This window comes from Oreochromis niloticus, linkage group LG17, assembly GCF_001858045.2.
Source record: "Oreochromis niloticus isolate F11D_XX linkage group LG17, O_niloticus_UMD_NMBU, whole genome shotgun sequence".
NCBI classification, from domain to species: Eukaryota; Metazoa; Chordata; class Actinopteri; order Cichliformes; family Cichlidae; genus Oreochromis; species Oreochromis niloticus.
This window is the reverse complement of record NC_031981.2, coordinates 22,003,628-22,142,843: the sequence shown is the minus strand read 5'-3', so window position 1 is coordinate 22,142,843 and position 139,216 is coordinate 22,003,628. Positions and strand designations below refer to the sequence as shown.

General features: G+C 41.8%; 6 protein-coding genes, 2 long non-coding RNA genes and 1 other non-coding gene across 13 annotated transcripts; 5 read left to right on the top strand and 4 right to left on the bottom strand.

The window, feature by feature from the left end:
- Positions 1 to 17,540: 17,540 nt before the first annotated feature.
- On the top strand, positions 17,541 to 24,385 carry nup50 (nucleoporin 50). The gene is made up of 8 exons (XM_003448743.5): positions 17,541 to 17,721; positions 19,345 to 19,423; positions 19,504 to 19,587; positions 19,665 to 19,863; positions 20,226 to 20,876; positions 21,172 to 21,256; positions 22,006 to 22,124; positions 23,537 to 24,385. The coding sequence occupies exons 2-8, from the start codon at positions 19,355 to 19,357 to the stop codon at positions 23,734 to 23,736; spliced, it is 1,407 nt and encodes a 468-aa protein (XP_003448791.1). The 5' UTR covers positions 17,541 to 17,721; positions 19,345 to 19,354; the 3' UTR covers positions 23,737 to 24,385.
- Positions 24,386 to 26,275: 1,890 nt separating this feature from the next.
- kiaa0930 lies at positions 26,276 to 49,385 on the bottom strand. Of its 2 annotated transcripts, XR_269976.4 has the most exons (11): positions 48,837 to 49,385; positions 37,513 to 37,661; positions 34,760 to 34,864; positions 34,599 to 34,676; positions 34,399 to 34,500; positions 33,891 to 34,031; positions 33,484 to 33,672; positions 31,317 to 31,476; positions 30,249 to 30,404; positions 29,186 to 29,621; positions 26,276 to 27,577 (listed from the first exon to the last, which is right to left on the bottom strand). XR_269976.4 is itself a non-coding variant. In XM_005475744.4 (10 exons), the coding sequence occupies exons 1-10, from the start codon at positions 48,979 to 48,981 to the stop codon at positions 29,581 to 29,583; spliced, it is 1,266 nt and encodes a 421-aa protein (XP_005475801.1). In that variant the 5' UTR covers positions 48,982 to 49,385; the 3' UTR covers positions 26,276 to 29,580. The 2 variants fall into 2 exon arrangements, 1 of the variants encoding a protein (XP_005475801.1); XM_005475744.4 differs by having other exon boundaries at positions 26,276 to 29,621.
- Positions 34,773 to 47,439, top strand: LOC102079832 (uncharacterized). Of its 2 annotated transcripts, none has more exons than XR_003214431.1 (3): positions 34,773 to 34,898; positions 46,101 to 46,239; positions 46,484 to 47,439. It is a non-coding gene; the product is annotated as an uncharacterized LOC102079832 (long non-coding RNA). The 2 variants fall into 2 exon arrangements; XR_269973.4 differs by lacking the exon at positions 34,773 to 34,898 and adding an exon at positions 45,307 to 45,625.
- Positions 49,386 to 53,879: 4,494 nt separating the features above from the next.
- On the bottom strand, positions 53,880 to 60,415 carry fbxo7 (F-box protein 7). 2 transcript variants are annotated; one of them, XM_005475746.4, is made up of 10 exons: positions 60,295 to 60,415; positions 59,169 to 59,294; positions 58,842 to 59,085; positions 57,130 to 57,381; positions 56,902 to 57,046; positions 56,718 to 56,801; positions 56,543 to 56,638; positions 55,236 to 55,412; positions 54,514 to 54,554; positions 53,880 to 54,283 (listed from the first exon to the last, which is right to left on the bottom strand). In XM_005475746.4, exons 2-10 carry the CDS (start codon positions 59,288 to 59,290, stop codon positions 53,930 to 53,932), a joined length of 1,515 nt encoding a protein of 504 aa, XP_005475803.2. In that variant the 5' UTR covers positions 59,291 to 59,294; positions 60,295 to 60,415; the 3' UTR covers positions 53,880 to 53,929. The 2 variants fall into 2 exon arrangements, with proteins under 2 accessions (XP_005475803.2, XP_003448835.2); XM_003448787.5 differs by having other exon boundaries at positions 60,238 to 60,390.
- A 3,174-nt stretch (positions 60,416 to 63,589) lies between these two features.
- rtcb (RNA 2',3'-cyclic phosphate and 5'-OH ligase) lies at positions 63,590 to 67,791 on the top strand. Of its 2 annotated transcripts, none has more exons than XM_003448742.4 (12): positions 63,590 to 63,817; positions 64,244 to 64,322; positions 64,404 to 64,471; positions 64,548 to 64,647; positions 64,839 to 64,995; positions 65,064 to 65,220; positions 65,303 to 65,462; positions 65,555 to 65,730; positions 66,152 to 66,340; positions 66,416 to 66,526; positions 66,950 to 67,069; positions 67,149 to 67,791. In XM_003448742.4, the coding sequence occupies exons 1-12, from the start codon at positions 63,725 to 63,727 to the stop codon at positions 67,254 to 67,256; spliced, it is 1,518 nt and encodes a 505-aa protein (XP_003448790.1). In that variant the 5' UTR covers positions 63,590 to 63,724; the 3' UTR covers positions 67,257 to 67,791. The 2 variants fall into 2 exon arrangements, with proteins under 2 accessions (XP_003448790.1, XP_005475804.1); XM_005475747.4 differs by lacking the exon at positions 63,590 to 63,817 and adding an exon at positions 63,921 to 64,088.
- A 1,122-nt stretch (positions 67,792 to 68,913) lies between these two features.
- xpot (exportin, tRNA (nuclear export receptor for tRNAs)) lies at positions 68,914 to 83,121 on the bottom strand. Its single transcript, XM_005475748.4, has 24 exons — positions 82,970 to 83,121; positions 80,820 to 80,973; positions 79,981 to 80,063; positions 79,849 to 79,905; positions 79,690 to 79,759; positions 79,308 to 79,526; positions 78,871 to 79,055; positions 78,617 to 78,785; positions 77,888 to 78,124; positions 77,714 to 77,752; positions 77,568 to 77,630; positions 77,369 to 77,493; positions 77,147 to 77,291; positions 76,851 to 77,065; positions 75,741 to 75,810; positions 75,431 to 75,669; positions 75,057 to 75,342; positions 74,780 to 74,969; positions 74,349 to 74,465; positions 74,107 to 74,222; positions 73,981 to 74,028; positions 73,827 to 73,898; positions 73,440 to 73,496; positions 68,914 to 73,359 (listed from the first exon to the last, which is right to left on the bottom strand). The coding sequence occupies exons 2-24, from the start codon at positions 80,904 to 80,906 to the stop codon at positions 73,333 to 73,335; spliced, it is 2,916 nt and encodes a 971-aa protein (XP_005475805.1). The 5' UTR covers positions 80,907 to 80,973; positions 82,970 to 83,121; the 3' UTR covers positions 68,914 to 73,332.
- A 248-nt stretch (positions 83,122 to 83,369) lies between these two features.
- LOC112842598 (uncharacterized) lies at positions 83,370 to 84,999 on the bottom strand. The gene is made up of 3 exons (XR_003214435.1): positions 84,864 to 84,999; positions 84,161 to 84,262; positions 83,370 to 84,018 (listed from the first exon to the last, which is right to left on the bottom strand). It is a non-coding gene; the product is annotated as an uncharacterized LOC112842598 (long non-coding RNA).
- On the top strand, positions 84,862 to 88,354 carry rpl18a (ribosomal protein L18a). The gene is made up of 5 exons (XM_003448741.4): positions 84,862 to 85,007; positions 86,452 to 86,631; positions 86,715 to 86,844; positions 87,863 to 87,972; positions 88,205 to 88,354. Exons 1-5 carry the CDS (start codon positions 84,990 to 84,992, stop codon positions 88,295 to 88,297), a joined length of 531 nt encoding a protein of 176 aa, XP_003448789.1. The 5' UTR covers positions 84,862 to 84,989; the 3' UTR covers positions 88,298 to 88,354.
- LOC112842716 (small nucleolar RNA SNORA68) lies at positions 86,247 to 86,378 on the top strand. The gene has a single exon (XR_003214697.1). It is a non-coding gene; the product is annotated as a small nucleolar RNA SNORA68 (small nucleolar RNA).
- Positions 88,355 to 139,216: the final 50,862 nt, after the last annotated feature.

Genomic DNA, 139,216 nt, shown 5'->3' with positions numbered 1-139,216 from the left:
CACACACTGAGGAAGGGGACAAGAAGCAGCTGAACGTAATAAAGTCACAAACGAGGCATAAAACTGAAAACAAAACACCGGAGACACTTTCAAAATAAAACAGGAAACAACAAAATAACCACACTAAACACTGAACGAGAAATATAAATTCGAAACTCAAGACTGAGACAGAAACGGAAACTCTTTGCTAAAAGAATCGAAAACTAGGCAGGAACAAAATAAGAAGAGCAGAAGAAAACTCAAATGAATATGAAACTGGAACCTAAAACGGATGAAAGAATGACAATGATATCAACACAGGAATAAAAAACTGAGTCTGTCAGTGTCTGAGTTCATGTGGAGTGCTGGCAGGAATGAGCTGTCTGATGACAGGTATTCAGATCCAGGTTTTTTGGGTTGGCGCCAGTGAAGCTTCACGTGTTTATGACAACCACTCAGGGAAAAAAACATCATGCCTGACATCATGATTATCGAGCCCGGGCATGTTGCTCACATCATCAACAAAAGGTCAAAGTTAAGCAAACCTTCCTACATGTTGCAGACATGCACCGCATCATTGTGGTTTTAATTTCTAGAGTAAACTGAATCTCATAACATTTATAATATAAAAATACGACAATATTAGAAAATTAGGAGTCACAGCTGGAAGATGTATTAAAGTCATTGTGCATTGAAATGCTTGTGAGTGGTTAGGTGCAACTCTGATTTGTTTAATTTATCGGTTTAGTGTCTGTTAAAATTAGTTTCAGATTTAAAATCAGGAATCTTCATTGATGAGCAGCGCTCAGTGAGAGATAAAGATCTGATATCTTCTGCTCTTCGCTGCAGAATGCTGAAAGGAAAAGCCCATCAGCTGACAGACTCACAGCCATTAACCTTATCATCGTTTCCCTGTTTGCAGCTTTAAAGTGAGCGTGTGCGCTACAAACAGCAGCGGCACAGTTGGCACTCACACTCGGCCCAATGTGAGCAGAGATGCTGCTCTGACATTTTTACTTGCTCTTCCAAACGGATGGTTGGCAAACGGCGTGGCTCCATGCAGACGGCGTGGAAGCCAAGAACGTGTCCTTCACTGCTGACTCGGAGACACAGTGACATTTGTAAGGACCGACTCTTTGGGCTTAGAGAGGTCGCTGTAAATGTCAGCCAAGTGCAGCAGAGTTCAGAGCAGGAAAACACCGCGTTCAGCCCTGCAGGAGCTTTAAGTCACTTCATTACAGCCGCCGATCACATGTCAGCACAGGCAAGAGGAAGTCATGTGATCTGAAGGCTTTTGTGACAGGAAGAGAGGAACTGAATGCCCAATCTGAAAAAAGCCAAACAATAACATTTTTAAGTTATCCAAGTGACTTATAGATCATGTTTAATGAGAGCAGCGAAAAACTGTGGGGGGTTGTAAATATATAAAGGGGGTCCGGTGTTCTCGCCGGAGCTAGTGAGCCTTGAACCCCCGGCTAGCTATCGAGCTGGTGGGTAATAGACATCTCTGAAAACGTCAGAGCACTTTTGCAAATATGTGCTGTCTTGATAAACTGAGCAGATATTTGAAGTTTACATATCTACATTCTCACCTGAAAATATGTTAAAAGTTTGTTTTGTGACCCAGTAGGAGTAATAAGAGTAATATTAAAACTAAGTAGCTGCTGCCATTGTTGGAAACTGGAATTGGCTGGACCGCGCTATGAATTCTGGGATAGGTTGGGCCACGGGAAGGATACACCCGATCCATCCTTCAAATTCGGGGAAATGAAGGACGCATTTGTGGGCTGCATTTGGAGGAGCCTTCAAATTGAGACAGCCTTCGTTGCCTGGCTGTGATGCAATCCACCTTCAAATGCGGCCTCCGAAGGATGTGGCTCATGAATTGGGACATGCCAAATGTGTCATGGTCTGGGTGAGTCACAGTAATTTTTCCACAGTGCCTGCTCTCCTTCTCTGGGTGTAGCCTTCATCGCTCCTCCCAGGATTCACACCTGGAGCTAATCAGACTGGCTGTATTCAAGACCAGCCTTCGCCAGATTGTCTGTTAGCCTTTTGTTTTTTCATAGTGCTTGTACTTACCCTTTTCCTCTTGTCGTCTCAGTCGGATCACGAAAAATACATACCCAACCCTGCAATAACCTCTCACGCCTGGTTGCTGGTCTCCTCTGCTCACTCACAGCCAGTAAAATTTCTTTGCATGCTCTCCTGCCTCACCTGCCAGCCTCCCCGCTCCTCTGTTTTGAAAACCTGGGAAAATTCTCGATTGGACTCACCCAGGCCTCTACCTCACGTCCTCCCCATCCTGCATCACTTCACCTGCATACAAAGTAAGACGTTAAGACTTTTTACTGGATGTGTATTCATTCAATCATCAGAATCACCCTGATTCTCCTCTCCCTTGGTTTCAGTGCCCAAGACCACAAGCTCTTGAACCACAGTTTGTTTGACATGCTCGAGCACCTGTATCCAGTCGGCCTAGGCCGGAGCCTCCCTGTCCATGTATATTGGATTTAGTTAACCTCGGTCTAGAACAGAGGTTCCCAAAGTGTGGGGCCCGCCCCCTAGGGGGGGCGCAGAGCCATTGCAGGGGGGGGCGCGGTATGAAAAGAAAAAAAAAAAAAAAAAAAAAGAGCGCTTGGACACTGTGGACAGGTTTTTGACGGGGCTCCCACATAAACGCAAAGCAGGAGATGAAGCATCGCCAAATATGTTTCCAAACCAACTTCCTTCCAAGCCAAAGACTAGAAAATATGGTGAAGCATATCTTCCCTTTGGCTTCACCTGCACAAGTGCCAAGGTAGGTCTCCCCTGCAAAATTAGTTTCCCTGCGTCGGGAACATTTTTCTTGTAAAAAAGGGGGGCCTGGCAAAAAAAGTTTGGGAACCACTGGTCTAGAATATCATAGTTCTTGTTAACTACCCAAAGCCTGGTTCAAAGTCTAGTTCATAGCTCATGTTAAGTATTCATAGTCCTGCTCAGAAACCATAAGCGACATGAGAATAAGAAATGGAACAGAAAGAAAGACGAGAACAAAGACGATTAGCGGCTGAAAGCAGAGCAGGGAGAGGTCAACATCAGCCCGGTGACTGTCATGAAAATCAGATCTGTTTCAGTGTTTATTGGCTCCATAGTGCCCTCTCTCAGAGGACAGAGATAAATGCCACCAGCACTGTTGAAAAACTGGTTCATTATGGCAGGTGTACGAATATGAAAAATTATATATTAATAAGAATACTGAGAGGTGGGCTAAAATTTCAATTTAACAGGTTATCACACTGGCTGTTGGTTGTACACCTCGGACAGGTCTCTGAAACCCAACATCGCATATAACAAAGCTGTGGTGATGTCAACCACTGGTTTGAAAGTTCCTGTTGCAAAACCTCGAGCTCAGTTTCACAGCTTGGTGTTTAAAAAAACCCCATGTGAATAGTGAACAATGGCAGTAATAGTAAGTTGCTATTAAGCTTAGAAAGCATTTATAGAGACCATGTGGAGCAAAGCAAATAATATTGAGTGATGTGAGGCATCCACTTACCACCTCCTTTAAAGTGGCACCGTCAGCACTGTGCCAACACAGGCACCACATAGGTTACCCAGTTAGTGTGGCCAAAATCATCCCTAAGATACAAGGAGAGGGAACGTGGCTCCATATTCTGTGTTCATATGAGGCATGAGGATTGTGATCCCCCTGAACCAACACAGTTCAGGGCCACAGTTGCTGACCTCTGTGCATGTCAGCCATATGCTGTAATGATTGCTGTTTTATACGTGCTCATAAATAAATTGACTTGACTGCATCTGAAAAGCAGCAGCTCGCTCTGAAGTGCAGCATGAGTGTTCTCTGCATCAGCATGCTGTGGTAAGTTCAGAGTAAACAGGAGGTTTATTGTGAAAGGAAAGCAGTCTGAGCGCGTCCTGCCGCTCGGCTCTCGGTGTAGAGGTGAAGTCGCTCCAAACTTCTCTGAATTTCACTCCGCTGTGCTCAGGCTGTGACCCACTTCTTTCACTCAAAGCCTCTTCCTTTTACCTCAGCAGAGATAAACAAACACGAGCTCCCCGCGAGGTGTTTCGTTACCAGCCGAGACGCTCGAACACCATTCAACACATTTAAACAGGAATAACTCAGCTGCAGCGAGAAGACAGGGTTTTGTTGAACTGGAAGTTGTCACGCAGAGATAATGTGCTGACATGATGAGTCAGTGTGTTTCTGTGCAGTGTTTTCAGAAACTGGAGGATGTCTCCTGTTTCTGCTTTTATTGTTTTGGAGCTTTTTTTAAAAAAAAAAGATTCTCAGAGAAAAATTTAAATGAGCGTCAAAGAAAAGGCGAGAAAGAGCAGCTCGTTAGCGGCTCAGAGGGGCTCCACAGGCTCATGTTTAACATCAGGAACAACACCAGAAAGAGTGTTCATAGAATTATAAACTGAAAATGTGCTTCTAATGATACTGTTAGACTAATCATTGGTTTTATATACACCACATGTTAAAATGTTTGTGCCTAAATGTAGATTTGAACCAAAGTTCAAGAAATGGTGAAATAAGATGCAAATTAATGGTGGGTATTTTGGCCTCTGTGGATAATTTCTCCCTTCATAACAACTGCGTTAACTTTGGTTACAGACAAAAGATCGGATGAAGTTAAAGCGAGGAACCAGAAGAGAGTGCAGCTGTACTGGAGAAGGAGATGACGAACAGTTATCTACGGTTCATTTCAGGAGTCACAGACAAATATAACAACTGTATAGGGGAGAATGTTTTTATGAATTTGCAGTATTTGGGGCGTGGCCTCTTTGACTGACAGGTGGATGGTGACATAGGCACCACTATGGTGTTTTGCAACCAGACGTAAAGAGCGAGAAAAACTCAAGAGACCCTTTGTTGTCTAATGTAACCATAACCTCCAACTGAACATCATGTTCAACTCCATAAACTCATCAGGGAAAAGTTTACAGAGTACGAGGAGCAGCAGGTTCATTTCTTCATAGATTTCGTATCAATCAGACTTCAGAGGAATAGCCCCCTGCTGGTAATGAGAGGGAGTGCAGGTTTAAGTAATGAGTTCATTTCAAACTACTTTTCAAACAATAAGTAATCTGAGGTCTCGGAGGGTTTATTAAGCTGTGTGTAGCTGCTTTATACTTTGATTCTGCTCTGGCCAAGCAACAAAACTAACACATTACACTGGAACCTCCAAGCCACACTGTGCAGCTCTTTGGCAGCAGCTCGTTCTAAATTTGAGGGTTTAATAGGAATGAATTATTAATCAGCATAATTCAATCATCTTCGTCTGATTGTTCTAAAATCCCTCCAGTGTTTGCTGAGCCACTATTGCTGAGCCAATATTAAAGCCAAAAGACAGTTTCTAATCAGCCGTTCTGAAGAGGCCGACGGGCAGATTCATTCATCACACACATATTTCCCCAGGTGCAACATCAGCCCGCAGTCCGTTATGAGCTCCGATCCACAGCGGCAACAGCGAGGAGGAGTAACCAGAGACGAAGAACCGAAGATGAAACAGCAGACGGTTTAGATGACACGGTCCAGGAGCGATGTGCAATTAAACACAGCAAATTCTGCAACTGAGCACAACTGCAGCAAGACCTGAAACAAACAAACAAAAAACGTGTGAAACTCAGCAGCAACAACACAGCAACACTTAAAAATGAACACAGCAGCCAATCCAACTGCTGTGACTAAACACCTGCAGCTCAACACAACAACTTACCTGCAGCAACAATTGCAACTAAAACCAATAATATAACAACACCTGTAACTGTAGACAGCAAGTCCTGCAACAAAAACTACTTAAACTAAGGATGACGTAGTTTATTGGTCAGGGCTGCGGTGGCCGGACTGGTAATCTGGCATGGTCCCGGTGAACCAACCCACTTTTGGAGGGATGGGTCAGTTGAGGGGCTGCACTGGCACTACTGGCCAATTATTTGTCCCGGTCCAGCCCTGCTAGAAGTTGCTCTAGTTTTATTTGTTGCAGAAATGATTTCATGTTGTTAGTCACAGCTGTAGCAAAAAGTTTTTGTTGTTTCTCTCTGAAAGTTCTGCAACTTGTTGAAAAATGTAAATGTTGAGTTTCCTCTCATTGAAAACCAGCAAAAGTAAATATCATCATCTATATACGCATCTGAGAAAATTAAATCTATTTTCCTCTTTGATATGTCTGTAAAGGTTCTCAGTCATCCAGGTCATCGTAGTCTAAGGAGCTTGGAAAGAAAAGCGTCTGGACTTCTTTAAGTTGCTTGAAGACATTTCACCTCTCATCCGAGAAGCTTCTTCAGTTCTAAGGTCAAATGGTGGAGAGTCCCAAATTTAAGCCCTATGGGAGTGTCCCCCAAGAAGGTCATGAACCCCCTGTTGATCCTCTACCTAATCACACGAGCCAAGGTGTGAAAACGGGTGTGGGTCACAATCAGCCAAGGCTCTGGGTGAACCCACTGTGAAACCTGGCCCCACCCTATCATGTGATTTACTGAGGTCAAATGGCCCAGGATGTGAGTGGGCGTTAAGGTGTCTGGGAAAGGATCTCAAAACTGGATTATAGATGGCAGACAGTTGGTTTTGTAAGCAACCACCTCTGTCGTTGTTCAAAGATGGTCGTTCAAAGTGGACATAGATGGCTTCTTTCACTCCTCTTTCACAAACCATCTGTCTTCTCTGTACAAAGTGTGAACATTGGCATCCTCGAAAGAGTGACCTTTGTCCTTTAGATGCAGATGGGCAGCCGAGTCTTGTCCCATCGAGGTGGCTCTTCTATGTTGTGTCATGCGCTTGTGAAGTGGCTGTTTGGTCTCTCCAATGTAGAGGTCTGAACATTCCTCGCTGCACTGTACAGCATAAACCACATTGTGAAGTTTGTGTTTAGGAGTTTTGTCTTTGGGATGAACCAGTTTTTGTCTGAGTGTGTTGCTGGGTCCGAAGTACACTGGAATGTCATCCTTGGAGAAAACTCTCCTTTTTCTAAAAAACAGCTACATAGGGGATGACAATGTTGGTGCGTTTGTCTTTCTGATCCTTCCTAGTTGGTGTCTGATCTTGTTTTCTGTGCATCTTTGCTGACTTGATGGAATGGCAAACTGTTATCCCTGGTGAACTTTATGTTTTTATCCACAGAGTTGATGGTGAGCAGTGAAGGATTCCAATTCTTGGGTTTTGATTTTGACCCAGGTGTCATCCAGATATCTGTACCAGTGACAAGGTACCTTTAAAAGAACCAAGAGCCTTTCTTTCCACTTCCCCCATACAAAGGTTGGCTACAATCGGTGACACCAGGGAGCCCATGGCACATCCATGTTTTTGTCTGTAGAAACCCTCATTGTATTTGAAATATGTGGTGGTAAGGCAGAGGTCTAACAGTGTGCAGATCTGATCAGGGGTGAAGCTGGTTGTCTTCCAAGAAGCTGTCTCTTGCTGTCTTCTTGTAGTTGTTTTCTGACTGTCCACTGCCCCTGTTGTAGGTATGCAAGTGAAGAGAGAGACTACATCAAAGGACACCATAGTTTCATCTGGCTCAAGTGAAAGTTTCTGGACCTTATCGATGAAGTCGGTGGAGTTTTTGATGTGATGTGGGGTGTTCCCCACCAGGGCTGCTAGTATGGCAGCAAGGTGTTTAGAAATGTTGTAATTGGCTGAGTTTATGCTGCTAACAATGGGTTTGAGTGGGACCCCTTCTTTGTGGATCTTAGGAAGTCCGTATACAGGGTAGGGCATTCTCTGGGTATAGACGATGATATGCAGGATGGTCGATGATTTTGTTCTTTTCAAGGTCTGGAAGCCAAGCGATAACTTGGTTGGATGTTGAGCTCCATACACAAGTCCAGTTGAAAAACAGCCGTTTCTACTCTGAGAGGAAACAGTAGAAGCTCTGATAACTTAAATTATTTTATTTAATGTAGACAGCATCAGGATCATTAAGAAACATCGTCTCTGCTTCCCTTTAATTTGTCACTGTACTAATTGCTGTCCACATTGAGGGGCAATTAATTCAACCTAATTAGAGCTCCATTTGCAAAAGCCTAATTGACACGTAGATCTGTGTGCTGAACAGGCGATTAGAGCGGAGACGCATGAAAAACTGTGAGCGCTGAACAAAATGGCTGTGAGATCTTAACGATTTAATCAAATGAAATTAATTAGAGGCGGGAATGTGAGAGCAGGTCTGCTGCGATGAGATTATTAAAGAAATGGAGTCAAAGCATCAATCTGACAGCTGCACCAGAGTCCATTCAGAAAAAACTCGATTTTAGCTCCACACATTTAAGTTCTGATATTCTGCTCATAAAGAAGTAAACATAAGGTCACATGAGACATTAAATATACTGATTACTCAGAACAACTCATTGAACACATGAAAGTGTGAATGAATCGCTGAAATACATAAGTCAGTAAAAGAATGAATTCATCAGAGGGAGACAGGAACTCTTTATCAGCAGGAAAAACAACAAATGAAAAATAAATATGAATAACCTGTGAAATGAATGAATATAAAGAAAATGAATGGATGAAAGCATGTGTGCGAGAAACATTTGTGGAATAAATGAGTTAGTGAAGAAATTATAGGATATGTAGTGATATTAATTATATACAATAAATTTAAAAAATGACCTTACGGTGGTGTAACTGCATGGCAATAACTGAGTGTAATGAACGCATGAGCAGATGAGTGAATGATATTAAATCCACGTCGTTGCGTGGATTTCTTGTTGGTCATTCATTTCAGCCCTCCTGAGCTCTCCGGTGTTCCGCATCTCTGCCGACTCGCAGTGACTCACCGCGCACAGCAGGAGTCAGCAGCTCGTGTTACAGCAGCCGGGTGTGCAGACCCGCTCGGCAGTCACACATTTTACTGACATGAAACGGAGAGAAGCAGAATCCATTCATGTTTCTGTAATTTTAGACTTTTATGGTGTTTATAATAAATGTTTCAGATGTTCAGTTCTGCTCTTTTTCTTTTCTTTCCTTTCTTTTCTTTAATTTGCACAAAATACCTGAAACGTCACAGCCGTGGGAAATGATCTTGAAAATAAAATACTGGATGTGATATTTACATTTTGCTTTTAGCCTTGCAAATACCTGCTGCTCCCTGTCACAGGATTATGACGTCATATGTTTCTTGTTTTTAATTACAGTCGCAGCCCGAAGTAATTTTAGCAGAGTCGATGCTTCACATGCAGTGAATTTATATAAAAGATGGACGCAGTCTAAACAAATGAGTTTGTTTAACCTGCATTCTTTCTAATGTCCAGCAGAGGGCGACGTCTCAGGTTGTAAAATCTGTTCAATCTGATTGTATTGAACTCTGCGAGAAAATGAGCCTGATTACAAAGTACAATTATAGATAAATCATGTTTTATCTTGTTGTTTAGTAGAGACGCATTAAAACAGAACAGACTACAGCAGGAACATCAGACCCGTTTTACATAGTGGCATACGTCCACTGCACTTTGACCTTAAGTGGGCTGAACTGTGAGACTCCCAAGCTCATTATTATTTAAACATACAAGTGCTGAATGTCGTACTGACTGTTTCCAGCCTGCACTCAGTTATTATACAGACACATTATACAGACACATGAAAACTGAAACTGCTTGTGTTTTCATTCTCCTCCTTCTTCTTATTATTATGAACAGTCTTCCTGCTGCAGCTGATTTTCTCCGAATGTTTTTAGAAATGATTTTTGTGAGGATCCTGTCAGTCTGGATTGTTAGTTGTTTTTTCATTCGTAAAGAGTGAGCCGATGAGATGTTGGTAAATAGAAGCAGGATTTAAAATCTGCTCTCGGTCGGTGTGAAGTGTCAGCTCTGTGTGTTTTATTTAAAAGGCTTAAAGAACCTCTGTGGGCCTGCATGCTGGCGCCTTCCACATTAAACAGGTTTTCTCTTTTTTCTGCTGCCAGCTTTTTCCATTTTCTCCTCGCCAGCTGGTCAGGGGTCTCCCGCTGCCCGCCAGGCCCACAGCTCACTTCCTTCTTTCTCCAGCACCTGTTCCTATTTGGCAGGCCGGGCGGGATGCTGGAAGCTTGGAGATGAGCCATCTGCTGCCCAACTCTACCGTTTTACCCCCGATCCCTCGTGTCTCTGCACGCAGCCATGAGGTTTTCTCTCTGCCTTTTTCACAGCACTGCTGAGATGAAGCTGAAGCATACATCAGTGTTTAGCTGAAGCAAGAAGCTGCGAGTATGATGCTGAAATCACAACAACAGAGCTCATTTACCTCATGCAGATGGAGCCACGTTCGTCTTCCATCTCTGAGGCTGAAAGTTAGTGAGAAGTCAAATCACAGGATTGTTTTATAAACATGTTTAACGCTCAGTGGATATTTCCTGCTTCTCCTTATTTTCTTTCATACGTGGGTCGTTCCACAGAAAATCACTGACCTTCCACAACCAGCTGAACCCGAAAGAAGATGGTCCTGGAATTTAAGGGCAGCTTAAAGGAGACCTTTACTATTCTCTGTACTGTTCTGAGCAGCCATTAATTCAAAAATCTGAGCCTTCAAAATTTACCCAGAATGCACGTCTAAAACGAATCATTGAGCACACAGCTCGGTCTGATGTTGACTCATCACAGGTTTCCCCTGCTTCAGCACATCCGGCTCACAAACACTGGGTGCCCCTCAGCAGACTTCCAGAACCTGCCCAATCAAAGAGAATGGAGGTGATCCAAGGCCCAGTATCAGATAAAGAAGGATTATTATGAACTGGTGCAGTAGAAACAAACACAGAAACAAGTTACAGACTGCTGTAATGTGATGTTCTGTGCTGTGATCAGGGAAAAGTGAAGGTAACAAAGGAAGGAGGACTAATCGACCGCAGAAGATAATAAAGAGCAGAAAGAAAAAAAAACAGGAAGTAAAATTTAAAAAAGGAGCATTTTAAATTCCGGATTTAAGGGTGCCAATGAAGAGAAGCCAGTATAGGAGAAATATGCTCTCTCTTTCTAGTCCCTTTTAAAAACTCCCTGTTTTCAGTCGTGAGACAACATTTCCTCTCGAGCTTATGGGTTATCTGCTTTAAGCTGCACGTTTGAGAGTTATATCTGGTAATCAAGTACTTCTGACTTAAGGCTCTCTTTTTCACAGGAGCTGCAGTATTAAAAGTCATACGCAGTAAATGTGAACCATTATTAATGAGAAAATGCTCCATCCCACTATAATGAAGCCAAAATTCAGAAACAGATTTAGATCTGTTCAGGTTTGATGTCTAAAGCTCCAGTTCAGTTAACTGTTTTCTCAAAGCACTTTATACTTTCAGCTTTAAACACCACTATATAAATCCAACACAAAGGTTCACCCACTGATGAAGTAATACATCAGTATTACTGAAAACTGATGAAACAGTAAGACAGTTTTGGCCATAACTCACTCCATATGTTATAAGTGGACAAACATGGATTTCTGAGGTGCAGTTTAACCTGTTATGGAATGTAGTCATACAACCTCCTGTGAATGCCAGTTGTATGATTATGTTCTAATAATGCTTTCAGTTTTCTTCTCACTTAAGCTGCTTTGCTGAAAATACTCAGTGAGTTCAGACTTAGTGTTACAGTCACAGAGCAGCAGGAGGAAAACAAAATGAGTGTTTTTCTGTATTTTTGTTCCATCAGAAGAATCATAAAAATAAGTTTGTGACTGGAAAGAGTCGCAGGGATTATCTTTAAGGCCGAAACAACTCTAAAAGTCCCTTCGGTCGAGTTTTGTGACGTATTTCAGACAGAAAGATGGAGGATGGAAGTAAATGATGATTGACACAGTTACTGTGACTTTAACAGATGTGACAGTAAATACTGTTTGTGTCCTGCTGCACATCATTCAGGTCAGCTGTGATGCAGATTTCAGGGTCACGCTGGTGTAGTTTGTAATGAGGCAGATCTGAGTGGTTAGATATCTGTAACTGTGACTTTTACTCTGTGAAAATAATTCAAACTTCAGAGGATCGGTGAAGCAGAGAGACGCCATCAAAGTCAGAGAGCAGAAGCAGCAGCTGTTCAACAGGAAAGACTGAAACAGGGAGGAGAGAGCTGTGAGACTGATGGAGATGGTTTGTTCTTCCATTAACTCTGATATTTGATCACTTTGTTCAGTTAGAGCCGAATAACGTGTGCAGAGATGTCGCTGTGGGACCAATGTACTCCAGTGGCTGAACAAACAGCTCTCCACGCGTTACAGTTGTGCCTCAACATCTCAAACCAGTTCTTCAGTTTTCTGCAACCACAGAGCGTGACTGACCTCTGCCTGCATGAAATAATGAGCTGATCTGAGCTTCTTTTTCTTACCCTCTTTTTAACGGACCAACACCCATGTTTGGGGAGAGTTTTTACCCCAAATGTCCTTCCTGACACAACCGTCTAAGTGTTGTTTCCTTTGGGTGCTGTAAGATCTTCAAAATCACCCTTTGAACGGTGCTCTAATGTTTTCACTGCAGTTGTCCAGCAGGTGGAGTCACTGCACAGCAGGCTATCAGTCCTCTGCAACTTCCACACAGACATGAAAAACATGAAGAAAAAAAAACTGACATGGCACATTGTTTTGTTTGCTTTTTTATTCATTCAAATTTAAATAAATGTTACAGCTGCTGCTGCTGCTGAAGCCTGATCATAACAAACACTGAATCAAGCATCAGAAACACTGACAGGCGTTTCTGATGTTTAAGAAACTTACAGTAAACTGAGATGTAGCTCACAAAACTATCAGTAAATCAATTACAGCTCAACAAAATCTCATTTTCTGGGAATAAATCTGATTCTTTACTGAGTTCAGCTCCTCCAGGGGTAATGCTGTCCTCTGTTTTCTTTGTAATAAACTGAACATCTTTGAGTTTGACTCTATAATTTACTGACTGAATAATGAAATTAAATAAATGTTGAATGCAAACTGCAGCTGCGGAGAAACAGACTGATGGAAATTTATGTTTTGTTAAATTTCCATCAGTCTGTTAATCATCAGACTGCGTCTGTGCAGATGTCTGTGTGGCTGCGTATTTGGTGAAAAACAAAACTGTTCAGATGTTTCTCTTTAAATGCAAGAAGTAAATATAAAATGTCCTCTTTATAATAATGTGTTTTTAAATATACATGTCATCACAGACTTTCTGACTGTCAGCTCTCAAAGACTCGTTTTGAAATTGTAGTCTCAGCTCTGAGGTCAGTTTACTGAGCTCTTTGTTATTTATGAAGATTTTTCAGTTATGCTAGGTAATATCAAATCTAATTTTATTTATAGAACACTTTTTAAAAAATACTGTTGCTGTACAGTGCACCCGAACCCCATGCAACAAATCAATGAAACAACAACAATATTACAATTGTTATTATTTATTTTACTTTATGTTTTTTTAAGGCAACATGGAGGTCACCTTAACATGGGACGAGATATCATTCCACAAATTTGGGGGTGATAACTGAAAAAGCTTGATTGTCCCTGGTTTTTCAGCCAGGTTTTTGGGACTGCCAGGAGCAACTGGTCAATGGACCTCAGCGACACTGAAGGAACATATGGAGTCAGCAGCTCACATATACAGTATCTCTATTTTTGTAAATACTTTATTTTCATGGGACGACACTGAAGATATGACACTTTGATACAATGTAAAGTAGTCAGTGTACAGCTTGTATAACAGTGTAAATTTGCTGTCACCTCAAAATAACTCAACACACAGCCATTAATGACTAAACTGCTAGCAACAAATGTAAGTACACCCCTAAGTGAAAATGTCCAAACTGTGGCCAAAGTGTCAATATTTTGTGTGGCAACCACTGGAGTTCACTACATCTTCACAGGTTGCCGCAGCAATCCTCTTCCACTCCTCCATGATGACATCACAGAGCTGATGGATGTTAGAGACCTTGCGCTCCTCCACCTTCCATTTGAACATGCCCCACAGATGCTCAATAGGGTTTAAGTCTGGAGACATGCTTGGCCAGTCAAGTACCTTTACCCTCAGTTTATTTAGCAAGGCACTGGTCTTTTTGGAGCTGTGTTTGAGGTTATCATCATGTTGGAATACTGTCCCATGGCCCAGTTTCTGAAGGGAGAGGATCATGCTCTGCTTCAGCATGTCACAGTACATGCTGACATTCATAGTTCCCTCAATTAATTGTAGCTTCTCAGTGCTAGCAGCACTGATGCAGCCCCAAAAAATGACATCACACCACCATGCTTGACTCTAGGCAAGACACACTCTCTTTGAACTCCTCACCTGGTTTCCACCACACACCCTTGACACCATCTGAACCAAATAAGTTTATCTTGGCCTCATCAGACCAAAGGTAATCCATGTCATCAGTCTGCTTGTCTTCAGCAAACTGTTTGTGGGCTTTCTTGCTTTCTTGTGCATTGTCTTTAGAAGAGGCTTCCTTCTGGGATGACAGCCATGTGATGCAGTGTGTAGCATTTGGTCTGAGCACTGACAGGCTGACCCTCCACGCCTCCAACCTCTGCAATAATGCTGGCAGCACTCATACATCCATTTTCAAAAGACAACCTCTGGATATGACGCTGAGCATGTGCACTCAACTTCTTTGGTCGACCATCACCACCGTGCTGCAGCTCAGGTTCACGGTGTTGGCAACATTCTTATAGCATAGACCATCTTTATGTAGTGTAACAATTCTTTTTTCAAATCCTCAGAGAAGATCGATTCTTTGATATGATGTGCCATGTTAAACTTCCAGTGACCACTAAGGTTTGTCACTGTGCTTTAACATACAGCTGCAGAGGGCCCAGGTCCAAAAGAGAAGCAGCACACACACCACTGAGTCTGAGCACAATGACCCCAGTCTTACTTTAATTTAAATTAAAAGAGTTTTAAGCCATCCATCCTTCAGATTCTTCAGTAGAGATTTAGGGGAGCTGACATCATTTCATTTATGGGCATGTAAATGTGGGTGTCATCTGCATAGAAATAGTAGGCAAGGCCATGATTTTTCATTTGCACAATGACTTGAAACTAGCCCACTGATAGAACAACGGCTGTGAGGTCAATTGTTCCATCATTGTGCGAATGTACTGTTTATAAGGTTGGAGAAACCTGCAGTCAGATGAGACTGAAGAAGTCACTTGGACGAGTGACGAAACGTTTCTCCCACTGAAAACGCTACGTCCAGATGAACAGAATCAACTTTTTTGATTTACTGACCTGGATGATTGAGCATGCATCAAGACATTGCTGATGTGGTTATGAAGATCTCCTTTCAGCACACTCACTTCACCAGATTCACCTTGTTTCTTTTCCTCACCTTTGATTGGGTGCGGTGCTTCCCCTTAATTGCGCTCACCTGTCACCCGTTATATAAGGACTGCACTCACCTACACCTCACTTTCTTCACTCCCACATGGCGTGGCAGCTGAGGTGAGTTTCTGTTGAGTCTCCTGAGTTCATGTACTATTTTAAGTTACTGAGGGACTTAAATCACACTTTATTTCCTTTCAGAGTTAGCAGTTCATCTGTCTTTCCCTACTGATTATTCAAATAAAAGGAAAAACCTGTGATTGATGACTGTTCATTCTCATTCTGATCAAATGAACCCATGATGGTAACAATCTCAAACCTCCTCTGAGCCTTCCTTCAAAACAGATGTGTTTGTTGCAGTAACTAACTGTCAGCTGATGAGTCTCTGTAAACACTGACTTATTCCATCAATTTGTTCTTCTGTCTGCAGGTGGAGGTGATGGTAAACTGGGTGGTGTGTGTGTGCTGAGAGAGGATGAGCTGTGTCCTGCTGAGTCAGAGGTAAAGCAGCAGCAGCAGCTTGTGTGTAGAGACGTTCTGAATGGACCATGTTACTGGGCGGTGTAGAGGAGCGGTTCATCCGGCAGTGACTAACAGAGGAATGAGAAGTGCAGATGACTGTTAGTGCTGCAGAGTGAACTGATCTGGGAACAGCTCCACTGTCAGACACAATGCGGAGTCCAGCATCATCCCTGTGCGTCCCTCTGGATCTGATGGAGTACCTGGACTGCTCTGCTGCTGCTGAGTTTAGGCTGAAAGTCTGTTTCAAGTTAATCAATGCTCTAATCAATTGAAATTAACTATGGCGCTAACTCTGTCTGTCATTCTATCAGCCACTGTGATACTTTTTGCAGCTCATTTTTTGACTTATGTGAAATTGTATTGTAGGAACATGATAAATCTTTTTGTCTTTTTGTTTAAACTGAAGCTATTCATGCTTAAAGTCTGTGATTATTATAAAATAATCTTGGAGACATTTGTTTTCTAAGTAGATTGGGTTAATTCTGCAAGACAACTTTTTAGAAACGAGTATTAGCCCATTTATTTACACTACATACACTTAAAATGGCACCAAACACTAGGGATGACCCTGGTGTCTTCTACAGAATATTTAACACCAATTAACTTTTCCATCCTACAAATAGCAATGATCTGATCCTCTAGGCTCTTCATCTCACTCCTCATCCCTTCTACCGCTTTTAGTCAGTTTAGAGGAAAAAAAATTCAAATTTCGAGGTGTTAATTCTTATCATTATGTTGCCAGTTTTCACAAATCCTGCAGCTGCCTGGATGCTGGCAAGCTGCATCCTATGAGGTGCCTGAGCTCCTCGGGTACAGGATCAATCCTCCATCCCTGTACAGCAGTGGTGGCATAGCAGGGAAGTCATGGGTCCTTAAGCAACTACCGGTACATTAAAAAAGTAATTAATCAAATATTAGCTAAAAAAAAAAACTCCCATAATTGCTACATAGTTTAATGATTTTGTCTAGTAAATGAACTGGTTCTTGTAAAGCAATTATCTACTCTGAGTACTGAAAGTGCTTTATACAACATACCTCATTCACATCCATTTATACAAGCACTTTTTTTCTATTTATAAATGCTCTCTGACATTCACGTTGTCAAAGATGCATCGGAGAGCAATTTGTGGTCAGTATCTTACCCAAGGATAATTGGCATGCAAGCCGGAGCACCCAGAGATTGACCCACCAACCTTCCAATCAACAGGTGACCCCTTTCTAACTCTTGAGCTACAGACACCCCTATTTTCACTTGCTTTATGATTTTTCCTGGATTTGGACTTATTGAATTAGCTTGGAGTGTAGATAACATGGATTATTCAAAAAATTTTATTCTAATTTTTTCTAATTCTAATAATATCACAAGTGCTGCTGGCCAGAGTCTAGTTTATTTCTGAAAAATAAACATGTTTAATAATGAAGTTATTTCAGGATGATGGAGGATTTCTTGGTCAAACTTACGAATGACAGCTTTTATCCTGAAACAAGCTGCAGAGCTGTGGAGGTATACACCTGCATGTTTTACCTGTGCAGAGCTGCCCCTTCGGAGCAGTGGTGGTGCAGAGAGTGGCCACTGGGCCACAGATTGAAAGTCACCAGGCCTTGTGACCATTAAGCTGTTGCTCATTAAGCAAGACCCTTCACCCTGCATGTAAAGTTAAATAATCACCGGTGACATAATCAATATTTAATATGATTTATGTGCGTAGTATGCATTTATCTTTGTGTTTTTTAACCTCTTATTGTCGTTTTAAAAAATATATGGACTACAACTCCCAGACTAAAGGCCGCTTTGTGGTGCGCATGCGTGAAAAGTGGGCCGCGCAAACCCATGCGAATATACCGCTCTGTAAAATGGCGGTGTAAAAAGGTTTGTTCAAATACACAGAGCGGTGTTACCTGTTAAGGTGTTCAGCCAGACGTTACCTGGAGCTGTCAGAGGCGCGCGGAGGCAGAGACCGGACTTTGCGTTACAGACAAGGTGCGTCACATTTACCTGTTAACAAAAAGTCATTAAACGCCGGAAACGGGAGGAGCTCGTGCCATTAGCCTGCTGGCTAACATTAGCTGCTTGTGAGCGGCCCGGTTAGCTTGCTTGTTTAGTTCCGCGGCTAACAGCCAAAACATGATGTTAGACACCGGAGTGGAGAGGCCAACTGGCCTCGGTGTGTGCTCCGGTAATGGTAGGCCAGTTTATCAGGAGTCAGTTTTTCAGTAATCGGAAATCTGAGTAAAACGTTAGTTAGAAAATCTCTCGGCTCAGGTACACAGGTGATTGATTATACCCGGAAAGAAGCGCTAACCGAATCAGGCTAGTTGATGGTTAACCCGGATAAAGGCTGCCTGACAGGAGTGCTCAACCCTGTGCATTTGATTTAGTTAAACATCAGCTTTCCTTAGACCGCACTAGGAATTCACAGGCATGTTTCAACCTTTACACCATCCAGAATATTCGAACAGCAGCTCCACCACAGCTGTTTATAGTCGATTAATCGGTGATTACCGGCCTCCATTAATAACTAAACACCAAATGAAGCCGTGTTTTTGGCGAAAAGCTGTAAAGAATTTGGAACTTTTTATCATTTGACGCACTACTTTCTTTCAGTAAAATGTTCAAGTTATTTTTTCACATATTTTGAGGTGAAACCTTTTAAATGTTCAGCCTGACTAGCCGTCCAAAGCTCAGATTTACACCTGTTGTTTACCCGTTGCCTGTTCATCTGAATATCAGGTGTTTTATTGGAGAAAAAGCAGAGTGGTGTGTTCAGGTGAAGTAATACTGAAAGTAGGTGAGATAAAAGCTCAGGTTCAGTAAGTTAAGGTTCAGTCTGTGGGCAGCTTTGGACAGCCGACTACCTGCAGACAGTGACTGCTGTCAGGTGTGAGCGTTGTACGAAGGTCAGGTGCTTGTTTGTGCTGTTATGGTCCAACAGCTGTGGACAGCAGTGAAGTTCTAACACGCAAAGAGCTGAAGTGTTAGAAACAAGGAACTGTGTCCATTTTCCTTTATTCATGTCTCATCTTTGTTTGTTTGTTTGTTTGTTTTTTTTAAACCTTTTTCAGTTCCAGTTAAGTAAATCAATAAACATTTTCAATGAGCTGCATATATTATATGAATCTAGTCCACAGGTCTGCTAAAGTTAACATTAATTACTGAGTCATGACTTAAACATCATCCAGGAAGTTTGGTTTTATTTTAGTTAGTTATTTGCAGCATTCCAGATTCTTCCACAGATTTGTATTCTGGAGCATTGAGCCAGATCAAGAAGATGAGCAGAAAAATCGTAACAGTAGTGATATTAACAAGAAAAATCAACTAAAATAGTTTAGATTAAATAGTAATGGATTAGATTAAATAGTAATGGTAACAAACTGTCCCTAAAATTTTGAGTAATTGTGCTAATTACTCTTTGCAGAATACTTTACTTTGCATATGATAAACCGTTTTGTAAACATGTTTTTATTACAGTCCTAGTTTTTGCTTCTAGACTGAAACTTTTCTACTCCTTATTCAGTCCAATTCTGTAAAATGCTGATTAAGACACACTAAACCCTGAAAAAAAATAAAAGAGAACACAAACTGAATTCTTATGTTTTGTTACAGAGCCGGTGGGATGGCGAAGAGGATCGCTGATAAGGAGCTCACGGACAGGAACTGGGATCAGGAGGAGGAGGGCGAGGAGGTAAGAGGCCATGCTGAAGCTGTAAGTCTGGCTTCAGGAAGTTGGAATTATGTGAGTCTGACTTTCTTGTCCTCCTTCAGGCCGGGACGTTTTCAGTGGCGAGTGAAGATGTGCTTAAGAATCGAGCAATCAAGAAGGCCAAACGCAGAAACACTGGAACCGAGGTACGAGGAGAAAACCATTGTTTACCTGTTGCGTCTGATTATAATCATGAAGTAATCTGAGTGTTTCCCTGTTTCAGAGCGAGGGCAGTGGAGCATTTAAAGGCTTTAAAGGCTTCTCTTTGACCGCGGCGGCAAGCAGCAGCTCAGCTCCAACTCCCTTCTCCGGGTTTGGGAATGGCGGAAGCTTCAAAGGCCTCGGCGGTTTGACGAATGGGAACAGCGTCACGCCCTCCTTCGGAGGTTTCTCCTCACCTGCAGCGTCCTCGTCTGCACCTGGTGAGCAAAACATCGATCAGCTTGATCGGTTATTGATCGGAAACTATTTCCTCTTTATTTGCCATTCAAAACTTTCAGCTCAGAGATCCTCTTCGTCCTTCGAATGTGATCCATAAATGAGGTTTTTTTGTGTCTGTGTGTTAAAATGTCTTCATTAGTTTATAGGAGCTTTAAAAATGCTAAGAGATGGACATGATGATTTTATTGATCTCTTATGAGTGTAAAATGTGTTCAGGATGCTCACAGCAATTCATCTTTATGATCGATTAAAAAAAACATCAAATTTTCCAGCTCTTATTCTGCTTCTTTCTTTCTAAGCTGAGCTTTTTCTCCCATCACTAACATTTTCTCCTTCCTCGAAGGTCTGACCTTTAACGGGCCATCCTCGGCTAAACCCGCCGCTGATATTGCCACCAAGCAGACCAATGGCTCCGCCCCCAGTGCGAGTCAGAGCTCCAGCAGCAGCAATAAAGAGTACAGCCGGCAGCTCACGGCGCTCAACTGCTCAGTGCGGGACTGGATCACCAAACACGTGAACGACAACCCGCTGTGCGACCTCAACCCTATCTTCAGGGACTACGAGCGCCACCTGGCCAGCATTGAGCGCCAGTATGGCGGCGGATCAGCTGACGGAGGCTCTGAGGAGAAGAAGCATGGAGGGACACTGCCAGCCACAGCCGCAGTTCTTCCTCCTCCTTCATCTTCCTCCGGCAGCAGCTCGGCGGCCTCCACTCCTGCTGCCTTGTTCTCCTTCACCAAAAACACAACAGACGACTCAACCCGGGAGAAAAGCTCCGCCGCCGCTCCAATCCCTGCCGGAGTCACGTTCAACTTCGGCCAGAAGGTGGACAGCTCGGTTCTGGGCTCCTTAGGGAACAAATCGACTCCCCCCAGCTTCTCCTTCTCCTCCTCCTCCTCCTCCTCCTCCAGTCAGACCTCAGTGTTCGGAGCTCCAGGATCAGCCGCTCCGCTGTCCTTTAGTGGGGCGAAAGCCGAGGACGCTCAACCCACAGGTCAGCAAAACACTCAAATACATGAAGATACATGAAGTTATAAGTTTTACAGCTGAGATCCTGTCTCATATTTTTTACTGTGAAGACCAAATGGGATGAATTTGAAAATTATTTGAAAATTATTTTAAGTAGTTTAAATAAATCAGTTAAAACTTAATGAGTGCTCATTTCATCAGCAGTTTGAAAGACAAAGATTCAACACGAAAGGAAAAAACATGACGTGTGACATAAAATGTGATTTATACTTATTTATAATTTTTATATTTTATTTAATTTTATTGATATTTTTTTGTAGACGAAAACGGTGACGAGGAGTCGGAAGAGCCGCCCAAGCCTGAGGTCAAAGAGGTGAAAGAGGACGATGCTTTCTACTCCAAGAAGTAAGTTTCTGAAATGTTTCGCCCTGAAGCTGCAGGTCGAGCAGCAGCTTCAGCTTCACATAGAAATCAATCTGAAAAGGAGGAAACGGGAGCAGTGATGTGCACAGAACTCATGGCTCTGTTTAATCATTCAGACAAAACTAATGCAGAGCTGTGCTGCACCGCGTGAATACAAGTGAAGTTAGAATAAATGAATTTCAGTCAAATTAGTTAATAAAATTAACTTCACACTGCATCTTGAAGGTTATCAGGAGGAGAAGCTTAGTGATGCTTTTGAAGCCAGCTGGAGCTGATTGGATCAAATTTTAGACAAAGATGGAGGAATAGGAGAGGCCTTAGAAAAAAGTGAGAAACTGTAAGAAATATTTCTCTGTAGCTTCCAGCTGTTGGTTCAACTTCTCATCTCACTGGCTGTTTGTCATTTCCCTGCACTCACGGAGTTCACACCTCACAGAGAGGAGCAGACAGATCATTATGTTATCGTACTGTAGTCATGAAATACAAACTTCCAGCAAGTTTTAAAAGAACACAATGAGAAATGAACTTGACCTGCAGCTGATGGAGGAACCTCCAACCTGCTGTAAGCTTCCTCCATCTTAGTAAGATTTAGAGAGCAGACTTTAAATCTTCATCACTAAAAACCCTGAAAGTGTCCCCTCGACTCTGAACTTTGTTTTTTAAAAATAATCTTATTTATTTAATGATAAATGATTTGTAATTTATTAATTTCTTGTCTGCTCTGCTTCCAGGTGTAAAATGTTCTATAAGAAGGAATCGGAGTTCAAAGATAAAGGAGTGGGAACGCTGCACCTCAAAAATACACCCGAGGGGAAAACTCAGATGATCATCCGAGCCGACACCAACCTGGGTAAGAGCATCGCGCCGACAGATTCATTTTATATAAAACACCTCAAAACATCTGATGTCATCACATGAGGAATATTCAATCCAATTTAGGATTTAAATTTTCTTTAAATAAAACATAAACACATTAATGTCAGAGATGATCAGGTTTAAAGAATCAAACGCGCTGTGTTGCCAGAGACTACGTGGCGTTTGCCAGGATGGTCACTGTGTCAGATTAGTCTTAACAAAAACAAAGGGGACAAAAATAGACTTTAAAGTGTAATCTGAAATAACACAGACCATTTAAAGTGAGTGTAACCAATAACTGCTCACTTATAATTATAATAAGCCTCGCAGCATCAAACCTACAGCAGTGAAACATTTAATATGTCGAGCTTCAGGTTTGAACCCCAGAAACATCCAGAACACCTAAAAGCATAAAAATAATCCACATTCAGCAGCTTCCTCTTCTTCATGAGGTCTGAGCTGTGATCAGACGGCTCCACCTGCTGGTCAGATACAAGCACTGCTGCTTCAACAATGAAAACGGATCAAATCCTCGATGACATGAAAAGACTCGATCAGGATTACTGCAGCTAATCAACGATATCAAAGATGAATCTTTAAATTGAGAGCAAGTGAAACTTCTTCCACAAACAGCTGGAAGATCTGAAACTGGTACAGCGTTAAACCTCCATTTTTATCAAACATCAAATCCACAGATTCAGAAATAATCTGCAGATTAACCAACAGGAATCGCTGAAGGACACTAATAAAATAGTTCTTTGTACTGTATTTTCCGCACTATAAGGCGCACTTTTGTTTGTTGGACTAGCTGGTAAATAATGATGTGCTACATGATTGCTAGCGAAACAGCTATGTTAGCATAACATAAACACAGTGAAGCTGGAGGATGAACGCTAACTTTTTTCTACTTGATAAAAGAAGAGAACTGAGATAATCCATCCACAATACGAGGTTAGTCATTAATATACTGCAACGACACGGGAAAAGAGCAGCTGTGATAGAATACAGCATTAATGTATCAATGGTACAGAAGTGGAGAAAGCAAGAAGAATAAGTTGAGTAAAGTTTGACTTATCTGACTGTTTTGTTTCGCTTAATGCACCTTATAATACAGTGCGCCTTATGGTCCGAAAAATACGGGAAGTCACTGTGAATGGTCATGAATCAGCAAACAGGATGCAGACAAACAGAACACTGGACCAGTCGTGCTGATGTCAGACATCCCGTATAAAGCCCTGATTAGTAAACGCTTCCTTTTCTTACAGGAGATTTAACTTTAGATGTAATTTGAAATAAATAGTAATAATAAATATGAAATGATAAAATTAGAAATCTTCAAGTCATCAAATATAAATATTAATTTTAAAGCCGGGTCTTCTGCTTGTATAACGTTCTCTCCTCCTCCAGGAAACATCCTGCTGAACATCATCGTGCAGTCATCCATGCCATGCACTCGGGTGGGGAAGAATAACGTGATGGTGGTGTGCGTGCCAAATCCACCCGTTGACGAAAAGAACCCCACCACCCCCGTCCCCCTGCTGATTCGGGTCAAAACCTCCGAGGACGCAGACGAGCTCCACAAGATCCTTGAAGAGAAGAAAGCCTGAGCTGACCCCGCCCCACCTCCCCCAGGGTTTTAGCAGACTCCGCAGTGGTTTTAGCAGTGGTCATCCTCAGACTCCGCCCCCTCCCACGCGGACTCACTGACCTCTTCATCGCGCCGGTTTATCCACACACACATGCACACACCCCCATCGTTTCCTCGTCTGATCACAACGAATTGGTCGTCAAACTGTGAATCGTTTCTTTGAATCGTAACAATCGAAGCAGGTCGTCGCCTACATTCCCTCCGGTTCATCGCCGCCGCCGCTGCTGTTAGTGTAGTGCTTCAGTTTTACGGTTTGAATCTGTCGAGTGACTGAACGCGTGACTTCCTGAGCAGTTTTTGGGGAGCGCTCTAAGTAACGGGCCAGTCGATTTGGTTTTACAAATTAAATACCTGCAGTAACATTACCTTTTAGAGTGTGTCTGCTGAGTGTTTTTGTGTTTTTGCTCTGGAAACTATTTATTGTGTCGGCAGAGTTTCTACTCGGAGTGAATGTTTCCCCCGAAGAGCGCGGCGTTTATTCTCTGTAAACACGGACTGTCGTTTTCCAAGTGTCCTTTGTGTGGCCTTCAGCTCGGCCTTCCAGATGCCGTCATCATCTGAGAACATTTGTAAAGACATTTATTGGAGAATAAAAGGAAACGAAACAAGCGGCTCTTCTGTTGTCTTTATTTCTGCTTCACCTCCCCAAACGTCCAGTGCCGCCCTCCTGACGGGCTGAGTGCTTAGAATAATTCCAGTTTAATAGTCCCAGGAGAAATCAAGCTGAGCGCCGTGTCAGTCTTTAACCCAGAACTGCCGCCAACATCAGGAGGTAAAACTGCATGAAGCATCTTCTCACCCGACAAGCAGCCTAAACTCTGACTTTAACATGTGAACATGAGGTAACAATTTCATGCTCATTCTTAAAGTTTTAGAAGCCAAACCTGAGGTTGGACCCAGCTGCACCTCTGTACTGCTAACACTACTTAAAGAAGCTCTAAAATTTCAACCTGAAGTTTTTTCAAGTCATGTAGAGCATTGTGCAAAACTCTTGAGTCCCACCTCATTTTAGTGCAGTGATTTATTAAAGTGTAGAAACAAAAGTAAAATACAGAATATAAGGCAAAAACAGTTTTGAACTATTCTAACGAGTTTTGAGGTGAGTACCTTTATTCTTCAGTCTGAAGTTTGTCATCTCTGTGTCTGCAGGATATGTTCTCCAGGCTTCACAGCTCTTCTTTAGATAATTCTTTGTTTTACTCTGTTCTGTCAGGAGGATTCTGTTTTGCTTCAGTAATGCTGAGGTCCTAGTAGGACTATCAGGTGTTCTTTACTGCACTGGCAGTGTGTTTGCGATCATTGTGATGTTGCTGCTGATCAGATGTGTGTATATTGATAATTCATCAGTTTTAATAAAGATCACCTGATGACCTGTACATACTGAAAATGATTTCAATCCATCTCTCCATCAGAAGTTTTCCTCTGATTTTCAGTCCAGTTGTGTCATTTTCATACCTCAGCCTTTCCCTGATGCTTTTTTGTCTTTTTTGTGTGTTTGGAGAAATGGAGGACAAAAACAGTTTACTCAGCTTTTAAGGACAGACTCCACATCATGTATTGTTTTCAGTTTGCTGGTGCAGAAATATTTTGTCAAAGTGTTTGATATTTTAATCTAAACCAGTGTTTCCCAACCTTTTGGAACCAGGGCACATATTTCATATTAATAAAAAAACAATTGCACGGCACACCACCAAACAAAAATGTCACAAAAAGCATATTGATTTTTCCCTGCGCACCAGTTATAGTGGAATTGGTTCGATTTGTCCCCAGTATACTATTTTGCTTTCTTGTGACCACTACTCATGCTATGGGCTTATCTGGGTCAGAATTTTCTCCAGGACCCCCCCCTAAATATTTATCTATTGCTGTTACGCTCTGCGTTGTCTCAATCGCATCATGACTATTATGTAATTTCTTGGTCGCCTTCTGTTTTACTGGCAGTTGGTAACCCATTTAATTAGAGCAGGTAGTTGTACTGCCCTCTAGTGGAAGTGAATGTAGTTGTTCTGCCCATTACTCACGCCGGTCACTTGAGTACTAATCAGGTGGGACCAGATAATGTTCCACAGCATTTGATTAGGCAAACAGTGATCTAAACAAATGAGTCGTCTATTACGTGTAGACACAACGCTGAACCATCCTTCAAGTTTGGAGGCTTTTCATGCTCGAATGAGTAATAGGTCAGTGTTAAGTGTTTTAACACAAACACACTCCTGTGAACACTGTCGAGTACAAGACCTGGAAAAGCCGCCAATGTCCAAAGAACTTTGAAAGACCTTCAGGAAGAAAAATGTAAAGAAACAGGCAGTGGTTCAAGACTTTTGCACCCTACAGTTCCAGTGGTGGATGTTTTTTGTTGGTGCCCTGATTACTACAGACACACCTGGTCCTCGGCAGGCTTCCAAAAGCTGGTCAACCACAAAAAACAGCTTTTACAGACGTTGTATTTAAAGGGGGAGGAGCTAACACAGCCTGTTTACACTGAAGGGCTGCACCACAGCTCAGTGTAACTGTAGTAAGTCCGCCTTAATGACCTGGACCAACTACATACTGTGGGGCTGAACTGAGACGACCTGACATTGAGGCGTTTTTCTGCTAATGTGTATTTCAGTAAATAAATGCAGGAGAATGTACAGAGAGTCTGGAAACAAAAGAAGAGACAGAAACATGCACATTAAGTGTCTTTGTGTACAAAAGCTGTGATGGAAGCGTGAACACGTCAACAGAAAGTTTAACAAACTGCTTCCAAAAAGGCTGTAAAAGCGTTTTACAGTGCAAACCGTCACAGTCTGTCAAACGTCTCTCACTTAAAGCGCTTGTTGATCAGCGTGGATACATTCAGCTGGAGATCTATAAACTACATCAAAAACACTGACACAAAGAAAAAGGTTCAATACGACACGGAGGAAAACACTTTGAGCGACGATGGCTTCATCTGAGAGCAAACCAATCACTGATGACATCTGATCAATAACACCAACAGCTGATCTGACTCCACCCTCAAACCTGAAAACACCAGGTGTTTGTAGTACAGCTTGTATGTAAATCATTAAAACCTTAAAGTTTATTCTCGAAAAACAATTTTTTTCCAATGTCTAAAACTAATTTTAATAATGTAAGATGGTAACATTACATCATTTTATCACAAACTTTGGATCAGAGTTGGATTTTTTTCTCAAGGTACGACTTACTTTAAAAACAGACTCATTTTTCTTTGAAATTTTAGAGTAAAATTGATTTCACTTTTAGGAGGTTACTGAGATTTTTTCCATTCTGGGGGTAAAAGCAGTTTTTTAATGAATTCCCTTAAAAACTAAAATTTTTACTTACGTAGAATCAGTTCAATTTTAACCCCCACCACCCTAACAGTGTTTTTAAAATGAATTCATTTCAGTTTTCTTAAAACATTTTCTCAGCTGTAACTTTTTCCAACATCCAAAAAAACTCATTTTTCACAGGAAACATTAAAAAAGGAGCCGCTGTGAGTCACACATAGTGATTCTGATTCTGGTGTTCTGATGATGCAGGTGAGGAGCAGGTGACGCTTCGAAGCCTCGGCTGGTTGGTGTGTCTAAAACGTCTCACAGGTGAGTTTAAAGAAACAGGAAGTGAAAAGAGGAGATGTTACACACACAGTCAGTGTGTTTAAGGCTTCGGGAGCTTGGAGGGACAAAAACCGGGAGTCACTTTAACATCAACAGCCGGCTGCTTCAGTTTCTTTTGTTCCCTTAAAGTTTTGTCCGGAACTTCAGCAGGTTTTCAAGTCTCGTCCAGTTTCAGCCGCAGGTTTGAAAATAAAGCTGTAAAAAGTAAAAGCTGGTTTTTATAAGCTGCTTTTTTTCTTTCCTTTTTTCTCTTTAGTGAGTCGATGTGAAAAGTCGACGGCAGAGTTTCATCACAAGAAAAACTGATTTCATATAAAGACGAGGACACGAGGACGGGGTCAAATACTGAACCATGGTTCAACAAGTCCTACTGAAATGATCCCACACTGAACATGTCATCATAATTAAAGCTGTATTCAAACTCGTTTTAATTTTAACTTTAGAGTAAACTCAAAGATTTTGGACTTAAGATGTCAGTTTTAGTCAAATATTTAAATACTGAAATCATTTTGTGTAACAATTCATAAACTGCAATTTTACAATAAGTTTTAGTTTTTAAAACTGAATATTTTTAATGAGCTTAATGAAATAATGCAACAGAAAGAAAACTCATGGCACAAATTTGTGAAAAATCTTAAGTTCTAAATGTCTTAAAATTTCCTTCAGTGCTGACGATAAATGCTAGTTTTAAAAACACTTGTCATAAAGTTACCATTAAATGTTATAGACTGTTTGCTTTCAATCATACGTACATACAGTTAAAAGTTTAAAATATTTAGGGAATACTCTGGAGTGTTGGAATAAAATATAAGAGAATTTCTTAATTAGAAATATTCCACGTTAGCGTTTATGACATTGCACCAGTTAAAATAATTCAAGATTTCTCTCAAAATGACTTTTTGTTCATTGAAAATTTTCCGTAAATTCAGTTTTATTCATATAATCACAACACAAGTCGCCTCCAAGCGTTTTACACTGTAAGACAAAAGTACGAAATTGTGAAAAACGCAGATATATAATAACTTACATTTATAGTTTCACATCTTAAACTTATAAAATTCATTATATACAAAGAAATTAACAACGCACAAGATGAGGTTGGGTCTTCAGCATCAGAACTGTATTTATTTTCTGTATTTTTGTTTCATTAGAACTCAGAAAATCCTCCAACATAAAGCGAGTAGTGTTTAAATAAAGAGTTTTAGGTTTTAGTGTCTGAATGAGGACTTGTTTTAATGTTTGCTGATCTTAGTGAATGACTGAGGTTTGAGTCATTTTGAGAGAAATCTTAAGGTGAAAATGTAATTTATTCTTTAGATGAATTTTCTTTTAAAAGGGAAAACTTTCAACATAATGAACAAAAATGATTATTTTCATAATCACTTTTCCTGTAAAATCTTTGATATCTGATACTAAAGTTCAACAACAAATATTAATAAATATGAAATATTTCATCTTTTCTCTACAAAAACAGGAAAAAAAACCTGTGTTGTGAAAATGTGGGTCATGTCTTTGTTGAAAAGAATTATAATTCTTAAAATTATTTTTAAAATTTTTGTCTGTAGTTATAATCCTATAAAATGATTATGACAGAATCCTTAACTGACTGTGTCATGTGACACATATGTCACATGTGGTTTGGTTTAAACTGTGAACTCAGAAATGAAAAATATTCTGATAGTGAAGCTGTAATAGTACAGGGTGGTGTTTTATTCTGAAGTGAAGTGAGCACTTCCTGTATGAGTCAGGTGGATTTGACCCCGCCGTTTCCTCTCACAAAATCACTGTGATCCAGAATTTCACCTGTGGTGGAGTTTAAACAAGAAGTCCACGGCGAGCTGAACAGGAAGTAGGAGGCGGTCTCTAAAAGCTCGACCTTTAGTCAAGGCGTCTGTGAGAAAAGCAGCAAGTATTTACAGACAAAAACATTCTTCGCTCTCATTTCCGGTCAGTTCACGCAGAGGTCATGTGATCCTGACTCCGGGCCCATTTCCGTGGAGATGGCCGCAGGAACCGAAATAGTCGGAGGCACTTCTCGGATGGCTGGTTTGTTCGTCGTCCCTCTGACGCCGTTTCTGCGTCTCCGGTTGAAGCGGCTGTTTGGTTGCGGGTCTCGGTCGGAACACCGGGAGCGCTGCTGTTGTCTCGGCGGCCTGATGCAGGAGGCACTTCGTAGTGATGCTTTGAGTCCCGCTATGCTATGTCATCAGGATTGGCTTCTGCCTCACCTCCAGGATGTCTGAAACACACACACGCACACACACCTCAGACATAAAGTACCCACAATCCATCAGTGATCATCAGCACACATCTGTTGTCACTGACAACACAAAATACTCAACGTCAGTGATCCCCTGCTGGGCAATGAAAGAACTGCAAGAGGTCGCTAATATTTTCTTACTGACGAGTTAACTTAAGTTTTTTATTCTTTAAGATTACAGTTTAATTTTTTTTAAAAAAGCTTTTCATCTTTTAAACTTTTATAACTTAATTTTAAAGGAAAAACTTATTAGGATTCATTCTTAAAATGCCATGTAGGATAAAAGCATTTTAAACTGCTTCAAAATGAGTGTTTAATTGCTTTAAATTGCGTTGTTCTGAATATTAACTGCAGACAGAAACTCTGAGTCTAAATAAAAACCGGATCCTGCAGATTATTCAAAGGCAGGTTTTATCCTGTGTTTAACCCTCAATAGAATCAATATTATGAATTAATGAGACCTAAAATAACTTTAAAATGTCATTCTTTACTTCCTGGAGTTCCCACAGTCTCCCTGCAGAGGGCAGTAGGGGACTGTGGTGCTGTGTGTGTGTGTGTGTGTGTGTGTGAGAGAGAGAGAGCGAGAGAGAGAGAGAGACCTCTGACCTGTGGTGATGCGGTGCAGTGGCAGGGTGACGTAGGTCAGGTGTGAGTACAGCAGGAAAAAATCCTCTGCCCGGTTAAGTTTGAGCCACGAGCCGACCAATGAGCGCCCGGTGCCCGACAGCGAGCGCGAGCGGAGGTTTGTGGTGGTGTGAAGATCTGAACACAAAACATGTTGAAAAAACGTTATTAATAAAACATTTTTTGTAATGCGCTTACATTTTTTTACACAGTAAATTAAAGATTAAATCTCCAGAACGAGACGATAAACCTCCAGTTTAACCCGCTGAGGGTTAAAGTTCAGCTTTAAGTTAAACCAGAACATGTCATGGCGCCAATTTACTCTTACTGTCATTAAATTTTCCAGCTGGGTTTCTTACAGAGGTGCTTTATTTAAAGAATTAAAAATAAATAAATAAATGAATAAAATAATAAATAAATAAATAAATAAATAAAGGATCTTCACTGAATTTGAATTCAGTTGTGCTGCAGGTCATCACCGCTGCAGCTTCAGGAATAACACATCTTCATTCACCTGATTTTTACCTGGCTGTCTCCTGATGTGATGCTCTGATTTTCTGTTATATTTACTGTCACACAGATTTCCACACTGAAGGTGAACAAAGTTTCAAATCTCGAAGCAGAAATGAAAGCAAAAAGCTACAAAGAACATTCGGCATAAGCTGAGGTCACCTACATCGCCTTCAGAACCTTCACAATAAAATTCAATTCCAGGACAAGTTTAGTTTATTGAGCCACAACCACACAGGTTACATTTAATATTTTAGCTTTAGTGATCTGTTGAGAACTCTAGGTTGCTAGTTTGTGACACGTTCATGTTTCTGGATCTTTGATTACTTCAGGGGGAAAAGGAGATTTTGAGCCTGCTGCTGAGAACTGCTGTATATTATAAACGACTGTTTAATGATATTTTATTAATGTTGTGTTATCACAACATTTATTAATCAGCTAACCTGATTAATAAACTGAATTAACTCAGGAAACCTTTATCCACACATGTGAACGTCTCAGGAATGAGGCAGAAGTGCCGGTCTGCTTGGCTTCCTTTACCTTCATCTTCCTCCTCCCTGAAGAACTCCTCGCTGTCGTTGGCAGAATGAGACTTCTTCATCTCAGCGATTCGGTTTCGAGGCATCTTGCGCCTGAGAGACGGCGAGAAGAAGGAGGGGCGGTTCTTCTCCGGGGTCGGAGGCGTGCTGAACGATGTCACCTGAGGAAGGACAGCATGTTAGAGTCCACACAGGAAGTAAGATTTAATCACATGTCACTGAGACCTCGTTATACAGAAGTGAGACGTGGAGGCAGAAGAGATGTTTCACTGGCCGAAATCCCCGGTTTAATTTTAGGGATCGTTAGCAATCTAACCTCAAATTCCCAATGTACTGTAAGTGTAGGGGTGGTGATCAGAGCAGGGACACAAAAGCTCATAAATTATCTAGAATCCAAACATTTTGTCTTGTTGAGAAGTTTCACATTAATAAAGTGAGTCACATACAGAAATCAGAACCATCGACCAAGACATTTAAAAGCCCCACAAGAGCAAATGTTTTTTTTGTTGTTGTTTTTTTAAAATATCAGGAGACCTAATGTCGAACCCTGTGGGACACCTTACTCTGTAACAGCAGATAAATTCTCCCTTTTCAGGGACAACATTGTGAATTATATTTAGTAAAACGTCACAGGAGCAGGAGTCCAAGTTTTTCTCTCTGTGGTCCACAGGTGATCAGTGTTTTAATCTGCTGATTGTGCATCATTGTCCTGCTGGTGATGGTCGGATGATATGCAGCTTGTATTATCAAGACACAAGCCAACCTGGGCTAAAATGAATTAGCAATTAACTGAGTAAATATCCTAAAATTCACACCTGACCAGCAGCAGATTTTTCGGTAATGAGGGGAAAGTTTAGCTGGAAATCAGCTGAAATGTTTTCTTCTACATCTCTGTGTGATATCCTGATTGTCTTTCGGAGAGCTTCCTGTTGGAACATCGAGTAGTTTGGAGTTTATTTGTTGGGAAGAGCTGCTCCACTTAAGCCAAGTAAATTTATTCCTTCAGCTCTCCCATCGCTCCTGTCCTCGTTTCAGTAAACACCGTCACGTCCTTTGGTTTTATGGTTCATGTGAAGTTTTTTTAAATTATTGTTCAGATCAATAATCAAAGAGTGGATTCATGCTGAGCTCTCCTTCCAGCAGACGTCTCTGTGAGAGACACATCCGGCTGTTAAATGATGCACAGTCAGTCCAGCTGCATGTATTATTGATCTTGACCTGATTTCGTCTGAGCAGAGCTTCGTGCTGCTCGCTCAACTCACTTCCTGAGTTTTGGGGTTTTCTGTTCTACTTCTCAAAGATCTCGGACACAGAAGTGAAACCCCACCAGTGGTTGCCTGAGCCGAGCAGGTTTACATCAAAGCTACAGCTCTGTGATGAAGACGAGCTTTAGGTGAAGACCTTCATGTTTCATTTAAGAGGTTAAACTGAAAAATTGAATTAGCTGCTGAGGGATTACAGTCCTCTATTGTAACTGGACAATTCAAACAAAAGCCTTTTAATGCACAGATGTGGAGAGATGTGGGCTGTTGATTCACTTTTCTTTATAATGTAAGCAGGAACAAAGGTCTGGTCTGGTTGATTACAAAAGTGTCCAAGGAACTCCGATAGCAGTAAAACTGACGATTATAAAAGAGGATGGATTGATTTTATGTGGAATGATCCTTTTATCACAACATAAAGCTAAGTGTACCATATCCAGCTCTACTGTAAAGTGGTTTTATAGAGCAAACACAGGCTTCGGTACAAGGTTCAAACTGTTTATCGGCCTCAGGGATGAAAGTGAGATCAGACTTCAGCAGCTCAAAAAACAATTAAACTAAAACTCCACCTGCAGTATTTTTCTGTGGTGGATGATCATACGACCGTCTCTGTGGTAACGAAAAACTCAGATTTCAACCTGATCACAGCTGGTCTCATCCTCTGAAGAAAAACCAGGTCTGCATAGAATCCTTTGCTCGGTTTGGGACATAAAGCAGTCCCCGTCCTCTCCACAGAGTATTACAGTAAAATGTTTACGTTCATTCGTTCAATCACATTTGAGGTCACGAACACAGTTTACTGTGCAAAAAACCCCCAAAAAACCTTCAAATCCGTTGTGGAGACATTCAGTGGAAAAATATGAAAAGTCTCAAGACCGAATATTTAAACTGCATCTTCTCCCTCACCCTCTCGTGCATTGGCGACACCTGGTCCTCCTCGGTGCCGCAGGGGGAGGTGTTGCCGGTCGGCACCCTGCTGACGGCCATCTCGGCGTGACCTTTGCCCTGCGGCCCCTTCATCCTCACAAACTCCATGTTGTTGTACTTGTAGAAGCCGAAAGACATCCGCTGGGCCATCTTAGCAGCAACGCTCACCTGAAACACAACATGCACGTCAAACTGCTGACAGTTGATTGAGCCATCACACCTGAGAGCTTCAGAGTCTTCAGGTGTTCTTAGCCCAAGTGTCAAGACTTCATAAATGTGAGCATGCTCAATGAGGCTACACAAGAACACATTCACACTCCTGTAGCATGTTTCTGCTAGTGTAGCGCATGTGTGCATGTGTGCAGGTGTACACTCTGGTCTCTAACCCGGTTGTCGTAGACCTTCTTGAGCGCCTCGTAGCGGATCGAGCCCTGGAAGATGACGCCCTGGAAGGTGTTGCTCTTGTCGCTCGCCACCAGCTCCACGCACACCATCTCACCCTCACCCACCGTCATGTCACTGAACACCTGCACAAACAGAAGGTCACATGACTTCACCTGCAAATGTCCCGTGTCTTTCTGTGCGGCAGCAGAAACATCGACGTGTGACTGTGGTCAGCAGCGTTTCCCTTGCCTTGGAGGATCATCGGCTTCTGTCCCAGAGTGAACTCTGCTGCTTGTGGCGGTAAAAACGCTGTGCTTGTGCACAAGCTCGTTTTTAAATGGATCGAGAGCTTTTAGCCACGCTTCATCAACTAATCTGCGCACCAACCAGGAGCTGATTTCAGTCACCACCCTCACTCCTCCCCCACCACCCCTCCTCAGTGTGACAGCACTGTGAGCTCAGAGAAGTTTCACCACAGAAGCTCTGCACGAGCTCAAAACATCCTTTTACCTCCTCAAAGTTGTCGATCATGAAGAAGATGTTGGGGTAGCTCATCTTGGACTCCTCCCCTTTGCTGTCCATGGCATGTTTACTCGGAGACGCAAACACTTCCTGTGAGCACAGAAAAGGGAAATAAAATGAGACAAATCACGGGTGGGATGAGAGAAGGTTAGTGGCTTCATCAGCTCGAGCTGCTGCAGAGCGCCTACCTGACATTTCTTCTTGTGGATGTGGATATCTCCTGCGTCTGAGCGTGTGCAGACGGCGCACGTCACCACATAGTCCAGCTGGAAGAGGGTGCAGCATTCAGGTTAGTGAGGACAACAAAAAACAGTTTAAAGATTATTTTTAAAACTTTACTGCTCTGCACCTTCTGAAGGATGAGGTTCAGGTAGACGCTCTCCTCCCAGTCGATGTCGGGGTCGCCAAGGCCCGGAAGCTTCTTGGAGTCCCTCCTGTAGACCTCCACCTCCACCTGAAACACAGCACAGAGCTTCCATCAGCACCAGGTCTGAACACACTTACCATCAGACTCACCTCCTTCAACCTTACTTCCTCCCAGATTTCCTCTCCTACTTCCTCCCTTTCTTTTTCCCCATCCATCCCGCCTATACACCTACTTCCTTCCTTCCTCCCCCGTTTCCTTGCCCACTCTGTGAATCTCTCTGGTCTTGAGGGAAATACAAGTTTTCCACAAGCCAGCCTTCATATCACTCAGAAACCATTTAGAGCGTAGGAGCGGTTGTCATGGTTTCCCTGTGAAGCGCTTGTGTGTGTGTGTGGTTTGTGTGTGGCCTCAGATCCTCCTGCTTTGAGGAACTGAAACTGAAAAAGTGACGCTGATTCAGCAAAAACATGAAGCTCATTTCAGGTCAAATGTCTCTTGTTTTCCATTGTGTGTGTGTGTGTGTGTGTGTGTGTGTGTGTGTGTGTGTGTGTGTGTGTGTGTGTGTGTGTGTGTGTGTGTGTGTGTGTGTGTGTGTGTGTGTGTGTGTGTGTGTGTGTGCGCGCATGCGTGTGTGTGTGTGTGAGATGCAGGAGATTATGATCCTGATTTCACAGGAATGCAAACTTCATTTGCGTTGGTGTGGTGTGGCGACCGTGGCTCAGGGGGTTGGGAAGCGCACCTGTAACCGGAAGGTCGCCGGTTCGATCCCTGGCCTTTCTGTCCTGGTTGTTGTGTCGTTGGGCAAGACACTTTACCCTACCGCCTACTGGTGTTGGCCAGAGGGGCCGATGGCGCGATATGACAGCCTTCTGTCAGTCTGCCCCAGGGCAGCTGTGGCTACAACCGTAGCTTGCCTCCACCAGTGTATGAATGTGAGCGTGAATGAATAATGGCATTGTAAAGCGCTTTGGGTGCCTTGAAAAGCGCTATATAAATCCAATCCATTATTATTCATGAACATTTTCTGACCTGAACGATGAAGCAAACACGTCACAGCAGCGTGACCCGCTTTACGGCAGTTGCCATTTTGATTTCACATCTTAAAACAGGTGCAGCTTCTTCAGTTTGATGTCATGAACCATTTCTGGTCTGGATGTTCAGTCTGACCTCAAGCAAACTCCAAGGGTTAAAGCGATCGAAGCTCCAGGCGTCCATCAGAGAACATGAAACCAATGAAGAAGAACCAAAACCCGCAAATCCTTCAAAGGTCAAATCATACGTCACACACGCTGATGCCAGCTCAAAGAGCACTTTTTGAATGATCAGAAGCAGAGGAGCTGGTGTCTGCTGCAGGCTGTTCACACTCACTCTGATGCTCACAGCTGGTTAAACTTACAAATGCTGGAAAACAGTTCCTGAGCTTAAACAAGTTTTCACCCTGAAAGCTTTACGTGGAGACCCTGAAAACATTACGAATGTGAAGGAGAAAGGTTCCCGGAGCTGTTTCTGCTCTGGGACAGGAAGCACAGACCTGGACACAGCGGGGGATGAAGGACGAACAGAGCCTGAGCTCATAAAATATAATTATAACGAGCAGAGATGAAGAGGAGGACGAGGCTGAGATTTAGGCCATCATGAGAAATCTGCAGGTTTAAATGTTTGATCAGAAAGAAAACAAATAAAATGATAACGAGGTAATCTCAGATTAATTTCAGTTACTGAGACTAAGGCTTCTGTCTCATCAGCTGGTTCCATTGTTTTTCTGATCTGCTCGTCTTCAGGTTCTGTACCTGTGACTGAAGCTGGATTCTTCTGAGGAGACGGAGTGATGGGAAGCTGATGGCTGCTGTCGCTGCCGATCGTCTTGCCGGCTGTTATGGCGTCTGCTGTCTGTATCGTCTGATCTGCTGTTAGTCTGACTGACAGCCACAGACGCTGCAGTAAAAATGAACCACACCGTCCGCCTGCGGGCGAAGCCGCTCTGCTGCAGACTCAGATAAATCTAATCATCAGATCTGTCAAAGGCCAGAGCCACAGAGGAAAGTGTGAGCACCTCAGATAGCAGGAAGTCCTCTGGGGTCTTTTCAGGGTTGATTGTGGGAAAGATGTAACCACTCTGGGTCGGTGCTTTGGATAACCGAGCCAGCGTCTCAGTGGTTAAAGTTTACTTCTCTGATTTTCCTTTTTTCTGTCACATATTCTGCTCCTGTGGTGGACAAACTATCATAACCACATCCAAAACTTTCAATATGTCATTTAATGGGCCAAAAACTCACAGGTCAGGTGCACCGAAGGTAAAAATACAAAAAAACTACAAATAAATAAAGGAGATGCAGGAAAGAGTCTGAAAAACTCTGCATTTTCACAATAAAAGTAGTAGGAGAGCTCAACGCAAGGGAGCAATGGTGGGTCAAAGTGTCCCTCTGAATGATCCTCACATGAACACCAACGTTACACAACCACTGCAGCGGGAACACTTAGGCGGCTCGCAGCGAGCCTGAACATGGTTTACTTTAATGCTGCTCCACATCCAGACCAGCGAGCCATCTATTATTCACCAACAGAGACACAAATGCAGCCTCACATCCATAAAACATCTGTCATGTCTCACCGCCTCATTCACGTTTCTCTGAAACCTTTTATTTTGAAATCCTTGCCCTCAGGCTCTGCTGGTGCTCTGCAAATGTCTGAAACATGTAATCGATGATGAATCTTTACATCAAGTGTCTTGTCACCTTCTTGCCCTCGCTGTTGTCGGCGCTGACGTAAGAGAGCTTCCGGCGGACGTAGAACAGCATGTCGTCCTGTCGCGGCGCCCACTTCTCCATAAAGTACGTGGAAAACATCCAGGTCCAGAAAACGATGCGGTCATCTTTAAAACAGCCTGCAGAGACACAAGAAACACGAGGTCAAAACAACAAGTCAGCACGAGACTTCACTTTAAAGCAGCTTCATGCAGATTTTTAACAGTCTGTGGAACGATTTCTGAGTAAATGACTGGGATGGATTAGACCTGACTGTCTGAGTATGCTCACTGGCGCACACCACATAATCGTCCCGACACCATTAATGACCAAAATTCACTGAATTAACTCCATGTTTTATTCAATATTACCTGAAACTATCGCGACTCATGAGGAAGCGGTTTACGTGTTTTCCCATCAACGTTTATGGGACCAGAATCCTTTTAGCAGTCGTTGCCCCTGGTGCAGAATGCAGATTTAAGACCTAGAAGCTACATCCATCCTTTACTTTTCTTGTTGCTTTGTTCTACACATGTATGGAATGGGCATCTTCCTGTTCTTTCCTTTCACAGTAAAAATACTTGACATATGTGTGACTGCCCAACAAAAACCACTTTGACAGGATTTACGTTCCTTACTGTTGTGGGTGTTCCTGACTTTTAAGAGCTGCAGTGTGTAGTCAAGTACTTTTACATGTACATACACCATTTTTCTCCACTTACGGTCCGAATCCAGCAGTTAGAAAAAAGCCGACAGTTTATTTAATGCACATATTGCTCTCTCATGATATTTGCATAGCATTATCTAATTGGCTAACAGCTGTCACCAATTGTGACATGACTGATGTTTCAAACGTTGAATAACTAAATAAATGAATATGTTTTGGTGCTGTGTGACATCACGGCGTTTAAAACGAAGGAAAGGCGAGACCACAGAAGCCTGAAACATGTCCAGCGATTCCTACCTTACACTTACAGCGTGATCGGCCCCCTCTTGGAATCCACTGGCTGCTTGAGGAAAAAAATATTTGTTCTCTAACTGCTAATAAAATCTGGCCTCAGTTCAAGCTCTTTTATAAATTTTGGTCTTTCAGAGGAACAAAAACAGAAAAAGGGAAGAAACTATTCGGCAATAAGTTCCATTAGCAAAAATACATGCATGAGCATTTTATTTACTCATATCGAGGAACATAACAGACAACCGTGACAGTTTAGTCATTTTTAATCCAACATCAGCACCGATCTTTCTGATCTACGGACGGAATCCAGCAGCTGCTGATGTCAAGCAGCACACAAGTGGTATTTAGGACAGCAGTACTCCTCAGAGGCTTAAACCAACCTGCAGCCACGGGAAACGATCAGATGATTAATTAACCAAACATCCAGGTTCAAGATCTGCACTTCAATAAAAGCTTTAACTACAACTGTGACATCACGAAATCTGAAACTCTTCCACAAAAATCAAATATTAAAATCACCTTTTTCATTCAGACGGGCTTCAAAACCCCGAGCACTGACACTAAACCTGGACTTGAACGTTTCAGAGGCCTTTCCCTGTGAATATGGTGTCAGTGAGTGTTTAATGTCTGAAAGCAGCTCAGATGAAGTGTGCTTTGTTCACACTCTGTCTCTAAAATCTATTATTCCGTTATTCAGCTCCAGCTTTTGTTCAGATCCACAGTTATTTCTTCCTTATGACCAATAAAATCAGCTCATGCATTATTCACAGGCTGCTGGATTACTACACACGCTTTTATTTTGAAGGATCAAACAGGGCCGAGTGTGAGAGGATAAAGACACCAATCGATTTCATACTGACGCTCTGCGTTTCACTCGGTATCGACCCCCTGTCCTCCGTCACCCCGGGTTCCTTGCTACCTTTTTACAGGCCGGAGGCACCTGGCTTGTTGCTTAGCAACAGTTGTCAGGCAGTTGCCAGAGAATGACTCTGCATCAAATTAAACTTCCTGCGAGAGCTTCTCTTGCAGATAAACCTGAAGAACAGCAGTAGAAGGTCAGCAGGTCAGACGGCTGAACCGGAGCCAATTAAGATTCATGCTCGTTAGATTTTTTGCAAATTTTGATTTAATTAAAGAAAACTCGTGAACTTTGATTCCTCACACAGTTTAACATGTTTTAAATTAAACACATCGATGCTGAGCTGTGTGTGTGTGTTTGGATGTTTGTGGGGTTGTTCCTGTCTGTGATTGGATCTTGTTGAGTTGGACTCTTTGTGGACCACCTGCTCTGTGGATAACGAAGCCACTGTGACACCACGCCACATTTAGAAGCCTCAGCGTTTGCATTTTAGCTGCTAACGTTTTGTGTTTTGGTGTCAGAAATAACTTCTGACACCGGAAGCACAGAAAAGAAGATCAGACACCAACTAGGGAGGATCAGAAAGACAAACTCAACATTTTTCCCCTATGTTGCCGGTTTATCAGAAAAACTCAAGAGTCTTCTTCAAGCACAACATCCCAGCGTACTTCAGACCCAGCCACACACTCAGACAAAAACTGGTTCATCCCAAAGACAGAACTCCTAAAAACAAACTTAGCAACGTCGTGTATGCTGTACAGTGTAGCGAGGAATGTTCAGACCTCTACATTGGAGAGACCAAACAGCCACTTCATAAACGCATAACACAACATAGAAGAGCCACCTCAATGGGACAAGACTCGGCTGTCCATCTGCATCTAAAGGACAAAGGTCACTCTTTTGAGGATGCCAATGTTCACATTTTGGACAGAGAGGACAGATGGTTTGAAAGATGAGTAAAAGAAGTCATCTATGTCCCCTGTGAACGACCATCTTTGAACAGAGGCAGTGGCTTATGATACAAACTATCTGCCATCTATAATCCAGTTTTGAGATCCTTTCCCAGACACCTTAACGCCCACTCACATCCTGGGCCATTTGACCTCAGTAAATCACATGATAGGGTGGGGCCAGGTTTCACCCGAAACCTTGGCTAATTGTGACCCACACCCGTTTTCACACCTTGGCTCGTGTGATTAGGTAGAGGATCAACAGGGGGTTCATGACCTTCTTGGGGGAGACTCTCAAAGGGCTTAAATCTGGGACTCTCCACCATTTGACCCTAGAACTGAAGAAGCTTCTCGGATGAGAGGTGAAACTTAAAGAAGTCCAGACACTTTTCTTTCCAAGCTCCTTAGACTACGATGACCTGGATGACTGAGAACCTTCACAGACATGTCAGAAGTGATCATCCACATCATCAACATCTATAGACATAGGCACGTGCTAATTAAATAAAATCCATATAAAATCCTGGAATTTCACCAAAAGTGGTGCTCAGACTGCATGGACGGTCTGCTAGTACAGTAACTTCACAGCAGCCATATTATTGGTCAGATGTCGTCATTAAAAATGCTCCAAAAGGCTCCAACAGCACAAACACGGTCCAGAGGGCCAGTTCAGTGACTCCAGTTAGCTGAGGTGAAGCCTAGCAGACAGCTAGCAGCTACAGCCACCTGTGTCACCATCCAACCTGTCAGTGAAAGAGGCCACGCCCCTAATCATGCAAACTTTAAGCCCTAATACAAGTTATATTTGTCTCTGACTCCTGATATTACAGTCTCAGATAAACTATTACAATCATCCTCTTTTCTAATATATAACACTTTGTCATCTGCATATAGTGACAGTTTTCTTACTATTCCTCTCTTTTACTTCCTCTTTACTCCTTGGCAAAAGTTGTTGTGAAGCGGGAACTTCTCTCTAGAGACCAAAACAGTTTGTGCATCAGGGTGTAAACATTTTTATTTCTGCTGTAAAAGTTTTAACACGGCTGTCCGCAGTTATATTTTAGCCTGTTTAATGTTTAATTACCTTCTGCTATAAATATATAGGTCTATTTTACCTCCCGTCTGTTTAAAAAGTCCCCCTCTCTAAAGATCAGATCAGACTTTAAGATTTTATTCTGTTTCTAGATTTTATAAGTAGCCTTTTATTTTCTTTTGCTGTATATCTAATTAAAATTAAAATCTAATTACAAATACTCTAAGATCAGTACAAAGTTAAAGGAGACACAGCGTGACGAGGAGTCACCAAACCACATGATGTGGGTATAAAGCCCTTCCATGATGGTGTATTGGCATTTCATTAAATTTCACAGATATTAAATGAATTAGTTTAACTCGATGTCGGTCCAGGAGGATAAACTTCGTTTGCTTTGATTTGTTCAGGCTTTAATTTAATTTGAGATGAAGTTGAAACCAAAGTAATTGTACAAACACTTCTTATGGGTCCAATTTAAAGGAGAAAAAATTAATTTAGAGTGACTGAGAGGACGAGTCTGAATAAACCTGCAAATAAGGGAAAACAATGAATACTTATCACTGGTTCAGGTAGGTAAATACAATTAAAAAAATGATACTTCTCATAAATAAACATCTCATAAAGAAGTGACATTAATGCAGAAGTAATTAAGGGTGCAAACCTCAGAAGAATTAACAGAACAAAAGCTTCTCTGATGGCAAGCATCTCGGGGTGTTTATGGTCTCGTTGTCTAGCCTCTCCGAATTACTCATGTGTAACTCTGCGTTCCTATAAAAAGACTAAGACTTCCTCTGTGGTGTTACTACCCGATGTCAGCAATCATTATTCAGAGTTTACAGCTGAAACTGAAGTGTGTGAATTAATGTCCAGGCTGCTGCATGAAGCTGTTCACATATCACACAAGTCAACACCTCTGAGCTAAGGCGGCAGCCAGGCAGAGCCGCTGGCTGTAGAAAGGAAGTGACCTCTGGCCTTCATCCAGTCATGCTTGGCATGAGGGATGTTTTCCCCAGACAGGGGGTGAGTCAGTGAACACGACCTGCTGGCAACCCGAGCAGAAGAAGCTCCAAAGAGCAACAGGAAGCACTGAAGCAGCCAAAAGAAATCCTTAACTCAGGCTTCAATATCAGGTAAATACAGGTAGAGTAATGACCCAGTAACTTTAAAGCACGCCTCACAGCCAGCATAGTTTATTAAACCTCACTGTCTCATAGTTGACCACCACTCCTTTAATTTCTGGTACTTTAAAACGGCAGCTCTGCAGGAAGGACAAACCACATTCTTCCAGGATTTTGATGATGGTGCAGCTTCAACTGTTGCCACACTTTGTGTTGTTGGCTGTTGTTTTAATCACATGTGAACACCAAACAGCCCAGATTTTCCATTTAGGATCCATGCTCACCTATCATGCACAGGTGTAGCTGTTTACCAATATCCTTAAATATCCTCAGAGTATTCTCTGTGAAACTCTGGAGCCCAGACGACTGTGTTTGGGATAACTCTAGAAATCCTAAGGTTCCTGAAACAAAACAAAAAAAAAAATCATCTGAAAGACCAAACCCTGAGCCACTGAAAACCTGAACAGAGACCAATAAAGGCTCCATACAACCTCGTAGTGACTCCAACAATACCTAAACTATATTAAGGGCCTCCTACAAGAGAAACTGAACCACATATAGACCTAAAGCAAGCACCTACATTTTCTCTAGAACTCCTAAAGCTACCCATTGAATCGCATTTATAATCAGAGCCAAAGGATTCATCAAACCTCCCCAATGGCAACTCAAACCTTCTTTTTTGCCGCTGGAACCAACAAAAGTTTGACTACAATTGTCTTGAAATCCTACTAAAACCTCCTAAAGGAAGGCAGGCTAAGTATATACGAGATCATCCCAGTTATGGTCAGATGCAGAAGACTGAACTATTGGTTCAGATCAGGAATGATGATGGCCACTAAATGTTTTAGAAGACCAATGCTGCGACACCACATAACATGCCACTAGCATGTTTCAGTTTCTCCTGATGACAACGTAAACCACCTAAAAGACGTCTAAGACCTCTATTACCACTCCAACCACCCAAAGAATAGCCAAACTTACCCAGAGAGCCCCCCAGCTCTCTTCAAATCCCACTAAAAAAGTTGTTTTCTTTTTCCTTGGTGTGATAATTGTTTGTCCAAAAAAAGGTTTCTCCTGTAAATGAGATATTGTGTCTCGATGGGAATACCTGTATAAATCAAGGTTAAATTAAAAAATAAAAAATATTAAAAAAAATAACGAAAGAAAACCAGCGCTGCCTCACATCATCCTGACTGAAAACCAGCATGTTCAAACGTTTTGGGGTCTTCAACAACTTCTCATGACATATGTCGATGACCCTGCAGAGTCTCATGTGAACCACTTCTGCTGACATGATCATGAAAATCACTAGCTACCATACGTCATACCAAACAGTCAGCATGATCGATCAGATCAAGTCTTTCATGAAAAGATTTTCTGACTCTATAACCACTGAACCAGACACTGTGACCATGTCTGAGTGTGGCATAACCCCACCTGCAGATCCCTGAAATCACAGCTTCACACTGCAACGAAGGTGAAGATGATGATGTCATGAACCAGAGAACAGTAGAAATCAGCCCGTGAAGGCTCACTGTAATGTATAAATTACATTCAAGTTTATAGGAAATGCATTCTGATGTGAGTCGAGGATGAGCCAGCCTTGATTTGCTGAACGGTGTCATTTAGTTTAAACTCACCCAGGTGTCTTGTTATAATGTCACCTGGGCTTCACAGTGTTGTTTAAAGGTGTTGAAGGCTCACAGCTGACTGAAGCAGAGTACAGTTCTGCAGGAGCCTCTGGGACGCTGATAAAAGTCCGGCTCTATTTATAGCTGCATATGCCATTTTAAAAATACATCAACTGTGTTATGAAGCCCGGCGCACTATCACTCATCATCTGAGGAAAGTGAGCTGAATCACCCCAAATCTCTCTGCAGCAGTGGGTAGAAATATCATGAGCCGTGGTAGGCCTGCTGCATTTTTCATGACAGTTATATAATCCTGTGTGATGCGCCTTCGAAGCTCCAGTGACCTGGATGAAAGGATGAACAAAGTGCACGCACCAGCGCCGAATGAACCAGCGAGACTCTCAGATACGCCTGAGCCGCAGAGGCCAAACGTCTGAAAGTGCTTCGTAATTAAGCTCCAATGAACTTAAAGAAAAATGCAAATACTCACACCTACAACCTCTGACTGGCCAGCGCTCATTCTGCTCTGATACGATCTGCATGTCACAGATGTTGTACAGCAGCTGAGCATCAGTATGATGACCACAAAGCTGACTTTGACGTGATGAAGCCAACACAGCTAACCTTAGCTTCCTCTCCAACATTGGAGGCAAACCCAAAGCTGGGAGGAAATATTTGGAATATTAAATTAAAAGGTTACACAGAGTGTGCTTTAAATATAATCAAAATGTTCTTTCTGAGCGCACCAAAACATCCCTACTGAGCGCACTGAGGGTCACTAAAGTCACGGTGGTAAGGAACCTTTCCAGTGTCACACTTGTGTTTGCAGACACACTGAGTGAAACTCTTCCACACCAGCTACACGAGACCACAGCAATCTTCTACCGATCAAAGCAACCACAGGGAGGTTTGTGGTGCTGTCACCCTCGCTGAAATCAGCCAGTAACCTCCAGCAACCACTCACCAATGATCTGGGAAATACAGAGTTTTAAAGCAAGGCTCACGAATAAATACAGGATTATTTTTAAACTGTGAATCATGCAAAGCTACTCTGAAAATGTTCCAAACAGGTCTGATTTTACTTTTTGTTAAACAAATTACAAAAACCTTTGTCTAGAAGTTCAAAGTTTACAAGCCAATCGGCTAAATAAACGCAGCACTAAGATGTTTGCATTCGCTTATTAAAGGAAACAGACGGTAGCAACTGGTCTCTGTACATTAAACCTTTACAGTCTGGCTCCATCAGTGCAGTTCACTCCACAGACAGACTGTACACAGATGGGAGGCCCCCTGCTGTGACGTCCTGTGGTCACACACATGCAAACACATATGTGCACGTAGACACAGACGGGAGCACTTCAACCACCTCTGCCCGGACTCATTAAATATTTAGCAGGATTTGTAATAATTTGTCAGCAGAGAGCGAGTCACGGTCAGATCGGCGGTAACTCTACACCACAGTTCCTGAAGAGCAGATCTCAGACGATCGATGGACGCTCTGTCCGTTAACGTCAGCGTGAAAGCTGCGCTGATGTCAGAGTATTTACAGCAGGAGGTAATTAAAGCTAAATCATTCATGTTCATCTCTCTGCCTCGCCTGGCTGCCGCTTCACTGCCTCAGCGAGTATTTATAGTTCAGACCGTAAATTCTCAAATAAGAGCTGGTATTCAAATTATATGAGCCGGCACCAACCGATAAAAACCACCGAGGCGGTTTAATCGCCCTCCATGTTTTTCTATTTTTTAATCAAACTTTCACCAGCTGCATTTATTCAGGTGTGGATGCAGAATAATAGTCACACCCAAAGAGCAGTCAGAGTTCTGAGCGTGCTAATTAACCCAGCAGAGGTGCTGCCGGAGATGACATCATGTCACGTGTCACCACACACAGACCTCACCTGTGTGGACTGCCCAGATGGCGCTTTGCCCAAAGAGCTATGCTAGCTGCAATGGATTTATGCTCTTATTTTGAAAGTTCAGCCGCTATACTCAGCTCGCCTTTCCCCTTCCTCTCCTGTGTTTTCATTCAGCTGACTCTCCAGAGAGCCTCTCCGCCCACGGTCTGATAGTGATGGCGGTGCTTCAGCGGCGAGCTGGAGGACGTTTCCCCAACATGGAGGAGGGACACGCTGCAGAGGCAGCTGGTTTTCATTTCCTGTGAAGAGCTTGGTAAGTGAAATATCTGAAGCATATTTGAGGCCTCCTGTTCAGCTCATGGTTTATCATAAAAGCTAAAATAAAATAAAATAAATTCTTACTGTGTAAAGAACAAAAACAGAACTGTAAGAACAGCCCTTTTTTTTCTCAGACGGCCGAAGGCTTTTAATGTGAAAAACCTCAGTTTCCTTACTGAGTCAGCTGTCGTGATTGTCAGCTGTGTGTGAGCTTATATTCTCACCATGCTTGTTTTTAGCGACATCACCAGGTTTTTGCATCTCAGACTGATCCGAGTTATTCTGTGATCAGAGCAAAGACCTGAGTCACTGTCGGATCAGACCTGAGTCACCACCAGCCGCCTGCAGAGGAGCATCCAAGGACACGACAGAGTCTGCATGAAGAAACAGGAGCACCTCCAGCCCCGCTGGTAAACAGTCTTTACCGTTAAATAATGCCCTGTGTGACACCACAGGTGTGTGTGTGTCTGTGTGTGATACCGCAGGTGTCACACAAACGCTGTGATGTATCCACAGACTGCTCTTCTCTACGATATTTAAGTTATCGATCGATTAGTCTGGAAACCTGCTCTTGTTCAGAAAAAAATAGATCTGTGTCACTGTAAACTAATCCTCCTCCTCTCAATCCAGACTATTAAAAAATTAGCTCATTTGAAATAATAAGTGTTTGTGGCCTTAAATATAAAACTAGCACAGATTGACTTTCTGTCCTTGAGTTCAGCTAATAAACGATCCACTGTATTATTAAACCATCGTTATAATGAAGTTGAAGCCACAGCCTTGAGGAACGCTTAGAGTCAAACTGCATCAACTGGTTTCATTATTATTTAAGTTGAGGATGTTTCATGTGATCAACACTCGAAGACCCAGTGTTTAGTTTACGATACTGTGCAAAAGTCTTGAGCCAAAACTCATTGTATTTTGCTTTTAAGGAGTCAAGAGTTTCTATGAATTTTTAAAGTGCTCTTAAACAGCAGTACAAGTTCCTCTTTGGAGACTGGCTGCTTTTTCCACTTCATTTCAGTCCAGTCCTCGTACCAGAGCATTTCCACAGGATCGTGTTTGTTAATCCTCTGAACTCTGACGTGTGAATCATTCAAACATAAAAAGGCTCCAAATTCAAAGATGAACCAGTGCTGTATCTGCACATGACGGCCACCTGAGCAACGAATCATCATGTCTTTTATTACCAGATGGTCCCTGAAACACTTCATTTCTTTAGTTCTGTTAAAGAAATGAGAATGTGCCAAAGATAAAACAGTTTAACATAAAATACGATTTTTGTACTAACAAGGTGATTTCCAAAGAGCTGAAAACCTAGATTATCTCAGCGTGCTGTGTCCTAAAAAAATAGAAAAAGAATTTTTTTTTTCTAAAGAAGGAAAAGTGGACAAGTGAAGGACAAAAGAAGAAGAGTGAGGCCTAAAAACCATCTACAGCAGATGATCAGAATCTGAAAAGACCTGTAATGACAGGAGGAAATAATGTGGTCAGACCACAGATCAGCTTTCAAGCTCATCAGATTTGTACAAACTCTGATTTTTATTTAGTTTACTACAGTGGAGAAGAAAGAAAGAAATGAGGCCTGGCTCAAGACTTTTGCACAGACTGTATGATGACATGAAGCAGAGGCAGCACTGCAGTGTCTGACATTTGCTCTGCTCCTGGTGATGACAGTGAAGCTGTGATGAAGTCATGTGCTGTGAACAGAGCTTCATTGATTTATCCATCAGAACAAATGAGCGGCAGAAACAAGCGGAGCGGCGCTCCGACGATGTTGGCGGCAAACGCAGGCCGGAGCAAAGATCAACTTTCATTTTTATTTTCAACGAGGCTCATGAAGAGGACCCGGGCGACAAGGCAGTCACGAGGACTCGACACAGAGTCCTCGCAAAAAACAGAAACAGAGATGGAGGATCCACGGCAGCTGATGTCATTATAGGGGACATTCAGGTCCTCCTCAGAAAACAGATTTCTGACCTTTGTGGAGCTCAGAGTTTAGAAAATTAACCATAAATGTCATTATCTCAATGTAGAAGTTATTATTTTTACTGATCAAAGCTGCGTTGAGATCATTATTTTATAATCACTCCAACATTTTGGGGGCTTTTACTCTGCTGTAAAGTTGGACGTTTGCTCACTGCTGGAAACTCTGGTGGACACTAGAGGACCTGCAATTTCATTTTTAACATTGACAGTTATTTACTGTATTTTTAAAACCTCACTGTGCGCTATGGCTCTAAGCCCTAACCCTCTTTGAACCGCATGTACATTTTAAGACTTTTTTCAGTTAACTAAAAAACCTTTTTACACCTGTCTTTAGTTTTTAGTTTAAAGAAAAGTCCACCAGTGCTTAAACATGGAAACATTTGCTGGGTTAGAAAGCGAGGAGAGCACTGTGTTTGGGTCTTCACGGGATCCCAACACCAGAGTGCAGCCCCGGGGGCCTTCAGCAGATGCATCCGGCCCTGCTCCAAAGTAAACCAGACCCACAGATAAATGAGAGCCAGCCTGAAACACGTCAGAGGGCTCATCCCTGCTCACGGGAGTTCAGGTGCTGCCTGTGTGGATACGTAGCCCGCAGACACTCACCGATGCCGCTGATCTCCTGTCGGCTGTTCAGGCGGCTCCTCTCGTCCGCGATGGCCTTCAGCATCTGCTGCAGGGATCCGTCCAGCTCCCCGTTCTCCTCCTCCGCGGGCCCGACAGCCTTACACAAACCGGGGAAGGACGCCATCTCCGAGCTGGGATCATGACAGTCCGAGCTAACAGCTTCCGACGGCACCGGCTCACGGCTAACGGACAAGAATACGCCCCCGGCTTTGCCCCTGATTTACCCCGGAACGACTCTCTCTTCGCGGCGCAAAGGAGCCGCCGGAGGTCGGGACCGGCGAGCTTTGCTAAGGTGCCCGAATAATCACAGACAGGTCGGACTGCTGAGGGAGACTCCGGTCCTCCTGTTGTTCAGATCAGCTGGAAACACCCCTCACACTTCCTGTAACAACACGAGGCTCTTAAAGGGACAGGGCACCGCGACGGCGGGCACGCGCAGGTCGAGCGTGAGAGCGCTGTGGTGTTACAGAAAAATACGTACCCGAAGAATTCAGTGACCTTGCAGGACCTGTCCGCCTGAACAAAAATACACAAACTTTAGACAAAATAAACAATAATAAAATAAAACAAACTGTTAAACAAAAGCTTAAATAAACAATAGAAAAAGTGGACAAATTTAAAACAAAACAAAATGTAAAACAAAAATAAACATGAATCAGAATCAGAGACTTTGTTAATTCGAGAGGGAAATTGAGGTGTCATAGCAAAAAATATACAACAAACATCAAGCACTTCTATAAAATTAGTGTAGAAAAAAGAGATACTGATGGAGAAATATTAAGAGAAATAGAGAAATATAGAGCTATAGGTATAAATATAAATATAGAGATAAATAAAAAAAAATGTAAATAAATATAAAAGGATGTATTCGTGAAAATATATGTCGTGGTGTACAAAAGTGACAGGGTGCATTGAGGTGTGATTAATTTTGTTCCAAATGACCGACAAATGTAAAAGGAAAAAGTTAAAATATAAAACACAAGCTTTTAAAATATTAAATCAGATCCAAGAAAAAAATATTTCAATAAAGAAAACAAGAAACATTTAAGATACAAAGTCGAAATCAAGACATGAAGTAATTAAAAATATATTTTTGAAAAATTAAGAATAGAAGTTTATTAAGTATAAATTTTGATAAGAACTAAGAACTAGCAGATGAATTTTAAATTACAACAGAAAATACCAGTTATGACATAGATAATATTTTTATTAAACTGTGAGCTGAAAAATCGAAAATATATGAGAAATAAAATAATTAAATGAAGACTGCATAAATTGTTTGTGAAGGTTCTCAGTCATCCAGGTCATCGTAGTCAAAGGAGTTTGCAAAGAAAAGCGTCTGGACTTCTTTAAGTTGCTTGAAGACGTTTCACCTCTCATTTGAAGAAGCTTCTCGGATGAGAGGTGAAACGTCTTCAAGCAACTTAAAGAAGTCCAGACGCTTTTCTTTGCAAACTCCTTTGACTGCATAAATTAGTTTTCTTTTAATTTAAACATTTATATAAGTTTATTGAATCTAAACTTCAAAACTAAATTAAATGAGAAGGGGGGGGGGGATCCCTTTTTCCTCCTGCAGGATGTCGCTGGTCTACCATCCTCCGGGGCTCAGCGGCTACTAAATCAAACACACTCTTGTTACTGTTGTTTGTAATGGGAAGACAGTCCCCGCCCTGCTGGCCGGCGAAGAGAAAGGAGAGCAGTTCGAGTGTAAAATACTGAAAATCTGCGTCTCTGTGAATCATCATAAATCTTCTAGTCATATTTCAGCTTCAGTTCACTAACCGCTGCAGGCACGCCCTCTGAAGCGTTTAAACTCGGATTCAAGCCTGAGAAATGAACCTTTGAATTTCACTGAAAGCGCGATCAGGTCCCAGTTTGTGACGGTCACGGAATTCTGCAAAACATCAGCGTCGTCCCGCGGCAAACCCCGCACACAGAGACCAGACCTCAGCGCCGGACAAAGCAGTGCATGTAAACAAACACACCCTTTGTTCAAGACAAAGGATTACGTCATTGTTTTACGAGATAAAGTCGTGGAACGTAAATAAATAATTTAATAAAATAAAATATATAACGAAAATAAAAGTATGACTTTTTTCTGTTCCCGTAGATAAATTATAAATACTTTTTAAACGGATTTCTTAAAACCCTCTACTGCATGACTTTTTAATTTTGGGGGAAAAAAATATTTCACCCTATTTTGGGGGAGCTTTAGGGTCCCTAATAATATATCAATCATAAAATTTGACCCCCCCCCCAAACAGATATTGGTTTGTTGCTTCAAGGCAACATTGTGCGACAAGAGTGGTCAAACAAAAGTTATTCCATAATAAGTTTTATTAGTACAACAAGGATGAACAAATAAACAAACAACAAATGAACAATGTAAACATTTCACAGAACAATAAAACACCAAAATACGTCCAACATTTGACCCTAACCCCATGCACGCGTGTATATACACACACACACACACACACACACACGCACAAACACACACACACATGTTGTGTTTCCATCACTTTTGGGGACATTACATTAACTTCCATTCATTTCCTGGAGACTTATCCTGACCCATCACAACTACCTGCCTGAACCTAACCCTAACCTTATCCTAACCCTGACTCAAGCCTTCACCCTAAAATTTAATGATTTACCTTGCCATTTGTCCCCATAAAGTAGGCGAGACCTCACAATGTGAGTGTGTAAACAGATTTGTGTCCCCGCAACAATAAGTAATACACGTCCACACACACACACACACACACACACACACATGCACAAACACACACACGCACAAACACACACACACACAATTACTTTACCAACTGACCCCTGAGCTCTCAAGTGTCTCTCAAACCTGATTCAGGGATCCACTCTCTCACTTTCTGAGGGAATGTCCCTAACTGCACATTCTCTTGGTTTCCTTGCATAAAAGGTTTTTATGTCCATGTCCTGTAATTATCAGTAGATTGTAAAGTAAAAAACATTGACTATGATCATATAAATGCACACAAACACATCTCTACACACATATGCTAACGCATTATATTGCCTGAAAAAAATTAGGCTAACTGCACAGTGTTGCCTGAGGCAACGAATGAAAATTAACAGTTTTACTGTATAAATAAATTGTAAAAAGTAGAACAAACAATCAAATATACTTCTTAACATATTCATGCACATACAAGTGTTTTTTTATATACATTTATTTCACTATAATGATGTAAGATAGTGATCTTTATCTTACTTCCTAATGGAGATGTCTCTCATGTAGTGCAGCCCCCCCCCAAATGAAAGTCACACCACCTTCAACTCATCACTTTATTGGAAAGAGATGTGCCTGGTAGCATTATTTGAAAAGAAAAAAAAAAAGGGGTTTTTTTGAAGGCCCAGTGTGAGGCATGAAAATGTGGTTTGTTGCCTCAGGGCAACGCCATGCAGTAGAGGGTTAAGCATGTTAAAAATATTGGAAACTAATGAAATGAATATTTCATTTTTGTACTTACACTCGTTTAATATCATTATATATTTTTTACATGAATCATTAAATTAATAATAAAGTTTATAAATAAACTTTTTAAACATAATTTAATTAAAATTAAAGATTTAAAGGACATTGTAAAGTAAAACCTCATGTTTTCGACTGATAATTTGGTGTTTCAGATATGAATATGTTATTTAAATATAGGGATATAAAGTAACTATAAGGATATAATAATACTACAACCTATAGCAATAATTTTACTTACTACTATAAAAATATATAATAATGTAAAATTAATATTTCAGTGCTATGCTCAACACAGTCATCCCTCACAAACTCATCCACAAACTGTCTACACTTGGCCTGCACCACCCTCTGTGACTGGCTACAGGACTTTGTGACTAGCAGGCCTCAGTCTGTCAGGATCAGCAACATGACTTCAGCCAGCATTACCACAAACACTGGGGTCCCACAGGGTTGCGTCCTCAGCCCCATCCTCTACACCCTGTACACCCACGACTCTGTCGCCTGCAACAGGGATAACACCATACTGAAGTTCGCAGACAACACTGCAGTGATTGGTCACATCACTGGAGGGGACGAAGCGGCTTATAGGAGAGAGGTGGCCGGTCAGGTGTCATGGTGTGAGGACAACAACTTTACCCTCAAAACTGATAAAACAAAGGAGATGATAGTGGACACGAGGAAGAAGAGGAGGCCTCAGCAGCTGCCGTTAATCCGGGAGAGTGAAGTGGAAAGGGTGAGCAGCTTTAGGTACCTAGGTGTCCACATCAGTGAGGACCTCACCTGGACACTGAACACCACACAGCTGGTCAAGAAGGCTCAGCAGCGGCTGTATTTCCTGAGGAAGCTGAGGAAATTTGGTATGTCGGCCAAGATCCTCAGCAGTTTCTACAGCTGCACTGTGGAGAGCACATTGACCAGCTGCATCACTGTATGGTATGGCAGCACTACTGCTATGGACCGCAAACGGCTGCAGAGAGTGATAACAACTGCGGAGAAGTTCTTCCCCACTGCTATCAGACTCCCGAACAGCCGACCTACCTCAACTGCAATTTGCACATCAGGACACTTTGCACACTAAGTTCATTTTGCACATTAAGCTCCTTTGTACATCCCTCTACATCGACATCTGCATACCTCACTTGTCTTCACTTACTTATTTTTTTACTTATTTATTTATCTTTCATTATTTTTATCCTTATTTTTATCTTTATTTATCTTGTTCCTTCAACCTAACTTGGCATTTGTGTATGGACAGCAAAGGAAGAATTTCATTGCACAGAGAAATGCTAGTTCTTCTGTACACATGACAATAAACACTTTGAATCTATATTGAATTTTTTAATTGACATTTTTCAAACTTCATCTGTTTGATTTTTAACCCATAAATAAATGGCTGTCACATAAAATTAAAACTTTAAATTAAAATATTTACTTTTTTGTCTTTGTGGAACAAAAGGATTTTAAACATTTTGTTCAGTTGCGAGTTTATAAATGATTCCCAGACAGAATGTTTTAAATTCTGATTTTATTGTGAAAATGGATTTTTGTCAACTTGGAGTCAAACAGGAAGTTGTGTCATTGATATCTGATCAGTGACGGAGTGATCAGATGAATCCTCGTCGGATGTCTGAAGGTCGCCCTCCCGTTGGTCGGATTCTCTGGAAGTCGTGGCGAGGTCGTCTGTGCGGGTCTGCGAGCGGGCCGATGGGGTCATAGCGGGGGCGGGGGAGTAGGCTGTGGGGCAGGTTTGGTCGCTGATCGTATTCCCCACCGATGATGCCCGGCACCGGGGGAAGTGAGGGTAGGGGATGGGGTGGAAGATGTCTCCTGGATGGAAAGGCAGGAGGGGGCGGGGGCGGGTCGAGGCAGCGTTTCGAAGTTCAGAGCGAAACTTGTACGACTTTTTGTAGAGCTGGGAAAAAAAAAAAAAAAAAAAAGGCAAATCAAATTATTTACACAAAAAATGCCAAAAATCAACAACAAATCACATTAAAGCTTAAATTCTGCAAGCCATCATCAATCTGCCCCACATTAGACTAATTTATTATTACCTAAAAATATTTATATTAAAAACGACACATTAGGAGGTTTTAAGAATTTACAGTTCTTTAATTATTTAATTTGATAAAGTGTGTTTCTCACCTCCTTCCAGTCTGTGTCTCTGGATCTGCCTGAGCCTGAATCTGAACAACAGCAAACACAATCAGTCACTTTAATTATAATGATTTTGTTGAAAAACTGGACCTGAGGAAAAAAATGCAATCACAATAAATCAATCAATCACTAAACCTTTATTTAATGGACTCATTTCAGAACTTCAAATCTGTGTAAATTTAGAAAATATTTTGATACTTTTTAGTTTATTTATTTCTAAAAATATCTTAAACAAGGTGGACATTCAGGTGTTTTTCCCACAATTTCTGCTTATTTGTGGAGAAAATAATGACTGATTTGTTTTTACATTTTTTAAATGTTATTTGTTTTTTTTAATGCTGTCATTTAAACTCTTATTCAGATTCTAATATTTAATGTACAGTAAGCTGTTTAAAACTTCACTGAAAATGATTTAATTAATAAATAAATTAATACATTATAATAGGTTGTAATAAGTTAAGGGTGTTCCAAGGGTGAAAAGCCTGTCATTTTTATATGTAAATGAAAATAGAAAAAAAATCAAGGCTTTTTATGACACAAATAAAAAGCTTTCCACCTTAAACCTAAAATGTCACCTTAAACACCCAAAAACATTTTAAAAGCACATGAAAAAGAACATTTAAACAGCGTCAGAGGAACACTGTAGTTAGAGAAATTTGCAGAAATAATGTTAAAAATAAATGAAATAGTTTTAGGGACTCTTTTTCCACCTGCGAAGTCGCGGCGGTACAGGTGTCTCCACAGTGACGAGTCTGCTGTGGCGACGTTGAAGTGCCGGCTTACCGCCGACAGTCTGACCACAGAGCGAACGTCGAGCAGGCGGAGGACTCGGAGGAGGAGCTCCGGAGGAAGAGCAGGCAGACCGAACGCCACGGGGAGAGCCATCGCTGAAACACACCACAGATTGTTAGTACGAGACATTAGCATGTTAGCACGTTAGCATCTGCTTACAGAGAAACTTCATCAATGAAAACTCGACTGAAGCTCATATGAGTCAAATAAGCTGTTCCTCTAAAGCAGCTTCCCAAAAGTTTCAGGACAGATTTTACTAGAATTCTTCGGGATATTAACATGAAATAGTTTATTACAAAACAAATGAGTTTGTGTGAAAAGAAAAACTAGAAAAGGAAAGTCCATATGAACTCAAGTCTGAAAGTAAAAAACAAATTTAAGATGGCAAAATAATCTGTAATCCTTTTTTTTTTTTTTCAACTCATGGCTTCACATGTTGGGATAAAACCTTTCATGGACACTCATATACATGCTTTATCCAACATGTGTGAGATTAATTTTACTATCTAACTACTACTTTGTAGTACTTTTTTACTACAAATAAAAGTTATTTGTTCTTTGGTATTTAAATAAGATGATGTAGTTGATGAAATGGAATTTCGATCATAATATGTTTTCATCATAAGAAACGTAAAATTGAATATCATCTACATAGAGTGTAACTTTTAAAGCTGCTAATCTTCTCAGTTCGAAGCACATAGAAGTCAAACACCAGAGGACCTAAACTGGAACCCTGGGGAACACCGTAGGTGATAAAATACAGAATAAATTGGACTTTTAGAGGCACAAAAATATGTTTACTGCTAATTTATGGTGAAGTTATTTAATAATGTAATCACCTTAAATAATGCAAGTTAACAGTTTAAGAGACTCTTTAGTTATATGTCAAAATGTCTTAAAATTTTAATAACGCTGCAAATTCAAGGACTAATCTTTTAATTTTATATAGATTTAAATAACTTTCATTATGATTTTGATTGGTTAATATAATTCTCTTTGCCCTGTATGTTTTTTTATGAGTGAGATTTTGAGCTTTACATTTTAATTTTAATCAAATTGAACATCGATTTAAATAAAATCTGTCTTAAACTCACTAAAAGCTGTAACAAGACTAATGTTCACAGCAATTTAACTTCTCTGAGGTTTTCTCTGATTAAAGCTGATGAACTGGATGATCATGTTGTCAGCACCAACATGTTGTGACTCATCTGAGAGGGGGCGTTACCTTCTCTGGCGGTGGCGATCAGTGGGTACGCCAGCTGGTCTTTGAAGAGTCGGGACAGTTTGCTGAGGTCTTTAAACGCTGCTGCTGCACTTCCTCCTGAACAACATCAGACATAGAAGATTAATCAAAGACGCTCCCGTGCTGGTGGCGTTATGCCGATCAATCACAGCTTTACCTGGCCACTCGTTGGTCACGTAGCTGGATGCATTCAGACACAGTTTGCGGACGGTGTCGACCGTTTCTGTAACCTTCAGAGTCGCTGCATGAAGAAGAAACAGGTCAGAAACACAGTGGGAGTTGGACACTAAAAGGTCAAAGGTCAAATAAAAATAAATTCAGCCCATTTAAAGAGGACTCACTGTTGATGACGAGCATTGGGCCCATGCACACAGCCACCACCGAGGCCAGGCTGCTCTCACACAGAGGATGAGTGTACTGCAGCTTGTAGACTCCACCTGCACACCTCCATCCAGCAGGCATCTCACCGGGCTTCAGCTCGGTGCCCTGTGGAGGCGTACACACTTACTCACACCGTCTGCCTTCACCTGTTTACTCAGCAGGATGTTAATCTGTCCCCCTCGCCTCACCTGAGCAATGAACCCAGTCTCGAGCATCAGGAGATGTCCGGCCACCATGATGGCGTCGTTGGGACTTGTGGGCTGGGCCGTGTGGTACAGGAGCTCCAGAGAGAGTGGTGCCTGACCCTCCTCGGCCTCACCGCACAGCATTGGCTCCCAGATGGTGGCTGAAGATTCAGAGTCCAGCATCTCACAGGACGGCTGGGACTCTGGAAGGACTGCAGGACCGGCGGCCCCACTGACACTGCTGCTGCTGCTCGGCTGTTTACCAACAACAAAACTGTGAGCTTGGGCACGTCTACGCCCCATTGTCAGGTCAATGAGCGACGCGGCGCAGGCTAAAATAATCTGCTGTTGTTTCTTTGTTATAATAACTTAAAATATAAAACAGACATTAACAACATCAAAAACAACAACCTGCCATAAACAGGTCAAGGCTGATCTCCTTTAATGTTACAGCTGACCACAAACATCGAAACAGAGTCAGATCCATAAGTATGTGAACAATGATGCCACTGCTGACCAGCCTTTGAAAATGCAGGACTGTAATTGGCTGAAATTCCTGAACAGTTAATGCATCACTTTGTTGACTTCTCGAGTTAAAGCTCAAAGTCTTATTGTTTGATATGAAATATTCTGTGATGACCCACGAGGCTAAACTACAAAGGCTCTGTCAGTTTTCAAATACTTGTGGTCACAACTGTAAAAGACAAACAGCAAGGGGCCTGGATGGGAACCTTGTGGAACACCGTACGATTATAAATCAGTGTTTGTCTTCATTTTGAGAATGATAGGGAATTTTAAAATACCATCAAACCATTACACAGATTTAACGCCCACTGTGCTCTTCCAGTGAGTTTGTTTTTATTTTTTGGCACCAGTAACACTGGAGACCATCTCCTGCAATGGGTAAAGATCATCCTTTCAAACCTTTGCAGACCTTTGTTTTTCTCTCCAGCTGTTCATGAGACGCACATCTGTAAGGATTTAAAAGCACCTCAAGCACCAAATATCTAAACGCTTCTCAGGCTGACTGAGACTTTGCTATTTAAAAATGTGTCTGGTGATGTGAAGCTGAGGATGTGTCTGAAAATGCTCCGTTAGACTCCTGCAGCTTTCCAGATGTGAAGATTTCTACTGCTGTGAGAGAGCCGGTGCTTCCACAATGAAGGCTGGCACGCCCATGACTTTTAACTGTTCTTTAATCCAAAGTTCCCTGAAAGCTTGTGAGTATCAGGTGAGAAAGCTTTTGAACCCGTGAGTTCATCCAGCTCCAAACAAAACATCTCAGGTTTCAGAGGCACAGCTGGTTCACCTGAACACTTTCAGTCTGATGCTGCTGATGAGTGTGATCACTGTTGGATGATGTGAAATTAAGTGTCAGCGTGTGCATCCACAGAAGAGAAACTGTGAGGGGGCTGCGGCCCTTTAAACCAGCTTTAACCCTTGCTGTGTGCTCTGTGGTGTGTCTGTATTTGCGAATTATTTTATGTCATAATTCAGCTCATAAAAACACAAGAAAGTAAAACAGAAACTGTGCACTGAAGCCAGAAGTACGTGGATGCTTCCTGGGCCTGTTTCTGATCTGTTTCCGATCTCTGGCCGAGGCAGTCTACAGTCTGTGTAGACTGACCTCCCACACATGGACTGGAAACAGGCTCGATATGTCCCACGCACCTATCCAGCCCACCTGAACAACCTGCTGCAGGTGAACATCATACCTGAGTGGAGGCCATGATGAGGGTCTGCTGGCTTTGCCTCTGGTTTGCAGAGCTCTTGGCTGCCGTGTAGGTGGAGCTTGTAGACGAGGCTGAGCTGGTTGAAGCGGCGGCAGCTGTGGCTTCAGACTGAGGCAGATGGACGCAGATCAAATCTCCGGACACGATGCCGCAGGACGCCAAAGTCTGAGCGGTGTCCGTGAGCAGCTCGGAGCCGTTCAGAGACAAACCAAACTCTGTGTCTGAACTGAAGCACAAGCAGGGAGTCAAATAACTGAAACTTTATTAACCACAACTCAGATTACAGAGTTAGACGTGTGCAGCACCGACCTGAGTCCATGTGAGGACAACAGCATCTCCTGGATGTGATCTCTGAGCTCTTTCAAACTGGGATCTTCTCCAAGTAACTCCACCCGGCTGGTCTGCCTGTTGATCCGAACCCGCAGCTTCATGATTCTGCTCACACACACAGACACAGGAAGAGGACTCACACTAAGTAATGCACAGACTGCAGAGGGCCATGATGCTCTTAACAGAACTGTATTCACATGTTTGGATTTTATATCACTCAGTCTGATTTTTCATATAATTTTATTTCCATGTTGTATTTAATATTTTGTTTATATGCAACTTTGTTTTATTCCTTTATTATTATTATTATCATTATTATTATATTTTTTCTTTATTTTAGTCATCTTTCTATTAATGTTTAATTGTTTCATTTCTAATTTTTACTTTAAAATAATTATTATTTTTGTATGTAATTATAACTGTATTCATTTCTTTGGTATTTATTTATCTATTTCAGTTTTTGTTATCAGGTTATTATTTTTCGTTTCTTATTTTATTTGTGTTTCTCATAAAAACATGTTGTCAAATTTCACTAAAAACGGATAAAAAGTGAATGGAGTCTGGCGGAAAGATTCCAGCTGCTAAATCGGATCATCAGTGAACACTGACGTAATCTGTGATGAACTTTAACTAACATTAATTTAATCTGTGCACATATTAAAAAAAAAAGTATCACGTGAATTTTACTGTGCACAAAGTGACTATGATTCAAATCCAAACCTCACAGTAAACTTTAGCTCATTAAGTACGAAACCTCATTAGAAATCTGCCAAATTTAACTTTTGATGAGTAACTAATGACGTTTTGAAGTTTCTTAGCAGCTTTAGCTCCTCTTCAGCGCTAAAACGTCATATTTAGAGGATTTTCGTTCATTTTGCGCTGATTTCAGAGCGTCGTTGGTTCTCTGTGAGGTAGAAAATATGTAAAAAGCTGCGTGAAAACAAACGTTTCGTTTTCGTTTCTGCAGTCTAATCGTTAGCTAACGTTTCACTGACGCTGCTGCTGCTTAGCGCGGGTTAGTGTTAACTAACCGGGCTAACTAACTAACCGGGTTAAGGAGCGTTTGTAGTCCTGAAAGCTGGAAGTCAAACAGAAGAACACTCACGTCGTGAACTACCGGGAAGACATCCACGACTCTTCATGTGTTTCTCTGTAAACACACAAACCTGCAGCGCCCCAAAACACGCACACACCGCTTCCGGGTTGGATTTTCACAATAAAACACGTCGAGGGCGCTCAAATCAAAAGTTTATAAACCAAAGTTTTTTTGTTTTGTTTTTAAATTCTCTTAATAATTATGTTAGCGTAAATCTGTTCTTCCGTAAAAAGGCCCAACTTTTCAAAATAACAACTTTTATTAAATTAGATGCATGTATTTATATTTTTTATTTAATATATGTACGCATGTATTATGTTGCTTTGTGTTGATTCGGCTTTTGTTTTGAAGGCTTGTCACTAAACTTCCTGAATCGTTATCCAAAATAAACTTTCTTAAAACTACAAATACGGCAACCGGGCTGTATTCTCCAGAGCATGTTGATTGGTATGAATAAATCTGCAGGGGAGATTAAATTAATCATCTTTATATACTGTTTAAATAACGGCATTTTATGTTCCCCAAAAGGTTGATTCTGTTCATCTGGACGTAGCGCTTTTAGTGGGAGAAACGTTTCATCACCCATCCAAGTGACTTATTCAGTCTCAGCTGACTGCAGGTTTCCCCAACATTATAAACAGTACATTTGCACAATGACTGAAACTAGCCCACTGAATGAATGATGGGCTGTGAGGTCAGTTCTTTGATCATTAATATGCAAATTCTCATGATCATTGATCAACAACCACTGATCGAAGCCCGTTGATCAAAGCCTATTGATCATTGATCATGAGTACCATTCACAGAGAGTTGGGAAATGGCTGCAATCACAGCATTGTAAGATAGTGAAAGATGTACCCTTAGACCCCCTCCTCGATTCAGAGATGGTCTTTCCCTTTTCACATAAATGGCCTCCTTGACTCCGCGCTCAAACCAGCGTTTCTCCCTATCCAGGATGCATACATCCTCATCATTGAAAGAGTGTCCACTGGCCTGTAGGTGTGAAGACACTACCTAGTCCTGGCCTGACTAGTTAGCTCTTCTGTGTTGTGCCATCCGCTTCGCCAGAGGTTGTTTGGCTTCCCGGATATATAAATCATGGCAATCCTCCTTAACAGCGTACACTATATTACTCTGTGTCAGGGGACCCGATCCTTGGAGTGGACCAATTTTTGCCACAATGTGTTTTGGGGTTTAAAAGCTACAGAGACGCGTTGTTTAGCAAAACTGCATCTCAACTGTTCTGATACTCCTGACACAAATTTTGTATTGGGGGTCTTATGTTTTTATTAACAGTTGTATTATTAGTTTATTTATTACTGTATTCATTTCCAAACTAACTGTGTGAGAATGACAAAGATCAGTGGATCAGTGTTTGTTGGTCCTCCTTTGGGCTGTGTCTGTGTACTATGAGGGTAACAGTAAGGATGAAATCTCTGAATGCATTAAACACATTTTCTACTAAAAGTAGAAGAAAAACTAGATGACGGTTTAAGTTGAAAATTTCCACCTCTTATTTCTGTCTATTGTATCTATTGAGATCATTTAATGAATTCACAGATCAGTGCTGCTCTCTCTCTCTTTGCTGATATAAGTCAATGGATCTCACTCAGCAGTGTCTGTCTCTGTCATTTATCTCCATAGTGCACTCCTCGCCACCACAGCAACATCTTTGTGAAATTCGCAGACGACACCACCGTGGTGGGGCTCATTTCCAAGAGTGACGAGTCTATGTACAGAGATGAGGTGGAGCAGCTGACGTCATGGTGTAAGGCCAATAACCTCCTCCTCAACACTTCAAAAACCAAAGAACTCATAATAGACTTCAGAAGGAAGAAGGCAGAGATCCAACCACTATTCATTAATGGGGACTGCGTAGAGAGGGTGGCAAGCTTCCGCTTCCTGGGAGTCAATATAGAGGAGAACCTTTCCTGGAGTGTGAACACCTCCGAGCTGCTGAAAAAGGCCCAACAGAGACTGTACTTCCTGAGAATTCTCAGGAGGAATAACATCACACAAAGACTGCTGGTGTCCTTCTACAGAGCCACCATCGAGAGTGTACTAATCTATTGCATATGCATTTGGTACACTAGCTGCACAGGAGCCCAGAGGAAAGCACTCCAAGGGATCATTAACACCGCCCAAAAGATCACTGGCTGCCCACTCACCACACTGGAAGTTCTACACAACATCCACTGTCTTAAAAAGGCCCAAAACATCATTAAAGACACCTCACATCCTGGTCACTCCCTGTTTGAACTGTTGCCCTCAGGCAGACGGTACAGGGCAATCAGTGTAAGGACAAATAGACTCAAACACAGCTTTTATCCAACCGCAATAACACATCTGAATACTGCAAAATAATGTCCATCACGCCACTCTTGTGTTAATCCATTCGCTGTCTGAGGCATGTATGTGGGAATGTACGTGAATGTTTACTGATATGTCTTATTAGTATTTTAAGTATTTTGTTTATTTTATTTATTATTTTGTTTATTTTTATTTATTGAAATTTTATTGTTTTATTTATTTTCTGATATTGTTAGGGATGACGCAATGATCGGGGACCTTTCTTAATTTCGTTGTACTGGTGACAATGACAATAAAGTTTCTGATTCTGATTCTGATTCTGATAACCATCTCAGTATTTATTATATAATATTTATTTAATGACGCTTTGGATCTCCATGTTTCAGTGAATGACTGTCTACATCAATCTTCATGATCCACAGCAGAAATAAAGATGATTGTTTTCTTTTACACATTCAAGCCTGTGCACTTGTAATAACTACAACTATTAAAAACACAAATTCAGTGATTAAAAAGCCAAGAAGCTGGATGTAATTCAGCCAAAGGCTCTATGTGGAGCACTTTTATTCCACAACAGTATTGTCATAACAAGAAAAAGAAATCAGAAAAGAAAAAAAAGAAAAATTAGTGACTGATGGAAAGAGCAGACTGAACACACAGTTCAGGAAGACAGGGCCGTGTCTTATTTGCAGCGCGGGCCACCAGAATACCCAGAAATCATAAATACATCATCGATGAATGACAGCAAAGTTTGTGGGAAATGATTGAAAGGGAAGGGTTTAGTTTATGATTCACAATACAGGAAGGACACGTGTGAGTGTGGGAGCACTGTCACGGGCAGGAGCTCCTCACAGAGGGCAGGAAGTGTTTCCATCACAGAAATTGAACCCGCAGAGCAGGAGGAGCAGAGAGATCCTGGAGCACGTCCACACACTGCTGTTCTACTGAAGATAATACCGCATAGAGAATAACTCATTGGAACACTGGACAGTAGGTGGCAGTAATGCGCGTGCAGCCTGTCGAGCGTAGAAGAAGAAGGAGAAGCCGAAGAAGAATCTTTTACATCAGACAGCTAGTGAAACGCGGCGTTAAAGAGTGAGATTTGCCGTTTCTGGTCGTTTGTGCAGTCATGAGTCGCAGTTACAATGATGAGCTGCAGTTTCTGGATAAAATCAACTCCACCTCCTGGAGAATCAAAAAGGGCTTCGTCCCCAACATGCAGGTACGAGCTAACAGCTAGCTGCTAGCTGCTAACGTGGCTGCCGGGCTGTCAGTTGCAGGTGACTTGATTAAACACAGGTGTCCACGGCATGAGAGGAGAACATCAGAGACAGTAGAACACAGGAGCTGACGGAGCCCCCGATTAATGCCGAATAAACACGAGGCTAAAATGATTCTGAACAGCAGCACAGACTTAAAAACGCTTAAAAATGATTTACGAAAGTTTTAAGTGTATCTGTTCTGCTCCACCCGCGGGTGGACGCTGGGAGGAGGTGACTCTCTGCTCCATTTTAGTTTATTTTCAGTTGGTTTCATTGTCTGACAGAAGAAAGATTCAGAATAATCATTAAAGTGAAGCAGTGACGCTCCTTAAAAGCTTTTATTTCCCCTGCTGTCACCTCTTGACTCCTCCTCCTTTTCCTCGCAGGTGGAAGGAGTTTTCTACGTGAACGAGCCTCTGGAGAAGCTGATGTTCGAGGAGCTTCGTAATGCCTGCCGAGGAGGAGGTCGGTGACCTTTGAACCCCTCTGAGAGCCCCCTCTACCTGACCTCCACCCTCCTCATTTCTCTCTGTTCCTCCTCCTCAGGTGTGGGCGGGTTCCTTCCAGCCATGAAGCAGATTGGGAATGTGGCGGCGCTGCCAGGGATTGTGAACGTGAGTGTCGCCATTCTCTATGTGTCCACAGTAAATGTTTTGCTTCGTACTCAGGGTGTCTCTGATTGGTCGGCAGAAATCCATCGGCCTGCCAGATGTCCACTCTGGGTACGGATTTGCTATCGGGAACATGGCGGCCTTCGACATGGACGACCCCAATGCCGTGGTGTCTCCAGGTAGGAAGTACTATGATAAAACATAAGCAGGGTCCTCTAAAACCTGATGAAAAATGAATGGAGTTTGGTGGGAAACTGTGTGCAGGAAGTAAAAATCTTCCAAGCTGTCGATTTCCCTGCTGTGGTCACCCGTCATGAAACTTACTCTGTGACCCACCCTGTTAAAACAGTACTTCCCATGTGTCCTCCAGGTGGCGTGGGCTTTGACATAAACTGCGGTGTCCGCCTGCTGAGGACAAACCTGGACGAGGGCGATGTCCAGCCGGTGAAGGAGCAGCTCGCTCAGTCACTGTTCGACCACATCCCTGTGGGAGTCGGCTCCAAAGGCGTCATCCCGATGGGAGCCAAGTAAGTAGAACAGAACAGACCTGCCTCTCCTCACCTGTGTGTCACCTGACTAACGCATGTGTCACCAGGGACCTGGAGGAGGCACTGGAGATGGGTGTGGACTGGTCTCTAAGGGAGGGCTATGCCTGGGCCGAGGATAAGGAGCACTGCGAAGAGTACGGGCGCATGCTGCAGGCCGACCCCAACAAGGTGTCCTCCAAGGCCAAGAAGAGAGGCCTGCCGCAGGTAGCCCTGCACCTCACACCTGTGTTCACACCTGCAACCCTCTGCTTGTGTCTAAAGCTGTGTGTGTGTGTGTGTGTTCCAGCTCGGCACTCTGGGAGCAGGAAACCACTATGCTGAGATCCAGGTGGTGGATGAGATCTACAACGACTACGCCGCCAAGAAGATGGGCATTGACCACAAAGGCCAGGTGTGTGTGATGATCCACAGCGGCAGCCGAGGCCTCGGGCATCAGGTCGCCACAGGTACGAGTGCCGCCGAAATAATCACCGAATATCGCAAAGCTTCACTTCTGCCTTTTAAATTATCAACAAAAAACACCTGGTGATATTTACAGATGCTCTGGTTGCCATGGAGAAGGCGATGAAGCGTGACAAGATCACAGTGAACGATCGTCAGCTGGCCTGCGCTCGAATCACCTCTCCTGAGGGGCAGGATTACCTGAAAGGCATGGCAGCCGCAGGAAACTACGCCTGGGTCAACCGCTCCTCCATGACCTTCCTCACCAGACAGGTACGCTCACCTGAGCTGCTCTTAGATCATAAACGCACCGATGCACCCGCCCTAACAAGAGAAGTGACCTCACATGGTGTTTAAAGCGCAGCTCTTTTCATGAAGAAGTGAGTTCCATGATCAGGAGGATGAACCCACTCTGTTCCACTCCGAGTCGGAGATTCGACGAATGCACTTAAACGCACCACAAATAATATAAAAATACAAATGTAAAAATCATTAATGTGATAGAAAATTCAATTTCTGCTTCTGCTCATTTGTTTTTTATTTTCGTTAAATTTTTTATTTAATTTTTTTAATCTTTTAACTTTTATTTAATTCATAATAATGATCATAGCAGAATGTCCCGATTCTGCTATGATCATTATGGGGAGGGGTTTGGGTGAGCGGAGTCTGTAAAAGCGGTTTTCGTGTCTTTCAGGCCTTCTCCAAAGTGTTCGCTACGACGCCGGATGACCTTGACATGCACGTCATCTACGACGTCTCTCACAACATCGCCAAAGTGGAGGAGCACATTGTGGACGGGAAGCAGAGGACGCTGCTCGTTCACCGCAAAGGATCCACGCGAGCCTTCCCCCCTCACCACCCCCTCATCCCCGTCGACTACCAGGTAAGAGCGTGTCATGTTCATCCGTTTACTCGCCATCATGATTTGAGTCTTGCCTGAACTCGCTGCCATTTCCAGCTCACAGGTCAGCCGGTGCTCATCGGTGGGACGATGGGGACCTGCAGCTACGTCCTGACGGGGACCGAACAGGGCATGACGGAGACATTTGGGACCACCTGTCATGGAGCGGTACGAGTCTGAGCGCCCTTCGCACTGTCACATGGTCAACCTTGGTTCGTTTCATGTCTTGGGGTGGCTGTAGCTCAGGTGGCTGAGCAGGTCAGCCACTAATCAGAAGGTCGGTGGTTCGATCCCAGGCTGCCTCCTGGCTGCATGCCAAATATCCTTGGGCAAGATACTAACCCCATGTTTGCCTACTGGTGGTGGTCAGAGGGCCCGGTGGCGCCAGTGTCCGGCAGCCTCGCCTCTGTCAGTGCGCCCCAGGGCAGCTGTGGCTACAGCGTAGCTTGCCATTGCCAGTGTGTGAATGTGTGCGTGAATGGGTGAATTGACTGAATGTAGTGTAAAGCGCTTTGGGGTCCTTAGGGACTGAGTAAAGCGCTATACAAATGCAGGCCATTTACCATTTAAGCAACTTCCTGTCTGTTTCAGGGCCGAGCGCTCTCTCGAGCAAAGTCACGCAGGAACCTGGACTTCCAGGACGTCCTGGACAAACTAGCCGACATGGGCATCGCCATCCGGGTGGCATCGCCCAAACTGGTGATGGAGGAGGTGAGGGGGAGGAGTCAGGGTGGGTTTTTATGCACTTTAAGCTGTTTTCTGTTTGTGTCTGACTATTTTTTTTTTTCAGGCTCCTGAATCATACAAAAACGTGACAGACGTGGTGAACACGTGTCACGAGGCTGGCATCAGCAAGAAGGCGATCAAACTGAGGCCGATCGCTGTCATCAAAGGATGAAGCTGAACCGCAGAAATGATTCATGGACGAAAGACGATAAACACGACTTTTCTGTTTGGAGAAAATTTACGTTAAAGAAGGATTTAAAAAAAAAAAAAAAAGAACAAAAAAAAAGTTCTGTTTTAGTTTGGTTGCCAAGAAAACCAGATCGCACTGCAGTGGCGGTCAGAGGTCACCTCTCAGGACTGAAGTGGCCGCTGTAGTTTCCAGTTTCTGCTTCATGAGCTCTCCGACACACGTCCTCGGAAATGGGCGGCTGCACTTCTTGCAGATCAAAAAACAGAGCCACTGCGGCTGAAATTTTTCTCCGCTCAGCATGAAGCGAGTCCCAGAAGAAAAGCTGGATCTGAGTCTTTTGAGATAAATGCAGAAATCTGCTATCATTTCTGTGTGCTCACACTACTGCAATATAAATCGAATTCATGCCTTAAACGTGCGTAATAACGAAGACTGTCTGAGAAAACTTAAACATGTTTAATTTCTGTTTAGTTTCCAAAAAAGATCGACTTCAATAAAGAACCAAGTGTGCAGTGAATGGGTTCAGTCTTTGTTTCCCACTGCCGCTGAGAATACAAACACCTGTGAAGTGTTTGGTCCACGGTGAGAAAAAAGGATTTTATAAAATGAAAACAGATGTGCAACTCTGCTGTGGATGAATGATGTTCTCCTGTTTTAGGACATAAATGTCGAAACTGTGAGTTTAGCTTCTTAAGAAACAAAATTGAAAGAATTCATGAATTCCTCATATGTTCATTTTATTCCATCACATCTCACAGTGGGAAAGAAAATCTCAGGATCCACCTCTGGGAACATTTCCGGATACGTTAACCAAATCAACGTAGTCACATGACCTCCGTAGAGGAGGTAAAGTCAAAGTCACTGTTCCTAATCCCACATGTAGGCTCAGAGATTTAATCTCACGCTGATCTCACATTATGACAGCAAACAAAAAATTAAAGGAAATCATATTTGCGTGATTCAACAGGGTTAAAATAAAAACATTATTACAGAACAACCTGAGACTGACTTTACTGAATGATATTTGCAGTTTCCTTCAAACATTTACATAAATTGAAGTTTACAAACTTGTCTAACATATTTAAGTCTTTATGATCATCAAGGACTGAGCTGCTCAAAAACTACAGAAATAAACTTTTTTTTTTATGTGAGCTGTTAATATTAGTAATAACACAGTCTGGATGTCACAATATTTCCTTTGTGCAGATGATGAAAAGAAATGCAAATCCTTTCAAATTAAAGACCCCAAATAATTCACATGGATGTTGGAGTGAATTTATGTTACAAATACTTCACTTTGTCAATAATATTGTTAATGTACATCTTAGTTGTAAACTTTGCTTAGCTATTGTGGCATGAATATACCTCCATACATCATATAAAAAGAAGCCAGTTTCTGCACTTTTACTGCATCTTTATCCAGATATATAAATAAAAAAAAACGATGAGGTGGCTGATTAGTGAACACTTTATTTTTTTAACAGACATTCAAACAGAAGGTTCAAAAATAAAAGTCAACACATTTCACCATCAATAAAATTTATTTATTTGGCAATTTTTCAGTTCTCCTCTGTCTGCTCAGGACCACTTACAGGAAAATATAACCTGAAAACTCAAACATCCATTAAATCCTTTTTAATTTTTTTTTTTTTTTTTAAATAAAACCTGATTCTGCTTTTTTGTGGGTTGACGGAGGAAAAGTAAACATTTGGATGCAGAGCTGACCTTTAGTGTCGGCGTGAATACTTCTATGGTATAAAAAAAGTCACTTCAAACTGATGGGGCATGAACAATATGTGGAGGTGCACATTTTTCTATAGAGACTACAAGGTGTAGATCCTGGTGTTAGTGTAACAGCTGAGTGTTTTTTGAGTGTTCGGCATTTGCAGAAAGGCAGATGTTAAACAAGCAATAATTCCAGTCTTTCATTTACAGTCATTAGAAACAGGTGTTCATCAGGTGTAGTTTTTACTTTGGACAGAGCTAAGCTAGTCATTTACAGTCTTTATGCTATGCTAAGCTAAACAGTAAACTCTCAGACTTGGAGTAAAATCCAGCTGAGCATCTCCCTGAAGGAAAGTTTTAATTTCTCTACAGACATTCTTTTAAAAGAAAGGTCACCTAAAAAACAAACAAAAACCCCCCCCCAAAAACTTGACATTTAATAAATGTTTTTGTATTTCTATAGCTGACAACTTGAGTGCATTTTTGTATCAACGCTGGGATGTTTTTAAAATTTTTAGTGGCGGAATGTGGCTTTCATATGTTGCTAAGAAATTTACAGTCTGCAAATAGAATTGAGAAAATCCAGTGCAATCTTGTTGGCTGGACAATCTGTATCAATCCAAACTGCAATTAGTTTAGTTTAGCACAGAGACTGAAATTAAGGGAACCGAAATCAGAGAAACTGCTAATCAGCGTGTCATCAAAACAGCTACCAGTCAACATAGCTAACATTACAAAGGCTATAAGCAGCCACTGTAAAGTTGTTTTTTTATGTCGTTTTAGCTTTGACCATCTTTGTGATATACTAACATCATCATGGTTATGTTTAATTTTCATTGTTATTGATAAGGAATAAAACATTTGAAGATTTTAAGCCTTTCAAAAACAGGTAACCCCCCCCCCCAAAAAAACCTAAACTAAACAAAAACCCTGTACCCTAAAGATCCTTTTAGCCTAGCTTAACATAACGCGAAAATTGAAATGGGAGGAACCATGAGCCTAGCATACACTGACAAAAACAAAAAACAAACCAAAAACAAAAAACCCACACATTTAATAACTACTGTAAATAATTTCAATAACAAATGGATTTTTTTAATTGATAAAAATATAGAAATGAGAGATCTTTGTTTTAGCAGCAATTAGCATTAGCTTGTTAGCTAAACCAGATAAAACTAAAATCTACCTTTAATTAGGTAACAGGCCTCTTTAACTTTTTATACTAAGCTGGGTTAAAGTTGCAGTAACAAAACTCTGGTCAGTTTATAAATGGGACATAATGTTCAAAATGCTAATAAAATAATTTCTAATCATAGATATTTGTAGCTAAGGAGGCTAAGTGTTTTCGCGTGCCAAGCTTGGCAGTTTTTATTAACCTAACATCATTGAGTGAGTTCTTTCATATCATCAGAGAACTGAGGTGAATTATATGAGAGCCAGAAACCAATTGCCCTGCGTTAAACCATGTATTTACACCACTAGCACTTTGCTAGGCTATGGAAGCCCACATCTGCCAAAAATAAACTATTTACGATTTTTTTTTAAAAAGCTGAAAATATTCACATTTTAGTTCAGGCTCACTATGAATGCGATATCTGTATTTGTCTAATAAAGCAAATGTTTTTCTTTTTATTTCATATGCATTAATATCAGATATTGGTTGAAGAGATAGCATCTTTAAATTCACCACAGAGGAGAAAAAACTGTATTACAGTTAACTGAAAAGGTAAACAATGATTTAATGACATTTCATTAGATTTTTGTTGTCATCAAATCCGTTCTGCAGCATTAATTGGCAAACTGTACATCCAATTCAATCCATGTTAATACGCAGCTGACAACTGTTACTCCTCAAATAAACATTCGCTTTTTGGGCAAATTACTGAGCCTTTTCTTTAAAGAAAAAAAATTACTATCGTTCATCAGATTTTTGTTTTCGCTGGATTTCTTGAGAGTGTAAGATGTCCCCTTTTAACTGGAACCAACAATTTCAGGCACTTTCTCAGCAGGTTGTCCAAAGGCAAAGGTTCAGGAAAATTACAGCAAATTACGATGAACACACCGACTTATTCAAACATTGGAAATATTCCCTGTAATGCAGACGCACGGCAAGTCAAAGAACAGGGCGTCACAAAATCTGGAGGTGTGAAGAGCATTTGTACAGATTGTTGCTGTTTCAGGACAGTTATAACTGTTTGGCAGCTCCTTCACAGTAAAAGTGTTGCATAATGAATCGTCCTGAATTGTCACTGCAATATAAAATTAATCAAGCTGCTTCTGCACACAGCAACGGTCTGTTTTTACAGGAGATACGCATGATTTAGTTCAGATTTCTACGGAAGTCCTCATATGCCAAGAAAAAGGAATGAAAATTGTCCAAATTAGAGATTGAACAGAACAGATTCAAATTTTAAGTTTGGTTAATCAGTTTTACTGAATAAATCACACCAATTTGAATGCTAGATTACATTTATTATTATTATTCAGATTATTTTTTCAAGTTTTAGATTTTGAGATTTGAGGCATCAAAAGTACAAATACTCAGAATAAGTCAGAGCCCCCGCCCGCCCCCTGAAAAAACATTTTTCAATTGCCAAACGTTAAACTATAAGATACTAGAACAAAATATTTAATTAATAAATTGATGATATGAATAATATAAAATCTATGAAAGTCATAGAAACTCACAACTTAACTGAATACAGCAAACCTCAAAATATTGAGAAACTGCATCAAAAATGTTAATTACTCAATCAAAAAAAGTCACTCATGTTTGACTAAATACATCAAAGCAGTTAATAACCTGATAAACTTTTGTAATAATAAACATATTTATGTTTACTTTCAGATCACACCTGTTAAATTTTTAATTTCAAACAACCTAAAACTGTGACTTTAAGGTCGAGAAAAAACCAAACAAAAAGCCACAGCAAGCTTTTAAGTCACAACAGAATAACTTGCAACTTTTGCAAATTGTAATTTTTAAATTTATCAAACGAAATGTTTTTTTTAAAAGATGTGAGTCAGTACAGTAATAAATATAACCATGTAGTGATTAACTCAATTTACATGATTTGTTGTATTGAAGCAGTAAAACTAATAGTGTGGGTCAAATGTTTTGTGTAAAAGTTACATCTGTGAAATTTATAGTTTTATTTTAAAGTCACGTTTTATAGTAAGTTTAAATATTCACTTTTTTATGAAATTATGGAAACCAAATTTTTACGCATTGAGTCACCATAAGGTTGAACAAAAAAAAATAATTCAAAAAACAAATACAAAATTGTGTTAATACTCATCAAGTTGCATTTATAAGAAAATACCTGGAAAAAAATGTTCATTCTGAAAGTGAATTTAAATGAATACTCAATCGATTTATAAACAAAAAATTTTTTAAGAACGAATATTTAATTTTTTGTTTAAACTTTTGATGCCACAAATCGGAAATTTTAACTTTTACATTACATTTTTTTCCCCTGGCATAAATGGGCCTCCGCACATGGTTTCCAGATGGGAATGAATATTTAAAAACCAAAAAGAAACTAAACCTAGGAATTTTATTTACATTTTTAACATCTTATTCTCTTATTTACACTTTGTTCCTCCATTACATTTTCATTTCCATCTGAAATTTAAAAAAAAAAAAAAAAAAGTCAGCCACATCCAGCAAACAAAAATGTGGTGTCTATTTCCGTCACGTCTTCGGTTTTAAAATCCACGCTGAGGATCTCTGTCTGATCAGGTAACAAGATAATATTTGATCTGCAGATCGAGTCGGGCTGTAACGTTTCACTTCAAACCTAAAACCAACCGTTCACTCCTCAGCATGTTTAAAAAAACCAAAAACAAAACAAAACAAAAGCCACATTTTAAATAAGAATAATGCGTCAGCCCTTTTTATTCTTCCTTCTTAGAAAACTCAGTCTAGCCTGTTCTGAAATGTGGTCTCTAATGTGAGTGTAAAGCTATCGATTCTTCTAACCTAGAATGTCACTGAGGATAATTACCCAATCTTTTCCCAAGAGGCGTCCTCTCCTGAAAAAGAAAAAGAAGAAAAAAAAAAAAGCCCTTTCCTCATGGCGTCCACAAAGTTCTCCACGTTTCTGAGCAGACGTGGCGCTCCTGCACATCAGCAGCTGATCTCAGAGGGAGGGGTTTCACCAGGCTTCGCTCCGCGTCCCCGACTTAGACAAGCTGGGCTTCGTTATGCATTTAATTCTAAGTGCAAGAGCAGCGCTTATGCTAAGGTCCTGTATTTTTCAATTGTTGAGTGTCAGTATGACCACTTCCTGTGAAGAGTCCTTCAGTCCCAGTGAACTTCCAGTTTTTTTCCCTACAGTTTTCCTCGCTGGAAGAACGCCTGTCGACATAAAAAAGGTCATCAGTAGAAATAAAACAGGTGAACTCGGCCGTAAACCAAGAAAGAAAAACAACTCGTACCTTAATGTAGTTTTTCAGGACTTTGACGTCAGGCTGCTGGAGAACCTGGCAGAGCTCCTGATGGATAAAAGAAAAGACAAAGAACTGTTAACAGGCTTTCTGACACACCCACCTGTCCAACACTAGGTAACATTCAACCACAGTTCGTCCAAAGTACGGAGAGTCAGCAGGTTCAAATTTACTAAAGCTATACCAACAAGAAACTACCAAAGGACGAAAAAAACGCAAGAAAAAAATTATTAATTATATTTAAATAAGGAAACACTTTGAAATGAATAAAACTGAGCATATAAAAAATAAAACACTGAAGATAAATTAAATAATTAAATAAAGGAACACATCTCGAGGTATTTTTGAACGTCATGGCAGGGTTTAAGCTTTTCTGACCTGTGAAATTTCCGGGGCCACCTGGAGCGAGGGCAGGTACTCCTGCTGCAGGAAGTGGATGAATTCGAGTCCCTGAAACAAAGACAGCACATGTTCAAGCGGAAGCGCGGTGACACATAACGAAGCTCAGTCAACCACAAAAACGCATTTTTACCCGTTTGAGATGAATCATCTTCAGTGTGAGAGCGCACTCCGACAGCACCTGAGGAAAAGAAAAAAAGTTGAGGCTCGTCACCAAAACGAGATTTTTTTAATTAAAGGCGGAATTAAAGAAACTCACCAGGACCGTCTGTGCATCTGAGAGGTCAAAGGTCGGTTTGAGGGGAGCCAGAAAACAGGCTGGGACGATGTGTTTGTAGATGAAGTCGGGGAAGCCCACTATGCCGTCTTTACCTCCTGCAGAAGAAGAAGAGCTCAGAGTGAAGCTCACACCCTGTATTGACCAGCAGGGAGTGACAAAAAAAAAAAGAGCTTCCTGCTCACAGGAAACGACTTCCTGTCGAGGTCATGTTTCAGACTCACCCCACAGCTCCACCAGCTTGGTGAGGATGATGAAGCAGGTCTTCTGCGCGATGGGGTCAGGGAAGTCGACAGCGCCCTGAATGATGGTGAACACGATGCGCTCCATGTTCTCCGCCCCTGGAAACAAAACATTTAACTTTGGCCTGTTCCTTCATTTTAAGTATAATAAGAAAAAAATATTCTGGACTGTTTTCTCCTCTTGGTTCCTTTCCTCATTTGTTTCCTTCTCCCTAACATCTCTTTTTTTCCTTCATTCCTTCCCTTCTTCCTTTCCCCTTCTTCCTTTGTACTTCCTGTTCCTAATTCATTTTCTCTTCTTCCTTTTCCCATCATTCCTTCTATGCTTCCTTTCCCTGAATGAGCCCTCCCCTGTGAGGTTCAGACCCTACTTCTGTGTCTACGTGTTTCTTGTCATGCTGAGTGGCGCTCACCCTGATTGGCCATCACCTCGTTCATCCCACTTCCTGCGATGGTCTGGATGAAGCTGAAGTAACTCCTCCTCAGCATCTGCTTCTCCAGTGCCGCTGTCTGGTCGTTCTCTTCCGCCGGGCGTGCCAGAACCTCGAAGATGGCAAGGACGAGGGGCATGAAGATCTGCTGCAGGAAGGGAGACACCTGCCGCTGCCGTGGCAACAGGAGGAGAAGTTTGTTAAGGATGGCGAGTCAGAGCGTGCAGGAGGGTTTGGCGCTGGTTCAGCGGCGGCTTACCTTAAACTTGGCGGTGATCTGGCTGATGAGCGGAATAAACTCCTGCAGGTCTTTGGCCTCACAGTCCTTCAGCATGTGCTCTGAGGCGGCGGGGACGAAGGGCAGCACCTCCTCCTCCATGCAGATGATCATGCGGTGCAGGAAGGAGCGCACGGAGCTGCGCAGCACACTCCGTTGCACGGGGCAGCTGAGTGCAGGCAGGAAGGCCTGCAGGCAGTCCCGGTACACCTCGGTGCAGCCACACTGCTTCACTGTCTGCTTGTTGCTGAACGCTTTGCTGGTCCGGCTGAAACGGCACAGACGGTGGTGAGGTGAGTAGCACGCCGTGGCGGTGGACAGAATAATAAATAAATAGATCGCTGATGGATTCTCACCTGGCAAAGCCGACGGCGTGACTCAGGCAGTCGGCGAGGGCGGTCTGACGCTCCTCCTCAGTCTCCTGGGGGAGTTTGGCGAGTAGCAGGCGGAAGGCGTCCATCAGCGGTGTCAGCAGGCTCCTCATCAGTGCCTGCTTCCTCTCCACAGGGCTCTCGCTGTTGACGATGAGGATGCCGGCTGCCTCAAACATAAAGAGCTGGTCGTCGCTGGTCAGGAGCGCCGGGAAACCGTTTTCCTGGACAGAGAAATGTATGAGTTAGTATAGGAGGAGGAAACAGCAAGCAGAGGCGGTGTTGTGATACTCACAGGTGGAGTGAGCTCCAGCAGGTCCTGGATCCTCGTCAGGATGTCCTCGACGAAGGCATTCATGTGTTTACTGCCAACAGAGAGCGGTAAACAAACACTGGGTTTTAAAGTCAACTGAGAATATTTTCAATCATTCGGATGTTCTTTCTTAAATCAGACTCTTCGTTCCTGGATTCATTAACTACATTAGATTCACATCCGACTGTATTGAATCTCATTCTATATTTCTGTCATGGAGCAGCCTAAGCAGACGCCCTGGGGCCTTAACGCCTCACCGAGGTGGCCTCCTGGTCAGAGCCACCTCACTCTGCCTTTCAGATTGAAGCTAAGTTCCTTAGCATCACTCTTTCTACTCATGACCACAGCGGAGGTTAGAAATCTTAATAAATGGGTAAACAGCTGAGAGCCGCACCAGTGAAAGCTGGAGGTCAAAACCCGATAACGCCGACAGAACGACATCATCATCATAAACCATTAAACCCGACTCCAGCCTGAGTTATGAACAGGTTTAGGGGTCAGAGGGCAACTTGCTCACACGTTTCATGTCTTTTTTTGTCTTTGTGGTAATATAGAAAGAAAAAGAATCATCTGATTACAAAGGACTAAATATTATAAATTATTTTAAAAAAAAAACGTGGCTGGACATGTAGTTTTACATACAAAAATTTGCACAAGCTCAGTGCGCCCCCCTCCAGACCCTCGGCATACGTCCATAAGACAATAAAACTCATCCCAAATGTTTGTGAGCACGGCTGGACTCACCACTGCTGTTAATCTACCTGCTGACAACCACAAGAACCTCACAAATCTGATCTAACAGTTTGTGTTTCCATGGCTACTGTGAACGAAATGACAGCTGTAGTTTGTTTTATTACGTTAAAAATGAGCCGGTACAGCTCGAGGAGTTTATGAAACAATATTTTCTCAGGTTGTAGTTTTGCTGTTTTCTGTATAAACATCACATTTTGTTGTGGTGGAGTTATTCTTGGTGTAGCGCACACTTGTGAAGCCTGTTGCCGCATCAATGGCATCACATGGCTTCCAATGGCAACGGCTTGCCGTTGGAACCTGAAACGTGTGATGCTGTGCAGCAAGTGAAGCTGGACTCACTGTAGGGTTTTGATGAATCTGGAGAACAGGTAGGCCACCCTGCTGCGGACCTTCGGGCTGTTGTGTCTCAAGCCTCGCTGGTCCAGGAACGCCATCAGCACGCCAGGAATGTGCTGCGGCTCCACGATGAAGAACTTGTCGTATCGCACAACCGTTTCAAAGAACTCCAGAGCGACGGAGGTGTGCTGGTAGCTGCTGACACCGCAGGAAACCAGCTAAGGGTTCAAAAAGGAAACGTGTGTTTACAATTTTGCCGCACAGACGCCAAACCACAGCCGAGCGGTCATGTGACTCACCGTCCTCATCATGTCCTGCAGGGCGCTCGTCTTGGCCGTGTCTCCAGAGAAGTGGGCACCATGCGCCGCCGGTAAGGCCTCACCCAGCATGTAGAGCAGCCTGATGGCGACCTCCACCTCCATGAAGGGTGCTGTCTGCCAGTTCCTGAGAGGAGACATTAAAGCTGAAACATGGCAGCTGCGTTTTTCCCGCCTCTCTAAACAAATCAAAACATTTCTTACTGCATCGTGTTGGTGAAGACACGGCGGACGGCTTCCAGCAGCAGCTCCGGTGAAACCTGAGCGAGTCGATCCAAAAGCATCTTCAGCTGCTTCCTGTACTCCACAAACATGGCCTCGTCCTCGCCCTGAGAAACAACCACAGCAGATGTAACGCCTGCTGCTCTGCCCCGCCCTCACAGAGGAAGAAACAGAAACTCACCTCGTTCTCAAAGTTGTACTCGTCATCGTACGTCAGTTTTTTCATTACAGCGAGCATAATGGCCTGTGGTGACAGCGAGAAAACTTTTTAATGATTTACCCTCAGATAAAGACGTGAGAATGCACCGAGCGCGCTCAGAGACTCACCTCGATGTTCGCTTTCTGCTGGTCTGTCAGCTGAGGAAGCTATGAACAGAAAACAATCTCAGAACATTTTAAACCACTGCTGTGAGACCCGAAGGTCCCTAATTTTTAACATGTTCTCACTTTTAAACTTGTTCCTAAAAGTTAGAAAAGCTGCCCGGGCCTCAGAAGCCTCACCTGTTTGAGGACGTGCAGGTACTCATAGCAGAAGCCGACGATGTTGGCCGAGATGTCGTCATCCTCGTGCACCAGCAGCTGCAGCAGCAGAGGCACTTTGGCCTCCACGGCCTGCAGCGTCTCAGCTGCGTCCTTCACGTTGCCGGTTTTCGCCAGCTTGGTCCAGCTCAGCACCAGACTCTGACCCATGCCGTTCACCAGCCGTGAGAACTTGGCCAGGAAGTCCACATCCTCCTCCTAAAGGGGACAGGAAGAGGAAACATAAACACAAAGCTGTAAAGGAAACAGATTCTGCAGGAACAGTTCAACGCTGCGAACTTAAACACTTAAGAAAACAAAATCAATTTCTAAACTGATACATGTTTAATGAACCAGCTGGGAGATCATCTGTGACATCAAAAACACCAAATCCTCCTTTCATAAACACTGTTTACACACTGTACTGAGACCTCAGTGTGGCTGCTTTTTTCCTTTAAGTAAAATATTCTTGTGTTAAATGATGATCTACAGCAGCTATTCTTGACTTGATGTCTTTTGATTAGCTCTGGACAGGCCGTGAAAAACGATGATGGATGGACGAAACGTTTCATGTTTACGTTTATGTCACAGCTGGAAATATTTATAATAACAGCAGAACGGTGCTTTCAGTCACTGTCAGACATTTTCAGGACCCTCGTGAGCCTCTAAGGCTGTGATGGGCGTGTTCCTTGTTTCCATGGTAACTCTAACCTGCTCCACGTTGAAGAAGCCTGCTGACTGTAGCACTTGGCACAGAGACTCCACCAGCTTGGTTTTGTCCACTGGATCCATTCCTTTGTTGACGATTTCAAACAGGCAGTCGCAGGCCTCCTCCCTCAGCTCCTCCATGGACATCTGGCTCAGCAGCAGGTTCACGAACCTGAAAACACAAAAGCAGGTGAGACGTGATGGCCATGGGTTCAGAAATCATGTCTCACGATGCCTCTCCCCGTGTTCGTTCTGACCTGTCATTGGCGATGAGGTTGAGGTCGATCCAGGACACGTAGGCTCCAACCACCTCCAAGCACTGACAGGTGAGCTCGGGGTGGGACTGCTGGTACGTCTGCAGGATCTGGAACCAGGACTCCACCAGGCTGGGGATGCACTGCTCCCTCATGCTGTCTTTGATCAGCGTGTTCCTGCGAGTCTCCTGCAGGAATACATGCAGCGAAATCATCACCAAAGCTACAAACGCTTCCTATGACACATTTCCTGTTGGGTCATGTGACCGCCCTTCCTTAGAAACCAGTCTGTTTTTGTGAGTAACGTGTGGGCCAGAGCTCTGTGGGTTTCCTTTCCTGCAGAGGCTTCTTCCTCCCACATCAGCCTGTTCTCCTTCTCTAACTCAGCACCAAATATAAAACACCACCAAAGGTTTTCCCATCATGATCCGCTTTCTGACCTCCGGTGTGTGCAGGATGTCTCTGTCCACCACCTCGGCGTCGATGGCCATCAGTGTCCTCAGGTAGATGTCGACTCCGTGGGGGTTCAGACCCACCAGGGACAGGATGTCGAAGAAGAACTTGGGCCACAGAGTCAGGTACTCCATGACGAAGGTGAGGGCGAACACCTGTGCTGCCTTGTTCCTGATGAAGGCCTTCTCGGGCTGAGTGTTCATCAGCTGCGGGGAAGAGGAAGAGACGAAAGACGTGACAGCGAGTCTGTGAGGAGATGTGAGCGAGGCTCAAATCTGCACCACTAAAACAGTGAAAATTACTGTGATGTTTAAACTGGCACAAAGTTTTATTCTTTTTATTTTAAATGTGGAACCAGGTGTGACATACCTGAAACTGGAGCCACTTCATCAGAGTCTCTCTGATGAGCTGCTGCTGAACAGCACTCAAACTGCAATGTCTGTAACACACACATATATATACAGGTGAGAGCAGCTCCAGCAGGTAACACTCATCATGTGATCATGTGTGAAGAAGCTTCTTTCTCACCTGAACTTGATCTGATGCTCCAGTACTTGGAAGCAGAAGAATTTGACGTGGTCATCACTGAAACACAGAAATATATTTAACAGCTGCAGGTACGACTCTAACACACCTGTGGTGTGTGGGCGGGGCACTCACCTGTAAATCCCTTTGGCGAGAGCCTCAGCACAAACCTCCCAAGCGTCCTGAGACTCCTTCAGCTGCTCGAAGTAAGCCATAGCCTGGAAATACACAGAGGGGCGACATCAATGACATCACCAGCTCTGTCTCTACTTGAGCAGCTCTGTCAGCTCTGACCTGATGTCAGGTTTTGATCTGAGTGTGCTCTGCTTATCTTGTTTCTATTGGACGCTGATAAACCTGACAGGTAAGCAAACATCAGAATAGATGCTAAAACATTTCTGTTTGTTTGCCTGTTGTCTTCTGTTTAGTGAGGCCACACACGCTGACTAATCACCACCTTTCAAAGACTCACTGAGCAGGAGAAATGCTGATGGAGCTCCAGATGTTTTCAGCAGGCCAGTTCAGCACCTGAACGCTGTCTTTAACTAAGAAGTCGTGTTTCTGGAAGCTCTGCGCCATGTGGTTTGTGTCTCATCTTTGAAACTGAGCAACAGAAGTGTCTTCAGCGTGTTTAAGTATGACTGAATGCAGTTTTGTACCAGCTCAAACACAAACACAGTGAGAAAAGACCTGTAAACACCTACAGGATGAAGTGAAAGTGGCAGATAATCTGTCAGGATGGCCGGATGCATTCATGGTGGAGAGCATCCTCGTTCTCTAACCCCATTTTTGCTGCGTTACTTCTGTTAAAGTACCTGTGACATTGAGTAAGATTTACTACTTTTAAGCTCCTGACGTGTCGTCTTTGAACCATTTTGAACTCATACATCTGTAAACCCGTCCTGCTTGATTTTTGTGACTGTTTTGGGTGTGTGGGTGGGGGGTATCAGTGGCGGTGTGTGGTGGTGCCTCACCCTCTGCCTGTAGCGGGCATCGGCGTTCGGGTTGAGCCCCAGCAGGGCCTGCTCGTCCATGACTGCAGCGACAGACTGGCAGGCCATTCGTGGGTTAGCTTTCCTCCAAGGCCAGTTCACTCCTCTCTGCTGCTGCCGGCCAGAACTCTCTCATCTGCAGCAAGGAAAGAGACAATTGTCACAACACAGCACAGGTTAGTGAGATTAAAGCAGATTAATTAGATGATTTAAGGGCAGTTACAGGTTTCAGGTGTCATTTGTTCAGGTAAACTCTTTCAGCAGAAGCCAAAGAAACATCAGCTTTTGAGTTATTAAGGTTACAGATAAAGAAGCACAAGAGACTTATTTTTAGTGAATAATCAGAAATCACAGGAAAACATACAGACTCTGTCTTTACTGAAGGCAGAATTTATATTTTAGTGAATCTCTCTTTATATTCTTTAAAAAAAAACAATTAAATTGGTTCTAATTATAGGTTATAAACATGTAGGGTGTGGTGTTAACAGTGCTGACACATAAGAGCAATAATTCATGGAGAAAAAGCTCCATACACAACCACTGTTCAACCAAACTCCATTCACTTTTGATCACATTTAGTGTAGATTTATTTCTCTGGTGGTCTCCTTAAAACAATCAGATGAAATCCATTTTCGAAATGGGCATGTAGCGAAAAACAGTGTTCACCAAACTCCATTTAAAAAAACAAAAACAAAATCACATTTAGTTAAAAACTTTGCTTCTTTCATCTCTTGCTCCCATCCTAGTGCCGTTAAAGTTTTATTTCTTTTAATTTGTCCTTCCTTTCCTTCAACCTACTTTAGTTATATTCCCTCATTCATAACCTACTTTCTTCCTTCTCCCCTTGATTCCTCCATTTTTAAAAAGTCTTCCTCTCCCTTTTCTGCCTCTTCTTGCTTATTTCTATCCCTTTTCTTAATCTTGTCCGTTGTTCTTTCCTTCGTGTACTTAAGACTTGTTGTTGCTGTTTGTAAATACAAATTTAATGAATAAAAGGCTCAAAGTATGTGACTGATGTTGTCAGATAAAAGTAATAATTCAAAAAGAAAGGCTCCAGAGATATGGCTCTTTCCAAAGGCCATTCCCTTTTAATCAGATTTAGTGGAAATTTGATTCTGCACTGTAGTGATGATAAACACATCAGATCTAGGTTGTAGTTTCAGTTAAAGCATGTGACCAAGGGTGGGTTGATTAAGAATAAACACAGCTGTATAAACAGGGCGCCTCTCTACCAAACTCCATTCACTTTTTATTAAATTTCAGTAAAGAAAGGTTTAGATGCTCTTCTTAACCTTATTAGCTTAGTTTTTTTTTTTTATTTATTAACCAAGTACGTGGTCGAGTAGGTGTACACTGCTGTACAGTAATAACACATGGGTAATCTGTTGTAGAAAAGGGGCATTTCTCCACCAAACTCCATTCACTTTTGGCCCTATTTAGAGAATTTGTCCAGCGTTCTGATAAAAACAGATTTAATCAAAATTACAGACTGAATTACGTTGGCTATGTACTATGACAGGTAAATCTACTGTCAGGTAAATAGGTGTCCAGCTGATAGTCAGTCCAGGTGAGCTGGCAGTGCTCTTGCCCGCAGTGACAGCTCGGGTGGCGTTTGTGGACGAAGGACACCGAGGGTGATGCAACACGGGGCCAATACTCCAGCCTCCATGTTTACACCAAAACACCACCCACAGCACACGGTCTCACCTCTACCGAACACCTGAGCCCCAGGCGGATATCTCCATGTCGCAGCTCCTGGATGAAGCCCACCTTCGTCAGTTAGCTCCGAGCTAACACCTTCACATCGGAACAAACTAGCTGCTAACGCCAGCTAGCCTCCTAGCCGCTGAGCTCGCGGGCGGGCGGCGGGCGCTCCTCGCGGGGTTGAAACTCCACCAAACCCCGCCGACTTCACCCGAAGGTGTTTAATTAGATCGGCTGTGACGGTGCGGGGCAGCGGATGGAGCCGAGGGGGTTCTTCCCCGGTTTATAACGGCCCGGTGAGGCTACCTGCCCGCGGCTCCGCGAGCTCCACAGCAACTTAAGCCTCACGCAAAAAAACTCAGCAAGCCACAGCCCCGTTTGCAGTTCACAGCCAGAGCTCAGAGGGGAGAAGAAGAAGGAGATCATACCTTAATGAAACCGTCCTCCTCCGGTGGTCCTTCTCCGTCAGCGCCTCACAGAGCCGCCGGGAGTACCACTGCACGCAGCGTGTCCGCGCACGATCACTTCCGGCTCACCGCGCGTGACCCGGAAGAGGGTCCGCCGTCACTGCGTCAGCAAAACGTGCAAATTTTTTTTTTTTTAATGAACTTTATTTCTCAACAACAAACGGTTGTTGTTACGCTTGAGCATTACTACAAGATAAAAAAAAAAAAAACAGAAAAAGAAAGGGCAATGTAAAATCTGAGAGTATAGGCACAGACCGTAAGAAGAAAAAGGGAAATCATGATCAGCAAGCATCCCAAGTTTAACTACAGTTACCGTCAAATGTGGTAACTGAATACCCCTGGACCGTAGCCAGCTCCACGCATCAATTCAAAAGGAGTGAACTGATTCACAATAGAAAAACAAGTGATCCAACAAGTGAACCCTAACTCTAATTTTGAACATTTCATTAGCATTTTTAATTCCTCTGTTTGTGCAATCTTTTCTTGATTTATTTTATTTTATTTATTTATATATTTTTTCAATGAAGCTGTCAGACTGCAGAGAAGCTTCAGGCTGAATTTTGGCTGGATTTAAGTCTGAGGTTAAAAGTTAAAGTTCAGCTGGAACTGTCGTTCTCTCTGTCTTACACAGCCTTTGCTTCATTAGATCAGTAGATTCATTGACATGGAGATGTTGAATCAAGACCGCTTTGTTTATTTTAAATCAGACATGCAAAAAGCTAAAAGGTGACAATAACAGGACAGGAAACACAGTAGGCCCTTTGTGTTGTTCCTGAGGTCACAGACTTAACATCTAGTTTGTTTTCTTCAATGAAAGTCACAAGATGGGTTCAGTATGGGAAAGATGAACTTTTATGGGCAAGCACATAGACCATGATTACTAGATCTGTTTCTTATGAAGTCCAAAGACACTAAAGAATACATTTGCCAAGATAATACATTCTTCTTCTTGTTTTTCTTCTTCTTCTTATAGTTATACAAGGTTAAAGATTCCATGAGTATGTGAACACCTGTAACCGTGTGATGACAATAATCATGCCACAGGAAGAAAGAGTGCACACTTTAATTTGAATTTAAGAGTTCAGATCACACCTTTACAGCAGGTAAACATCTGAAGGAACAGATGTGCTCCCTCAGAAAGCAGAAAATTACCTGGCAGGGTCACATGACAGGACACAGCAGACAGCTCAGCAGGTACAGGTACTGATCAGCTGATTCTCCCACACTCAGGCATCCAGTCAGAGCAGAGAGAATCTGCGTGACATCATAAATCAATAATCATGAGCGATTGACTCTCATATTGATCATATCAGTGTGGAGCCCTCTTTCTTCAGCTCCACCTGCTTGCAGTGGAAAAACCAGCTTGGTCAAACTCTTTATTTTGTAACATTTTTGTGGTCTTAAAACAGTATTTCTAAACGGGGATTGAACCACGAGCCTGTTTTCTCCTCCGTGCTTTGATGTGCTGACTGAAGACTCGTCCTGCTGTTCATTAAACAGCAGGAAGCCTGATCTTTCTTATAAGGATATAGGGATAAGGACTATATCTGTCTACTTAAGATATAGACAGATATATGTAAACATACATCTGTGTGTTTGATGCCCAGTGTTCATGATTATTCTGGTAAAACGCTGCAGGATTATAAAGAGGATATATTTAAAATAAAGAAATCACTTGTATTATAATCAGTCCAGAGCTTCCTGCCATTTAACCCTTCTCTCAGGGCTGCTGAGTTGTATTTGACTCTCGGTCAGATATTCATTAAAAACAGATTTTAACCTCACAATGAAGTCATACCATCGCCAACACAGATTGTTTGACAGATGTTTGACAGATTGTGGGTCAATAACTCACCTTCTTGGGTTTCTAGGGGGAACTCCACTCGGACGGCACCTCTGAGGAACTTCCGCCCTCCATTTGACGTGCGCATGCTCCGCCCTGCTGCTTCCTCTTTTACTGTGGCAGTGAGCGAGAGGCACCATGAAGGCGTCCGGCACAGTACGTAAACCCTAAATTTACACTTTTTCACTCTCCACACGCGGCTTCTAACAGCACATTTAATAAAATAACGTCTAGTTCGAGAGGCTCGTGCAGAGCTATTTCCATAAAGTCCGACTTAAAGCGGAAATTTTAGTTTTTTCATCCCGGTGCGTTCGCGTCTACAACATGGCGTCAGCACCATGTGGACTGGGCTCAAACTGAGGGCTGCAGCCGGAGAGAGTGCGAGCTCTCACGGCTTCACTGAGAAGATGAGCTCGGTTTGAGGTGCGGACAGCGGTCCAGCAGGAGCACAGATCTTATTTAATCTGATTTAATTTCAGCGCAGCTTGATTTGCGTTAGTAGAAGCTAACGTTAGCAGCTAATGTGAGTTCATCTCTAACCCGAGCTATCGGCGTGCTTTTTAACCAGGCATAGTGAGCCGGTTTTTTAGGAGGAACTGTAGTTTTTATCAATGTTTTATAAATATCGAGACTTTATGGAGGTTTTTTTTAAAGGGCTTAAACAGTTTTTTTTTGTAGAATCGCTGCTTTTTCACACCGTGCGGTCAGTGATTGAGTACCGTAAAAACCCCTCCAGCTCACAGCAGTTATTCTCCACTGTAGGCCCGAACTGGAGTTGATATAAAGTATTCAGAAACAGACACAAAGGCTTGGCAGCACAAACTGAAACACGGACTCAATGAACTGCCTTTAATCCACATAGAAAGCACTGAATGGAGCGGCTGCAGAACCTCTTTTAAAAAAAGCGCAATTTAAGGTTTTCTCCAGATACTCAGTAATTCAGTGGCAGGTGTGTGCACACCTGTGCTGGTGATAGCCGAAATCTTTCTTCTTATTATTTCTAATGTTGACAGTAAAAAAAACCAACCTAACCTAACACCGAGGAAATATAAGATAAAAGGAAACCGTTATGGATTCTTGTTTTTAATAGAAAAACACAAAATTTTTAGAGGATTGTGTTATTTGTAGTTTAAAATATAATTGTTTAAAAAAAAGCTTTAAGATATCAATAAAACTGAAGTCATTTTAAAGTTTTGTTTTGTTTTTTTTTACCCAAAATGTCACTACACACACCTCAGATGAGACTTATCTGTCAGTTTAATGATAATGATAATTTAATCATGTTTGAGTGTTTGCGGTAAGAAAATGAAACTGTTATTTTATTATTAGTTTGTTTTTGGTGATGTTTAAGTGAGAATGTTATTTGTAGCTTGTGTGTTATTTGTGATGTGTCCATACGCACCCAAACCCAAAGGTCACGCCATGTCAGTGGCGTGATTTTGTCTGGCGTGCGAACAGGAACTTGGTCCTTGTCGCCTTTCTCTGCTGCTGTCGTGCCTCTGAAAGTGAATTCAGGGATCAACATGTCCTAACGTTGTCTCGCTATTGTTGCTTTGATCATTTTACCTACATGTGACACATCTTCGTTTTCTTCCCACAGCTTAGGGAGTATAAGGTCATTGGGCGTCTGCTGCCCTCGGCTAAGAACCCCGCCCCCCCTCTCTACCGGATGAGGATCTTCGCCCCGAACCACATCGTGGCCAAATCTCGCTTCTGGTACTTTGTCTCTCAGCTGAGGAAGATGAAGAAGGCATCTGGAGAGATCGTCTACTGCGGCCTGGTGAGTCTCTGTTTAACCCTCGTTTCTTTTTTCTTGTTAGTGACTCTGACAGCGTCTAATGGCTCGTCGTGTTTTCTGGTCAGGTCAACGAGAAGACGCCTCTGAAGGTGAAGAACTTCGGCATCTGGCTGCGCTACGACTCCCGCAGCGGAACCCACAACATGTACAGAGAGTACAGGGACCTCACCACATCTGGAGCTGTCACTCAGTGCTGTGAGTACTAACAGCGGGCCAACGAGGTGCCGCTTCAATGGTGCCTCTGTTGTTAGAAACTGTTTTTAGAAATCAGACGAGTTTACCTGGATCACTGTGAGAATCAGGTTTGGATCTGCTTGGTTTACGGTTAATCCCAAAAGTAGGAATTCTGTTTTTCACAGCAGCAAAATATTAAAGATGATTTCAGATTTTGACCTTTTGTCGTGTTTTCATGAGAAATGGGGAGCTGGCTTTGTGCTTTCCTGGCAGATATATTGATCGTTGTTTTTGTCAGGAAAAACGTTTGCTGATGAAAACTTTGAAATGTTTTCGCCAGTAAAATTAACGGCGGTCAGCGTGCAGCCAGATTCAATTTTTCTGACTTGTTCTTCATCGTGAGGATTTCTCTGCTAAGGACGCCCCGATGGAAACCTCGGACAGTAAATCTGCAGAATCATTTCTGTTTTGTAGTTTCAAGGCATCTGAGCGTGCTCCTGAAGATTCTCCACGGTTTTAAGGAGCTCCTGGCTCCAAGGTCCAGCTGAGCTCACATGTCATTGGACGAGCGCTCTGAAGTGCCTGTTCACTGGTTTTTGTTTGAGCTGCTAATCCCAGCTGTGTGTGTCAGCGCTGTGGTGTGTTTGGTCAGAGCTGACAGTTGGTGGTCACATACCTGAGCGTGGACGTAACTTCTGCCTCTAAGGAGGTTTTAGGCTTAATGATGAATTAATGTCATCATTATTTAACAGGATTAATTTAAACATCTAAATTTACTGAACTATTATTGTTCCATCACTGATGCTGTTTCTGCCAGCGCCTGATCAATGATCTCTAACGAGCAGGAAGGCGAGCATTTCGCTCACATCTGAATCTAAAAATCGAACCTTAGTAGAAACGAAGAGCAGCAGGTGACGTCTGAGCGTTTTAGGGTTTAATTTTTACTGCGATGCAGGGCGTGAACGGTTTTATCAACAGACGTCTGCACAGAGCAGCTGCTTCCTGTTTGTTAAGCTCTGCCTCCTAACCTCTCTTTCAGATCGTGACATGGGAGCTCGCCATCGTGCCCGTGCCCACTCAATCCAGATCATGAAGGTGCAGGTGATCGCCGCCAACAAGTGTCGCAGACCCGCCATCAAGCAGTTCCACGTAAGTCTTCCTCTCTCTGCCCCCCTCATCAGGAGGCGGGACTCTCTCTGGGCTGCTGCCACCATCGTCAGCTCCAGCTTGAAAACCCGCCACACCAATGGCCAGATTCCTCTTCCAGGTTTCGAGCCTCCATCTTTAAACCTGGCGGTCATGAAGCTGGCGACAGATGACCATTAGCGGCTTTGTTTGGCGCTTTAACGTCTGATTGTGTGACTTTTGTGTTTCCCTGCAGGACTCCAAGATCAGGTTCCCCCTGCCCCACCGGGTCCTGCGCCGCCAGCACAAACCCCGCTTCACCACCAAGAGACCAAACACCTTCTACTAAAAACAGCTGTTTTTGTTTTTGTGCGGGAAATAATAAACGAATCGACCGAACAGCCGACGCCTCGTCTCTGTCTCCATCTTACTGTCACACAAACATCAAACACTGAGCTGCTGGTGCTCAGTCCTCACATCACATTAACTGTATTATGCTATTTGTATCATATTTCCTACATGAGTTTCTGACATCAACATGATCAATACTTGCCATAATTTCAAAATGTTATGGACAAAACTTTTTTGGGGGTCTAAATTTCACATTCTTGTTAACAAAAAGTTGCCAAAAACACCCACTGTATCAAATGTGATACAAAAAATATCTAATAAAATATATCTTAAACAACATGATGTAGCCAAACAATTGTTATAAAGGTTATTAAACCTCTCGGTTCCAAAAAATCTGAATTTTCTGGCAATTTTTTGATGGGTTGGATCTTACAGAGTTTAAAGAATAAAAAATGAAGCGCAGTTGAACAGCAGAATGACCAATAAAGTGCTGTTAGCTCACAGACTGGACTGTCCCATATTTATAGGGTAATTAAGTTTTTATTTTTATAAATTGCTTCATTGTGGTATGAATGGTTGAGGGGTGGGAGCGGGTGGTCTATTAGCAGGCCCAAAAATTTGTTTCATATTTTCCAAAGCTATCTGGTGGGCTGGTTCTGGACCCCGGGTCTTATGACACCTCTGATCTAAAGAGCTCAACTTCGACCCACCCTCATTTTTATTTTTATTTTTTTTTTTAAACATGGCTGCAAACTTTACATAAATTCATATTCTGGAGCTAAAACTTTCATCAGATAAACTGAAGTTACTGTAAATAAAGGATGGTCTGACTGTGTGTCAGAGGACCGTGAATCCAATTTTGATTTTAAACTTTTAAAGGTGTCTTACAAATGTAGAAAATGGGACTTCTTCCTGTTTGACATTCTCTCAGATGATGAACTGAAGCACTTTTATCCACCTTCTCTCTAAGCCCACCAGACATGACATCACCGTGATGTTTGTGATGGTCACATTTTAGTTTTTGATGAATGGGATCAAACACCGATCAGCTGACAGTTTCTACTGGTCAAGGCTCAAAAAGCGATGAAACTGCTGAGGCTGACAGGCAGCTTCAGGTAATGTGAACCAACAAATCCCTGATCTCTGACCTTTGACCCCAGGAGTAATTGTGAACTTGCTGCTCTTATGCTGTCTGTCCACACGGTGGCAGTGTTGTCCAGGACATGAAGTGTAGCTGAGCAGCGATTTCAAAGCTGCCACCTCTACTGATTATTGATTAGTTTAACTTTTGTGCTGATGAAGGCTGCGCCTCCTCAGCTGACCTCGACCTCTAAACATTCAGAGCTCGGCCTGTTCAGATCTTCGTGCTGGATCTAATTTGCAGTTTGATGACATCAGGCCGCACTTGAGATCATCTAGTGTGGATCGTAGCTGAGAGGCCCTGAAACCTGACAGGAATGAAAAGGAGAGACTTCCTAAACACTTTGTGCTGTCGTGCTGTTTTCAAAGGTTCTGTATTTCTATGAAACTTGAAATTGAACTTCTTCACAGTTTTTGATGAGACTCTAAGGGACCTGCAGAAATGTGAAGGGTGAGAATGTGTGTGGTAGAGAGGCTCAGTGTGAACGTGGGTCAGCTTCGGTTGTTTGGACTCGGCTGTAATCGTCCTCAGTGTGGACTGACTTGCAGAAAAGGAGTGAACTGGGCATGTGCAGAGAGGACCTCAGATAGCGCTGGAAAACTTCACCTTCATGAACATGTAAAATCGTTAGCGATGCAGAAGGAGGCGGACAGCAGGAGGATGGCGGCGTGTTTTCCGTTATTTGTGAGCAGCTCCTTGCACAGCACTGGTGACAGGAAGCTGGTTATAACTCTAGAAATGAATACCACACAAAGCAGCTTAGTCTGTATGGCAGGGATTTTATTGTTGGGCTTAAAAGGCCGTTTGGTTTAAGTTCTCAGGGCTTCGAGCTCCGACTGCACACAGTTAAAGCTTCCCAGAGGAGCTCATTGGGAACGCCAAGCTGCCAAGAGCTCAGAGGCCCTTAAATGCTGCTGGCTGTTCTCTGCATGTTTGAAATACTGCTGATGGCTCTCACACAGAAAATAACTGTTTAAAGGCAGAAAGGGGACGTCTGATACCAGCCTGCTGCAGCTACGGTGACCCAAAGGTGCCAAATACTACAAATGTCAGAACTTTCCTCTTAACGATCTTGTTTCCAAACGCTAAACTCACCGAGCATTAGCATCAGCTAGCTCTCCACTGAAACCATCAGCTCCAGTTTAAACATGTGTGACGCAGAGCAGCAGAAACATGCCTGGGTGGATGTTTGACCCCTCTCTCATAATTCATAAAACGCCCAAACATGCATTCTGTGTAAACTCGAAGGCTTGTGGGATTTAATTAAAATGACTGACTGGGTTAACATGGAAGACATGACAGCAGAGACATTTTTCAGCTTCATCGCAGGAAAAACAGTCAGGGACTCGTACCTTTACAAAATGATTCTGAACCTGAAGAAATCAGGGCTGGAAAAATGATCCTGCTTTCAAATTCAGGTGAAAAACAAACCTTTCAAGAATCTAAAATATTTTAATGGCGATGTGAGCCTTGAAAGTTTACCCAGAATGCACTTTTTTATTAAATATGGCAGAGAAAACGACGACAAGGCAACAGGCAATAATCACAGTGGAAATACAGTCGGCCTGTTAAAGTCTGAACAATTAAATAATTGCCAGAAAATTCTATTTTTCTAAAAATGGAGTGGGTAATGAATCTTCATAAGAGTTTTAATTTAAAATTGTTAATTTTTAATGTAAAAATGTATTATTTATAACGTATCGTGCAATTAAAACTCACAACGTTATTAAGGGGTAGTGAAAACGCTGTGAAATCACGGTGTCATTAAGTTCATGTGTTTTAAGTCTGAGAGTGGCTGTGGTCCAGGTATCCAGCTGGTCACCTACCAACTGGAACATCAGTGGGTTGGTCCCCGAGTCCCTGAGCAGACCCCAGGTTGTCCCTGATGCTTCCATCATGTATAAATGTTGGACAACGTCCTCGGGCACAGAGGAAGTGATGTAGGAATGTGTGTGTGTGTGTGTGTGATTTGGTAAAAGAGTAGTGTAGAAAGTGCTTTAAGTGACCAGCTGAGACGAAAGGAAGCTCTCTGATTTCTCTCCTCTGCTCACTGTTTCAGGTTGTTTTAAGCTCCGCCCCCACCACACACACAATGAACAGAGCACAAGAATTGAAGTCAAGACAGCCTGTTACTGTGTTATACTGTTGTATTAGTCTGTTACAGTATTATCCATTAGCCATCTGCACCATCATCAGTCGGCTTAGCAGCAAAGCTGCGGAGCGTGACCTGACATGAAGTCAGGTTATTTATCCTGTACTGGCAGCAGACGTGTCACTCTGGGCTTTCTTCCTGTTTTCTGGTGTTTTCCAGCCCAAATGATTCATTAAGAAAAGAACCTGCAGCTCGTCTCAGCAGTAAATCACTGATGTGTGCTGCTGTTGCAGAGTTTCGTGTTAGCTGTTTGCTTCCTGCACACTGAGGGGAATCCTGAGGCTCTGACCTGACCACAGTCTGGTTTCGGCCTCAGCCAGGTTTACTGTTCTGCGGCCTGGGCCGACAGCTCGAGGTGGCCGGGAGGCTTTGTGGATCCCCGGCCGGCCAAAAACTCTCCGCAGGCACAGAGTGGCAAAGCCTCAAACCACAAAATCCACAGGGCATAAAGGCTTAGTGTCAGGGCTGCAGGTGGAGACGCAGGAGTGAGGCGGAGGTGGAGAGGGTAATTATGCTGTGGTGGCAGTGCTGAGTCCTGACCTCTGTGCTGTCCTTGTGTTTGGGACTGAACAGCTGATCAGAGGGATTCATCCAGTGCTATGAGTCCTCCAGGAGCTCATGAGGTTCCCAGCGAGCCTGCAATGATCTTAAAAACCTCGACGTTCATGTGAGAAGTGTCAGTGTTCTTTTACCTGACGCACTGATTGTTCTCACCTGTGTTGGTTACGGTTACCTGTCCTGCTCCTTCTGTCTCATTTTTACAGTCAGTCTGTTCCTCGTGCAGATTTGTTTAGTTGAGTTTGTTTGTTTCAGTGATGGCAAAGTGAGACTTCAACAGTCTGAAGGTTTCAAAACAATCTGACACTAACAGCGACACTCATCACATCTGGGTGGGTTGAGGATGAAGGTCCTGGTGGTTTGATCCCCGGCTGCTGACTCCAGCTCGTGGGACGTCACCGCTCTGGAGGGGAAGTAGCCTGAGCTAGATGTTTGATCCCCGCTGAAATGAACTGAGGATGAATATAATGACTAAGCATCGTCTTTTATCGTCGTCAATAAAAAAGCTCAAATGCAATCCCCCATATGAGGACACATGGTCACAGGAGGTCAAAGGTCAACCTTTAGACGCATCCAGGTCCTTACCCACTCCACACTGAGTTGGCTCCTGAGGTCACTCCACACTGGTGGATTACAGGGGTGTTTGGTACGTGAAGGCATTCTGAACTGTTTGTGGATCAGCTGATGGACTCACAGGTTAAACTGAGCTGTGGAAGTCAGAGACGGTGGGATGGAGAAAGGCGAGCAGCTATGGGAGGCGTGATTGCAGTGGAGTAGCAGAACGAGAACTTCCTGTGCAGGACGAGCGATGAGACTGGATTCACAGCGTCTCCCTGGAAGCACCAACATGCTGTAGTATTCTTCAGAACCTGGAACTAATAGGAACCTTTCCTGGAGACAAAAATATTTAAGGCTGAATGAAAACGACTTGAAGCTCAGGCTCAGATGGAGCATAGACTTCAGAGCAGCATGAAGTGTTTCGGCCCTCTGCTGAGCTCAAACATCACACCATCGTTAACTTCACACAAACTGAAGGTCTGAGTAGGACTTTCTGGCAGCTCCTTGCCCACCTGAGTTATTCTCTGACACTCAGTTCAAGGCCGTCACACTGCAGGCCTGCAGGTCGCCTTACATAAATCCAACATGGCCGCATAAAATCATCAGCGAGCAGCAGCCTGAGAGTACTCAGAGTAATTACCCCTCACTGAGGCAGAGCTGGCTCTTAAATAATCTCCCCTACGCTCTGAGGGGAGGTCGGGGATTTTCCCCCGCGGTTCGCCTGCAGAGAAAAGACAGAGCACGCTCCAAACAAAGAAGCACCTTTCTTCGCTGCCGGCTCAGCTATCGGCAACAGGACCGCAACCCGCTGACTCAGGCTCGCCGTTTGATTGACGGGCTTTAAGTTTTCTCCAGCAGGAGAATGGAGTGCGCTGACCAGGACTGAACCCAGACCACGTTCTGCCGCCGCTGCACAGGAATGTGCTAAAAGCTCCGTGCTCAGCAGCCAAACACTTTCCATCCTCCACTTAATGCTTCTCCAAACCTCCCACGAATGTTCGGAGCCGTCGGAGCCAAAACGACATGTAATCACAAAGATCAACAAAGCTTAACAGCTTCTACAGAACACACACACACACACACACACACACACACACACACACACACACGAGTTCTTTGCAGACTTTGTGCCAGTTTAAACTCATTCTTTCAGTGTAAACAGCAACACCTGGTGGCCAAACCCTGCAGTTTACTCACAGAACAAACGTGTTTTAAAGTGTCGCATGTTCACATGAAACCTTTTAAGAATTTACGACAGCAAACATGTGGAAACGAATGCCTGGGAGTCATAAGCTCAGCAGGTGACCCCACATGCTGTGAGGCTCGTGCACAGGTTTGAGGACCTTTATTTCCTTGATAAAATAAAAGCACAATAAAAGCTGAAAAAGCCCCACCCACCCCTAAAGTTGCCCCGGACCTCCTCCTGTAACCCCTGTGAGATTTGAGGATCACTGGGCCCTTGCACCTTTTCCAGTAGTTGCACGTTACTCCCACAGGGCCGGTGCAGACTGTTCCACAGATTTATCGTAACCTGATGACATCACTGTTATCCCAGGTGTTAACTCGCTTACAGGTGAATCTGTTTGTTTTGAAGCATCAGTGTTAGCGTGTTAATTCTGTGGAGCCATCTGTTATCAGCCCATCTGTACAATCAGTGAAAAAAATTTGTTGAGCTTTTATTTTGAAGTTATTTAAAAGTTTATTTGAACTTGCCTAAACACTGAGCGTGTTTTCTTTTCTGAAAAAGATTTATGACCAATCACAGCAGTCCATTTCACACTGACTAACACATGTTAAACCTGAGGAGAACGTCACGGGTCAGAGGTCGTTCTGCCAACACCCGACCATACAATATTCTAGAGATTACGCTGAGTTTTGCAATAACAATCACATTTTTCTTCTGCAGATTTTGTCCTCCAATAAGATTACGTTTTTTCTGCAAAATGAGACATCAGATAAACAAACTGTCACTAAAACCTGCTGTAAGACAGTCAGTCTGCAACCAGTGTGTGATTGAATAAAGGTCAATGAAGCAATTACATGCAATCTTTTTCTGATAATACAGCAATGAACAGTGACAAATCAGTGAAAATCACGTAGGTGAAGCTGTGTACAAATTTAATTATTACGTGTGTGCTCAGCAGCCTTTCTGATCTACAGGAATTTAACCAGCGTTAAGTAATGAGACCCTCTGTTCATAATATTTCCCGAGTATTTTCATTTATTTAACAGAACACTGATATTTTGTGTCCCTGCATTGAGACAATATCAATAAATGAATATGGTGCTTCTGTACTGTGTGGATCCACCACCCCTTTCAGGTTATTTGACCTTTTGTTTTTATGTCTGTATCTGTGTACAGACTCGAGCTAGTTGCTAAATCATCTGTTTGAACTCTGTATGAACTCTTATGTTTGCTGTATGTCATTAGCGTGAAGTTCTTCCAGCTAGAAGTCGTTTTCATCATAAGCTTCTGTTTTTGTCTTTTAGAAAACAGACATTAGAAAAACTGAGGAACACTTCATGTTCATTGGGCAGCTTGTTGTTCCTTACTTCCTGCTCCTCTGTAACTCTATCGTGATCATAATCTCCAAAATGATCATCATGTTTCATTCAATCTGCCACCAGAAACTCATCACCTGAGAATGACGCTCATTTTCTCTTAGAAGGCGAGCTCTATACAATCTGAGCAGAGGAGTGCCCCCCCCCGCTGGACATTACAGAGAATTCAGGTTTGAGGCTTCACCTTTATGTTTCACGAGCCACAACAAGGGTTTTCATGCATATCAAATAATTTGAACTTCCACCTAAGGACAGGGTGATGAGGATGATGATACTGCTCCAAAAACATTCCTCTGACGCCATCGCAGCAATATGCAGAGTTGGCGTTTGAAGTTCTCGAGCCTTCACACTGTCAGACGTGGAACTGCTTGTTCGCTTCGTCCCCATCAGATCATTTTCTGATGAGAGAAACCGTCAGCGCCGTCAAACCAGAGGACATACAGGAGGCTTTATTCCCCATAGGACGCTCACAGAAAGCTGGAGGGGGTGGGGCATATCTACAGTCATGCACCTGAAAACACAACAAGGGAAACCAAACAGATTCCTGCCTTTGTACGAAAACAGTCTGAAAGGTGAAGTGGTGAAGAGGGTTTTACACACTGAAGCAGTGATTGGTGGAATGGAGTCAGGTGAGTGTGTGGGAGGGAAAACAGGGCAGGTGTTAGAGGATGAGGTAACGTGTAAACTGAAAAAAGTGTAAACTTCATCCTACTCCTTTTTGAGCATAAACATTGTGTAGACATAGAGATTTTCAAGAAAACTTGATGTTTTTTAGTTTTTCTTTTCTCTTGTTATATGAATTATATTTACAAGTTTGAAATAAAATCATTCTATCTATCTATATGTGTGTGATGTTGACTTTTTTTACTGAACAGAATACATTTTATCTTGGACTCTGGACACAATAAGTCAACACTTTTGACTCAGTCATACAGTCAACACATGTTCTTAATGATTCCTTACATTAATAATAATTCATTTTAGAAGATATTTCTTTTTTTAACCTTTTTGTCTCTTAATCCAAATATTTTAAATATTTTAAAATCAAAATATTTGTTTTTTAATTTTAAAATATAAAGAATCTATAAAGTTGCATATATCATAATTTAATTTTTTTCCACTTTAATTTCCATTTTTCATGAAAAATTTCTTCTTAATCATTTTTTAAATTTTAAACTCACTGGGACACAGCCCCACAGTGGCTGTAAAAAGTGAATGAGTGAATGATTTTTTTACAATGCCATTCTTTATATAGCATGGTTTGAATAAAATGTGTTTTAAAGATGCTGTATTTATACTTTTAGATTTTAGTCTCATACTTTTAAATCTTATCTGGTGACTTTAATGTTCTACTCTATTTTATTTTCATTTGGTCACATTTTTGTTATTTTGATCATTTTAAACATTTTTTTAAAATTCATAACTCTTGATTATAATTCCTCCTGATGGAGGAAATGGTTCCTCAGTATCCTGGGCTGTTTTAATTTTTTATTATTTTGGCATACAGGCTGGAGAGTGCGGTTATTCCCCTGTAATAACAGTTATAAACACAGAGCTCCACTTTCTGTAATGGAGTGCAGTTCATTAAGGAGCTGGTTGCTTCTTCCTCTTCTTCTTTGGTGGCCTGGAGACGTTGGTGTTGTTGTTCAGGTCTGCAGGACGCGTGCTCACACTTCAAACAGTGGCCAGTTGTTGTTGGAGAGTCTTCAGCTGGACGCTGGCTTCGTGTCTGTGCAGCGAGGAGTTAATCAGCGTGGCCTCGTTACAGGACAGGATGTTGGTTTAAAGACACAAATGTCAACAGACACTTAAGTGCAGCTCGTTAATCCCATTAACGTTCGTGAAGGTGTGTGTTTGTTCAGCTAACTGGGCTGAATTATTCAATTTGTGCATTTTGGAGGTGATGTTTGGACAGCTAATGTGTGGAGGACATTTTCCATAAAGAGAAGAAAGACAGAGTTCAGAGAGAGTAAAAGGAGCTGCTGCTAAATATAGTTCATGCCTGCAAGTTCGCAAACACATTTTGATTTAATCAGTGAAGGGATGAAACAGACCACCATCGCTGGAGTCCGGCATTAAGCAGCTGTTTAACACTTTCAACGGAGAAACCCAGAAACACAAACTCACAAAGTCCTCCAGCCCAGTCTGCTCTCAATTTAAGTTAAAAACTAATATCTGAACAAAAAACACACAGCTATTAGCCTCACGCTGAAGGTATTGATTTTTTATTTGTATTTTCTAAATTTTATTTAACGTTGTGAAGGTATTTAACAAATCCTCAGAAACAATGCTGTATCCTCCAAAAAATGTGCACTGTATATAAAAGATGGACACAACCACCAGTTTCTGCAGTCCTGTCTTGAAGTTTTATTTGGATCCCAAGTTTTTCCAGTTTTATCCTGCTGAATTTGTGTCCATCTATATAAAAAAAACTCAGATTAATGATTATTACAGTGGTCCCTCATTTATCGCGGGAGTTATGTTCTAAAAATAACCCACGAAAGGGGGAAATCCGCGAAGTAGCCAACCTTATTTTTACAATTATTATAGATGTTTTAAGGCTGTGAAACCCCTCACTACACATTTTATACACTTTTCTCAGACAGGCATGAACATTTTCACACTTTTCTCTCTTGTTTAAACACTCTCAAAGTTCAAACCTTCGTAGAAAAATAAGTCCAGTATTATAGGATGAAACCAAAGGCACCCGCGGTTGCCTTTGACGGTGCAAAACGTTTCGTCGACATTGCTGTGTTTGTTGGAGAGAAAACTTACAGACATACAGTACAGCACTTCAGAGTCACACTGCTAGCTGAACGCATTCTGTACTGTACAGGAGACACGGCACGAGATTGATTGACAATGGTCCACAGCCAATCAGGATGCAGAACACAATGCTCTGTAAAAAAAAAAAGGATGCAAAATTGGCCAAAACAATTCCGCGAAACAGCGAGGCTGCGAAAGGTGAACTGCATTATAGCGAAGGACCACTGTATATAGTATGTAGCAGACTGATCAAAGAGGCCACGCCCCCTTTAATGCTGGTCAGTTATATATAGATGTATACAGATGTACTGAAAGGGGAAATTATCTATGGAGACCAAAGACTTTTTGCTTGAGACTGTAAACATGTTTATTTCTGCTGTAAAGCTTTAACAGTCTGTGGGGACTGATTCACTGCTGGAGCCTCTTTTGGACATCAGATGAACTGCAGGTTTTGGATTCATGTTTAAGCTGCAGGTCTGTCTCTCTTTAAGTTTTTTTCAGGCACACTGTGACCTTTAAGTTTCAAAGTGAACATGACGGCTCTCAGCAGTGTGCTGTGGTGGATTTACAGCTCCTCTCTCTCCTCCATGACGTTTCTACAAACTGGAGACGGCACCAAACTCTGAGCAGCAGACAGAAACCGGCTGAGCAACAAAAAGCTCATTTTTAGCAGAGAGCTGACAGCTGGGAGCACATCTGCCCACCACACCCTCACTGCTTCCTTATGTAACGCTGACAGCCCAGTAGGACAACCTCCAGCCTCTAAACACTTTGAACAGAAGCTGCTGAAAGAAAAGGTTTTAATGCCATTTTTAAACTTATTTCAAACCCACGTTCCCCTTCTCTTTAATGTCTTTAATCCAGAGCTTTCAGCTGAATGATTTACTGTGAAGGTTTCCTCTAACTGAGACATACATCAAAGCGACTCCAGGATGAAATAAAGCTCCTGTGACATGTCTGGAAGTCCAGACTGGACTCAGAGAAGAAGCCTGACGCCATTTCATCGAGTCCACACTGAGGTAAAGTATCTGGAGACAGTTGAAGACCTCTGCTTCCTGTCTCCACTCAATGGACTCCTATGTGTGCCTGACAATAAAGGATGAAGGTTACAGGCTGTCCACCCTCCACTTCATCATCCTCTCAGTGCTGGAACAGATAAGTTTCTCAGAACTCTAAGCTGCATGGAAAAGTGAAGTTTTGTACTTCTGTGCCCAGTATCAGGAAGTCAGGAGGAACTTTGTCAGTGTTATTCATCATCTGAAGCTCTTTGAGGTTGTTTTGTTTCTACGAGACAGAAAAGTCAAATGTGTCCATTTTTATCTGGGTGACCTCCTGGAAGGAGAATCATTAGGTGGCAAAACACTTGCCTGCTGGGTCACCCAGAAACACCTGTGTCACCAGAAGTGAACATAATTTATTAAACTGTAGTGTAATCATTACGTATTCTTAGCTGCATTGTCTCAGAGTACACATGATCGAATAGTGATTGTACCTCACAGCCTACAGTGTGTGATACTGGAAATGTTGGTACTGGTCCAATACCACATACATACAGGGTCAGTATTACAGATACCAGTACCAATACTTTTAACCTGTGAAGAGAGTGTATGCTGGGGAGAGCAGTGCGTCATGATTTATGAAATGAACCATCAATCTGCAAACGCTGAACACATTTTAATGATCACTAAATCACTGTGACTTTTACTTTCCACAACGAGTTCAACAAAACACACCTGTCAGCTTTTTATTTTTAAACTGGTTTTTTTGTGGACCTGAGTGTAAATGTATGACTGTCTGTAAATCACCTTCTGTTCTTTTAATGTGTTATAGTCTATAAGTAAATTAGACGTGACAGTCAATACAAAAAGGCTCAGACATTTTTTTATAATGCATTTTTAAGTTACATTTTTCTTTCCACTAAGATCCTGTTCTGCTAGTATCAATCTGATAACAATACCAGAGTTGGTATTGATGCTATTGCAGTGTGGAATGATCTGCCCACCTGTACCCTGTTGTCAAACGCCTAACTTACCTTCACAAGATTTTTCAGAAAACTTGACCTCTGACCTTAAAATTCAGGTCAAGGTTGCTAATAGTTGAACTGGTCTTTAGGTTTTAGTAATCCTACATCGCCACTCCTTGAGTTATCATGTTCATAAAGTTGCGTGTCTGCATCGCCCACTGCGTGAGAACAGTAAAGGCATAAAAATTTGATTTTAGAAAGTGAGCAGAAATGCTCTTTGTTTTCTCAGAGAGCCAAGCTGCAGATATTTATCTGGGTGCAAAGTGAGCGATGAAAAATCACTTATTTTACATTTGGGCTTCGGGTGCCTTGAAAAGCGCTATATAAATGCAATCCATTATTATTATTATTGTTATTACATGAAAAAGTAATTAATGTGCAACAATGAGGCAACCTGGAGGTGATAATCACTGCAAGAGAGAGAAAAAGTTCATCAGAATCCCAAAACTGGAATGTGAAAACCTGCGCAACAAACAAACTGTTGAATGTTTGGGTAGATTTGATTTGTGGCTGTATGTTGATTATATTTAGAGTGGAGAGGCCGCTGGTCCAGATGACACACCTGTGCAGGTATGGAGATCTTTCCTGGATTGAGAAAATGCCTGAGGACACAGACCAGTTTTGACCAGTTTCATAGTGACCAGTTTCCTGGTTCAGTCTTTTCTGTTATAAAGGATTTCTTCCTTCTCTCAGTCACCAACTGCTGTTCATGGGGAAATCTCTGATAGTCAAGCTCTCCTCTCCAATATTTTTGTCTTAACAAATAAAACAAACTGAAATGACCTTGTCCTCCATAAATAAAGACGGTACTTTTCTGACACATTTTACACCACACACATATAAAATCTGGACATTGACAAAAGAATAAAAGATGGTGGTGATGGCGCTAGACAAAGGACAACAAAGACAAAATCCAAGCCAAAAAGTGAAAAAAATGGTGCAAAACAGTAAAAGGCAAAAAAGAAACAATGGGCAAAAGAGAAGAGAGACCAAAACAAAAAAGTGTGTAGGACAGTGGAGCTAAAGGGTCCATAAGATGCTTAAAATGATGGAAAACAGAAAGAAGTAATGGTAATAATTGTAAACCTTGTGAAACTGCAACAGAATGGTGCAATAGACACGGAAAGGCAGAAATATGCCAGAAACAGCACAAAAACTGGACCAAGTGTGTAAAACACAACATGGTCACATCAAAAGGGTGGGCATAAGTGTGTAGAGTAAAAGTGTAGATGACAAAAGAATTTCCCTCGGGATAAATAAAGTTGTTCTTATTCTTATTCTTAACTCAAGGACCCAGATGTAATCGCTGGCTCCGATTGGTGTTCCTTCCACGGTCACGGTCACCAGAACAAAGTACTGATTGATCCCAGCTGCTTCCAGGATGCTCGTTGATCACTTCTGTGTTCCGGGAGCAGCTCAGAGATTTAGCGGCTGAATGATGAAGCAGCGAAATCCTCGACGGAAACGGGCCATTCATCCTGTGGCTGTTTGAACTGTAGGAGCTTTGTGAGGCCGAGAGCACGAAGAAAATAATTAGAGGTGGGTCTTCGGTTCAGGGAGAAGTGGAAATAATGATACAGGAGTCTGAGTTTTCTCACGGCTGCAGGCCCGACATGATTCAGGCTGGAAAATGCAGTGACCTGCTTGAAGGACTCGGCTCTTAGAGCAAATTTAATCTGACTGTAAACCTGCATCTCTTGACGAAGGAAAGCAGCACAATGATGGTTTTTAATTCATCATGTTTATGAATCCTGAAATCTTTTACCTGCTGGACAGAAGAAATGAGGATGAGGAAGCGACACAAAAAAATGAAAACTTTTCCAAGCAAACAAAATGATGCAGAACAGGAAAAAAATTAAAACATAAAAGGAAACGAGATTTAAATCTGTGGACTGGAGATCAGAAACACCGACCTGTGAGGCCAGCAGTTGAGCTCAGTGTTTGTGTGTGTGTCTCCATTTCAGTCAGTTAATGCCACCTTGAAGACAAAAGTTCCTCCAGTTTGGCCTCGCTGTTGGGTCTTCAGACTTTGTTCTGTTGAGTTGGACTCTGATTAGATTTCAGGATAAGGCAAGTAGGTGCCTGACAGTTTCTGTCTTCAGTCTCGTCCTAATGATTCGCTGTCGGGGGTCAGCGAGTCCCCGGGCCCGAGTCGGAGTGCCTGAGCCTCTCCCTGCTCACAATCAAAACAAGGAAGAGCAGCTTTCAGCGCCACGCCCAGAAAAAGCAACCCGAGCCAGGCTGGATCGCACACGTCGCCCTGATGCCAGCACGGAGCTCAGATCAGAGCTCAGATACGCCGTCCTGATGCTGCAGATTAGGCTGCAGTTACGTGTCGTCTGTAGCAGCATGAACTCCATGCTGAATCAATTCTGTTTTATTTTTCTTTGAATTGTGAATTTATTCCTCAGTTTTACCCACAGTGGAGCTTCTCCTCATTGACTCATGATGTTGTTGTTTTTTCTTTCCTTATGTGCTCAAATTTACACTTTGTGACTTTAATTTCTCCACTCAGAGCATAGGGCAAAATGATGCAAAACATGAACTGTGAAACTCAACGGCTGGACAGAGCAAGAGCATGAGAGTTAAGAAAAATGATGAAAACAATGGGGGAAAGTGGAAAGAGATGGAAAATGAATGAAAGACTTACGAAAATTGGGAATGAATAAAAGACCCCAAAACTAAACAACTGTACAAAAGACAGACACCAGACAAAAGAGCCTAAAAATACTCAAAATGGAACAAAAAGTTGTACAAATAAAGACATGAGTGCAAAGAAACGGGACAAAAGCTAAAGAAAGATGGAATAAAAGTGGTGCAAAATCCAGGACAAAGAAAACCTGAAAATGTTCTAATCTAAAATCAAGAACATGAATGGGGGGTGCGGGGAGATGGGACGCTAAACAAAGGTTCAAATATCTGATTAACGTGGACCGAGGGAGGAGGCAGCAGTCTGGCAGTCGCCTCATTTCTCTGCTAAAATTAGAAAGATGAAGCATAAAGTGGGCAAGGAGCTCGTTAGGATGATAAATTTAGAGGCTCCAAGATTTGAGGAGGAAGACTCTCTCAGCGCTCTTCACTAATGGACGCCCCCTCCACCCTCCGACTGTCAGCAGGAAGTCAGTTTGTCTCTTCTTGTAAAATATCAGAACAGAAGATTATCGGACGATCAGAAGATTTAAAGGCTAAACATGTCTGATTTCACCACAATGAGCGACTGAGGCCTCACGTACAGTCTGTCCTGTAGAAAAGATAAATAAAAGCACAGTTTACAGTAAACCCTCACACAAATGGTAGATCAGTTCTGTCTGCAAATTTGTATTTACTTTTTTGTTTACCTTTTCCCATTCTTTCACGTTTATCTCTCTCTCTCTCTCTCTCTCGCTCTTTCTCATAAAAACACCCATCTCGCCCCTGCGGGCGGTTTATCCTTCAAGCTCGGGTCCTCTACCAGAGGCCTGGGAGCTTGAGGGTCCTGCGCAGTATCTTAGCTGTTCCCAGGACTGCGCTCTTCTGGACCGAGATCTCCGATGTTGTTCCCAGGATCTGCTGGAGCCACTCGCCTAGCTTGGGAGTCACCGCACCTAGTGCTCCGATTACCACGGGGACTATATATATATATATATCTCTATCTCTATCTCTATCTCTATCTCTCTATCTATCTATCTATCTATCTATCTATCTATCTATCTATCTATCTATCTATATATATATATATATATATATATATATATATATATATCTATATATCTATATATCTATATATCTATATATCTATCTATCTATCTATCTATCTATATATATATATATATATATATATATATATATATATATATATATATATATATATATATATATATATATCTATCTATCTATCTATCTATATATATATATATATATATATATATATATGAATAAAATATATATATGAATACATTCAGAGCAGCTAATGAACCTCAGTTCATTTTTACACCTTTCCCCATATTTTTCTATAATATTAGATGCAATATTTAAGCCTTTTTCTGGGATTAATCTTCACTAGTTTTTACAAAGTTTATTTTTGGTTTTGATTATTTTAACCAAGTGTTGATTTCATTAGTTTACTTTTTCACATTTTTTAATTTTCTTTTAAAATATATTCTCATGTGACTTTATTATTATACGACCATTTTTTAAACAGATCTATTTGAAATCAATCATATCACACGTAAATTAAATATATATTTGCTTATTTTTTTCATAATGGCTTTTATTTTTATCATTTATTTTTAAAAAATTGACTGTTTTCTTATTATTTTCTATTTAGGAATACATTCAGAGCAGCTAATGAAGCTTATATGAAACAAAAGTTTCAGAGCGGCCTGTTTCTTGGTTCTGAGGTCAGAGGTAAAGTATTTCTGGGATTTCTTTTGTGAAACAATCAGCTGCGACCTTTGACCTCTGGCTCTACGTGCCTTTCGTTGTGGTCTCAGCTGGGCGTGTGACCTTAGCTGTCATCGGGTGCCTCACAAACTGTAATGAATGATAAAAGAACTCCTTATCATCTCATCAACCAATCAAATCAGAGTCTTTAGCATGATGTCATCCTCACAGAGGGGTATTAATAAACTTATTTAAACGATGGAGGGCTCATATCTAGCAGAGGATTCATATCTGCACCCGCCTACTTGATGACACGCTTACATAATACTGGCCAGGCTCATGATGTGGGCTCTATCTCCCTCTGTGGCATCTGCAGGTGGAGGCAAACAGGTGGAAACAGGTTGTGAGTGTGCTTCCTGTCACGCTCACAACCTGTTTCTAAGTTGTGATGCTCTAAAAATAAACTGAAACACGCATTTAAAGATTCATGTTTCTCGGTTTGAAGCCAAGCAACGGCAGGAAGGTTTTAGTGTCAGCGTGAGGCAAACAGGAAGCAGGAAAATAACAGAGGATCATTATGAAGTCAAACACATCATAAAGCAAAACAGCTGCATGTTTATTTTATGGAGTCCATACAGACTGACACAGATTATTTTAAAAACACCACCAAAGGTTAAACTTATACATTTACAGAGAGAAAAATCTGAGTTTGAGGAGACTTGTGATATTTAAGGCCTTTACACCTATTCTTAATGCTGACATTCAAACTGACCAACTAATTTTTCAGGACACCAGAACTGAATACACAACAACATGGGAGTAGTAACCTCAGACACATAGCTGGACGCTGCGTTGGCTCAGTCGGCTCTCTGAAATGATCCCACTGCCTCAGATGTAGTCCCGACTCCGCTAACAAGAGCTCAAACTGCCCTACTGACATCCTAAAATATGTACGAAAGCAGCTGTGATGCAACCTCCACTACTGGTCCAAACTAGGAAATTCTCCCTGGTGCTACATTCTCCTGTACATGTCACACAACAAATTCACATCTATAAAATTCATATATATATATTTTAAAACATGCTCAGTGTGTAAGAACTTTTTTCTCTTTTCCATGAAGCCCGTAGGTCTATTCTGGGTCCTGTTTCAGTTTACATGATGGTTATTTATCATGTGCTTCACTGCGTTCTTAATAATAATGTATACTTTATTGATGCCCGTGGGAAATTCCTCTCTGCATTTAACCCATTCACTCAGTGAAGCAGTGGGGAGCCACTGCAGTGTGCAGGGATGGTACCTTGCTCAGGGGTCTGAGATCAAGAACAGAATCAAAACCAAAGCTTAAAGTTTAAGAACTTTCCTGTAAAAACAGCATCTACACTTTAAACCACAAACCTCTGACTTCAGGTAGTCACAAAGACAAACCTGTGCACGTTTATGTCTGTTTGAGGCAGGCAACAGAAGCTGTAGATATGTACCAAATGTGACGGTCAGTTCAAACTTTATAGAGGTACCTGCTGGGACCCAGAAACACAAGAAAACATCTGGACTGTGTTTGAAAGGCATGACTGAGTCTGAGCTGAGTGCCCCTGCAGATGCATACCTCTGGATGGTATCTGAAGCAGGTTTTACTAACGAGGCTGAGAAGCTGAGGACGTTGTGCCTCCTGTTAATCACCATCAGCCCGGATGAGGTTTTATCAGAACATCTGCAGACCAAACAAGAAGCGTCCTGCTGCAGCCGCTCACTCATTGTAGAGCAGAAAGAAAAAGCAACGGTCTGAAAGTACGCTGTTCAGCTGGCCTCGGCGGTCAGAGTGACGGCCGAGCCGAGGATCCCCTCTCACCACGGCTCTATGAACCTCATGAATGAACGAGTGTTTCATGTGGAAAACTGTTCTTGCAACCACAAACACAAGTGTTATGGAAAAGTAATTGGAGTAATTACGGGGATGGGGTTAGACTCGGGGGGGTTTCCCAGAGCACAAAGTTTCCTCTGCAAACATCAGCATGGAAACACCTCGCACTTTAACCTGCAGCGACACACATCATACCAGAAACACATTTACTCCATCACACTCAGCTTACAGCAGGACATGTTAGCTCCTGGATTTTAAGTGTTCACCTTCTCTTATATTCAAGTGACTATTTCAAAAACTCTGAAATCACCCTTTGATTGACTCTCAGCGCTGAAGGCTCCCCCTTATTCAGAGCTGCTAACTGAGGCATCCTGTGGTGTGCCACACAGCATCATTTGGGTCCTGTGGGTTGAGTGGGGGTGCATTTTGAGACCGGACCAGTCTTTGTGCCCCTGAAGAACACAGACTGTACATAAAAGATAGAGGACGAACTGGTTTCTGGTCTCCAGAACAAGAATGTTAGCTTTGGTTTTTTTCACGGTCAGCACAAATGACCAAAGTGCTTGGGCAGGTAAACTTTACCATAATAATAATGGTACATGTTATTTTTAAAGCCCTTTTTCTTGGTTACCAGAGTGACCCGTTGCTTCAAGTGTTTTTACACCACCTTTGTTTATTCCGTTTAAATCAAGCTTCGGCTTGTTTTCCCTCCTTTGTGCAGTTTGTTTGTGCAGGTGTGAACATGGTAATCATACTCAGGTGAAAATCAGGAAATCCAAAATGTAAAGAGTTCTATAATTTTGATGTTTGCAGGTTTACTCCGTGTCTACCTTTTATCTCCCTGCAGGACAGAGGTTTTATTTGAAGGTTTCCCCTTGTCTCTGATTGGGAGAGCAGCTCGAAAAACCAGGCAAATGGCTTTTAAGCTTCATGATCTGACCTTTCACCCCTGCTGCAGCCTAAAAATAAACCTGAACACACTAAGCAAACATGTGTGCTGCAAACTGTACTGTTAAAGTCTTTAGCGGGAACTCACTGGATTGTAACACAGGCAGGTAACAACCAACCAGTGGGCATCGGTTCCTCATGATTAATCAATTAAAGTAATCGGGACCACATATGGAATAGAAAACAGGAACAGAGGACCTCAGGGCTGAAGTAAGAAACAGGAAAACAACCTCAAATCTATATTTTAAAAAGGCTAATGAAATGTTTTTAAGACTTTCTAGACCAGCAGATGTGCTGTATTAAGATCTGAGCATCGTGGGGAGCTCTGTTGGGGAGGCTGAACTCTGGAGGGTAAAAACAAAGAGTTATTCTGCTGCAGAAAGCCTTCACAGATTGGTTTACACCTCAACTAGCACATTTGGCTCCTCTCCCTGGATCCACATATTGCCTTTGATTACTGTAATTGGCTGTGAGGCCCTGCAGAAACCTGCAGAACCAGTAAAAAAGTACCCTCTCACTAAAGCCATTAACCCTGTCATAACGAGGAGCAGGGAGGAGGAAGAGGCAGAGGAGGGTAAAGTGGCTCCCAATTAGCTACATAAAGAAACGCTGAGCGGCCTCTTGCCGCTGTGTCAAAGGAAAAAAAAACGTGGAGAGGACGAGGCACAAAAGAACGTCTGTAACAGGCTGCAAGCCAATCAAAACACTTGCCATCCAGTCCAAATCAGAACCACATGCGGGTAAGGCGAAGCACAAAGAACCATAATCAACAGGAGGGTCCACTTCCTGTCCGCTGACCAGGGGCAAGGGGGGGAAACACAGGCAGCCAATCAGTTCGCTGGTGCAGTCAAAATAACAGCAAGTGGTTAACACAGTGATTTATAGTTTCTTTACAAAAATACAGACACTATGGCTAATGAGTATTATTGAGCAGGTTTGGCCTATAAATAAACATAATCCATCCAGAGAATATGCTGCCATTATAATTTAAACATTTTTATTTATATCTATGATTTAGCTCCATTGAGATTAAAAAGCCCAACTCTTGTTCATGAGTGATCCGAACAAAGTTAAAGTCTAAAGCAGGAGTATTCAACTAAAATTTGAGGAGGTCCAGCTGGAGAAAATCTTCTCAAGCAGAGGTCCGGGACATCATAATGTCTAACTTGCGTTATGACTGTGATACAGAAGCAGCCTATTTTTTTTTTTTTTTAATCAATATATAAGTTTAAGTTTATATGTAAAAATATAAGTTTAAAAAATTTCAACAAAATTTATTGTTAACACTGAAACACACAGTGGGCCTACATTCGATATAGCGCTGCAGTTTAAAATGAATTAGAGAAAATAAATAAAATGGCTAAATTGTGCATCTTAAAACAAAGTGCTTAATTTCAGAAAAAATAGCAGCAGCTTGAGTTTCCCTTTTTCTTTACCTTTCACATCTCGACTTAACAGTCTCAATACATTTTTCAACAGATAACATCAAAACATCTTAACAATTTTACAGTTTCTCTTTCTTTCGCTCTTATATTCCACTTCCCCACTTTCTGTTGTTCAATGAGAGAATTGAGCTTTAGTTTGACCTACCAGGATTTTAAACCTGGGCTGGAATGGTGTCAGGGCCATTCTCATACACATGTGTAGGTGCTCATTGGTGAGCCTGGAACGAGCTTTAGTTTTTATTATGTTCATTGTGGAGAAAGCTGCCTCACAGCTGTATGTGGAGCCAAACATGGTCAAGATGTAAAGGGCTACTTTCCTCAGATTTGGGAAAGCTGTCTCAGAGACCATTTGGAGCTAGAAAGTGTCAGGTTCAGTTCTTTCAAACTGCTCTTTCAGGGCCACATCTGCTTGGAGATCAACCAGTTACACCTGGAGAGGCCCAGCATTTGCCCACTTGAAGTGCTATGTGACTTCCTTTAAGAACCCTCTGACATCAGTGGTGAGCTGCTGTCCAAAGCTGAAGCTATCAAAACCTTTGCTGAAGTTTTCAATCAGCTTATCAACAAAGTCAACAAAAGAGACACATCTCTCTGTCCCTGAACCTGTCCATTCACTGTTGAGAAGTGTACATAGTCTCCTCGCAGATCTTCTTTGAACACTTCAAGTTTCCTCTGAAAGGAGCGACAGCTGTCATCAGTTCACACATCGAATTGTCTTTCCCCTGCAGCTTCAAATTCAGTTCATTCAGGTGTAAAGTGATATCAACACAAAAGGCCACAATATCCGTGTTTTTCTCATCATTTAAAAAGAGAGAAAAGTTTGTTGCTTTCTGACTTTTCAGCTCTTCCAAGAAAGCTGCTGCTTCACTTCTGATGGACCAAAATCTCCAAAAACGTCGGAGCACTTTTGCAAATATGCGATGTCTTGATAAACCAAGCAGATATTTGAAGTTTACACAGCTACTTTCTCGCCTGAAAATGTTAAAGTTTATTTAGTGACCCACAAAGATTAATAAGAGTAATATTAAAACTTAGTAGTGGCCACCATTGTTGGAAACTGGAATTGGATGGGCCACGAAGAATACACCCGACCCATCCTTCAAATCTGGGGAAAAGGAGTACACATTTGTCAGCCGGATTCGGAGGAGTCCACGAATTGGGACAGCCTTCGTCCGATGCTGTGACGTAATCGGTCTACAAATGCGGCCTCAGGAGGATGCAGCCTACGTGCATTCAGCGTAGGCTGGCTGCAGTTTATTTAATGGTGGCAGGTGTCAGTATTAATGTTGTTCTGGTAAGTTCCTGTAAAATGAACTTTTTTATCATAAACTTTTACCTTAAAATAGTAGTTTTCCACAATGGCTGGGACAGTGAAACCTAAAAAATACAGTGCCCGGGTCAGTGTGATGTCTAGCTAAATTTAACTCCTAGTTGATTAATGAGCTCTTCTCGGGGTATTTCGTCCTTTAAATATACTACTCCAGGTGGGTTTGGTGATGAGCCGTGGCACACAGGAAAAATAGTTGTCTGTAAAGCAGCAGAGTTGAGGTCAGTCCTGCGTTTCACCCTCCACTCTGAGGAAAAACCTGAAGGAAAACACTCGACCTCCATCCAGAGTGGTTTTCATGTTTTGGATGTGAACATAAAGAGGACAGACTGGAGAGCCTGAAAAACTGCAGCTTTTAATAATAACAGGAATCACATTTTGACCTGTTTGGGTCTTTTAAGTTAAATAACAGTAGTACCTTGAATTTATTTTTTGGCTTGTTGTTGGTCTTTTATTTCTCGTATTTTCTTTTATAATGTAAGATTTTCCAACATTCACTTATCTTTTAATGTGTTCTTAAACTAAAAAGGTATTCTGCTTCTTTTTTATTTCGTTGTTTTTGTTGCTTTTTTCATACTGTTTGTGAATTATTTGTCTTGTTAAGTCTTGTACAGATGGGTAAAATTCAGACCACAGTGAATCCTGGCTATGCTTCTGGATGTTGTTTCTCTACTTTTCATCTTGCAGCTCTTGCAGGATCATCCTCCAGGTGTCCTCTGCATTTCCTCGTCGTTTGTCTGCGGCGTGCAGACAGCCAGGAGCCGCCGTGCTCCTTCAGGCTAATATGTGAACACTTGGACAGGTAGTGGGATCAGAAGGCAGCAGCGAAGCCAATAAGTGACTGTGAGGTGATTTGTCCCAGACTCTGCTGATGGACTGTCGCACCTCTTTACTTCTGTCATCTAAGCCCACCTCTGCTTTTCACATCAGCCTCTTCATCGAGGGCCCAGAGGACAGCTGGTCCCACGCTGTCTCCGACCCCTGGACTTGTCTGAGTTTCATTCACAGGCTGATTGTCCTGTCACGATCCAATTATTGCACACTCAGAGTGTCCATTTACAGTACATGCTGTCTGTTTAACCTGTAAATCTGAGTAGTTGTATATTTGTGATATTTTTTAACATAAAAATGTTTCCTACAACGAATTTTTCCATCTGCTTCACCTGAAATGTTTTATAGTTTGTATAAAACATCACAAACATTGCATGAGTAATGTTAAACAATAATTCAGGAACGGCCTTCGGCAAAATAATCTCTGCCAAATCAAACATAAGGACCTACCTGCTGTGGTAAAAGTAGCTTTTAATAGAGTTGCTGGCTGAAACAGGCACTTGTTTAAAGGAGGTGGGCAGTCAGGACGGTGCTGTCCTCATCTGTCTGCTGACTGACTCACAGTGTTTCTAGTCTCCAATCCTGGATGAGGTTCTTGTCTGATTAACGTGCTGAAATGTATTTATTTGTAACACCTGTCTCATGTGTATATGAGCAGGGCCTGGGCCTCTACAGTGCAGTTTACTTTTGATATTCCTTTGTTGATGCTTATAACCCATAATACGAATAATGTAAATAAACCACAAAACAAGCATATCATTTGAAATCCAACAGTTTCACTTTAGTGATTTTCAGGAAAAAAGTAAAATCACTTGGGTTAGAAGGTAAATAACATGTAGCACTGATAAAGTGGTGTTCAGTACTGTTCATTCACTACGGTTTGTAACACCAACTGAAACACAATAATTAAACATTATGGTGGGCTCACCACACTGTCACCTACCCACACCTCTATTGCAACACTCTCAAACGTTCTCAAAATAACCCTTGTTGCAGCCCTGGGTTGTGCCCGGGGTTTGTTGGGGCTTCACTTGTAAACAAGCACTAAAATAACAGGCACGTGCAAATATCAGTACTCACGGCTCCTGATAGTTCAAAGGACAGGTGGGAGGAAAGGGGTCAAGGCCGCCAGCAGGGCGCAGCACACACTGTCCACCGGCTCACAGAAAATCCACTATCACGCCGGTAAAATGTCAGTTACCTCCTCCTGAATTAAATAAATCAGCTGAATACTGACTCATTGCCGTCTCAGCAATAACTAGCATTACCTGAGCTAAGCAGAAAAATGCTAGGCTAAACGCGGTTATTTATATCTATATCAGCACTTTTTACATGGTAAAAGTCACAGTTTTGGAAAAACCTCTCAGACTCCTAATCACCTCTTGGTAACTTATAACAGCTCCACATGTCAGATAACTGTGTGTTGCTCACCTACGGACTCAAACTTTCACGACAGCAGTAGCTCGTCTCTCCTCCCTCTCACGCAAACAGCAGACCCTACAGCTCCCCGCCAAATCCCGCCCCTCTACCTGAAACTCTCACCAGATTGATTGGAGTCACCAGAGCTTTAGTACATGCCAATTAAATTAAAGAAAAATAATCAAGGATACTTCAAAATGTACGTAAGAGTCACATTTTTATGAATTCCAAACTCTTCCAGTTAAAGTGTAAATAATACAACTTAAAATGTAACACATTTTAAATGGTTTCTTTTTGTATTTTAAACATTAATAAGCATCTTTGAACATTTAAACACATGATGATCTCAGATGAATTTAATGAATTAATGAATTATTTTAGCAAGGGATACATATTTATTTATTTATTGACAGACATAATCCCCCCAAAATCTGTTCATCTGGATTTCTAACATCCGGAACATTTCTAAAAAGGCCAACTCTCCTCACCAGCAGGAACCTTTACAGTCCTAATAGTAATTGTAATCTACAGTCAGGCAACTTCTTTGGAAAGTTGTTTATACATGTACAATCATAAAAGTCAAGGAAAAGTTTTCACCCAAAAGGCAAAAAATGTCAGAGGGAATTTTCCAGTGAAAGTGCTGGAGCTGAATCCAACAGATCAAAGGCTGGAACACCGAAAATGACGTAGGAGAAAGCAGGTAACAAGGAAAGAGACGCACAGAGTTGAGCTTGAAGGGTAAATGTAAGTCTAATTTAAATCTGCTGGGCAACTAATCAGAAATGAATCAAAATCTCAATTCAGGACCTCTAATCACTTCATTTTTGGTACATAATCTTTCCCATTTTGATTATATTGTTTTTCAGTTTAGTTCATAGAAGGAGCCCATGGATCCCCCCGACTGTGTGGAAGAATGGGCCAAAATCACACCTGGGCAGTGCATGCCACTAGTTTGTCCACACAGGAGGCATCTTGAAGATGTCATCACCAACAAAGACTTTTACATGAAGTATTAAATACATTTGAGTGTGTTCAATACTTTTTCCCTGTGTCATTTCTCATTATTGCACATAATTTAAGGCCATCTGATTGTTTGGGTTGTTACTGACATTTGGTGAAAAAGTCAAGTCATTATAAAAAAAAAATTCATTTTAAAAATTGGTAATGATATTCATTAAGGGAAAATGTTCAATTAATGTCAATTTTGATTTTAGGTCATATCGCCCAGCCCTACTGTGTTTTATGAGGGGCCGTACAAGCCAAACTTCATTCTTTCACTCTCACACACATACATTCTTCTTTCACACACATATTGTGCTCTCTTATACATGTATTTTAATGTACATATTTACAAATTCTCACTCTAACATACACGCATTTTCATTTATGCATTCCTACATTTTGCTCTCATTTACATGCATTCAATATGCATTTAATCTCACAAATAATATATGTATGTAAGAAGAGAATGCATACATGTCTGAAGAAAATATATGTATGCAAGAGAATAATGTATGTGAATGAAAGAGTATAGTGGAAACGGAAGGAGTTTAATGGAAACGGAAGGCTGGGTGTCTGTACCGCTGTGATTGGCTGAGAAGCATGCGCGGGTCACTTTCGAGTGTCTGACAGTATGGAGGGGGGAGAAGAAACTCGAGTTCTTCAGCAAGCTATCGGGGTGTTAAGAAATATTTTATCATCTCCTGAAAGGGTCACATCGTTGTCCTCATCACTTGTATTATTATTTGTGAGATTAAATGCATATTGAATGCATGTAAATGAGAGCAAAATGTAGGAATGCATAAATGAAAATGCGTGTATGTTAGAGTGAGAATTTGTAAATATGTACATTAAAATACATGTATAAGAGAGCACAATATTGCAATGTGTGTGTGTTAAATATGTGTAAACATGAGAATAAAAATATCTAAATATAAAAATTAAAATAAAACTATGTGAGAGTGAAAGTATATGTATGTGAAAGAAGAATATATGTATGTGAGAGTGAAAATATATGTATGTGAGAGTGAAAGTATATGTGTGTGAAAGAAGAATATATGTATGTGAGAGTGAAAATATATGTGTGTGAGAGTGAAAGAATGAATTTTGGCTTGTACGGCCCCTCATAGTATTTCCTTGATTGCACTCTGGCCAGGAGCAGACAGTCTGAAGACAGAAGCATATTTTGGGATATGTGGAGAGTTTTGTTTAGCTTCAGGCAGGATAACAGCTCATCCAAATGACTGACAGGCGTTGGGGTTAAAAGTTTACCTTCACAAAAATGAAACAAGATGTTTCATGTCTCTGTTCACACTTTAATCATCGTTTCTGTTTGTTAGCTGTTCACTGTATTTGAAATCTCTCATTACTCTTAGTTTTAATCAAAGATGCAGCAAAAGAGAATGGCTGAGAAAGATTTATTCACGTGTATAATTTCTTCATATCAAAACATGTGTATTTAAAGTCTCTATATAAATCGGCGAGAAACAGATATCCACCAACCACATATATATATAGATCTGTTAAAAATCTATTGTGAATTACAAATGGTAGCTCATTGTTTTTTTTACAAAAAAAGGTTATTTAAATAAAATAATGTGTAAATATTGTTATTTTTAATGCTCGAGTTGCAAAAATGACCAAATTTGATCACCCATCACATCACCCATGTTTTTATGTCTTAGAATATGCCAGTCATTTAACTAAATGCTTTTAATATCACGTGTTAGACATAAATATAAATGGGTATTATCAGGATAGCAGTGTTTTCTAAGAAGAAGAAGACGAAGCAGTAAGAAATACATGTCCTAGTACAGAACCCTGTGGAACTCCATGGCTGACTTTTGTGTGTGAAGAAGACTTCTTGTTTGGATGAATAATCTTAATCAGCAGGTAGGATTTAATCTTAAAGTCAGTGAATTAAAGAAAAGAAAATCAATTTTCTAAAAGTGACTGAGTCCAAACATATTTATGATTATTATTGATGTTCATTTATGATTATTTTTAATGGTTCTCACAGTCACCAATCAACTGGTGACTGTGATACATTAATCAAAAAGTTAGAGTGTAGTCGTCATAGTCAAGGTTTGTCTCATCCTTTGAATAAAGTGGTTTATAGATGTGGGTGCTTTCAGGAATTTTATTGTGAAACACTCAAAATATTTAAATGTCTTAAACAGAAAATTATCACAACAAGAAGCCTAATTTTGGAACATTTACCTAGAAATTACAATCAAAGCCTGTGATGTCTAAAAATGGATGGATTGGACCCATTCTTTAAAAAACACATGAAAAATTAGGAAATTTGAGGAAGTTAGGTTTGTTAAAAGTTTATTTGTGCTTAAATTGGCTCTCAACAGCAAAAATGAAATTCTGATTGACTGTAGTCCTGGAGGAAAATGTGGAGTTGGAAATTAGCAGACTCGACCATTTGTGGGGAGAAATTAAAGAGGTGGAAAAGTTGCACATTTTATTGACATTGGGTTAAAATTCTGTAAACTAAATATTTGGAGTATTTCTTCACGTTTGGCACTGCAAAGCTGGTATTTCACAGACTGAATGATCACAGGTACTCAGCTGTCACTCAGTGGCGCTTGGGTCAGCTCTCTTCTCGGGTCGCTGGCGTCTGAAACTGAACCCGGACTGGAAGGAGAAGTCAAGCGTGCACGGCTGAAGTGCTGTCATGAAATCCGAGCTCTTAATTTTAACAGTACAAAGCAATAAAGTGGAGCATTAATATGACCCCCACCCTCCTCTTAACCTCCACCTCCACTCCCATCGCCTCTCTCTGTTCTTCTTCTCTGGGCCGTGCAGCCTACGATGGTTTTTCCAGCGTTAAACGGCGGCCAACAGCGCTTTGATCCTGCTCATCTGCGCGTGTCCCAGTCTGCCCACACTTTCCCTGCAGCCGGCCAACCGGCGGCCTCAAACAGCTCCGTGGAGAGCATTCAATGACTGAACCCAGATGAGGTGAGGGACTCCTCCAAGCTGCCCTGGGGCTTCAGAATTCATCCCAAATGCTTTTATCAGCTGCTAAATGGGATTCCTCCAGCCGGCCAAATGACCTAATATACTGCATGGAGCTGATGGAGAGGCTCTGTTTACTGTACCACTGTTCTCAGCTGCCTCACACATGAAAAACGCACTGTGAGATTTTATTGGTGCTGCTGGACAGATTCTCTTTTCCATCTGCTGCTTTTAACAGATCAGAGGCAGATTTCAGAGACCCCTGGACTCTTCCTTCATCTCTAAGTAAATCCAAGGTTACAGATACACAGGAAGGAGAAAGGCAACGCTCCCCCCAAACCGATCAAAGTCAGCGGATTTTTAATGTACAGTCACCTTAGTGTATTTAATGAAGGCATGCAAAATTTTACCTTTATACTAAGACTTTTTTTTTGAGTTACAGGCAGTCAAATTACATGAGGTAAGTCCAGAATTAGGTCTTTTAAGTATATTTGAGGCCTCATAACTTCGTAAGTACCGGAAATATCCACATGAAATTTTCAGGGCTGAAAAACACATTTTAACTCTGTTCAGAACTGCAACCAATCAATTTTACACCCACTGGAAGACTCCCGATCTAAAGACTAAATCTGTTTTTTGGTTCTCCAACTGAACATCAAAATGTTATTGCCATCATTTTATTTGACATCATAAAAAGAGTTTATGTCTGCGAGGAAATAGGTCTTCTGTAATATAATCAAATGCAGAACAAAAGCAAGTATGAGCACATTTGAGCTGAAACATTTTAAGTATGAGCCAGAAAACAAGTCACAACATTTTGCAACAAAAGGGTAACAAAATAATTCTTAAGAGTTTGTCTCTGTTTCAGGAATAACTGAGAAATAAATTAAGTTATGTGTTTCCTTTGAAGATGCACATATGGATCGTATGAAGCTGCAGGTATTTAATAAACTCAAACAGCTGGAAGCAGCAAACATGGCCTCAGCTCCTGTTAATATTTTGTTTAACCAGCATCAGGCTGCATTCACTGCTGAGTGAATGCTTATTAATATCCTCTTACAGACAGGTAAACTGAATTCTGCGTCCTCTAATGTTCATGCACTAGAGCTGGTGCTGAAACCTGAAAAAAGCCCCATGGTAGAACTAAAAGCTTTTATTCTTCTTCATCTTAATAATAAAAGCTTTGCTCTCTTATTGTAGATTATACTTCTGTTATCTTTATTCTTTATGCTGCTGCTGTAACAAAGTAATTTCGCTTGCAGGAGCAATAAACTATCCTATCTGTTTTATTCATTTTTAAAGCTTCAACTTTGATTCTTCCCCCTATTTGGCATCTGAGAGTGACAGAAAAAGTAAAAATTGAGTAACATCAAAAGGGCAAGTTTACAAGCCTGAGTTAGTTGTGTTGCTGTCATGTGACCACTAACCATGTGGTCTGCCATGCCGTGCAGGGTTAAGTGAATAGCTTTTTTCACAGACCGACATACTGGTCCATGACCATCCTTATCGTGATTACTTTAGTCACTAACTTATTGCTGCAGTCGTTCATAGTTTTAATGAAAGGCGCTGACTTGTCTGCAAACATTCACAAGCTAAGGATACTGTGAAAATTGCAGCGCAAACCAGAAGTTCCAAATCCTTTGCCTTCAGAGTAAAAGTTAACCCTTTTGAAATGTGTTGGCTTTGGTGGGAAAGCAGAACCTTTACTTTGAAGGTTAACAGTCTCCATTTCTGGTTTTCTTCACACTTTTTCAAGAATTTACTGCCAGTAGGCAAGTAGTTAGCAAGCGTTTTTAGACAAGTCAGCAAATGCAACTGTGGCATCCTGCTAGCAAAGCAATCTCAAATAGGTTTTTAGTGCAGCAATCTTTTTGTGACTGATTTCAGCAAACGGCAACCCCACCAACCAGTCAGAGAATATAAACCACCAATTCCTCATCATGGGTGTATTACATCCAGTTTGACAGCTTTTGAGCAAAGTGTTCATTACGTCATATGAGAAACCTGTTAGCTCTAAGTTTAGTGCTTAACATATTTGCCTTCCATGTGAAGGATGCCATCAAAGGATGGTGTATGGCTAGTGCCGGTAACAAGCCAGAATAAACAATTTGGATCAGGAAGAACATCCGGAAAAAATCTGCCAAAGCAAACATGCAAATCCGTCTGCTGTGGTGACTCCAGTATAATAATTACTATATAGTTATGGTCACCTTCCTTGATCTGAGTCCTATGCAGACCCAACATCTGGACCAGCTTTCACATTTGTTTTAAATTTCTTCTTTCCATACCTGCCCACAGAAGCAAAGACTAAAGATTTTTTCCCCTAAGATTAGATAAACGTCTACATTTTAAGCTTTAAGAGTTTTCCATTGTAGTAAAGGGTAACTGGCAGGTGTTGCTGGATAGACTGATGGGCAGCATGATGCCCTTTATCACTGAGGAAAAACTAAGAGAGTATCAAACCAGTTTCATGCTTCCTCTTTTCCAAGAGTTCCAGTGTTTTCCACTCACTTCCAAATGTCAGGCTCTGTGTGAGCCTCTTAAACAGTCTTAAACATACAGCTGTGGTTCATTTTCAGTCAAATGTCAGTGATATAGTTTGTTCATATAAAGATCCTCGAGGTCTAGTGAAATTTAACCAGTGAGAAAGGTTGTAGGTATCTGTTCACAAGGAATTATTATTAATACACTTATAAAGCCAGCGAGACATTTTCCCTGAGGCCCATCTAATGGTCAACCAAGCAGAGGATGAAAAAACCTTTTAATGCATGAATAATCAAGCTTTTATTTTTTAATTCAGTAATGAAGTTGAACATGTATTTCCTGCTCTGTAAGCCCAGACAGCAGAAACGACTCTTCGAAGAGGGAATCAGGGAAATGGGTCATTTGTTGTAATTAACTGTAGCTCATTGGAAGGCAGCAGCCAGGTTATGTAAGTCTGAGATTATGAGAGCACAGTAACAGTGGTTTGGTTCACACTACACGACCGCTCCACTCACTTCAAAGAGGAAATGCGCTTTCATAATGTCCTGTCTTCACCAAAACCACTCGTGGGTGGGAGCTGGACTATGTTTCCAAGACATCAGTTGGCATATATAAATACTGCAGACAGTCTCCGAGTGTCCAAAACACGCATATACTCTTTATATTTTTACTTTATAACCAGCGATTATCTGAAACACATTATAAAAACTGTTTATGCAAGGTTAATATTAATTCTGTGCCTTTGCTTTGTATTATTACATGATGGATGAAATCTATACTGTTTTACACAAGTATATACAAGTTAGTGTCATGGATCATGTTAGCTGAGAAAGCTAGACAACTAGCATTTCCACTGAGATTTTTCAGAGAATAAAGATACAGTTAGCTACACTGTTAGCTAATAGTTATTTGAAAAGTTTCAGCTAAGGTTTCACATTATCCCTATGGGTCTGGATGAATGACCTTATCCTAAAATTCTCAAGAATTCTCAAGTAGCTGTGTATCAAGATGTAGGCTGCATCCTCCTGAGGCCGCATTTGTAGAGCGATCTACATCACAGTGACGCGACGAAGGCTGTCCCAATTCATAGACTCCTCCGAATCTGGCCTTTTCCCCAGATTTGAGGGATGGGTTGGGTGTATTCTTCGTGGCCCACCATATCCCAGAATTCCTAGCGCGGCCCAGCCAATTCCATTTTCCAAAAATGGCGGCCGCTACTAAGTTTTAATATTGCTCTTATTAATCTTTCTGGGTCACAAAATAAACTTTTAACATATTTTCAGGTGAGAAAGTAGCTGTGTAAACTTCAAATCTCTGCTTGGTTTATCAAGACATCACATATTTGCAAAAGTGCTCTGATGTTTTTGGAGACGTCTGTTACCCACCCGCTCGATAGCTAGCCGGGGGTTAGTCCGCTGTTCACTCGAGCCGGCGAAAACAGCGGACTCTCAGCTTCATCGTTTTCAGACCCTCGCAGTCTTTCGCTACTCAGGTTAAACATGATATATAAGTCACTCAGCTAACTTAAAAATGTTATTGTTTACCTTTTTCAGTGTTTTATTTGTTGGGGAGTAAATCGGTTTGGCTGAGATTAAAGTTATTAGATAAGATTTGATTAAATAAAACTTTATTAATCCCTCCGGTGGGTTCCTCTGGGGTTTTCACACAGCTGAATAAACGTCAAACAGAAAACGTATTAAACAGAAGTGTGAGATGGTCAAGAATTTACGGCAGTGTCCTGTTATATTTTAGATAGTAAGATCAGATGGCTGAGTTTATTAAACTCCACCGAGACAGCGGTGACGCAAATCTGAAGGCTAGACTGTCCGATTTCACAGCCTCGCACTTCCGGCCTTCTCGGTCTTCGAAGGACCTGGCCCACGTAGACCGCGAAGGCTGGGTCCTCCGAAGGATGCGGCCTAGGTTTTGGGACACAGCTAGTATGTTGTATGAGCTAATTACATTATCATTAGCTAATCTTAAAAAATTAAACAAATTAAATGCCCTCCTGCTTTCGAATACAGTTTTCCCCTGAGGATCAAAATCCTGTTGGGTTTTGTTGAATAAAACTGTGTTTATGCTGGCATTTACAGTAGCTTAAATACTAACACAAACAAATTGCTTTCTAAGTAACTAGATGGAAAACCTTAGTTAGCTTAGTTGCTAACATTGTGGCTATTTTGTCCTTGTCATGCAGTGTTGGGGAGTAATGGAATACATGTACCGGCGTTACGTATTTAAACTACAAAATATGAGTAACTGTATTCCGTTACAGTTACCATTTAAAAAGGTGATAATCGGAATACAGCCAAATTGTTGAAATAAATGGATTACACGGCGGTCTTTTCCTGTTTCATATGTTAGGCTGTGCCCTCTCTATTTTTGGTAATTCGACGCCGGTGGAAACCCAAACAAAACATGCAATAAGAGACTCAAATGCAGGGGTCTTGTCACCATTTCACGCCTACTTGCATCATTATTGGTAGCATAATGATGTGAAGAAATATTTCTTAAATATTATATAATGTAATAATAATAATAATAATAATAATAATAATAATATAATATAATATAATGTAATGGACACTATTGCTCCCATTAAGGTGAAGGTTATCTCTGGAAGGAAGAAGTCTCCATGGAGAAACTCCACACTGGTGAAAAATGAAAAAAGAGAGTGTAGGAAAGCTGAGCGCAGATGGAGAAAAACAAACCTCCAGGTTCATTATGACATCTATAAAGAGAAACTTCACAATTATAATTTACAACTGAGGAGTGCAAGGAGGTCCTACTTCTCTGACATCATCACCAAAAACAGTCATAATGCTCGGGTCTTATTTTCTACAGTTGACAGGCTAACAAACCCTCCTGTGTCAGTGGCAGCTGAACTTCATTCGACCACGGCCTGCAATGACTTTGCCAAATTCTTCACAGAAAAAATCCAAAAGATTAGACAAGCAACTGGTACATCAACAGCAGATCCAGGATATGTACTGTGTCCACCGAAAAACTGTTTAAACACCATCAAACAGTTTCACCCTATTAACAGCAAAGACCTGGAGGACATCTTAGGTCAACTGAACTCCTCCTGTTGCTGTTTAGATGTCCTGCCAACAAGTTTTTTCAAAAAGGTCTCAAAGACTTTGGAGTCAGACCTGTTACAGATCGTAAACTTTTCTTTAATATCAGGTGTGTTTCCAGAATCACTAAAAACTGCTGTAATAAAACCTATACTGAAAAAGGACAATCTTGACAAGACACAAATGAATAACTACAGGCCGATCTCAAATCTCCTATTTTTAAGTAAGATTATTGAAAAAGCAGTTTCTCAACAGCTCAATTACTTCTTAACACAGAATAACTGCTATGATGCCTTCCAGTCAGGTTTTAGACAGAACCACAGCACTGAAACCGCTCTGACCAAAGTGTTTAATGACATATGTCTGAACACAGACAGTGGAACAATGTCAGTCTTAGTTTTACTGGATCTCAGTGCAGCATTTGATACAGTTGACCACAACATATTACTCAAACAACTGGAGAACTGGGCAGGTCTTTCAGGAACTGTACTAAACTGGTTCAAAACATACTTAGAAAACAGGAAATACTTTGTATCAATAGGTAACTTCACATCTGAGCAGACAAGTATCACATGTGGAGTTCCCCAAGGTTCCATTTTGGGACCCCTTCTGTTCAACATTTACATGCTCCCACTGGCACAGATTATAAAGAACAACAAAATAAACTATCATAGCTATGCAGATGACACACAAATATATATCACAATGTCACCAGGAGACCGAGGCCCTGTACAGGCTCTTTGTAAATGCATTGAGGAAATTAATGACTGGCTGTGCCACAATTTTCTCCAGCTAAACAAAAACAAAACTGAAGTAATAGTCTTTGGAGCCAAAGAAAAACGATTACAGGTCACCAGAGAACTTCAATCTATACACCTAAAAACCACAAACCAGGCAAGAAATTTGGGTGTAGTGATGGATGCAGACCTAAACTTAGAAAAACACATTAAGACAATAACAAAATCAGCTTACTATCACCTCAAGAATATTTCAAGGATAAAAGATCTGATGTCTCAACAGGACCTGGAAAAACTAGTCCATGCATTCATCTTTAGTAGGCTTGATTACTGTAACAGCATCTTTACAGGTCTACCTAAAAAATCAGTCAGACAACTACAGCTCATTCAGAACTCTGCTGCTAGAGTCCTCACTAAGACCAAAAAAGTGGACCACATCAGTCCAGCTCTGAGGTCTTTACACTGGCTGCCTGTCCGTCAGAGGATAGACTTTAAAGTTCTGATGCTAGTCTATAAAGCTCTGAATGGTTTAGGACCAAAATACATCAGTGACCTCCTGACCCAGTATGAACCTTCCAGATCTCTCAGGTCATCTGGATCTGGTCTTTTATCAGTTCCCAGAGTCAGAACCAGACACGGAGAAGCTGCATTCAGCTTTTATGCTCCTTATATCTGGAACAAACTCCCAGAAAGCCTCAGATCAGCTGAAACACTCAGTTTATTTAAATCCAGGTTGAAGACTCACCTGTTCTCAGCTGCTTTTGAATAAAGCACCAAATCCACACTTTTAAGCTTAAATTCCAAAACTTACATTTTAACTACTGATTTTATCTACTGTTCTGATTTTATCTACTGTTTTGATTTTTGATTTTATATACTGTTTTGATTTTTGATTTTATATACTGTTTTGTTTGTTTGTTTGTTTGTTTGCTTGTCTTAATCAATTTTAAATCATGCTTTTTATCTATTTTGTTTTTAATGTCTCTGTAAAGCACTTTGAATCACCTTGTTGTTGAATTGTGCTATATAAATAAACTTGCCTTGCCTTGCCTTGCCTTAAAAATTATTATTCAAAAAATATTTTAATATGAAGGCAATATGAGCAGAGTGTTACAGGCATAGCCCTAAAGAATGTAGCATCATGGGCGGTGTAGTCCGTGCTGCAGGGAGAATGGACTGCCATACCCGTTATGTGTCTGTGAGTGTGAGGAGGGAGAAAAAGGGGAGTCAAAAAGTGCAAGTGGTTACCGAGCAGATGGTTGGACAACATGAAAAAAAACACTGCTGCCAAAAAGAGTGCCTGATGAGCCCAGATGTAAGTAAGCTATTAAGACTCGACTGCACATGGTGTTCGTGTTTTCCTCGGAAACAATAAGGTTCTGTTGGAGCAGCCTTTCAGCGCCTCTCTCTGGCTAGCAAAGTTTAAATAATAAATTAAAAAAGAATTAAAAATAAATATAAATAATATAAATAAGAGCCTGAAAACAATATGGGAAAGGGATCTAGGGTGTACAATGTATGAAGATACATGGGATTCTATATTGTTGAATAATAGATTATACATTAGGGAAGCCAGAGGGAAATTTATTCAGTACAAAATTCTTGATATTATTATACTCCTTCAAGGCTGTATAGAATGTGTTGGTAGAGAGGACTTGTGTTGGAAATGCCAACAAGCCAAAGGTACTTTGATACATGCCCTCTGGGACTGCCCGCTGGTTTTTCCAGTTTGTAACAGTGTATTGAATTATATGCAGGGATGGATACCTTGTAACATGCCCAGATCACCTAAATTATGTCTACTAGGAGACAAGCGAGAGGTGCCACAGTTAAATAAACACCAGTTTAGAGTGTTAAGCGCTGCATTGGTAGCATGTGCCCGTGTCATTTTGGAATACTGGAAGGACTCCCATACTCCAACACTTAAAATGTGGAAAGAAAGAATGATTGGGAACGTTGCCTGCAAAAAGATGTTGGGAAGGTTACATCATGTGACTGAAACTTCAGTGAAACGATAGGACAATTTTTGCACCTACATGTCTACCTGACATGCAACAGATGTTAAAACCTCATTGTTTTTTTCTTCTTGTTTTTGTTTGTTCTTTTGTTTGTTTGTTGTTATAAGTGGAGGAGTTCAAGTATCTCGGGGTCTTGTTCGCGAGTGATGGGAGAAGGGAGCCGGAGATCGACAGACAGATTGGTGCTGCGGCTGCAGTGATGCGGACGCTGCACCGGTCCGTCGTGGTGAAGAGGGAGCTGAGTGTAAAAGCGAAGCTCTCAATTTACCGGTCGATCTACGTCCCTACCCTCACCTATGGCCACGAGCTGTGGGTAGTGACCGAAAGAACGAGATCGCGGATACAAGCGGCAGAAATGAGCTTCCTCCGAAGGGTGGCTGGCCTCTCCCTTAGAGATAGGGTGAGAAGTTCGGCCATCCGGGAGGGGCTCAGAGTAGAGCCGCTGCTCCTCCACATCGAAAGGAGCCAGTTGAGGTGGTTCGGGCATCTGACAAGGATGCCTCCTGGGCGCCTCCTGGGTGAGGTGTTCCGGGCATGTCCCACCGGGAGGAGGCCCCGGGGCAGACCCAGGACACGCTGGAGAGATTATATCTCTCGGCTGGCCTGGGAACGCCTTGGTGTTCCCCCGGATAAGCTGGAGGAGGTGGCTGGGGAGAGGGAGGTCTGGGCTTCTCTGCTTAGGCTGCTGCCCCCACGACCCGGCCTCGGATAAAGCGGATGAAGATGGATGGATGGATGGATGTTGTTATAAGATGCGAAATCTAATAAATACTTGAAATAAGTCATGTCCTTCTTAAAACTTGTTTAGCAGAAGTGGGGTCTTCGGAGGTTTGCTCGGTGGAAGTGGATGTGGTAGCAGCAGCGGTCATTTCAGTGGGGGATTTCACATTCCCTTGGCAGCGTGCTAGGTGCTTGCTCAGATTTGAAGTTTAATTTTTTGCTGTAAAAATATGTTTTCTTCCCACGCAGAGTGTACAGTGGATGCTAATGTTTTTGGCCCTTTTACAGAATCAAACTCAAAGTAATGTAAGAAATTGCAAGCTTTAAACTCTGCATGGTGGTACTCTCTCCCACACTCCAGATTATCCATTGTTGATCTACACACGTCTATTGCTGCCACGGATGTCGCATGCTCGTACACCATTGTCATGAGACACTCTCACAGACAAAATCACGGTTTAGTAATGCAGTACTTACGGGAAAGTAACAGTAATCTAAATACATTTTGCAATAGTAATCCCTTACTTTACTCATTACTTGAAAAAAGTAATCGGATTACAGTAACGTGTTACTGCCCGTCTCTGCAGTAGAATCTGTTCTGTTTTCCAATTAAAAAAACCCATTTATAACATGAAATAAAGTTACGAAGCAATGAAGGACTTTGTGTTTGAAGAACAGTGTGTTCATTGTTTAAAAGTGAATTCATAAGAAGAACAGACTGAGGAGCATTATAGGCTGAAATGTGTTTGATGAACTTTAAGTCATTACAGCTCTTTGTCTCGTCATGTTGGCTCTGACACCAGTCAGCAGGTCACGAACAAATGCTTTGTTAATTAACCAGCTGGAGATAGAGATGAGCTAATTTGAAGTGGCATTAAAGTCACTTCTCAACAGATAGCTGCTGTGATCATCTTCACCTCCAGACATGAAACGACACCCTAAAGCCTGAGTGTCCCCGCTGTTTGACCTGACCCGCCATCCTGACACTTGCACTCACTGAAATGCTGCTTGGTGCTGATTGTTGAGACGTTGACAGCATGTGAATGTTTTCTTAGTGACTTCCTGCGTTAATCGGTGGAAGGAGGACAGGGATCCGTTAGCTCTGAATTATCAGCCCGCCACTAGGCATTTATTTAGCGAATAAGTTCGGAGCCACTGGGTGCTAATTTGGCCCTGAGGGGCCGATTGTTGATGAAGATGTGGTGTGAAAAGATGTTTGTATGAATCAAGAACAGAGTCGGCGGCTGCTGGGAGCAAAAACAGTGATTCCTGATGGCATTTAAAGTCTTCATGCAAACAGGATGTGTGAGTCAGTTTAATATGAACATGATATCTGCAAATACACATTTCTCCGCCATAGTTTTTACATCACTAGAAAAGCTTTGCATGAGTCATACTTCAAAAATCCCATTTTTTTCCCCTTCTGATTGGCCAACTTCTGGAAGTTTGAAGAAGGCAGCTGTAGAGCTGGTAATAGGTGGGTCCATCAATTTTGGCTACTTTTAATAAGTAGTAGTGATTTTATGAAATACATGTATATATTAATAGAGAAAAAGTAATTTTAACCCTGTTTAATCAGGATAAGGTAGCATGATATTACAGTAACAGCTCACTAAAAACACTCTAAAAGAGAGAGCCCAGGGACAAATAAATGTTCAGTTTAAATTGTTTTTAAAGACATTTTGGTTACATATATATCTATCAAACCTAACAAAAGTTCCTCCAGCCCCCTCACAATCAGCTGCTTTTTAAATCAATTATAGCTTATTTAATGAATACAGCAATATAGGACCTTGGAGTTTACAGGGGCAAAACGAGCTGAACCAAAGCTAGATCCTCTGTTCTCGGCCCTGACCCATGATCAGCTGGTCAGCCTCATATATGTCTGATGTTAAAAACTTCTCACTGGGACTGAACGCATAAAAGTCACCAAATAAACCATGAAAAGACAACAAAAACGCCTTGAGGTGACTGTTGTTGTGATTTGACGCTGTATAAATAAAATTGAATTGAATTGAATTGAAAAGATCACCACGAGAATGTACCTGATCAGACACTTTAGTCATCCTCATCTAGCTGAACCTTTAAGGTATCCAGAGGTCAGAGCCAACCACAAGCCAGCAGCCTCAGTATGAGCGGTCATGAGGAAAATGATGGAGAGGAGTGAAAGTGAGAAAACGGTTGATGTCATGTTTTGTGATGAAGTTGTAAGCATGCTGAAAAATGATTCAAGTACCTAACTTTTGTTCTCTAAATCTCTTGCAGTGAAAGAGATCCTGTAATTTACTGCAGACATACATATATTATTTATTACTTTCATGTTAATAACATCAATTTTTAAGTGAACACATGCTCTGCATGTAGCTGTGGCTTAGCACATTGAGCCAAGCTCCTTAGATTGCATGTAGTAGAGGTTGTTTTACAGTGTAGCTGCGTTGCTTGATGGATCGCCCTTACCTTCAGTCATATCAGGTGGAGTCCTTTCTCCTTTCTCTTCAGTCGTGTCCTGTCTCCTTATTTGTTGATGGAGGCCCACTGCACGACTCGGTGCACCTGTGGCCGCTCAGGTCTGTTATTGGTCTTAAGACCCGTGGGAGGCGAGCAGTGCCCCCCCCCATTCCACCCTGCCTCTGCAGCTGGGTGTGCTGATCCAGATGTCAGCGCATACCAGCGCTACAACAAAGAGAGCAGGGTTTACGTCCAATCCCCCAACCTGTTGACAATAGCTGCCAGTGCTACCGTGGGAATGTGCTGTGTTACAGTGAGCTCATGAAGCTCTGCTTCTCTGGGTGGGATGAAGCATAATGTCAGCTAAAGTGAATAAAAAGAAGATTTAATCATCAGACAAAATAACAGCGGTGTGAAGTGGATGAAAATCCTCAGCTGAAGTCATTGATAACTTACACTCTGAAACTCTGCATAAAAAGCGAGTTTCAGTCGCTGGCTATGATTTGAACCTGGAGATTTCAGCCCCGTATTCCTGCAGGTGTGCCTGGAAGGTGGGAGCGTGTGTGTTTATGTTCGGGAGGCAGGACTTCAGGGGCTACAGCGAGGTTTTCAGGTTGATCTGTCTGTTCTGTGATGCTCCATCTTCCAGTCCTGGGAAGGGAGCTGCAGGCAGCGATCAGCTGGCTTTAGGGGGCTTAGCTCCTCTAATGTGCTCCAGACTGGCGGCCCTGCCCTCCGGGACCAAGAGCCACGAATCAGCACATCTAGTTCCTGGCTTCCTCCCAGCTCCTGCACTCTCCACACCTCGGGGTATTTACACAGCAGCGTCCTCTCCAGCTGCTGACAGCTGGTCACACCTACACATCTGTTTGATTACACTGATCAGTGGAGGTGCAAGGCCGAATATTTGATTTCAGGTTTATTACAAAGACCACAGCTCCAGCTCTGAGAACTCTGTGACCTTATCACCCCTGCTCATCATACAGACATCAGTCTACACTCTCAACGCACAGCAGCGAGGGTACTGTGAGGATAATGACCCAGCACTCACACTCCGTATCGTCTGGAGTCTCAACGTGTCAAGTGGCTCTCTATTTTAGGGTGAGATGAAAAGCCGTGGGCGGCACAGAGCAGTAAACGGCTCATTAAGTTGTCGTCACGCTCACTGAGAAGAGTTTCAAACTGCCCGAGGTTTCCACCAAACAACATGAATTAGCAATCCGCACATCTGCCACATGAATCCATATTAAAATCATTAGAGATGTTCTGCTGTAGCGGACAAAGTCAGTGTAAAGATGGATGCGGTGTTTGAGTCTGATACACTTAAAAAATGTCCAGCAGGTCGAGCCAGTTTATATAGAAATCTGTGAGGAAATTTGTGATCTCTGTAAACAGTAAACTCCATCCTGATGTGTTTATAGTCTCAGTTGCTGGTTTAAGGTCTGAATCAGTAAAACATAATATTTAGTTTGCAGATTATGGTCCCGTTAGAGTTCCAGAGAACGATAAAATTGAGACTGCTCACGTCTGTTGCCACTTTGATTACGGAGAGTGTTTAAATTTATCAACATAAAGAGCAAAGCTGTTACTTTCTTTACTTGTTTTTGCTTTCTCTGCTGAATCAAAAATGCACAAACTGAATATTTAGTGTCCTGATGGATCAGATCATCTCCCTGAGGCCCTTTTGTGGCCTCATTCAGCCCTCAGGAACATCATTCTGGGCTTTCATAGTGATTCTTAACCTTTTTTGGCTTCTGGTTCTTAAACCAATATAATTATAGAAATCTCTAACGTGGTAATTGTACGTTTTTGGTGGAAAACCACAGGAGACATGAATTATTATTCAAAGCTGAGTGTTTTTCATGCCTAAAACATGTGGCGGGCTGTTTAATCGCCTTGTGGCCATTCAGATTTAGACCCAGACCCCCGCCGACCTAAACCACCTGTTTCCCCATCCGTCCACAGCTCATTACAGACCTGCAGCTAACTGAGTGTTAGCGCTCTGACACCGTCATCATCCGTCACACTGAGTTGTGCTGCCTCCTGTAATTCACCCGGCGGTTACTTTCCCGTCAGGAATACACTCAGTTGTGTTTACCCTCAGTAGATTGTACATGTTTCGTGTTCATGCTGTGGTTAACCAGCAATATAAAATGATTTTCTACCCCAAACCACGGAGTGTCTGTGCCGCCACAGTCCATCTCCCAGACTTCCCCCTCCTCATGCTGTAAAAACGCTGCACAGTTATTAACTGCCCCATCACTCTGTGACCGGGCAGAGTTAGGTTTCGGGGTATTTGATGCTCAGGAATGCTCGTCAGCTTCTCAGATTTGCATAAGTGAGCAGCCAGCTGACTGGCAGAGGCCTCCTCATCATTGTACTGAAGCCACAAGCAGTTCAGCCAGAAACAGATGCTCAATCACAAAGAAGAGGTAATGATTTGAGGACTGAGCCATAGCAAGGCACATAGTATCCAATACATTTCCAGCCTGACTCAATCCCTCCACACAAAGGCAGCAGCAGCAGGAGGGTCAGAGGTGGCTGAAAATTAAATCATTTACAGTTTAGGGTGATTATTGAACGCAACTGCAGTTCCTCTAACTTCCTGCAGAGGCTCCAGCACTGAGTCAGTCCCCATAGACTCCCATGTTAAAATGGCCAACTTTATAGCAAAAATAAACATTTACGGCCTGGTACAGAAACTGTCTTGGTCTCTAAAGATAATTTCCTCTTTCATAACAACCGTATGGATGTCTTAAAAACTCCCCGAAAAGCCTTTAGTTAGTCCAAAAAACTACAGCAAGAATACTGACAGGGACTAAAAAATGAGAGAGCATATTTTTCCTATATTGGCTCCTTGTTAAAGAATTGGATTCAAAATCCTGCTCCTCACATACAAGGTGTTGAATAACCAGGCCCCATCTTATCTTAATGACCTCATAGTACCATATCACCCCATTAGAGCTCTTTGCTCTCGCACTGCAGGCTTACTTGTTGTTCCTAGAGCATTTAAACGTAGAAAGGGAGGCAGAGCCTTCAGTTTTCAGGCTGTCTTCTTTCTCTCACCCCAACTGATCTCGGCAGATGGCGGCCCCTACCTGAGCCTGGTTTTGCTGGTTTCTTACTGTTAAAAGGGAGTTTTTCCTTCCCAGTTTTGCTAAAGCGCTTGCTCATAGGGGGTCATGTGATTGTTGGGTTTTTCTCTGTCTGTATTATTGTAGGGTCTACCTTACAATATAAAGCACCTTGAGGTGACAGTTTTGATTTGGCGCTGTATAAATAAAATTGAATTGAATTGGAAATTGAATCATTAAAGATGTGGCCTCTTTGACTGGCAGATGTCTGTAGCTGCTAGCGGTCAGCTTGGCTTCACCTTAGCTAATTGGAGCCCTGCTGTTGGAGTCTTTTGAAACATTTTTAATGCAAATATCTGACCCATAAATTGACTGCGGTGATGTTACTGTACTAGTAATTGCCCATGAAGTCTGAAATCCAGTTTTGCTGAGTGAACTTCTTGGATTTCAAGAAACCTTCAAGAAGAAGGTTTTCTGGTGTCAGCTAACACCAGCTCAGATAGAGATGATGATTCAGTGCCTCGGTAAAAACAGGAGGCTGCCTACACTGAACATGCCCTTTTCCTGAACACAACTTCTCAGAAATTCTGATAATTTGTTTAATAAAGTTTAATTTTCCAACATTACACTTGCCAACAGGTTTGTGAAGTGGTTAGTGATGTCTCCCTCACTCTCTGCAGTTTAAAAGCAGCCAATTTGGACAACATAGGGAGGGTCTGCAGTCCAAAGGAAAGCCGCTCAGAGAAGATCTGGGTGTGGGCCATGGTGTAAGATGTCCTTAACCTATCAGACTGATGAACACTTGGACTGCTCACCTAAGAGCTGGGTTGTTTGTTGGTTTTGGAGAACCACCCCGGAGTCCTTGAAGCGGTTCCAGGTGCTTCGATTGACTCTGACGGTGAAACGGAGCTGAGCTGAGAGAAGGAGGGAGCAGAGGAGCTTTAGCAGAAAGTGATGACACAGCTGAGATCCCGCTAATGCTTTAAGGAGGGAAGGATTTTAAGAAGCTGCCACTCCCTCTCATTTATCCTTTACATTTGTTTAATTTACTCCTCGAGGGCCAGCGAGAGCTGCGGACTCGACAAAATAAAAAATGACTTCATACCTTAATACCACTAATTTGCATCTTCTGTAAGGTCCATTGTTGTGCTGTTTTTCTGACAGTGTAGATTTTAATCAGTCAGACAACAAGTAAAGGTGCATTTGTTACTGCACATTAGTGTCCAGTGAGCATGTTCAGATATTAAATCTATACAGTGCAGTATAAAAACTTAAAAAAAATAAACATTGCATAAAAGATTGAACTTGAGCCATCTCTGATTTATTTATATTATGCTAGGATAACAGGAAATAGTTGCAAACAAAAATACAGAATATAAGGCAAAAGCAAAGTTTGCACAATTCTAATGAGCTTTTGTACAAGCACTTTTATTTGTTAGCACAGGCTGAACTCTCCGAGGGAACTTTCTTGTAATTTCTTTAAATATTCTTCAGGAATAGTTTTCCAGACTTCTTGGAGGACATTCAAAGCTCTTCTTTGCATGTTTCTGCCTTTTGATCATTGTCATGCTGGAAAATAAAGCCACTTAGACCCTTTGACTGTATGCTAGCTTAAACTCTGATGGTGGTTTTCTGAGTTCACAATTCATCAACTTTGGCAAAGATCTCCAGCACCACTGGCTGAAAGGCAGCCCAATCCATGACAGAGCCTCCACCATGTTTCACAGATGACTGTAGACTCTCACTGTTGGACGTCTCCTCTATGTTTCCTTTCTTTAAAAATGGCCTCTCAACAGCTTCCCTTCCAGTGAGGCCATTTCTGATGAGGCTTCAGTGAGCAGAAGATGCATCTATCAGGTCTTGTGTCTGGTATTTGCTGGATTTCTTCCTCTTACTTAAAGATATGACTTTCATATACTGTTCATATGCTGTAGATAGATTTTTAGGCCATATACTTCTTCTGTTGCCCTCCAAGTGTCCAGTTTCCTCAGATTTTCTAAGGACAAGCATCAAGCTGAGACATACTAGGTTTTCAGGCTAACTGCTTAACAAACAAAATAATTTCTCAGGAAATGGTCAGGTTCAAGGACTGGACTGAAAATTAGTGAAAAAGCAGCCAATGTCCAAAGAAAAACTTTGAAAAACCTGCTGATGAACTGTCCCTTAAAAGGACTTAAAAAACACAAGTCTGTCACCCTATAACCAGTATGGACCTTTGCACAGCACTGTATGTAATGATCATGTCCAAGTCAACTTTGTTGTCATTACTCAGGTTTACAGTATATAAATCACTAACCTGGGGGTGGATAGCCAGTAAAAACCTGTCAGTAGCTGACAACCTGAACTGAGCTCTGGCTTGGAAAATGAAATGTGAGGCTTAGATTTAAAACAGAAGCCTTTCTAAGCTAAATTTAACTGTAAAACCAAAATGATTACGTTTGCATTTAGCAATAATATCCCATTTATATCCAGCCTTAGTCAGTGGGAGTTGTGGGAGTTGTTAACCGTTCCGTCTTGGAGACTTCTGAGAAAGTAAATCACATTACCAACTTTAGATCTCAGCTCTAAAGTTGATGAGTGCAATGCAAGCACAACCAATAGGAATAAAGGCCAGAACTACAAAATAAGCTCCAGGCTGTTAAAAGACTGACAGTCCCTTCGCTTTAGAATGTGGAGGCTTGGACGTGAACACAAACAGCATTTTTCTTCAGCTGTAAACCCTGTCGAGGACGAATTTTGGGTGGTTTCCCTGTTTAATTTTTTTTTTTTATGCATTTCAATGATTAATTATGAGTACCACAAAAGACTGAAACCCTCCAAGTTGGTGGTTTAGGTTCCTGCATCAATACCTCTTTTATTGAAACAGTGGCTCTTTATAGGAGAGCAACTAACAGGACTCACATCAGCAGATACTGTTCCTCAATAAAGGAAATGTTTGCCTTGGCCCTCGAGGAAAAGGCTGACTCCCTCTTCCTCCTTTGACAACCTCCCAGCAAAGGTCCAAGTTTACATGACACAAGCAGAGATCTCGCTCCAATCCTGCTCTGAAAAAACATGAGAGTTTGTTCAAAAGCTGCTTCATAAACCGGATACAGAGAAATGTTCCTCTGTGGAAGGAAAAGGAGGCTTCAAAGGAGGCGATTTATACGGGGAGTATTATAAACTGTGGAGAAAATGACCACACGCAGCAGCGCTGACCCCAGAACTGCTGAACAAACAGCGAGAAAGCAAAGAATTACTTAATTCTCCACTTAAAACATAAACCGTGAAATGGATTATTACACATAGAGAAGAGCGAAATTACTCAGGTATCGGATCACGCCGGCTCCAGAGTTCCCGTCTGATTACTTAGAGCTGCAGCCAGCTGACAATTTACACCCTGCTCTGTATGTTTGCTCTGTATACGTTTCTCTGTAATGGTTCCCATGCACTTTGGACTCAAAGACACATTTGTGCAAAAATCAGAAAACTGGTGCCTCAGATTCCCAAAAAGCGTTGTGCAGCATCACTCTGTGGCCTTATCTGAGATCTGGTTGTTGAACTGTGCAGCGGCTGAGGGTAATTTAGTAGAAAGGAAAAATATTGGCTGAAGGTATTCCACTATAATCCAATTTCATGTTCATGTGCACGTCGGCCAAGAGTGAGTTTTCCCTCTGCAGCACTAATTCTCCAAACATTCATCCTCATGTACTTTTATTATTTGAAAGGTATGGCAGGTTAAAATTCACTGGAGGGAATTTAAACAGGAAAATACACTCTACCACAAAGGAAAAGATATTTAAGTACATCTTACCTGACCTTTTCCCCCCTTCTTTTACACTCAACCTCTCAACATCTACCAGGCCACCAGTGACTGGTTAGGGGTTTTTTTGGCCACATTTCATAAACTTTAAAGAGTTTAAATAAATTTTGTCATTATAGTTTTTCCAGTGTTTCCCACGACAAATAGAAAAAACTAAAAAAAAAAAAGATAAAAAAGAAAAGGGATAGACAGTAACCCAACCAGTAACCCACCCTGGAATGGATGTTTAGAGGTTAAAAAGCAACAATAGTAATTTTAGAAATATCAATTAGGATGATTTATTAGGGTGGGTAGCTCTTTATCCTCTCATGACTACTTGAGGGTCCCTGAAAAATTGCCCACCCAACCAGGCTGCTTGTGCTTTGTGATTTCAGTAGAAGATCTGATGGTGTTCCTTGAGGTGTCCTGTTGGGAGTACTTTGGAAGTATGGAGCCTTCCACCCCTGAATCTACTCTCTATTGCAGACAATAATGGAGAATTGGTTCTCAATGTTGGGCTGCCCACTGTCACTGATTCTGTTGATAACTTCAATAGACAAACTTTCTAGGGTAGCCAAGGGGTGCAGCTTTCTGGCCTCATGCCTTTAGTATTTGCAGGAGGTGTGCTCATTCTTTCTTTTATTTCCAGATTATGTTAGACCGCTTTACAGTCAAGTGTGAAGTGGTAGTAACGAGAATAAACATATGAAAGTCTGATACGATGCTTGAAGAGTGAGACGTGTCCACTTAGGCTCTTGTTTACGAGCAGAGGGAAAATCGATCAGGAAATTGGCAGATGGACTGATGCAGCAGTCTGTCATTATCAACAGAACTCAGTGATTTAATAGCTGATCTGGGTTCCAATCCTCACCTACAGCCACAAGCTGTGGGTAAGAATTAGATTGAAATGAACTTCCTCTGAAGGAGTCTGGGCTCAGCCTTAGAGAGGTTGTTCAGAATAGAGATGCTGCTCCCTCACATTGAAAGGAGCCAATTGAAATGGCTCATCTGAACAGGATGCCTCCTGGGTGAAGTGTTTTATGTCCCTGGGTTAGAACCAGGAGAGATTATGGTTCTCTGGAGGAGATGGTTGGTGGCTGGAGAGAGGGAAGTCTGAACATTTCTGCTCAAACTGCTCCCGCCACAACCTCTTATAAGGATTATTCTTAAGTGTGAATCATCCAAAACTACTATATTAGATTCTAAGAATAAAATAAGGAAGTGGAAATTAAGAGGATGGTTCTCTTTCTGGAAATGAGCAGAAAAGGTAACACCCATTAATTATTATTTTTAAAAAATCCAGTAAAAAAAAGAGAAGAATATAGTTCAAAATGAAAAATAAGAGAAATCAATCAGACCCACGATTTTAAGTAAAATCAGGAAAGGCTGTGTAAACACACTGAAGGCAAAAAGCTATCATCCTTACAGCCTAATTAGTGATAAAGACATCGAAATGACCACAGTCAAGTTTAAACACTTTTCCTGTCTTCATATGCTTCCTCCCAGTGACTGAAGTATATCATATCCCTGGTGACCCTTAACCTCTTGGCATGCGTCCGGCTCGATCTCTTTGTGAGCTCCTCATCCTGATGTCCCACTGATCCCGGCTGGGCGCCTGTTTACACGGCAAGAAATACAAATAATGAAACCAACCCTGAAATGTTGGGCCTCTACATATGACCTACTTTTACATTTTCCCTGGCACTAGCTTATCTGACGCTGGGGAAATGTATGAGAGGTATTGGGAGCCAACCAAACAAAGAATTGTGCTAAGAGAAACTTCGTCCACCTGCGAACTTCAAGGGGTTGGCGTGGCTGCTGTCCAGAGACTGACGGACCAACTGCTGGGTGCTAAATCAACCAAAGAAATACAAACAGTGAACCTTTTTACTTACCTGACCTCTGTGAGAAACAGCTGGACAGTCACTTTTATTGAAACCTCTGTCGTCACTTTACCTCTGCTTCAGTGAAGTTAAATCAAAGCTGACCAGGCTTACGCTCAATAAAACTACAATAAATCAAAGTCACTGTCAGTCCTATGGATAATAGGCACTGCATATTAGAACATATTAGAACAGTAATACCATTGTAATGGTGAGGTGAAACTAAAAAGGGTAACAATTACGAAATTACCATATAGCTACCAAAGTAAAAACAAAGTACTTGGTATAAATGTATTTCAGTAATGTCAGTATGAATTTTATGTATCAGTAACTATAACTCTGCTTTTTTGAAGTAAAATGGTAATACACCAACGTTAGTGGCACAATAAGCTGATAATAATGATAATAATAATAATAATAATGATAATAATAATATTACTACATTTTAGTCTCATATCAATATTAACAGTTTGTAATGCTGACAGTATTTCCTCTCATCCTCTCTCATTAGTTTGCCAATCAAATTATTCTAAGCACGAGAGCACTCAGATCCTCTAACCAGGGGCTCTTAATGCAACCAATGTCTCGACTGAAGACTAAGGGGGATCGTGCTTTTGCTTTTGCCGCACCAAAACTCTGGAACAGCTTGCCGTTTGATGTCCGTGCGTCGGAATCTATCCAATCCTTCAAATCACGGTTAAAAACCCATCTGTTTAAGCTTGCCTTCCAAACAACCTAGTTTTAACCTCTCCCTGGTTCATGCTTGCTGTCACGTCACCATTCTATAACTGTATTTCTTTGCTGTCAATTGTATTTTCTGCTCTTTTATTGCTGTAACCCGCAAATGCGGCTCATCTGTGAAGCACTTTGTTGTACTCGTGACTTTTAAATGTGCTATAGAAATAAAATTGAAATTGAAATTGAAATTGAAATGAGTAAAATTAAACTGGTGTTCTTTTTTATGTTTATTGCTTATAAAAATGCAGGATGAGGGGACATTAACTCAGAAGTGTCATAAAAAGTTTGAGAACCACTGCTTTAACATGCTAGATTTACAAAATAAAAGCCTATTTATGTATTCTAACTTGTACAATGTAACCTGTCAACCTACAAGCAAGCAACAGCGCAGTTCTGGTAGTAGCAACAATCCTATTGCAATTAATCGAGAAATTATACAATCTAGTTGTTATTATTAATATTATTATATTATAGTCTTTCAAAAATGTTACACCTATCTAGACCCATACTCATAGACACACTGTTTAAATACCAAAATAATGGACTTGTTCTTTATGCTTTAATATTTTACCATTATCCCATCCATTTCACTTTGGAGAAGCAGAAAAAATATTTTATTCCCATTTTACTGTTAGCTGATAACTGTATTGGTGGTATTTAATATGAAAAAGTATATATATGTGACTGAAAATACAGAAAACTAAAATAGGCCCACATTCCTTTAATGATAGAAAACTAAATTGGTGCTGGATTATATTTACATTAATTCCATTTATCCTCAAAAGAAGCTTAAACTGTTATGTGAAAAAGTGTGGCTGTGTGCAGACCTGCGAGGCAATGTAACAGGAAGCTGAATGAGCTGTTGTTTCTGTGGACAGTAGATGCTGCAGAGCTGAAGCAGTAAAGTGGGGAAATGTTTCGGGATGTGATTCACAGATCAGGACTACAGCTCTTGGCTCACTAAGCCGCTCTGTGAGACTCCATGCATCAATGTATTTACTGTTCTCCTATGTCAATTTGGAACAAGCGAGGCCACCAGCGACTCGCCAATTTACTGACATCATCGGCTAAATAATACCACTTATGAGAATGCAAGGCCCCGCCCTGAAGCTGGGGCTGGCTTCCCTGAGCTTAATTTAGCTCTGAATCACTGCAGCCATTATGAAAACCTCTCAAAAGTGTATTCATGCTTCTCCCCCCTCCAGCATCTTACCTCCTTTTTCCACACAACTCTTCACTTCACCCTGCCGTGTCCACACATCATCACCACGACAGCGGCGGACTGCAGAGGGCCCTGAGATGAAGGGCACGCTATTGTGTTTTCATTCAGTTTGTGGGGCCTGGGTCCTGGCAGCCAACATTAAAAATTCTTGCAGAGAGAAGAAGATCCAGCAGCTGTGAATTAGTTTGATGTTAGCAACTCAAGAAGGAATGAAAAACTCGTAGGGAATCTACAGTATTGAGAAAAACTGAAGCTTCAAGCTTCCAGTCTGTAGATCTGTATTTGAAGGCACTCAGCCTAACCTCAGGAAAAACATCATTAATCACTCCTGCTGCTGTTAAGTCAACTGTACTCATCAGTCTGTTGCTCACATTAGCCCGCATTGAGCATATGAACCTGAGAGTCAGCAACTGTCCTGCTCTGTCATGTTCCCTTACTGCATATTCTGTATGTCATGTATGCTGTCCAGCATCTGAGAGGGGAGCATATTTGCTGTCTCTGAGTATCAGTATGATGACAGCAAAGTTCCTTGGACGTTATGAAGATACCAGTATCAGATATATGGTGTATAGCTAAGTTAAGCTAGCTGGCTAACCCTCCCCCATGTTTGCTGTTACAGTGGAAAGTAAGTGTAAGTGTAAACCCCTAGTCTAAGCTGTACTTACTGTCCTGTATAAAGACTGAATGACATGAAATTAGAATTTGATAAAGAGTATTAAATATATAGATAACTTCAATAATGTATAGAACCAGCATCTGAATAAACATCTAAAACAAATTCATCATTTTTAAATGAATTAGCCTAGTTTAGCTTACTC

Excerpts from the sequence above, each read along its gene's own strand:
- nup50 (XM_003448743.5), top strand. The coding sequence starts at position 19,355 with ATGGCGAAGAGGATCGCTGATAAGGAGCTCACGGACAGGAACTGGGAT. Across the intron at positions 19,424-19,503 it reads AGGAGGAGGAGGGCGAGGAG|GCCGGGACGTTTTCAGTGGC; the intron begins GTAAGAGGCCAT and ends GTCCTCCTTCAG. Across the intron at positions 22,125-23,536 it reads CCGAGCCGACACCAACCTGG|GAAACATCCTGCTGAACATC; the intron begins GTAAGAGCATCG and ends CTCCTCCTCCAG.
- kiaa0930 (XM_005475744.4), bottom strand. The coding sequence starts at position 48,981 with ATGGCGTCCTTCCCCGGTTTGTGTAAGGCTGTCGGGCCCGCGGAGGAG. Across the intron at positions 34,677-34,759 it reads TGAACCTCATCCTTCAGAAG|CTGGACTATGTGGTGACGTG; the intron begins GTGCAGAGCAGT and ends ACCCTCTTCCAG. Across the intron at positions 29,622-30,248 it reads ACTGCACCGCATCACCACAG|ACATCCTGGAGGTGAGGCAG; the intron begins GTCAGAGGTCTC and ends TGTGTGTTTCAG.
- fbxo7 (XM_005475746.4), bottom strand. The coding sequence starts at position 59,290 with ATGAAGCTGCGGGTTCGGATCAACAGGCAGACCAGCCGGGTGGAGTTA. Across the intron at positions 56,639-56,717 it reads CGTGACCAACGAGTGGCCAG|GAGGAAGTGCAGCAGCAGCG; the intron begins GTAAAGCTGTGA and ends GATGTTGTTCAG. Across the intron at positions 54,555-55,235 it reads GTACCGCCGCGACTTCGCAG|ATTCAGGCTCAGGCAGATCC; the intron begins GTGGAAAAAGAG and ends GCTGTTGTTCAG.
- rtcb (XM_003448742.4), top strand. The coding sequence starts at position 63,725 with ATGAGTCGCAGTTACAATGATGAGCTGCAGTTTCTGGATAAAATCAAC. Across the intron at positions 64,472-64,547 it reads CGCTGCCAGGGATTGTGAAC|AAATCCATCGGCCTGCCAGA; the intron begins GTGAGTGTCGCC and ends ATTGGTCGGCAG. Across the intron at positions 67,070-67,148 it reads CCAAACTGGTGATGGAGGAG|GCTCCTGAATCATACAAAAA; the intron begins GTGAGGGGGAGG and ends TTTTTTTTTCAG.
- xpot (XM_005475748.4), bottom strand. The coding sequence starts at position 80,906 with ATGGCCTGCCAGTCTGTCGCTGCAGTCATGGACGAGCAGGCCCTGCTG. Across the intron at positions 75,811-76,850 it reads AGATTCATCAAAACCCTACA|TAAACACATGAATGCCTTCG; the intron begins GTGAGTCCAGCT and ends CTCTGTTGGCAG. Across the intron at positions 74,223-74,348 it reads CAAGCTGGTGGAGCTGTGGG|GAGGTAAAGACGGCATAGTG; the intron begins GTGAGTCTGAAA and ends CTTCTTCTGCAG.
- rpl18a (XM_003448741.4), top strand. Across the intron at positions 86,845-87,862 it reads TGGAGCTGTCACTCAGTGCT|ATCGTGACATGGGAGCTCGC; the intron begins GTGAGTACTAAC and ends CCTCTCTTTCAG. Across the intron at positions 87,973-88,204 it reads CCGCCATCAAGCAGTTCCAC|GACTCCAAGATCAGGTTCCC; the intron begins GTAAGTCTTCCT and ends GTTTCCCTGCAG.